Genomic DNA, 144179 nt, shown 5'->3' with positions numbered 1-144179 from the left:
TGTAATGCAATTCCTCATTATGAGTGTAATTATTAAGAAATAAAGCAGGTAAACTCACAAACTGTATGAACAAAATGTTACTTTTATGTGTAGATATACCCTTTTGGTTAAATACTTGGTAAGGAAGTGTATGGATTAGATTTAATACCGTACAACTTCATCAATATCGAGAGGATCTAATCGAAAACAAATATCCTTAATAGCAGGCACAAATTTATATTTTTAAAGGTAATTTAAAACGTATTTTTAACTGAACGAGAGACAGAGAGAGGGAAAGAGGATGAAGTAGGAGGATTACGAACAAATTTATAAAGAAATGGAAAGAGGGTTAACAAAATACCGCAAAGGGATGATAACGGAATAGAATAAAGATGGAACAAGAGTTTGACATTAAGAAATGCTTTACAGCCTATGACGTCATCAACTCAATCTTTGTCAGCAAAAGACAACGGATATATCGGTAATGAATATGACATTCAATTTGACAGACTTCATTTTCTCCATTTCATTATGGACCCAGACTCTTTTCTGATCTGTATCTGCAATGTAATTTTGTTAGGTACATGGGCGACGCATCTGGGCAGGGAGGGGTGGTGCAAATCAATTTCAAAATTTTCAATTGGCTTCTGGGCGGGGAGGGGGTGGTGTAATCCATTTCGAAATTGTCCATCAACAAAGTTTGATTTTTGTTTTGTTTCGAACCTTGTCGGCAATTTACAGTTTTTTTTAGGGGCATTTTATACGAAGATATAATCCGATACCCCTCCCCCTCATTTTGAATGGTCCGATGACGCCCTTAACTGAAGAAGGATGCTTAAAACCTCATTAATGTGATCAGTCATTTACAAATTAGAAAGAGGATCCCAGATCCAGAAAGATTCTGAAAGGAAAATCATGTCTCCAAGAAAAAGGGGTTATACATCTTAAATTTTTTAAAAGTTATATTTCGTTTAAAAATGTCAAAATTCATTGTCTTTATAAGCTCAATATATAATCGTCTCTTTCGTTGATGACACATATCGAAAATAAAGAAGGAAAAACGGACATTACTCAGACAGTTCAGACTGATCAACATCAAAATAAAAATCCTTGTTCCAGCAACACTTACCGTTATAAAGGGGATTACGTCATCAAATCAACCACAGAGCGAGGATATGTCGATCTAAAAAGAGAATACAAAAATAAATTAAATTCTAGTTTTAATAATAAAATGCAACATATCATTTATGGTTTAACCATTAGTAATGTGAAACATACATCTGCTAATTTTGTTATTATCTTATTCTTTTTTGGTTGTTCAAACAACATAGTACAAGAAATATAATACACTGTACAAGATACGGGTCATGCCTGTACTTATTATGAGCGCATTATACGAGGGCGTGCTTAATATGCTCAAAATGGTGAAAAACAACTTAAAGAGAAGGTTGAGTTCTGGGAAGAGGTGAAAAATAATTTGTGAGCATTACTCATTCTTATTATGCAAGTGTGGAAGAACATCAGTTAAGACATGTTTCCTGAAAAGCATGGCTCTTCAAATGCCTTCATATTCTAAATCTGCATGTAACATCGTAAAAATCGGGGCCGGCTTTTTACGCCACGTGTTCGTGTAGTCCCATATACATCTTTCTGTGCAAGTGTTTGTAACTTTACCAAGACTTGGCCAAATTTCTTATCATTTTGATGATTCCAGAACCTTGTAATACACACAAATTCTTATATGCTAGATGATCAACCTTTTCTGGTCGGTTCCACACCGTTTCTTTCACAATGCAATCGCATGACCAGAACTCAACTTCATCTTTAATGACTAACAAAATCTAAATCAGGACATAAATGTAATCATACGTGTAATTTTAAGTCATTATATCTTCTCCACCCGAATTCATATTTAAAGTTTTCAAGGAATTCCAAGAGTAGGAAATGGTCACTTGATTGATGACGTATTGGTCTATGCCTGACCTATGATCAAGTGATCTTACCGTCATTGACCACTTTCCCTGCGGTTTTCTTTTCCTTCTTCCTCTTCTTTTTAAAATTTGATATTTCTTCAATCATCAGATGATCAGATCTTAGATAAATCCCATCTCGTGATAGTCTAATTCGCCTTTCCACAGATTTATGAATTATTTTGACGTCGTGTGCGCACATGACACCGTCTCTCTAGGATAAATATAGTATTTTTAAAATGACTGCCAATAACATGTTCGGTCATTAGATGAGATTATGAAACATGAAAATAATCCATCATGAGTAGAGACTATCACTATAGTTGAAAGTTTTGACAGTATTTCGTAACACCCAGGGAAGTAAATGAAAAAGAGGGTGGAGCAAAGTTATCATGCTACATGTATGAATAATTTTAGCCTTAGAACGGTCAAGGTCAATTAAATAGGGTAAGCGAGTAACAAGTTAACAGCACGATCGCACAGAATTTCGGAAATCAGCTCAAGGGCAATTTCAGTACCGAATTGTGTAGTCCCACAGAAATCATGTTCGGATTACGTAATACGTCATTGTAATATCGCACATTTGAAAAGGTGCAGGACAATGTTATTGAAATTGCCTTAAATTTAAACTCCAGTTCTGTTAAAAGTAAAAAAATGATTCTCACAGAATCAAACGAAACTTACACTGAATGTTCAAGATTACAAATAAATGACATGTGCCAAACAATTTTGGAAGAAAATGTATACTGGCTGAGTAATGAGCATAGAAAGACAAGGAAATCAAGGTAGTACTAGCCCCGACACCATGTGTGTTGTCCCATATATAGCTTTCTGTGTACAGTGCTTGTTACTTTACCAAGACTCGGTCAAATTTATTATGATTTTGATGACTCCAGAACCATGCAGTGCACACCAATACTTACATGTTACATGATCAACTGTTTCTGATCCTTTCCACACCTTTTCTTTCACAATGCAATCGCATTACCAGTACTAAAGTTTATCTTTAATCACAGGGAAAATGTAAATAATTATAGGTGGGGGTATAGAAATGACTTGCCGCACTTCTACCCCACCCCTATCGCACCACCTCCTACAGCGCCCCCCCCCCCCAACCCCCTTTCTCCGTAGCTCATCCTTGCATTCTATAAATTTATTTCACACAAAATGTGCTGCACACCAAAGTAAATAGCCATGTACACAAATATGAGATTGCACCTCACGGGGCCTCAACATTTTGTTCAAGATCATATATTTGGAATATGAGGGCATGACATGCACTATCATTATTATGTGACATTCCTAATATAATGCATTTAACAAGAAAGAATGAGAAATCCACAGATTGTATTGTTCACTTTTTACAGAAACTCCATCTTCTAGTCAAAGAATCATTAGCGCATATGGAAAGAATACTGAAGACAATAGCACAATACGTGATCGCATTCAAGGGCCGCCAGAGTCTTCCGATCAAACAAATTACATGGACATGTACAAATGATTGTCATTTAAAAAGTTCGTTGATCAACTCTTTCATTTGTCTTACCTTCCATCAACGGAAACAGTAGATGACTAACGGTGTTCAGTCATTTCACAAGAAAGGTCATTTCCTCATAGTTATATCAAAGACATCATGATTGTTATAAATGTTCAAATACCCAAGTCGTCCCCCCCCCCCCCCCCACCCCAGAGAAAAGGCTCTCACTCCTCTAAATGTATGTTGGTATGTCTCTTGTCTGAATGAAACCTCTCTACCGCCCTCTCTTACCTCTTTTCTATTTTTGTCTTTCTTTTCTCCTTCCCACACCCCTCCCCCTCTTCTCCCCCTCTTCTCCCCCTCTTCTCCCCCAACCCCTACCCCCCCCCCTCTCTCTCTCTCTCTCTCTCTCTATCTCTTATTTATTTCTCTCTTTCTCTCTACCCCCCCCCCCCTCCCCTCTCCTCTCCCCCCCCCCCCCCCCCCCCCTCTCCTCTCTCCCCTCTCCCTCGTTTACCTCACCACTGTTAATTAAAGGTGTATAAGGCTTTCCAAAATAGATGTTTCAAATTCACATGAAGAAAATAGAGGAGATATGGGAATGAGATATTCAAAACAATTTATATCTAATATCTAAATACTGCTATTTCCCCGTTGATTTCAAGGATATAGCATGTCGCATATACATGCGCACGTGAGTAAATGTGAAGAAATCCCCTCATCAAATGTTCGTCAACTTCGTCACCTTCCTAAATATGATCTAGACTTTTATTAAAATATCTTCTTTACCTGTTCATTGACAGCTTTATTCCAATTGTATGATTATTATTTCCTGGGTATGATTATAATCCAAATTGCATGAGTAGGGTGTTCACATTCCAGTCAAAGCTCCGAGACCTCCACGATCATGAACTTGTCCTTAAAATCCAAATCAAACCAACCAATCAATCACAACATAGTCCTGAGCATGTGCTTAGAGGGAATCACCGAAGACGTCTGATATAGCCAATACTCCAAATGAAAAATCCTGAAACCAACCAAGGATAATCTCTGACACTCAAAGTTTCACCGCTTAAAATATTCCCTTCAAACTCTCCCAAAACTGACTTATCGAGTGATATTCACGCTGGGAATGGGGTAAAAGAAAACCCACTTTGACAGTTTTGATCGCTCCGATGAGTTTAATAGACGAAGGAAGTTCAGCTCTCCAATGTCTGGGGTGAGTAATACGATTCAAGTTTGGATTTGGCATTAATCAAGTTGGACAGGGTCCCCAGTCCCTATGGTGCAGGGGAGGGGCATGAGGGAGTGGGGAGGGGGGAAGAAGGGGGCGAGATGTATATAAATAAATATATATACATGTTGAATAAAACAAACAGTAGCTTACTCTTGGTACACGACACAACATTACTTTTCTGATCGGATTACTAGATACAGTTTGGGGTAAGTTGATCCTGCGTTTCTGTCTTGCGCAATGATAAACACTCTTTAAATACATGGGAGAGAGAGAGACACACACACGCGCGCACACACACACACAACACACGCACGCACGCACACTCACACACACACACACACACACACACACAGACAGGGATAGACAGAGAGACAGACAAATAGACAGAGAGGACAAACAATCAAATTATGACCTGTATTAAACCTGTGTTGTGCCAAGAATAAGTCTCCATTCTTTTGTTCACTTATTATTTACTTATCATTTACTCATATTTTGGCACAAAAATGTCTATTTAGATCCCATACCATGACATAAATGTTATAACAAATGCCAAGAACGAATATGTTTCTCAACCATAGCAGGGTTGAAAGAAACAACTACAGATAAAATGAGCTCTTAAATACTATAACGTTAGGGGCAATTAACTAACCAGGTATCAGAAAGAACTCACCTGGGGGGGGGGGGGCGTTTCATGAAACAATTAGTCGATGTTTTTCACCGACTAATATCATGTTCACCAACAATTTAGTTAGCGCTGACTAAATTTGACCAATCACAGGCCTGGAAAATATTCGGTGACAAAAACATTGTCGTTGAACATGATATTAGTCGGTGAAAAACACCGACTAATTGTTTCATGAAACGCCCCCCTGATAGTAGATGATTTCGATTATTGTTATCCTCTGATTCCCGTCAAATTGACAACTCATTAAAAAGCGATGACCCCCCCCCCCCTCCCCCACGCCCTTCATCACTACCCTTGTACGCTAGCCATATTAGTTTCGTACAATATTGACTTTTTAGAATATTAAAAAAAAGGTTAATCCGAATCCCCCAATGTCCTTCAACTATCAATTAATGATCTCTTCTCAATGAGCTTGAAGAAATTACATCAGGGGATTTTCACATTTACCAAAGAGCAGCCTATAATCCATGCATATTAAATCGAAGCATGTTAAATTTTCCTCAGAAAGCGAGATGACACGACATCGGAAATATAAAATCCCCCTTTTCGGAAAACCTCACGATGTGGGGCAAGTAAAGGGAGATGTTTTAAGCACAACAAACATGACCCAAGGGAAACTTCAACTTCAATGTTCATCCACTATGAGTCATTGAAATAAGAAAAAGCACCGACTGATATAGTCCAAAATATTACATCATCAAAGAAAGTCAATAAATAATTATAACAATTGAGTGGGGGAAACACGGGAAAGTGACGGGATAACCTTGTGTAAGAACAGTTACAATTATGATGATGACAAATATACTGTACAATATTAGAACTCAAAACAGAGACACCGCCTCCTGAGAAACAACAATAATTACAAACAGCAAACACAAAAATCAGAAATGATGATAAAAACATAATGATTTGAACAAGTTTGTGGTTCTGATGGTAAGGGGTCTGTTCTAAAAGAGTGCATTATGGTATGAAATGGAACGGTGGTTGGGCATGGGGGGGGGGGGGGGGTAGAGGGCAGGAAATGCTCCCACAAAGACTATTATTATATCAGTTGTAATCATGTTTGGCGACTCGAGCTTCCTCTGTTCTTCAAACAATCATATGATATCATAACCGGTCAACATCATGATTTCCAACAATCCAAATAAAAATTAGTTTCTGGCATAAACATCAAGCTATTAATCATGATGAGGGATGAAGACAATTCATAGGATTTCCTTGAAATGTTGCCAATTACATTTGGCATATGATTTTCCATTCAGGCTTGGGGTGTGGTTAATATGAATTATACAGAATGAACACAATATGCATAAAGGGTCACTTCGAAAATGTTTGCACATGTAATAGGTCTACTCCGGTTTGTGTGATACATAATTTGCAACCTAATTTATTAATAAAACATAAGCGTATTAAATAAATATGCCATTCCATCAGGCATTCACATTGGGCAATAGATCATGATTTCTTGCCATATTTAACATAAATAACAATAGCGATACCGTTAATCAAGGATAACAAATACAACACATAATAATATAAGGGAAAATGGGGATAGTCTGAAAGAAATATGCTACAAATCTATGAATAAAGGCTAGATGAATAATGAAAATAAATGCAAATAGATTAATAAAAATGTTCATTGACATTTGTCATTGCAATGAACGTAAACGATGAGTAAACTTGGGGAAGAGGGGGGGGGGGGATCTTGTTACCCCCTGAAACCCAGGGAGTAACGCCCGTTTAGAAATTGGGTGACGAAATATGAAAGGGGCATCACGTAATCCCCCATGGGGTCACATCTGTTCCCCATGGGATTGAGTACTAGCGGCTGGCGAACAGATGGATTTCCCGAGTTTGACATGTTTATTCATTTGGGGGATACCAGTTGGCAAGATTGTAATGATGAAGGGGGTAATTGTTGTACCTATCAATCTTAACATGATAACGTAAGGGGAGGGGGTAGTGGTAATAATGTCATTCCCTCCCCTATGATGATCATCAAAGAAATAGGAAAATATGTTGTGGTAAAACGGAAAAATGTTGTATATGAAAATGGAGATAAGAGAGAGAGAGAGAACAAAAAGAGGTGGAGAGACGGGGAGATAGAAAGAGACAGATACATAGAGAGATATTTAGAGGGAGAGAGAGAGAGACAGACAGACAGAGAGATGGGGAGGGGTGGAGTGAGAGTAATATCTGAAAATTATGACGGAAGGGGTAGTGGTAGTGATGTCACCCCTCCCCCATAAATGAAAGAGAGAGAGAGAGAGAGAAAGGAAGAGGGGAGGGGGGCGGGGAGAGAAAATTCGTATCCGTAATTCCGTAGTATACTTTGATTACAAATACCACTACTTTGTTTTGTCTTTAGGCACAATTGACTGTTTTAATTTCTAAAAAGCACCTACCAACCCCCCCCCCCCCCCCCCCCCCCCCACCCCCTCAACCGGCCGATGGTTTAAAAAAAAAAGGGTTCAGGGTTGGCGGAAAGCGAAGAGTTGGACACAGAAGGATTGCATAACAACGTAATTATCGCATAATTTTTAACTACATACAACTTGAAATGATTATATCTTTCAACATCCACACAGGGTCACTTTTATAATTATGACTCACAATTAATTTGAAAACTCGTTACTGAGATCCTAACCGCGACTGGTTGTTAAAGGTGTATGGCCGATTTACAAAATGTTAAATGGTGAAAATGATAACTATTAACATCAATATCCAACATTCTTAAAATCCAACAAGCCTCAACATATAAAATCACATAAAGAACGAATAAAAAGATGCAGAGTAAAGAAAATCTATTCAAACATCATCGTTCAATTCGTCGGCTTGAGCCGCCTGATTTCGAAATACGAACATATTAAAGATGGATATCAGATTGAATATGAAACAACAGACAGACTTGTAGAAATTCAAAACATTCTATTTAAGTCCAGCCAGTTAACTGGTATCAAATAAAGAGGTCGGGGCAATACGTGTTGACCTCCCAGCCGACCATTTCCTTTGCTGGAGGGAGAATTGTCTAATCAAAAGCATGGACCAAGGGGTCACTAGACAGAAGGAGAATGATAAAAATGACGGATAGCCACACCACCACAAAAAATGTAGGTCCATGGTTATATGAGACATAGCGAGCTCGGACAGGAATGACGGATGGCACGCGAGTGCCTTTGACAGTTGAGGATGGACGGTCGAGTGTTGCGGATGACTTGTTTACAAACAACGGGAATGAAGATCGAAAGGGATGCGTTGAACTTGAAATGGGGCAGGGGTGGATCAAGAGGACCCCGCCCAGGGGATCAACCCCTGCCCCGATTTCCGTTGTTGTTGTTGTTGTTGTTGTTGTTTGTGTGTTTTTGTCGTGTTGCTTTTTTCTTTTTCTTGTGGAGATTCTAGGAAACATGACCCCTGACTATACTTGATTTTCATTTTCATTTTCATTTTTTTTTTTGGAGGGGGGGGGGGGGGTGTTCGATTGTCAGGTAATTAACTGCCACCCCACCCCCCCCCCCCCCACACACACATACACTTTTCTGGGGCTAACCCGGGAAGGAGAAAAAGAAACCTAGAAGTCGAGTCCACTCTTAAAAAAACTCGTGATTCACATGGACCCTAAACAGTTTTTTTTTTTAAAGATAAAATAAGATATACTGACAAAACAATGCAAAACGACATACATGTAGTAATATCAAAGTTATATTAGTCCTTGGACACGTCATCCTTTTAGAGGATCAACATTGTCAATAACATCTCAAGCAGACTATAAATCAACGACAGGTTTGTTACAGTTCGAGGAATAAACATTAATTCATATAGCTTTCATTTCTTAAAAGAGGGGGCGCTATTGCACGTTCATCGATGGAGTCCATTTCAATAATTCACGCGGCAACACGGCTACCGATTCATTGCCCTCTCCCATCCCCCCCGAAAAAAAATATATTGGTGACCACCATGATTAACTGAAGGGGTGGAGATGGTGACGAGATGAGAAAAGCACCTGCCAACACCTGCCGTATACATGCCGACAGTAGTGGGCGGAGCAGACAAACTAACACCTTAAGAAATACTGCTAACCTTTCAATTATAATTTGGAAAGTCGAGACATTGAGGAGGCATACGAATGGATACGCCATGGAGTCTTTAAGAAATTCATGTACATTTCACTATCAAGAAGTTGCTCTCGAATGACTAAATAAATTACTGTAAAATAGTGTCATGAAACAGCTTGACAAAGAAGAAGACGATAATCATGATAATATATCATTTTGAAGAACGGAGATGCTGGAACAGGGTTATATTCTAAACAGTAACCACCAATCATCGAACAATGTCCATCTCCATACTTGGTAGTTTTTTTGTTTTTGTGCAATGTTGACTTCTTATAACCCAGTTAATATTAATTGCCAATGTTGCTACAGTATATCTCTCATTCTCGTTCAAACTTTTGCATATCTTCCCGAGCCCCCCCCCCCCCCCAAAAAAAAAAAAACACCAATCCCTCTCTCTCTCTCTCTCTCTCTCTCTCTCTCTCACTCACTCTTTCACTAAGCTTCCTCTCTCATCCTCACTCAACTCCATGTATATATCCCCTTCTCTCTCCTTTTCCCCTCTTCCCTCTCTTCCTTCACCTCGCTTTAATATAAATTCTCTTTGCATTCTCCACCCTCATATCGTGGATATTGCTATTGAGTGAGGGAAAAATAAAAAAAAGCACCGCCGGTCGAAAGCAGGCCTATACAAAAGTCATGCACATAATAATGATATCATCGTCCTCTTTTCTCTGGCCGTATTCAAGCTGAAATTTCCCCCTCTACCTGCCGGCACAATATGCAATTGAAAATCGATCAATTCTGCATCACTGCGCAAAATGACTCCCTAAGTCAATATAATATGATATACGCAGAAGCAAAGAAGCGGAATTATATAAAATGAAAAGAGAAAACGACACAGATAATGATTCAGGGTAGAATTTCTAGAAAATGGGAAAATAAAACAGGCAGGGAAAAAGTGTATAGGCTTCCACAATTGTAACTTGGATGTCGCACGTACTGCGTGACACAATCGGATTTCAACAGAAGAGCCGAATCGCACCCCCCCCCCCCCCCCGACTACATCAAACTTTACCACTGGGCATTTGTAATTGATCAATTTCATTTCTTTTCTCTTCTCTTCTCATGTTGTCAACTTCAATTTAATACAGCGGAATATTCTACAATTGATTGAATATGATCTGTCAGCTAAACTTTCGTTGAACTACCTGCATGAAACATCATAGCCCGAGGCAGAGCTTTGAACAGAATAAATGCGGCATGGCTGCCATGTCTGTTGATTAATGAGTTTATTCATCTTTTACAAGCAACGCCATCCCCGATCAATCGAGTTCTGATGTATTAGAGGTGTCCGCCATGTTACAATACTGCAAGCCTAGTTCAAATATGACGGAGCAAAACCGCGGACTTTTTCCCCTTTCTTTTTACGATGACGTAAGTGTAAGACGCCTCACATCTTATAAGATTGACACAGAACTCAGTAGGGGGAGTAAGCATTCATTTTGGAGGGCTCACCGGGGGGAGGGGTGTTTTTTAAACGACCCCCCCCCCCTTGAGCAAACAAAAAATCCAATTTTTTACTCTCTTTTTTTTGTGGCTTCAAGTGTGTAAATCTCCAACTCTTGCTAGCATGCACACTAAAATTCTGTTTAAATATGTCTGCATTATTTTAAATAAAAACCATGTACGATGCACATGGAAAGAGATGGAAAGAGAGAGGGACAAATAGATACTGAGTAGGAGGGAGATTAAATGAAAAGAAAACGGAAACATTCGGAGGAAGCAGAAGTTGACGAACGCATGTAATCAGAAACAAGGCTTGTAAAAAGTCGTATTGTGAGAAACTTGTAAACACAACGGCATCCTGAGACTCATTTCCCGTCACCTTTCGGATGTTTAAAACGTGGTTTAACATTAAAAGAAACGCTAATCAAGGCCATCGCGATATATGATCTTAAAAAATGGCAGCAATGACGTAGGAAAGATGACCGTCATGATCTTGACAAAGTGGTCATGGGTGAATACCAAAATTTGATAAGAGGGGATGGGGGCGAAATTTATATCTACAATGTTTTTTTTTCCTGAAAAAGAGAATGTTTGGGGGAAACCAAATGGCCTCCCCAAGTTATAAAGAGGCGAGGGAAGGGGATTTGTGCCTGAGAAATATCAATTTTCAATCCCAAATATTCATGTTACATTAATGATGCAAAACGAATAAAGAGATAACAACTATATAGCAAACAGATGCAATTTTAATGGTGATGACAATATACGACAACGATTTTAATCACATTACACAAACGAAAATTGAACAGTTTTATATGACGATGATGACTATCCTTAATAAAGATAATAATAATAATAATTCGTTCTTATATGATTGATGGATTGATTGATTGTTATTCGCTAAGCTTCCAACATACAACAACATACAATAATAAAAGATCAAAATTAGGTCAGCTTGAACAGGATAACCCAAAAAAGCTCAAGACCTTATTTCCAGTGGGGTCTCCTACATACGTGTACAAAATGAATAAGTTGAAATAGTAACATTTACAGACAGATAAGAAAAAGAAAACAAATAATTATCAAAGATAATAATAATAAAATTAAACTGATGATAGAAAGTACAAGAAGAAAAAGAAGAAGAAGAAGAAGAAAAAGGGGAGGAGGAAGAAGAGTAAAATAATGATGAATTTGTAGAATTTCTATAACGTACAAATACATTAATATGGCGCTTTTGAGGACCAAAGGCCCTCTCAAAGCTCTTTACGGATATACGAAAGTAAACTATCATCGTTTCTAAACCGAGACTTGAGGGATTATTGTGATATTTCGAGTGACGTCTCAAGAATCCTCTATCAAATTAACGAAAACTTAGAACGGCGTCTTCTTCGGTTCAATATCTATAATGTCAAGGAATTCCCGGAATCATGCATTATCAACGTCCTTCAAGATCTTCGTATATTTAAGAAAATGATGACGTTGACCTTTCATATCGGCCTCCAAGAGCTTTAAAAGGGTCAGCGCTGGAGGCATAGAGGGAGAAAGGGAGATAAAGATAGGGAGAGAGTATAAAGAGAGAGCAAGATAATATAATTAGACGAAGTGAAAGAAGTAGAAAGAGAAAGAGGGTGGAAGAGAGGGGAAAGACAGAGATTTGGGGGAAAATGGGCAAAATACGGAGTAAAAAAGGGAGAGAACGGAAAAGGGAGAACGAGAGGGAGAAGAGAAAGGGAGAAATAAAGAGAAACTGAGAGAAAGCGAGAAAGAACTATAATATAGAGGAACAGAGAGGGAGAGAGAGAGAGGGGTGGAGGAAGACAAAAAGAGATGGAAAGAGAGTCAGACATGCAGAAAGAACGATACAGGAAGAAAGAGGTAGAGGGGACAGATACACCGAGGAAGAAATAGAGATATAAAGGGAAACAGGGGAAGGAGATAGAGGGAGAAAGACAGAGAGAGAGAGAGAGAGAGGGGGAAGAGGAGTAATAGAGTGATGGAGAGAGAGGGGTGGAGAGAGGGGGTAGAATGATATAGAGATAATAGTCAATCCGCTGATCTACTGAAGATATGGAGTTAGTAGAAGACAATAAAGCACTCACGTTCGCCCTATATAGTAATGTGCATGACATCAAAACCAGTCGGATTTTTGCACTAGCAAGAAAAGCAAAGACCTTTGTGACATTAAAAAGGAATGTATCAAATTCAAAATCCTGAGCAAAGAAAGCTGAACGTGTTTGTGCAAAGTCGCAATAGTTACCCGACCAATGTGGATATTTGGCCAGATAGATTGAAGCAGCATAACGAGGATGAAAAGAGCTATCTTACTACGTAATGCAATGTAGGCAAATATCAAGTTAGAACATCTGATCAAGGAAAGGTAGATATCCTGGTGTTGATAAGGAACATCATCTGATTAATCTTACTGCGGCGGCACAGGGTAACGCAAGAAGTCGCAACCACCAATCCACACTCTCACATCAGGCTATGATATCTCTCGCAAACGCACACTGCGGTACTGCAATTCTGTGTGCTTAGACGCACATTTCAACTGAGATAAACTGGTACTAATGCAAGAGCGGTAGATGTAAGCTGTTCAAAATGTATATTCTGGATGTGAAAGGATTAGCTTCCCGTATCTCATTAATGCAGGGATAGATCAAGGCTTGGTAATGTCAACAGAACACATCGTTTCCTATGTCAAGAAGGACCCTTTTATCAAGCAACGAGCATGGAAAGAATGAAAGAGGAGAAGGGGAAGAAGAGAAGAAAGATAACTCTCTTTGACAGAGAGTGGATAGATAATTCATGGGAGTCGCCGTATTATGATGCCGAGAAGAAAAAAACGCCACTACTGAAAAAAGTGTAAACAAGGAGCGGCGACGAACGGAGAGAGTGAGAGAGACAGACAGAAACAGGCAGAAGGAGAGGCAGACATACATACAGAGACAAGTACAGAGAAAGATGGACTAAAAGAAAGATAGAAAGGTCGGTAGATTACATAGATCTAGAGAAAGGAGATTCAACATTAAAGATATTAAATGTATTTACATTTACAATAGCGAGATTCCGTAAAAACTTCAGACTCGTGATGGCTCGGGTCGCCATTACATAATTAAAACATACATTACATGAAGTTCAATACGTACAATTCGATAATGATAATAACAACAACAACAATAGCAACAACATCAATAATAATATTGATAATGATCATCATCATAATAAAAAATAAATTGGATTAGTGAAAAGAAACTTTATTATGCATATAGGCATACAGGTATAAAGAGAAAAAGATATCAGATTATAAGAAAGCGGAAGGGAGAAAACAAGAGAGGGTAAGGAGATAAATAAAGACACTACCATCAGTCTCCTACCAGAGAGAGATAAACAGAGACAGAGAGAGAGAGAGATAGATAGAGAGACAGAGAGACAGAGACAGAGACAGAGACAGAAACAGAGTGAAGGAAAGAGAGAGAGAGAGAGAGAGAGAGAGAAAGAAAGAGAGAGAGAGAGAGAGAGAGAAGGAAATAACAAGTGGGAGAATGCGGATCTATTGAAGTGATTTCAGGTGAAGAGCGGCGCCAGCCTAGAAAATCATGAACTGTCAAGAGAATACGTAATGAATGGAAGCGGTCAATTTCTACTATCAATGGCATCTAATGAATAAAAATCTCGCAAGATACACGTAAGGTCGGAATACATTACGACACGAGAGGAGGGGAGTCGCACACACGTGGCGAGGTTGCGGGTGGGGGGGGGGGGGGGGGTTAGATCGAACAAATTAAGAGAATACGTAATGAACGTTCTACTACCAATGGCATCAAATGAATAAAACCTCACGAGTTACGAACGGAATACATTACGACACAAAAGGAGAGGAGTCACACACACGTGGCGATGACGAGATTGCAGTGGAGCCGGGGGGGGGGGGGTTGGAGGGGGGAGCTTGGTTAGATCGAAAAGATTAACAAAATAAAAAAAAGTGGGTTTGAAAGAGAAAACTAAAGAAAATGAGGGAAAGAGGTGGAAATAGAGATGGAAGGCGATGATGAGATAGGATGAACACTGGTGTAGAATGAGAGGGGAAAGAGATGACGAGAATGCTAATAAGGAGGCATGACAAAAGGGAGAGAGAGACACATAGAGAGGGGTTGGAGGGAAAGAGAGAGAGAGAGAGAGAGAGAGACTTAGAGACAGAGACAGAGCGAGAGAGAGAGAGAGATTGCGTATGTGCTCTGAGTGAGAGCAAGTGTATAGGAATTGGTAGGGGGAAAGGTGGTGAAGAGGGGATGGAGATCCGTTTCGAGAACTTTTAAGTCAAACGAAGGAAAATACACACGTATCTGCATAAGTATTGAAAAGAACTCCCAGGAGTTTGTAAACAATTGGGAAATAGAAAATAAGTGATATACAAAGGATAGGAGAAATGCATACGGTCGTAAATTGAAGAAACAAAATTAAACATTCGACCTGTAGCAATTTTGATACTTTAATGGATTGCCTATTGAAACCATGTACTTAAAAGTACACAAAAAAGCATCCCTACTATTAATATATACCCCTACTATAGTAATTTTGATACCTCACGTTAATGGATTGCCGATTGGAATTATGTTTAAAATATGAAAAGGGCTTTTGTTACGTCACTAAAATTAATGTCAAAAGCGGAGCTCTCCAATTTTTACTTTATCTACTGACAGTTTCCTGTAAATGTTTGCTACCGTGTTTATGGAGAACCGGAATGAGCCTGAATGTATACATATACTTTCTTATGTAAATTGGGCTAAAGGTAATTATTGGGTTAACCCGAAGAGGGCGATATAGCGACACGGATCGAGGGGAAAGGGGATAGTGTATAGAGTCAACACAAAATAAAAACGTAATGTAAAGACAGTGGCGATGAGCTAGCGGTCAAGACGAAGAGGACCAATGGACTCTATTCTGCTTTGTCTTAAGTAATTTTAAGCAAAACCAACAATACCTCGAAGCAGGCTATTTACTTACCACGCGAGTGAAAATATTGCTATTATAAATACACGAATACCAATATTCAAATAATGAAAATACCTTTTATTTTCCATTTGTATCATATTAATTCAAAGTAACATTTAAATATGGAGAGGAAGGAGGCATGATAACCTAAAGCACGAGGCTTGCTTAAGATGTGATGGGCATAAGGAGACATTAAAGATGATTGAACATGATTAAGAGATACATTTCACAAAAATACTTAACATACGTAAATATGAAAAGTTGGAGTAAAAAGGAAAGCCATAACTCTCTCTTAATATTATATATTTAGTCTCAGAAGTAATGCACATGTACGTCTCAATCTTCTCGATCTACAGACTGCTGTTCAAATCATCTCGTGGAATCTCGAAATCATAGCGGAGATAACGTGGGCGAGATTCAGGCGCAGCGACACTTTGTCTGGATTGAATTGATACATAAACCTGGTGGCAAGTTTAGATCAATTTCGTGCGAGACGCTGCTGATCGATTTTACGTGTTCTATCCATTTACAGGGGAAATACTTAGCTAATGGTAAACCATATGGGGATCCATCACCAAATTAATCAATTTTTACTCTTAGAATTGATTTTTAGATTGTTTAAGGTAACTGAAATCAGGTCGACCTAAGGCTACGGCTATCCTTTGTTTTGTTGTTTCTCGGTATCATTTCTTTTACACTACAGCGATAATTTCAATTCCCTAATTTGAGATCGAAGGAAAATTATCCTTCCAATTTATTATGAAGACGTCTTCGTGAGAAGTTTAAGATATTGCTGTATTCGTAAAGAATACTTAGATAATATTGACTGGCTTTAAGGGGCATATAGGTCAACGCTCCCCCATCGAATGGCTACAAAATATGAGAGAGCGCGAGTGAGGGAGACGGGAAAGACTTATAGAGAGGGAGTGGGAGAAAGAGAGAGAGAGAGGGGAAGAGGGAGAGAGAGAGGGAAAGAGGGAGAGAGAGAGGGGGAGAGGGGAGAGGGCGAAGGAAACATGAAAAGAATATATGTTGTGACCCTCTCCCACCTCTCCTCTCGATTGACATGATCGTCTCCCCTTACCAAGACTGGTTCCCCCATGACCCCCGCCGCCCCCCCCCCCCCCCCCCCCCCCCCGTAATGTCTCGGCCCACGCTACGCCACTGATAGGGCTTTTACTTTTTGTTCAGCAGAAGAGGATAGGGAGGGGAAAAGCAGAGGAGTGAAGTTTTCTTCAACATCCGTTACTAATCATGATACCATTTAATAAATCAAATGTACATGCATATTGTTGATACAATGACCTATAATAAGACTAAAGAGATGTCTTTGTATATGGGGAAGAAACACAAACAATCCCTACTCGTCCCATAGTCGACGTAGATCATGTGGACTATTAAAAACCATACACTGTCGGGAAAGGAGGAGGAAAAAACAGAAGAGTGAGTTTACCTTAACATCCGTTACTAATCATGGTATCATTTCATAAATCGTATATTGTTGATATGGCCTAAATAATGAGCGGTCTTTGTATACGGAAGGAACACAAACAACCCCTACATCCATCCCATGGTTGGTGTGCACTTAGAATAGCACACATTGTAAAAATACTGTCTCGTGTGAATTGAAATCACTTGTGTTTGTGGAATTTTAATGCAATCTGGGATGTCATGGGAAGGCATCTCCATCTTCTCTCAAATGGATCAGACCTTTCCACGCATTTTATGTTATCCATTAACATAGCTATAGCACATCAGGGGTACAGGAGAGATACTGTAGGTCTTTCATCGCTGTTTCCTTCCTGTTTCTGCTATGGTCTTGGTCTGTCTCCCTCCCCCTCCCCCCTTTGGGAGGGGTCTCTCTCTCTCTCTCTCTCTCTCTCTTTCTCTCTCCTTCTATTCATATCTATATCCTCACTCTCTCTGTTTCTTTCATTTTCTGTTTCTCTCTCCTTCTCTATTTTTACGTTCCTCTCTGTCTCTCCCTCCGCCCCCTCTCGCTCTCTCTCTCTCTGTCTCTATCTTTTTCGCTCTTTTTGACTCATTTCTTTAACGTACTAACTTCGCCCTGGTTCAACATCTTATATTTCTCGACTTACTTTATCAAGCACTCTCCTCTTATACATTTAAACCCTTCTCCCTTATTCCTAAAACCGCCCCTCATTCTTGTATCCCTACGCAATCAACGAGACCCCATGGGATTGGTTAAGCCCCATTTCCTCCATTACCTTAAACCGCTGCTCTCAAACCTCTTCCCTTACTCATGCAATTCATCTCCTGTTATCCCTTGAAGTGACATTAATCCTCCCTTCTTACTGTCTCCTAAAACCTTCCGCTATTGAACCATTCTAATGATACTAAACATTTCCGAGGGCCCTGTAATTATCATCACCCATCAATAGTAAGAACCCATTCACACCTGGGTGGAGAGTGGCAAATGTGGATTAATGTCTTGCTCAAAGACGTTAGTATCGGGGAGTCTACCCCTCAACCCCTTGATTGAGAGTCGAGTGAATCAACCATGCTACCACAATCCCACTCATCACCTATCACCCATTACTCATAATTTACCAGCTCGACGTACCGTCACTCCCTAGTCGCTACATATTCTCCCTTCTTAATAACCCCAACCCCCTCTCAACACTTCTATCCAACCCCATCCCGCATCCTTCCTTTCCCCCTTCTTCTTTAACTTCTAATGAAAGTCTTCTAATAAAACCCTAGCCCTTACACCCCTATCCCATCATTCTCATTCTTGACGTTGAAACCGTTCTTGATGTACAATCCTTCTTCTTCACCTTCCCCCCCCCCACCCCCAAAAAATAAATAAATAAATAAATAAATAAATAAATAAAATAAAATAATAATAATAATAATAATAATAATTATTATTATTATAATAATAATAATAATAATAAACAATAATTTTTTTTTTAAATACAAAAATACAAAAATAAAATACAAAAAAAAATAATACCATTCCTTTCTTACCCATCCCCATCTTCCATCCATCATGCCCAAACACCATTATTCCGCCTTTGATAATATATCTGGTCATGCGTGTTCAACACTGGTAAAAAGTGGTTTACTTAAAGTAAACCACTTAAAGTATTTACTTAAACTACAGTCAATTTATATCCAAACACTTTTACCCCCTCCCCCACTCCATCTTAGTTCATCATCCCACCCACCCCTCGTCTTACTCTTCTATCGTCCCCTCCCCCTCCCCAATTACTTCCAATGTTCGCAATACCCTAACACGCTCCTAAACCCTGAAAGCATTTCGGAGGCGGGAGAATTTTTATGTCATATGCATGCAATAATGCCTTGATGATCTCTCCACACGGCAGACGTTACTGAATACATAATGCATCAATTCACCAAGCCCATCGACCGTCATACAATTTACTAAATTGTTTCTAGGGTCGGCCGTCTCACACGAAAACTCGTAAACAGTTGCCAAGTCATGATCACGTTTAAAGATAAAGTTGAGTAGTGATCATGATGGCACTGTATGAAGAAAAAAGAGAGAGGCTTTTGAGAAAGGTTGGTTATGACTTTCGGGTGAATAAGATATATTGATTGTTTATCTAAAGTGTTGGGAGCCCCAAAAATTTGATGGCAAAATGTCACTTAAATTGTATCATAATGTTAAAGAGGATGCCATTTAAGACACATTTCTGCAAGGGTTTTCAAAACAAATATGTTTGAAATCGAATATTGATGAAAGAATACAAAATTTAGGTTTCCTGCGTACAACAGAGAACCACAATTGTGTATTTCCTATCAATATTTGTTTTCAAACAAATATTTTGTTTTTTTTTATTTGTTTTTTTTTTTTGGGGGGGAGGGATCTTTGCAGAAGGATTTCTGAAATGAAATCCTCTTTTTAGATTATGAAACAATTTAAGTGAAATTTTGCCATCAACATTTTGGTGAATTTGGGGCCCCCAACACTTAAGAGAAGTTTTAACACGATCGTATAGACTTTCCAGAAATAAACTCTATCTCTCTCTCTCTCCTCTCTCTCTCTCTCTATCTCTCTTTCTCTCCCTATCTCTCCCTATCTCTCTCCCACCCTCACCCTCTCTCTCCCTTTTCTCACTCTCCTTCTTTCTCTCTTTCTCTATCTCTCTCTCTATTTCTCTGATATAACTTCCTAAATAAAAGGAAAACATGTGAATGCATTTTTGAATAATGTTATAGAATTTTACTTTTTTTAACTAAATCAGATTTAATTGTACAAAATCCTGTTTGACTTTTTAACGATTCCCAGATGATACACATTATATCGAATATTACAATGGCAACCTTTTACCCATGTTTGTATGCGAAACTTATCTTATCATATTTTTATGCAATATTCTACATGTACCTTTTACTAAATTGGCCCAAATACAAAATGTTCTGCATTTTACCTACAATGTATAATTTGTATAATCTGTTTAAATCATTGGAGCATCTATTTGACTTTATAATTCCTGGATTTGGTTTCTGTTGTTGTCCCTGTTATTGAAGAAACACCACAACTATACCTTACCCATCTGGCTATGCATTTTCCAACCAAAACATTTAATTCTTTTGAATATCAAAAATGTATTGCTATTCATGTATTGTATAAGTTTAATATATCATCTTATTGCAAATATGGTAATACAATTCGAATTTCTGTATATGTACCAAGCAATTTGCCAAGGTCGTTGGAAACCAAAAACAAAAGAATTCCAATTTTACTACCATGCATAATGTTTTACGTGTAATTTTACTTTGTCACTGATGTATACCTTGTAAAAGAAACTGCAATTCGGCTCTCGGGCCGCGAATGTTTTTTAATGAAATAAACCATTTTAAATAAATAAATAAATTAAATAAATAAATAAATAAATTATATTATATGACCAATAGAAATCACGTTCGGATAATGTAGTGCATGTACGTGCAATGTAATGTGTGAACTGTTCAAACATTTCAATAAGTAATGAGAAAGGCTATCAAAATCATCTTATGCTCGTGTCGTGTCAGCCTAGCCTTAGGGAGCATCAACATACTGATAGATTGACTGAACCTTGCTGGGGGAAACCGGGGAAAATCCCATAAATGTATAGCGAAAAACACACAGAAAGGTACACAGAGATTGGTACATGGGAATTCATACACTCTTATGGCATCAAAATTAGTTACAAGGAGTATGAATTATATTTCTAGTTTGATTTTGAATATGAGAGAATGTGTCGAGTGCAATTTCTTTTCACTTGACATTGCTACCATGATAATCTTTAATAAAGGATGAGAAAGCTCAACAATTATTTTCACTCTAACAAGAACCGAACTTTCTCTTTAAAAAGGAAGTCTGATCATCGCACCGTAGAAATAGAATAAACGTAACTTTTATCACAGTGATTTATCAGAGCGCGGTATAGTTATATTTTTACCACTTTTGCTCATCCTATAATATTTAGGAAGGTCATCCATATACCATATCTGGCTCGGATGCGAGTAGTCAGACAAACAACAAAATTCTCTCTTTCACAGTGGAGACGAGTCGATAACATACCTAAATCCCACAGAGACTTTTATTTTTATATCAAAGCTTTGACAAATATATTTGTTTTGTTATTTATTCGAGTTTAAGGGAGCACACGAGATAGTAGTCCCGATGCTTATACGAACAACTTAATATTATTATGTTTTGACTGCAATTATCTATGCAGTTTGTGAAAGGGAAACCCTACAAAGCAATTTACTGTTTTCAAAATGTATTCAAATCTATACACGTTCACCTAGCGACGAGCTGTTACATTCAACTGCTAAGGCTAATTGTATTTCAATGGCCATGATAGTTGTTACTAGGTCAGTCAAACATGGCTTCTCCTACCTAACAACACGCAATATGCATTCTAACGATTGATATACTTGTAGGTTTCGTAACAATGGAATGAAATCATTCTTAACGATGCATTGAATACTTTACGCAAACTGCTATTGCTTCCAATTATGATCATAAGTATGCTCCCATGCAATGGTAATAAGGAGTACAGAGATTTCCTTAGAAGCAAAACTTTCTTACAGGTAATACAAAGTTTTGGTAAATTTTGAAAATTGGCTGGATAGTGATTCTTTGCAATTTTGATATATTTGGATGCCCCTATATATGTTTTATAAGCACTAAAAAATTTAGCCCCTAAAACACTCCTGCTTTAGAGAAAAATTGAATATACAAATTTACCGGTGCTCCCGGTAAATTTTGATAAATTTCAAATAGCGCCTACGACCATACGATGGTAGCTGCGACCATGAAAATCTCAGAATATGTAGTTATGATATATATATTCCAAACGGTAATAGCAAATTGGTCGATTTTATTCAAAGAACATTGTTTTATTGCTAAATTAATATATTGACCTTGAGAGGGCGCTATACAACATAAAGAGTTCATTATTTACAATTTCATCACTTTAGACTCGATTTCAACCGCGACAACGTTCAGTGAATATTGTAGGATCGCCTATGCTTCCAATATGTTCATTTGAACCAAATTCATGACCCCATACCAAAACTTTGTATTACCTTTCATGGATCTGTTCTAATGATTTTCAACCGGAATAAACCAAGTCACCACACAATATAATTGAACTGCTCCTTTAAGTTTAACTTGTGATTTACGTCATCCATGCATAATGAAAGGCAGAGAGGAGAGTAAGGTGATGCTACTAGTTCACGAGATTTTACCCGATAATATTGGATTCCTGGTCAATTTCGCCTTTTAAAAGAGGGTTAAACTATGAACAATATTTCAAACAAACGTATATGTATATATCGTGGATTTTTACATGCGATATGATCTCCATTTTATTTCTTCTTCATGAACATTATGAACAATAAAAACATCCCGCGATCTTCTCTCTCTCTCTCTCTCTCTCTCTCTCTCCTCTCTCTCATTATCTCCCTCTCTGTCTCTTTATATGTCTGTCTCTATGTGTGTGTCATAACTATATCTCCTCATCTCCCCCTCTTTCCTTTTCACTCCTCTCTCTCTCTCTCTCTCTCTCTCCCTCTCTCTCCCTCTTTCTCTCTCTATCTCTCTCTCTTTATAAAGAGGTATATATTTGCATTTCGTACCCCCCCCCCAACTCCTTAATCGGCACGATCGAACCCAACATACTATAAGTACCCAGTAAACAAAAACATTGTTTGTAACAACCCCTGCCCCGGCAAAAAGAGAAGACAGAAAATAAGGGGCACGTGAAAATTTGATACATTTTTTTACATTTTGCTCTTTTTTTAAAAAACAACTTTGTCCCCTCTACCTACCTGAAGCAAAATCATGGATCTCGCACTGTATCCATCCACTTCCCTTCCCCCTGCTTCTCCACATCCAATTTCTAACCCTCCACTTTCGAGTTTCCAATTTTTCGTTATCCCAATATCACCACGTTATATGCATGCCCAGGCACTAATTGATACAAAACCATAGCTGTCACTGCGCGTCAAAAGGCGGAAATATTATATCTTTTCCTTCCAATACCACCACGGGAATATTCGTCGCCAGGCATTCCAGTTCAATTATTCAGACATTGCCTTTGATTCAGCAGAACAATGAACTTCGCTGCATGCTTAACCGAAGGTTTAGGGGATTTCACGCTGCAGCTATGCATAAAATGTCATATTTCTCTGCCCTTTCACTTGATCATGTTCGGTAGAGCCCCTAGTCTCGTACACGACCGTACAGTCGGAAATGGCCAATGGGGTTTTAGCAAAGCGAGTGAAGAAGTGTCAAAAATGGGGACACTAGATTCATCTTAATTTAAATATAAATTGCCACGAAATCTCAAATCCAGAAGGGCTAATTTCTCAACGACGGGGCACTTCTGGTGTCTGATTGTTATCTGATCATAAAAACGATTTGGAGAATAGGATTGAATAGGATTGAAATCTGACAAGAGTTGAGTTGAGAGATATTTACATTTTCCTATTTATGATAAAATAAACTCAGTATATTATGCAGACTCAAAAATGTGGTATATTACAAAGTATTGGTGCTTGCTACGTCTAATCTATGTACTTTTGAACACAGTCCGAAAAGAGTTCTTCGAAAGGTAGAAAGTAAAGAGCTTTTGGTGAAATGGGGTTGTCAGGGAGGAGGGGGAATGGGTAATGCCAACCCCCCCCCCCCCCCGTTCGGAACAGCGGAAAGAAATGGAACGAGAAAATCTGAAGAGAAAGGAGAAGGGAAAGGATTCAGAGGCCCTGTTCTCTCACATTTTGTTTAGCCTATAGTCAGGCAAAAGAGTTTTATACAATTTTTGTAATAAAAAATGACACGCCGTTCATTAAGATTCCCTGAAAATCAGCTACGGTTATTCATTTTAATATGATAAACCCAATCTCCCGCTGTGTAGTATTTCAAACTCTATTCCTTGAATTTCAGTATTTCCTAATTTTCCTGCTCTCGATAAGCTATAATTATGTTTATTCACGCCAATCGGGAACGCCCATTCAGCAAACCAATGTAACTATTATGGTGGACATCCTGACATTGATTCAGCAAATTTGGAAATAAAATATAATTAATTGTATTACTAGCAAGCTACAGTAAGAGAAGGTGTTTGGATATTATTTCCCTTTTCTTGATACATGTTTTCTATTTGAGCGGAACTTTATTTCGACGAACAAATTGTTCACGTTCAACTATATTCTCTCTCTTGCAGCAGCAGTAGTAGTACATGTAGTAGTATATATGTAGTAGAAGTAGTAGTTGTAGTAGTAGTAGTAGTAGTAGTAGTGGTAGAAGTAGTAGTAGTAGGTAGTAGTAGAAGTAGTAGTAGTAGCAGTCATAGTAACAGTAGAAGTAGTAAAGTAGTAGAGTAGTAATAATAGCAGTATAGTAATAGTATCAGTAGCAGCAGCAGCCGTAGTAGTATCAGTAGTATAGGAGTAGTAGTAGTAGTAGTAGTAGTAGTAGTAGAGTAGTAGTAGTAGTAGTAGCAGTCATAGTAATAGTAGAAGTAGTAAAGTAGTAGAGTAGTAATAATAGGAGTATCAGTAGTATAGTAGTAGTAGTAGTAGTAGTATCAGTAGCAGCAGCAGCCGTATTAGTAGTTGTAGTTTTAGTAGTAGTAGTAGTAGTAGTAGTAGTAGTGGTAGAAGTAGTAGTAGTAGGTAGTAGTAGAAGTAGAAGTAGTAGCAGTCATAGTAACAGTAGAAGTAGTAAAGTAGTAGAGTAGTAATAATAGCAGTATCAGCAGTATAGTAATAGTATCAGTAGCAGCAGCAGCCATAGTAGTATCAGTAGTATAGGAGTAGTAGTAGTAGTAGTAGTAGTAGAGTAGTAGTAGTAGTAGTAGTAGCAGTCATAGTAACAGTAGAAATAGTAAAGTAGTAGAGTAGTAATAATAGGAGTATCAGTAGTATAGTAGTAGTAGTATCAGTAGCAGCAGCAGCCGTAGTAGGAGGAGGAGTAATAATAGCAGTATAGTAATAGTATCAGTAGCAGCAGCAGCCGTAAGTAGTATCAGTAGTATAGGAGTAGTAGTAGTAGTAGTAGTAGTAGTAGAGTAGTAGTAGTAGTAGTAGCAGTCATAGTAATAGTAGAAGTAGTAAAGTAGTAGAGTAGTAATAATAGGAGTATCAGTAGTATAGTAGTAGTAGTAGTAGTAGTATCAGTAGCAGCAGCAGCCGTATTAGTAGTTGTAGTTGTAGTAGTAGTAGTAGTAGTAGTAGTAGTAGTGGTAGAAGTAGTAGTAGTAGGTAGTAGTAGAAGTAGAAGTAGTAGCAGTCATAGTAACAGTAGAAGTAGTAAAGTAGTAGAGTAGTAATAATAGCAGTATCAGCAGTATAGTAATAGTATCAGTAGCAGCAGCAGCCATAGTAGTATCAGTAGTATAGGAGTAGTAGTAGTAGTAGTAGTAGTAGAGTAGTAGTAGTAGTAGTAGTAGTAGTCATAGTAACAGTAGAAGTAGTAAAGTAGTAGAGTAGTAATAATAGGAGTATCAGTAGTATAGTAGTAGTAGTATCAGTAGCAGCAGCAGCCGTAGTAGGAGGAGGAGTAGTAGTAGTAGTAGTAGTAGTAGTAGTATCAGAGGTAGTAGTATCAGTAGAAGTAGTAGAAGTAGTAGTAGTAGTAGTAGTACTAGTAGCAGTAGTAGCAGCAGCAGTAGGAGTAGGAATATCAGCAATAATAATAATAGTAGTAGTAGTAGTAGCAGCAGGAAACATTTGAAAATGTAAACTCAAAATCACGTTCTCTTCATTCAATACAAACACATTAATACCTACCTACGTTACTGCTACAGTCACAGCAAAATCAGAAGGTAGTTATAGAGGAAGCAGTGAACACCAAAATCAAGCTGTGCACTGCAGTTCAACATTCCGAAACGGAGGATATCCATTTGAAAAACTACCATGAGTGACCACGGTCTACTATAAGTGCTGAAAAGGTATGAGGAAATATTGAGTTTAACTGTCAAAAAGAGCTATATGTTAGTGCTACGAAGGATTTTTTTATCAATTATAGCTTCTATATATGTCATATTTAGCCATTAAGATTGAGGCCTATATACACTTCATTATGAATTGAGTTAATACTTACTTAACAAAATAACAATGATTCGGAAATCCTGAGGGATATACACTGTATTACCAATCAAACGTGAGCTTCCAATCTGTTACCAACGATACACAAGAGTGGACCCCCACCCCCCCCCCCCCCCCCTGTAATTCATTGAGGGTTATCTGAGTATGTCATCATGACAACGACCTGTGTCGAGTTTGGAATCCAAATGTTTTGGTGAGGTTCAAGGAGGGTCGACCGACTGATCTTACTTCAAGATGGCAAGGGGTACACCGACGCACACATGCTAGTCTTCTCTCAGTTCCGTATCTAAAAATATATATTTGTTCATTATTCTATAGAACTATAATAAATACAAACGGCGATATTTTGACGACCGTTTGAAAAATATGGTGTCTTTGGGTTACTTGTCAATCTTTAGTTCTATGACGATGATTACAAAAAACGATAGCTACACACAGAATTGTCAAGACTTCAAATTGATCATAGTGTGTGCCAAACCATTTTTGGTGTAAACTGTATAATTAATAGCTCAGAAAAGTATATCAAATATTTAAAAGGAATCGAGGAAATAACCCAACCGACAAGATTCAAGTTCTTGAACACTCACTGTATGACTTGTGTAAAATTGAGAGTTGCGCCTTTCAATGAACGCAAGTTTTCTTTTTAGTTTCCCTTAAGTATGTTCTGAGCCAGAAGGGCATTAACTCTGTGTTAAAATATATGGGCTAATGTTCTTCTGGCTCCAAACAACCGGAGTGTTGGCTCAGTCAGTAGAGCGTCCGCCTCACAACCGGGAGGTCGTGGGTTCGAACCCCGGCCGCGTCATACCAAAAGACGATAAAAGATGGGAGTTGTTGCTACCTTGTTTGGCGTTCAACAATAATGATAGAGCAACGTCGATCTGGCGCTGCTCAGTGGCTGCCGGGCTCACGATCAATTGGGCAAAAAGAATTTCCGTTTCGGTTTAATAAAATTTGGAGTGGACTATTAGGCTATTATTATATTATTATTGTATATTTTGCTGGTTCAAACAGCTTATCTACTTCATGGCAAACAAAAAAGAAATCAATATTTATCCGCCTTGAACCCAGGCCACATTTGAACGGCAAATTGCCTGTTAGTATCACCAATAACAGATGAAACGAAAGAGAAGAGTCTGAGAGATCGAAGTCAAAGTTCCTGAATCATTTATCCAGATTGGGTGAAATTCCCACGCCTCTAGATGAATCACAAATCGACCTGCATTTTACATGAATGATTACAAATTTAAGCTGAGCGGGCAAAAATGACATAAAACGTATTTATGTTGAAGTGCCAAGTTATAAATTCAAAAGGATTAAAATAATGTTGGATGAATTAAGACTTTTCACAAAAATATGATATAAATGGGCGCTTATCAAAAAGAGGCATGGATAAGGCGCATATAAAAACTGCATTGCTCTGGATTTAGCTAAGCTACAAATAAGATGTAAGGCACTAACAATAAATTTTACGCAACAAACTTTTTCCTGACATTTACTTCTAGAGTACACCTGGGTTTAGAGTGGCATATATAGATAAATTTCCAATTCAAAGGGCAACGTGCTTTGGCTTGGATTGGAATTCGATCAGATCAATCTTGGACCTAGGAGAGAGCCATATTCCATTGAAAAATAAACGGGACGATTTTCTTTCCTAAAGTTTACCGATGTAGCAGTGAAGGTGAATGTATGTATTACTGCTTTCACCCGTTTCCAACGTGTCTAGGGATTACACAAACCTCATAGTTCTACAGGGTTTCAAGAAAAAGCCAATCTAATTTTGACCGAAGGCATTTTTCAACAAAAGGAATAACGTGGGACCCGGATAAAACTTTGTGGGTTAACTATACATTCCCCATAATTTTCATTTCGTCTTCAAAACACGATTATTCAATGCTCCTTGACATTAATGGGCGAAGAAAAGGTTAAAAATGCATGTGAAAATGTTCATATCATTTGACATTTGCTGTGCATTTCAGGCCCTGAAGCACAGACATGTCAAAAGGTGCCCTATTTTCATATTAAGGAGGATCCCTTTGAAAGTGAGGCGACATCGTTGTTTTCAGAAATACTGAGCGAAAAAGACTCACATGGGTGCTGTGGTTTTAATCAAATTGTGGTTGATAATTCTCTGAGAATGGTAAGACGTTAAAAGAAAAAGTATATCAAAAAGGCAAGGAATTTCTCGCACGTTTTATTTTCTATCAGAGGCAAAACTACAGGGGCATTTACAAACAATCGGGAGCACGTGCCCCTGATGAAATGGTGAAAACTAATAACAAAAGGAAAACATGAGAAAAAGAGGAAGGCACGGCGAGATAATAGAGAAAAGTAGCTAAGACCCCCTCCCACACCCCTTTCCGTGTCCTTGTTAACTCACATTTTATCCCCAAAGTTAGACTGGTGCCCACTGATGCCAGTGCCCCCTTTATCGTTGTACCCCCAGTACACCACTGTTTTCTTGTACTTGCCATATCTAAATACATATAAATTAAATCCAAGAATCAATAAATTTACAATTGAGCTTGGAAACTTGAACTTGAACACTCGAATCGTGTGCTTGAGCGTGGGCTGTTCAGTATTCAAGCACATGCAGGTTGGATCATTAGCAATTCAAGATGAGAACCATATATATTTGGTCGGAGAGAGGAGAGGAAGAGAGAGAGAGAGCGAGAGAGAGAGGGAGAGAGAGAGGGAGAGAGAGAGAAAGTTGACAAGAACTCCTGCTCAGAACATCGAGAGGATATCTAAATAGAATATAAACGTAATCAGAAAAACTTGAGGGATGACACTGGCGCCAGTAGTAAAGTGTTTTACGCAAGCCCTGACACCCCCCCCCCACCGGCCAAACCTCAGGAGGTCTATGACCTCGCAGTCACTGAACATGTTTCACTCGATCGTCATGTCTCCAAAATTTAAGATAAAACGTAGGCCTTCGTCAATGTCTTCATCTTCGATGGAAAACAGAATAAACCATCGTATAATAGCACTATGTTTTTCAAGAGGCAGATACTTACCGCAACTACCGGCGCCATTCTCCTCAAACAACCACGGCCACATACCTCTAAGGAGCCCACGGTATACGAAAACGTCCCCCCCCCCCCCATCCCAACCTCATCGCGTCAACCATCAGAACCATGCACAACATCTTTGATCATACTACTTTCAAAACCAGGCGCATTTCGTGACAGCACGTCAGTATTTTCGTAATGACATCACTGTGCTAGTGCCCAGATCATCCGAAACCCTACAAAGAAGCTTTGTCAGTGGTTGTAAAAGATGATTTCCATGAGGACATCGTGCAGAGAGTATACTCGTTCACAGAATATCGATGTACCGTAAGAAAATAGAAAGTTATACATTCGCAGTATACTGCTCACCGCCTTCCGTGTTCGGATCAAGCAAATAAAAATCCTCTAATGGTGTAAAATACACCTCCGAATTGGCGTGTCCTGAAATCCTAGATAAACTAGGGTCCAGGGGCGGGGTCCTACCCGGACAGGGGGGGGGGCACGGGTAGAATATACATCACCTCTCTTTGTTTTGGTAACAATCCGTGGTGTGACAGAAATCACAAATCACGTAGAAGTTTGAGACTATCCACTTTTCTGGCTCTTGAAATGGAGGGGGCGTACGCCTGCTCCATCACAGGGGCGTATCCAGAGCTTCCAGGCGTCAGAGGGGCAAGACATGGGAGCTCCTTGATAATGTATACTATGTTGTGCGTTCCCAAGAGCAATCCTAATATTGGACTTACAAATGATTACCTCAAAATACGGCTGCATATGTTTTTCCATGAACGAAATAGACCTGTTTACTAATGTTATGCATGCTTTATCAGTTTATGATCAATTTTTTTTTTGTCTTGATGACTAAAAAAAGCTTGCATGATGCTTGCCCGACATGGCAACAAACAAGGTATGCAAAGTGGAATCCATCGGTAGAGATCGTTCATAGCAGGTGAATGAAATACATGGCAGTGGTAACCTGGGGTTCGGGAAAGAAACAAGCATACAATGAAATACATTCAAGTCTACTGGCTGGGGAGGGGCACATTTTAAACCCTCCTTACCTCTCCTTATACACCCTGGGGCTTCACCCTACGTTGGATACGACACTACTACAACTCCTGGCCCACTGTGATTATTCATGATCACAGTAGGGAGTTCCCCTGAAGAGTGCTCGTGGTCATGGCGGTGAGGGTAACGTTGACAGCGAGCCGGTGAAACTCTACCCCTTTTCCGATAAACTTCAATGTCGACACTGTCATTCACTTCACTGTGCATTTGCCTCGTACGTGTTTTACGTGACACTGTAAAGAGCAGTGCAAACTGTTGCTGTAAACATTAGTAGGTCCATGCTCTAAACCACAACGAAGGCTGCTGATGCTTATTCCTCAAAGGTTCGGGTTACAAATGGTGTAACAATGAAGGGGGGGGGCTTGACAAGAATCTTTAGTCGGGCTCTTTAACGTGTTTCAACGGTGATTATGGACACTGAATGTAATTTGTTTACACCATAAAAAAGATATATGGTGAGATCTAAATCCATTCTTAATCCGAACTTAAATCAACAACATGTATGATGTAGTCCTCGCCAATATAATTATATAGAGAGCTTACCCTCTCCGTGCTTCCATGATATCCCCTTAGTTAGATCGGGGATGTTATGTCTCTGGTGATGACTGATGAACGTATGATGGAGTATGATCTCTGCTTTGAGTTCCCGTTGTTGAATGCCGTATATCATCTCATGTTTACTTACCTCACACTCGTGCATACCTGAAGACGGTTATTAAACAAGAATTGTTGTTGATCAAACAAGTCGATCCCCTGCCAGTGCCATGTTCTACATTTTAAACTGGTCGATCAAATCTTAAACCAGGAATCGTCTCGTTCAACGGGTACCAACTCCCCATCAATACAAGTAGAAAGGTAACACCAGATCCATGGTTACACCTCCATGCTACTGTCTTACTCTTCTTACTTTCAAATTTAATTAGATTGCTGTACGCCGGAGTATTATGATTACAATTCAAATCGTTCCCATTACAGTCATGTTGCTTACCTTACAGCCGTGTATGATGATACATGAAGTCGTTTATTAATCCAGAATTGATCCAACAAGTATAACTCCCTGCCACTTCCATTCCCTATCTTTGAACTTAGCGATTCGTACGTGGATATATATATTCCCAATGCTTCATCTCGCGAACTGCCGACTTGCTACGTGCGTTCTCGCCGCGTATGTATACTAGCAAGGGACGCATTAGTATTACCCGGGCGGGTTTGATCCCCGATGATATGTATTGCGAACCCCTCCACCTTGTTACCCCTAAATCATTGCTGACAGTTGTCGGCTGGTTTACGTCGCTGAGCGCTCACAAATCTAACCGTTTATCGCATTCCAATACATCTGCGTGCTTTTTGCACTAACAACTTTTCAAGGAGGCACTCCGATGTTTGGCTCGACCATGGACCCAACACAAATGGTTTGACAATATTCAAAGCTACGCCATCAGATTTGAGAAGATTTTCCCACCACTGATACAACACACCAACCTTCAGCTACGTACCAAGACCACATACATGTAGGTTTGGAGTATGTCTACTCGAAATTGTCCTCATTAAATCGCTTTTAAATGTTTTACTGGTAACTAGATTTCGTTGTCGTTGTTGTTGTTGTTGTTGTTGTTGGTTTTAATGGCGTTTTTCATCGTCGTTGGATAATTTTCGTTGTTCTACTCCAGATCATTGAACCTCTTTGGGAGTATCCAGCCTGCTCATCGAAGGACTTTCCTCCCTACCCCCACCCCGTGTTTATGAATTTTCTAGAAACCCCATCGTACTTCTACGATTAACTTTTGTTTTTGTTTTCGTGAATATTGTTATGGCATTGGTTTCATTAAAATACGATTTAAAGTTATTTTACCACAACATCCTTATTTATTTTTTTTTGTCTTGTGATTCATTGTAACGTCTGTATTATCTAGAAGCAATACAAATGCAAATTATCGTCATCTAAAATTCAGGACCATTTCTGTTTACAATATGTATAATAATAGTATTCATGAATATGTAGTAGGATAATGGAGGTTCTAACAGTTAAATGAGAGTACAGGGGCAGTGTAGACTGTAGAAGCGTCCGTTGTTAACGAATTATTATGCTTACATTAAAGATGCTATCAATCATGATCAATGTCATATCAATTTTTGTCTCCATCGCGGCTTTATACACAGCATATTCCGTATAATATCCAACGAATAATGAAGCCTGAGAGAGAGAGAGAGAGAAAATAATTGATGACCTCTTGACAGCGGAAAGCCCTTGACCATAGTCCCATCCCTACATTTTACTGTCCCCGAACCAGATTGCATTTGATCTCTCTCCCTGACGATAAATCATTTTATCCGATGAAATGCTGCTCCAGCTGCAAAAGTTATCTTGCTCGATCGAAAGTATACAGGTACTCCAGTCTGCCTATCTTCCCCTACCGCCCCACGTACAAACTAATCCGAAGGCATACGGGCATGATATTCTACAAGTGAGATCGTCGTATTTTCTTGTGCCAGACTATCAATCGTATAGTTTCACACAAAGGTAAAAATGTGTAATACTCTCTTACCACAAAACAACGTGTTTATTAATTACATAAGACATAAATATAGCGAGCAAGCGAAGTGAGTGAGGAGGCAAAATCAAAACCTATAACATGCATTATACGAACGTGCTGACAGTCACTTATGGGCATTCAAGAAACCACTCTGCTGTTGACATTATGAGCACATCATTGCCGAATATTTGGGGAGTTTCTAGAAAGAGGTTACAACCCCCCCCCCCCCTCCCCCTCCACCTCCATCCGTACGCCTATGGACGCAAATCCTTCGAAAAGTTTGAACAGTGTTAACAAGTTCAAAATAACGTTTGGAGAGTGTTATAGGTTTTAGTGATTAAATTTAGATCTCTTTAATAATAACAAACCTTTAGCATCCATCTTTGTTTACATGCCCCACCCCCCCCCCCCCCTGCACCAATCGGGTCTTGACTTCAATGACCTACCTGTAATAATACACATCGAATTTTCCAATTCAATTCTCGACCAAGCGATCGCTGTTTGAAACGTCATGGAAATCAGGTCATGTCAACGGTTTGATGGGAGGGCCAATTAGGGATCACCCAGAGTCGTAGACGATGCACAAACAACCAATTATTGATAATCCATATTAAATCTCGAATCAACTTATACCCAAGCTTTTGCTGTCACGTTATTAGCAGAGGTGCATCAATACATGTATTAAAGTTCTCGATCCAACAAACTGTATTTAAGACTGGAAAATTCGACTACAGATTTAATTTAATACATTGATGTAACGCTTGTTCAAATTGATTTTTTTTCTTCCATCTCGAGCCCCCTTCATCCACCACCCCTCTGTCTGTATGTCGGTCTGTCTCTCTCTCTCTCTCTCTCTCTCTCTTTTTATCCGTCTATCTAGCATTTTCCCTCTTTCTTTCTTTCTTTCTAACCCTTTCGCTTTTCTCCCTATTACCCTTTTTTCTTCCTCAAATACACTTTTTGCACTCTCTCCTTCAAAGTACCCCCCCCCTCTCCCTTCCAACCCCCTTCTCTCTCTCTCTCTCTCTCTCTCTGGTCTTTCTCTCTTCCTCTGCCCCCCCCCCCTCTCTCTCTCTCTCTCTCTCCCTTTCTTTGTCCACATCTTTCCGTCCAGCCCACTTTTCCGTAATATTCAATTGATGCTATTGTTTCCATTCGTGAAACAAAGGTATGCTTCTACATGTCCCCGATAATGGAACATGTGAAAAGCACTCTTCCTGCACGAATCAAACCACGTAAGTGCCATAAAAGATGAAATTGCAATCTACTAATGAACATCATAACTCGAGTTACCATGGAAACACATCGAAATTGTGTGCTGAATTTCAAACATGCAAGTAAAACAAAAAATGCACGGAGTAGTAATGACTGTATATCATAGAGTTACCACAGCGAGCAACTCTGGTAAAACAAAAATTGAAATTTGTGAGGGAACTCAACCCTATATTCCCGTGTGTAATAATAACAGTTGCAAAAGAAACTGAAACGTGGGAATAGTGGTCGCTCTTTCAAATTCTCTCACAATTGAAAAATAATGATATAATCAAAATTAAATGTCTAATGACTCCCCCCCCCCCCCCCCCTTCCCGAGAGAAAACAAAATGAGAATGGGGTCAAAACATTTTGGACGTAAATTTTGTAGTCCAAATACATCTACATTATATCCGGTGTCCGCCCTGTATCAGTTTAAGACATGCTACTGCCAACATCACCGTAAATTAGTGTGTGTTAATGCCAGTATTACTAAAAAGGAAGTCTACGAATTGTTCGATTGGTGGACCAAAGTATAACTTATACGTGTAACTTTGGTGAGTCAATCGAATAATGCATATTAAAGAATACCACTATACAACCTCTATTCCCCCGCACCCCCTCCCCTACCAAAGGGTGCCCTTTTGAGTCATGGCATTGTCCCAAACGTGAGATCGACCCGAAGCATTCAAATCATCTCCCTAACTCAAGATGGCAATTAAATGTCATTTTCAGATTAAAACGTTGGGTTGCCCCTTCAGGCACGATATGACGAACGATCATTTATATGATGTGCGATATTGTCATATTTGATGAATGTGTTTATTGCAATGCCCTAGGTCGTACTGCTGTCACGTGGTAGCCTTTATGAGAGTTTGATGGGTTGAAACATTCTTTTCTCCTTCTTCTCCTCCTTATCTCTCATGGCGTCCGCTTCTATTTGTACATTTCTCCTCGTCTCCTTACTTCTTCCGTATCTTCGTAAGTAATTTTATGATTCCTACATTATCATTGAATTAATAAAAATTACCATGCTTAATTATCACTAAATTCACTACTGCTATCACTATCTGTTTAGTAGTAGTAGTAGTAGTGGTAGTGGTAGTGGTAGTAGAAGTAAAAGTAGTAGTAGTAGTAGTAGTAGTAGTAGTAGTGGTGTAGTAGTAGTAGTAGTAGTAGTAGTAGAAGTAGTAGGAATAGTAGTAGTAGTAGTAGTAGTAGTAATATCGCAGGGAAAAAATTAATATTTATTTTACGGGGGCTACTTTTCAAGCTTGCCTGCCTGAAAATAACGTTTTGCATTGAACTCAGTGTAAATTTAGGGGCTTTTTTATTTTCGGGGGCTCTTTTGGGCATTTCGGAGCTATTTCGCCCAGAGCCCCCGTATATTTTTTCAATGATTAGTGGTGGTGATAATAGTAGTAGTAGTAGTAGTAGTAGAAGTACTAGTAGTAGTAGTAGTAGTAGTTGTAGTAGTAGAATTAGAAGTAGTAGTAGTAGTAGTAGTAGTAGTAGTAGTAGAAGTACTAGTAGTAGTAGTAGTAGTAGTAGTAGTAGTAGAAGTACTAGTAGTAGTAGTAGTAGTAGTAGTAGTAGAAGTACTAGTAGTAGTAGTAGTAGTAGTAGTAGTAGTAGAAGTACTAGTAGTAGTAGTAGTAGTAGTAGTAGTAGTAGTAGTAGTAGTGGCAGAAGTAGCAGTAGTGTATGTTTGTTATAACCAACTTATATTTTCATTTTTTTCACAATCATAACTATGATTGAGTTCCCTTTTCACATATAATCCTCCTCTCTTAGTCTCTCAAAAACTAAGTTTCAAAGTCTTGACGATTTTTCTTTGTTTCGTGCATGACAAATAATCCGTAATCCATTGCATTAGATTAAGGCTTCAATAAGGATGATAATATTTTCTTCAAGTTTCCCGTACTGAGTTTCATCATAATCATAATTTATGGATTACTGATAGAGCTATGCGTCACAAAGCGCATCTGCACGTAACATCATCTTAATCGTCTTGAACCCCGCTTCAGTTTGTGTAGTGAAGAAAACCTAAATGTCATAGGGATTCTATCATTCCATGATTTCGATAATTGATTGCAATTATTTTTGTCAGCAGTCAACATGAGCAGACTTTTTATCTGAGAGATATGGTAATGACATTTTAAACGAAATTATCGAGCCCGTATAATTCAGCGCGCTGTTTCACAACAGTCATGACGACGGTAGTAAATGTTCCCATCGTCTTTATCCTCTTATCTTTGTTAACTTTTTTTTCTCTTTCCTTATTTCTTCATTTCCATTCACGTTCATATATGTTTACTACTTTCTTTTTCTATTTGTCAATTCCTTCCTCTCATTGAACTTTGAAGTCCATCTGCGTTTTGGCTTCCACTTTCAAAATATACTTTTCTGTTGTTCTGACAACGGCTGAATTGCTAATTTCGAATTGTAGCTCATTTCGAGTAAAACTGAACAAACAACAATTAAATGAACACTGTACCAAATTAAGTACTCAATGCATACAAATATCTTTAACCTTTTGAGGTGGAATTTCAATAAACCAATCACATTAACATAATCACCCTCATAATGGCAATGGGCATGCACTTTTCCACCGTGACAGACTAATGGGTTTCGATCTCCTTTGCTATAATCATGAAGCTAGACTACAGGAATTCTGATTTCTCGGTCAGACAGACAGATACAACAAACATTCGTAATCGAATGCAAACAGGTTATTTTTTTTATAAAGATCTGTTAAGTGAATGGCTATCTAGGAATGCAAATCGTTTTTTTTTTAATCGCAAATTATCAATACTGAAAAACGTATAGGCCTCCGTATGAATCAGCACACGGGGATACACTTTCGCTAAGGACGCCGACATTTCTTGCCCTAACTATCAACTTTATGTTGTCTAATTTTGCTAATAAAAATATGTAATGGTAAAAATGTCATTTCAGTCATTAAAATATTACAAACTACAAATAACAACGCAATGCTCAAATATTTGGCGATGATGCCCGAATATTGGTAACTTCAAAATTACCCGGCTCTGCAGCATCCTCTCCACCCCACCCCACTCCACCCCCCCCCCCACACACACACACATACATTCGTACGCCCATGAACATCAGGGTAGCCAGCGAATTTGGAATTTATTTATTTCCACATCTCCAAGTGTTTACCTCATAAGCAATAACAGATCATTTTTGGCGATATATCGGATATCCTGATGACCAATCCAAGCCAATTTGTCGGCAGTCTGGTAAATCTAGGCAGAATCGCGATATATTTTTAAAAAAAAGACAATACCATGACATTTGCAAGAGGTCTATAAATGGCAACAATGTCTTATGTTCAATCTCCATGCTAGACAATACCAGACAATTGCAATAAGAAAAGGATTACGGTTGCTTGGCGGGGATGTCCTTTCCACTATGATTTATGAAGACAAGTCATGAACTATGTCCTTTTTACAGTGTGTAGTCTGGTAAACTAGAGATCAAGGTATCAATCTTGATATTCGCTTCGTTCAGATTCCACAATAAAAACGTAAAAGAAATAAAAAATTGAACGATAGAAAGCTTGTACTTCAGAGTTCAGAGTGGATCGAGCCGAGTATCTAAATATTATTTGATTATTCCTCCATAATACTGGCTGTGGTTGTTATTGTTTTTTGTGTGCGTGCGTTATACATTTTTTCATGAGTATTTTTTTTTAAACTTAGTAAAAGTAGAAAGAAGCTTGGAGTTTTTACTTGGTTTTCTATTTTGATGTCTTTTGAATTTGGGCTCCACAGGGAGGAGAGCAAATTCGCTTTAAACAAATTCGGGAGGGGGACAACTGCCCGGTGCCCCTATAAGAACTATATAACTTAGCATACATCAAGTACTAATAAGAAAATCCCACCCACCCCTTTGACAAAACCTAGATCCACCCGTGTTGGAAACACCCAACCAAAGACAATGGATCGGAGAAAAGACGAAACGGGGTCTTGTAAGAAAGACTAATTTTTTTTACTTTTGAGTCGTGATCTCGAGCAAAATAAATCCAAGGAGAATATTGAAACCTAGCAAGGAATAAATCAGGATCATATCGATTTCAAAGTTGATTGTTTATGCGTTGCATCTCAAAAGGTTTGGTCCGAGATCAGGGAGCCGGTGTAATGGATTCTATTTAAATTGTCTTCAAATTTCAAATTTCAAATCCAACTTCCAAGGCCACTGATAGACCGCAGGTCTGATAGTACATGTAGGAGTACATCATGTTAACGTGAGATGAATTTATTCGCTATTGCATGTTATTAATATCTGGCTGGTGATTAAACCCTAAACCTTAATGAAAATATATTTCGTTGATTATACGTTTTGTTTACTGTTACCCCTTGCCGGGGCACTCCCCCCCCCCCCCCCCCCCTCTCCCTTCAACACAATGCAGCATGCACAATATATCCATGGCCTCAGGAAAACCTTGTCTATATGATTAATCTCTTTTCTTTGTTGAAGCCAATCTCCAGAATGAAAACTTAAATATAATGAAATAATGATTAATGGGCCAAAATGCCGCCAAATTTGTAATTGCTTCATAATTGTGTCACTAAGTGAGAATTAATGATGACTAATTATAATCATATACAAACTGCCCGCGAACCTCAATTCATAAACAGAAGGATAGTACATTAAACCAAACAAACATGTACACACACAATGTCAATAAACTTTCAATGCGTCACAGGAGTGCCTGGAGTGGAGCTTGCCTATTAATTGCATGATAATATTCACGATTCTGGTTCATACTACACTTTCACCACTGGCAGGGCCAGGGGGGAGGGGACCTCATTCCTCCTCACGTCCACCTTAAAACCCAATGTTAAATGGCAACGACTCAGCCGACCGCTGAATAAGCGGGGGGGGGGGGGGGGGGGGGGGGGGGGGGGGGGGGTAAGAGGACACTTTTTTTTTTTTTTTGGTCTCGAAATTTGGAAATTTGACATTTTGCTCCGTTGGGGGGGGGAAGGTCACCTTTTTTAGGTCGGCCATGGGAATAATTTTTTTTTTTTCTTTTTTTTTTAATAATTAAAAAAAATAAATAAAAAAAAAAAAAAAATCCAAAAGGGGGGGGGGGGGGTTTTAGGTTTTTTTTAGGGGGTTTACACACAAAAAATTTCCAAAGGGGGGGGGTTTAACCCCCCAAACCCCCCCCCCCCCTGCGTGCGCGCCTGGTACACGGTGTCCCCTACCTCAAAGACATCTAAAAACTCGCTTATCTCTAAACTCTTTATTGTCTGCCTCGTTGTTTGCATACTTTTTGTTTGTTTGCCTTTATTTTAATAATTTTCTGGTAAAATAGGAAAATCGGCATCAAAAGTTTTCCCATTTTCCCAAAGTGTGCTGCCTTCGCATGGGGGGGGGGGGGGGAGGAGGAGGGGGAGGGCTAGTAGGAAATATTTCGGAATTGTGCAGCCCCCCCCCCCCCCCCTCACCACTTAACATAAACTTGGATTCGCCCCTCTACTATACCATCCCCATACAGTTGTGGTAACTTCGTAAAAACATGAACAATGATGAAAAACACGATATTTGCAGGACCCAGGAAATTGCAGTCATACGAAATATCACTCTCTGGGCCTTCAACAGTAACTATAAAACAGAAGAAAATCAATTTTGGACGGTGTCGTTTCACTTATTTATGTAAATTTTGAGGTGAGTGGGTTATACAAGTAATACCCCCTGTAAGTGTAACTCAGATCACTATATTGTTAGTAGTTTGTGGCTAGTGCCAATTTCGTAGCTACAAAGGGCGTGTGCCCCCTCCCCCATCCACCCATCGAGTTGTGGAGAAATTAATAAAAAGGAAGAAAGGGGGAGAAAAGCGAGAAAGGGAAAGGGAAACAGGAAAAGAATTAGACAAGAAAAACAGCTGGACCATCCCCGCACCCTGCACCCCTTCCCCAAAATCAGTAGCCTTTCCATTTAATTTTCCCATACCCCCCCCCCCCCCCCGCCCTCAAATCATTCCTCCAGCGCCCCGTCAATGGGCGGCGTCATGCAACATCACTGGCTTGTGTATTGTACAATGGGTCCTGTGACTTCCTAAAAACAAATTGTTTATCATGTTTATGGCGGGAAGTTAATGAAAGTGGAGCCTTTACCTGTGGAGGCCATTGACTGATTGAGTTCATTCTTGGCAATCCCAGTAAATGATTGGTAGGCATGCATAGAGTAATACAACATACCTTGGATTTGGAAGAGCGAGCGTGAGCTGAGCTAGATCGTCATCAAAGTAATCAAGTAGACGAATAATCCTAGTAATGTTTCCAAACATGCCGTCGTCGAGCTTCAATCAAAGTGTCATCATCGTTGAAAATCGTTGTGTACTTGTGTGAAAGCACCATGACTACGTTTGCAAGTGGAAATAAGGCTATCCCAAACACACAGCCTCTACAACAAGACACTTTCACCGCTGAACACCATCGAGTTGAGAAATGTTACATCTAAAATGTCAGACGTTCCGTTTCCCTATGTCGAGAAAAAAAACAGAGCCACACCGTGTAGGTTTCACCTCAAGTTAACCACAACGCGCTATCATAACAACTCGTACAAGGGGTAGGCCTACTTGCATGTTCCTACAAGTTCTACTACAAAAAGCTCCAATGGCCAACAAGCTACGAGTAAAAAGCCCTTTTGGTATTTCGACTTTTTTTTTAGCAAGCAACGATCTGCGAGCAGTGCTTGTAATCCTCATGTGACCTTGGAGGTCATGCGAGGTCACGATCGGATTTTAGACGCCGATGACAAAACGACCCCGCGGTATACCACGTTCGCCTAGGTGATCGGGAAATAGCGTCTGTTAGACAGTCTGTGTTCCAGGTCGATTTCATTTTTTATTCTCTTACTATTCCATTTTGATTGCTGTCACCGAAATACCAGCATTATTCTGTTAACGTTCCTATTGTTCTTTGATTTAGTTTACATGCACAATGTAGTGCATTTCCTTTCCATATTTTCAGTGGTATTGTCTAATTTAGATAAGGGGGTAGCCAGAGAACGAAGGACAGGGGCGGGGACCCAATCCCTTCGATCGTTATCAATTCTCCCTCACGTTTTATTTCCTCGGTTGTGTTTGTAAGTATATTATTTCCGAACTGATTTGAAATTTATTTTTGTCGTTACATGCACAATCGCCCTTCTTTTCGGACGATGTTGTTTGCATGGGAAGACAGCCCCCCCCCCTTCCATGCTAAGTTAAATAATATGGAAATAAAATTCCATAAATATTCCATAAATGAAGGCACATACATGGAAAAAATGAAATGGAATATACTACGTGTACGTTTTTGTATGACATGTTACTTATTATATTCCTTTTACTGTACCCACCCTCTAGCATGCAAACAATCTTGAACAAAATTTAAACCACAAAGATATTTATGGTTTTCTTTGAAGGCGTCAATGAATGTGCCCAACCGTTTTCCATGAAAAGATGAAATAAAACTGGCTTTTTAAAATTTGTATTTGCCTTGTGAAACGTAATTATATTGTAATCACATACAGTTAGGGGAATACATCTAGAATTGAATTGAAGTCACTAATTTATCAACATATTCTCTCATCCGAACAATGTTATTAAGTCTCTTTAATGCTGGGTAAAATAAGTCAATATTGATGATCTATACATTTTATTCAGTCGGTCCGGATTATATTTTCATTTCTCATAGCATACACTGGTTGTTACGTCATGTCTTATTTGCATTATTCACTTTTAACCAATTTGCTACAAATTCTTACACTCTCGTTGGCTTAATACATGGATCATCCGAGTCCCGTGGGTATTGGGTTAATATATTCTTCATATTCCCATATGGTATAGACAACTTTCCTTTAGTACAAATCCATCATGGTTCGATCTTAACCTTTCCAAAGCTTTCTTGAATCCAGACTACATACGTGTTAAATATCTAGATCACAAGACGGTTGTTTGTCAACCTTTTAGACAACAAACTCTGGCTGATTGCGCACATTCTCATGTTTCTTTCTTTCCTTCGAAATAAAGCATTTCGGAGCCCGCCTGAGACCTAGAGCCTGCAGATTGTATATCCATGCATACAGGTTTAACATTTAATGCAATGTTGATCAAAATCTGACGTTACCATAATCCGTTTTGCACAGCAAGAATTTTTATATTTATATCGTATGGTTATTAAACGGCTCTTAATTTTCGAAGTTTTAATTATGAGGTAATGTACCAAAACGAGCTTTAATTTTTTTTCTCAGGGTAGATCGTTTCATATATACAGCGCTGTTTTTTAATGTTTTGTAAAAACAAATTTCTGTAAATAAAAAAATACCTGTACAGGACTAAGAGAAAGTAGGAGGTGGAAGAAAGGGAGACGAAGAGAGAGAGAGAGAGAGAGAGAGAGAGGGAGAGGGAAAATGATGTTAATTATTCTGTAAGTAGCTCAATCCCTTTTATAAAGCCTTGAATTCTCATATCTTATTTCAATTCTTAGTAAACTTTATACGTGTAGATGGAGAGGAGAGGAGGGGGTAGGAGGAGGGGAGGAGGAAAGAAGGAGGCGGTTGATAGTGATAAGGAGAGAGGGAGGGAGGGGGCGGTAGAAAGAGAATGTTTCAAATAAAAAGAGCTTCTATCAGTTCTAATGTTGACCTCCTCTATATTAAAGTAATCAATACCTTTCTCAAATCAGAAACATGTTTGAGACATGTTCCCACACCAAGGGAATGGCGTGAAAGCATTTCGGCTTGTACATGTCAATGAATAGTGACGATTAATCAACCTGTATTGACTTTTACTTGTAAAGCCCTACACTCTATACATAGAGGCGTCTTCTCTGTGATTCAATCGCCTATTCTACTCGAGGATCCTGTGCCCGTGGGCTGAAAGCGGAGAGTGTGTCCATCCACGATTTTGTTCCGATTATGTTTTGTGATTACATCAGGGATTTTTCAATTTTTTGTTTAATGGAAATCAAATTCTGGTCAGCCAGAAAAATAATTTTATAATGTTTTATAATGTTTGAGAAATTTAGTATTTGTGACAGTTTATCATTTCGTTTTGAAAATAACAGTTCATATGTATTTTGCTAATTTATGATTCATTGTCAGTAAAAAAATATTTATTGTACTTTATGTATTTCTGTTATCGAAAAACTGTAAAATTACATGAATGCAGAAGAAAATAAAATAAAATATGGTATTTATTTTACATTTGATTTGATTTCAAATGGTGTTTCATCATGGAATTCCCAACTCAACCACGAGAAGCTTATCTAAACACTAAATCTAGATTATGAGAGATAATAATAACTCTTTCTAATGACATAGTTTAAGCAACTTGCCGTGCCGGAGTTCGAACCCACGACCTTTGCATTCCCAGTCAAGTGGTTAAAGCACTCGACTCCACCATGATCACCTCCATGATCAATTATTAAAAAAACTAATTAGTTGAATATTTTTGAAGGTAACAGTCCTCTTCAAAAGACAATAATCTCGTTTTTCCATAGTAATAGGTTGTGATAACGCAGGCAATATCAAATTTAAGCGTTCCTTCAGGGCAACAACAACAGGCCATCTCAAGTTCTTGTCCTAATATTTTTATGAATATCAAAGTAGGCCTACCCTAGCTTCATTAAAAAACAGTTTCTCCCATCTTGAATCCGAAAAAATATCTTGAATCCGAAAAATATCTCGTATGGACACACCCTTATTCACACCGCTTCTCCCTCGCGTATCGCTGCGGTGGATGGGATGTTTAGGAGGCCCATGAGGTACAGCGCCAATGATAGGTGGGTGCATTCCCGTTGCACAAAAGGCGCCATTTCCATTGCGTTATTGCTATGCTTTCTGAACCATGAGGCCATGAAGCGCATGCGTCAGTGTTTCAACGCAGTTGAGTTGAGTTGAGTTGTTGCTGATTATTACAACTTTTGTCACCATGTTCACGTAAGATCTTAGCTGATACACATAAAGATACACTTAAAGGTATAGACCAGTTCTGGTCATGCGATTGCATTGTGAAAGAAACGTTGTGGAATCGATCAGAAAAGGTTGATCATCTAGCATATAAGTATTGGTGTGTACTGCAAGGTTCTGGAATCATCAAAGTGATAAGAGATTTGGCCAAGTCTTGTTAAAGTTAGAAGCACTGTACACAGAAAGATGTATGTAGGACTACGTGATATCTATCCAGGCCAGATCGATATGATAATTTACCAAATATATCAATTAGTAGATGGTTTCCCGGCAAAATTTGTATCATCACCGTACGTATTTAGTTAAAACATATTCTTTCACATGATTGGTAATAAGAGCTACCATTTCACTTTTTGAGAGGGGGCGTTTCCAAAACTGGTCTACACCTTTAATTCTGAAATGATGATTTTTCTTTTTTCTTCTAGTTTTTAGAGTAATAGGAAAAATGTTGAAAAATACATAAAACAAAGACAAGCAATCAAACAGAAGTGCGGAACAAGGATGCGGATGATAGCAGGAACTAATCCTCCCCACTGTTTGCCTGCCTCATCTCACCATGGCAACGACGCTATCGTAAAGGCAAGCATCTTACCGAACAATAACGACTTTGACCCATAAAGTTCCTTTCGGAATATTATGTGACATTTAGCTCAATCTGACGTAAATAAAACATAAAATTACTTTTGTAGAGGGAATAGCATAGTGTGCACTACGTTTAGAGATTCTTGTTTGTCATAATGCTTCCGATGTCGAAGTTGCGTCATTTCATTTCTAAAGATGCATATAGAAATTTGCCAACATGCCATTTCTCAAGAAAGTGATCTATTTAGAGCCTATACCTAAGTGCTATGGATACAACCAACCTCTAGATTATCCCTGTAGATACTGTAATGGATGTAGGTAGATAGAATATTTAGCTCTAAATAACCCCATTACAATCTCCGTGCAATTTAAATTTTTCTTGAGCGCTCTCTATTGCCCTATTATATGGCTTCAAAGTAATATCGTTATACCGCCGTAAAGCCAATCTGTTATGGACTACCAACTCCTGACTGATAATTGTTGTAATTCCTAAGCCTGAAGATCGCCCAATATTCATACAATTACAGGAAAGCTAAGACAGTATACTGGTAAGTTAAGCATCATTTCATTTTGCCCCACATTCAGAATTATACTGGAATGACATTATTATATATAGCTCTTAAATACAAGGTATTATGTCAAAAGGAAATCATAATACTGATCATCTTTTGACTGAAGTCCAAAAATGTGTTTATTTTAAATCAATTGCTAAATGTATTGACAGGAAATTCACAAGCAAATTAAAATTGAATATAAAAATCAGATTACGATTATGGATCTAGATTAAACCCATTTTCGCTTGTCTGCTTGTCATTCCATTTCATAGTAAAACAAAAAATTAAATCACCTTGCAATTTATAGGCGTACACATGTGATATTTATCAACCAAAAAATACATACTAGAGCTGACCTAGACATTAATTTGTATACATATATATATATATAATATATATATATATATTATATATTACAAATTTCTGTGGCTAAAGCAAATGGACATCAAAGTACAACGTCATAACCAACGTGACTGCACAATCCCAATAGTTCATAGATTCGTTTGTTATTTGTTTACACAAAATATTGGCTTTCTTGGATCACAAAACATTCATAAAATGATAATTTGTACAGTGACTCCATCCCATTACTTCCTAACGTAAGATGACTTCTTACTTTAAAACTGAGATTTTCTCTCATTTCGAATTGCATAATTTTATACCCAGACGTTCTGTGTCCCGGTGGACAGGTTGTGTATCTGGACAGTTGATTTAAAACAGCAATTTGAAGAAGTTTATATTGCAACATTTCATAAATATTCTAAGACTTATTTTGGACAATATTAAAAAGGACAAATAGTAATGGTGGATATTTTTCGTTCAATTTGAAGGCAAAAGAAAAGGCTTTATGTTTTTTAAGTGTCCGGACACGCAACCCCCATCATACAATCATATACCTTTCAAGTTAAATACACTGGCGTATTCAGAGATTAATATATATCATGTATTTGGGGTATATACATTTGCTTATTCTTATCTATATGATGTTATACGCCATTCACAAAATTAGGTACCGACTTATCCTTGTATATTTTCCCAACGTATTATCGTCGATTAAAGATCACTTTTTTTAAATTCAAGTCGGCTTGGGCAAGACAGTATTGAACCGGCAAATCTCCCGTACATACATATGGCATGACTGTGTATTAAAAGCTACCAGAACATCAACGTCGATAGACTTTTGCCTTGAGGAACATCTTAGAAGCATGCACGCAGTCTCACGTGTTGCCTTCTCGAGATCTAAGTTAAGTATACCTCGAGTCAAAGTACGAGAGTTTTAAAGCTGAACGAAAATGCAGCCAAAAAGTGGAAAGCATTTATATTTCATACATGTCACATTTTGAAAATAACTCAGGAAAATAGGGGTAATGTAGAGCAATTCCATACGGGGAAAAAATCCAACAAATTTCTCCTGAAAAATGTTTTGCCTCTCGTTAACTCTATCATGTTGTGGAAGAAAAAATAAGCTTTCATTTTAGAATGAAGAAACGTTGATCGAATTTCGATGTGTGAATAATTTCAGTATGATTACATACCAACTGATATGTTTTGATGTTGAGAGCATCCAATAGTTATTTTGCTTGGATAGCAAGTTGTATTACCTGGTCATCAAATCGACACTTTCATTGTAGCACAAACATTTTAATCAAATTACTGCTACCGCGCACTCGCACTGTTGCGACATGTTTATTACATCTGATCAAAAAACATTTCATTGAATTGAAAATTGATAATTGTTTCCATGGCTACTGTGAGGTTTTGGAATCATTAAAATCATATGAAATTTACTCATTCTTGCTGAAGGTCGCATGCACTGCAAACAAATATGAGTATATGGGACTACACGAACATATCGCATTGAAATTTGGTCCAAATACTTCAGCTAGTACTCGTCGTAGGCATATTTCTCATATTGGGCCATTAAAAGAACCATCCTTCTCAAGGGACCTTTTTTCTTTTTTGGTACTCTTCTACTAACAGATCGAAAAAGCTCACATTTCAAATTGATCTTTCTCCGAGCACAACATTCTCTTTACTTCAGAGGATATCTGATGTTACAGTGGATATCAGTATTATTTCAAAGGTCCTGTAAACTGGGACATGTAAATGGAGAGCGCGTTATTTCTTATTGCCTGTGATCATGTTGATGTGTTGTCTTGTTTCGACGTTTGATAGGGGTAGCCTAAATATATTTCAACCCGGATTTGCTCCTCCATCATTTTCCTTCTCCTAAAACATGTATTTTAACGGGATACTTATCACTGTCATAATTGCAATGTGTTTGTATTGTTCTGTTTTGTTTTAAGAACAATTAAATTGTATTTCTTTCGATAGAACTTATCAGTGTTTATGAGAGAATAACTGTCCATGCTTGATATTTCTTTGCGTTCACCCATGTTAAAACGTTATGCATTAATGTTTATGCCAAAGATATCGTCACAAGGTTATGTTTATGTTTATGCCAATAATACAAACTTTGCATATTATTTCCATCAATCATTGGTCGACTCTTTTGATGACTATACGAAGTTGTACCTTCATATCATTTATGACCAATAAAATCATCGAATACAATCAAACTCAGCACTCATCATTGCCCTTTACAGCTACATTATAACATCAGAAACAAAACAATAATAAGATGACTGTACAATTATAAATCATAATCCCTTCCTGGATTCATAACACCACGTTTCTGATAGTGTAAAATCGCTTATTATATGTCTATCCTGTAACAATTGATTTTCTTTTTTTCCCAAAACGCTTTGAATTGCGATTGTATTATCGCTTGAAGGCAGAGTTGAAGGTGAATCCAAAATAGCGCCATTTGTTTGCTTTCCATTACGAATGGGAAGTGGTGCACTATTTCCCGCCAAATACGACCAAATTGCGCGCTTTTTCACAGGGTATAGACATTCAGAAAGAACAAGGCGTCATGATTGATTGAATTAGAAGAGAGACTCCGCTCAAATTAAGGGCTCACCAAATTGCCTGGAAGCCCTGGAAGTACATCCGCTTCTACTGTCAATACATCATCATCGAGAGCTGGTGAAAATGGTGGATTAGGAGGAGGTGTATACTATTGCACTGGAATTTTGTCGTGGAGATGGGGAGGAAAGGTGTAGTAAAATGGGTTAATGAAGATCTTCATATTTTAAAAATGTTGTGTAGTTCTTTTATATATTTGAATGAAAGCACTGATTCTTTTGTAATATTCAAACGTCGTATATATATGATAAGGAAACGAAAATAAAGCTGAATCTGAAGATGGTATTTGTAGTCATTCTTAGAATATTGGTACCAGATTAAATCGCATTATTAGAACAGAGAAATATAGAGACAGGGAGAGGGAGAGAGAGAGGGGGGGGGGAACTAGTGAGAGCGACGGAGTGATGCGTTAATGATCAGAAGTTACTCCGGGGCTCCGTCTAACAAAGAGTTGCGATTGATCCAAATCAATCGCAAGTTTGCAGTCTCGTATCTCTTATGTAGTAGTTGCAATTAATATCAATCGCAAAGAAGCTGCAATTGATATCAACTCTTTGTTAAAGACGGGGTCAAGCACTTTAATAAGAGATTTCCTTTTAAAAAAAGAGTGGGCGTGACACTTCATTCATGGGCGTGGCAATTGGACAAAGTTATCGATCGCTGTTAAATATTTTGTTGGAGAATATGTATATTTATTAAGAAGCAGGTCAAGTTTGTATGAAATTTATATTTTGGGCATTGGAAATAATCACGAAAAACTGTGACTTTTGGACATTTAGTCAATGATTATTCGCAAGGTAAATATTTAGGGTGAGATTATTCAAACGCCGTTTTGAGTTCTAAGACCTAGAATATGTTTTGTAGCACTAGTATTAAGACCCGGGATCAAGACACTGTATAATGAATATAAATGATCTTAATGGAGATAGGGAGAAACACATAGCGTAGGCTGCGGAACAGACTTGTAGGGATAAAAATTGAATGTGACGATGGGAAGTCTTGAGCAGTTAATCTCAAGTTGAAAGCCTAAACGAAGAGTCGTTCTGGACAATGATGCCGTGAATATCCACACTACTCATCATGTTAGCCTAGCTTCCAGACGATGGCTGGTTTTTACTTCCCTCATTTATTACAGTTCCCTCCCCTTTAATCCATCTAACCGGAATGCGATCACAAAGGTTTTCGAGAAATCAGCTATTTTTTATCTCATATCTCATATTTTTTATCTCATTGAAATCAGGTTATGATTACGCAATAGATCATTGTAATGTTTCACATTTCAATAAGTGTTAACGAGCATATTTAAATAGCCATAGATTGATTTTTCGAAAGTCTTAGATTAGAGATCCATGTTCATTTTACAGAAATCAAAGGATGCGAGCGCAGTGGTTCAGGGAACAGACAATGGTCTTCGAACAGGGAGGTCACGGGCCCGAAACCATGCTGTTGAGCAAGTGCGCTACACTATTTATCCTCGAAAGAAAATTCCCTCGGATAGGACTTGAATCCCAAGGATTTTATGTCGAGTTATCTATGAGCATATACATGCTAAGTAGAATCTATGATGGAAAAAATGATGCAGAAACCAATCAATCAAATCAAATCGAGTGAACAACGAAATAAACTACTTACATCATCTGAAAGGGGACTTCGTAATCTATAGGACTTTTAAAAATCCTAAAAATGGTCAAACATCAGAATCTCACGAGTGCAATAATCAAAGAATTTAATCAAAAAATGTTGTCTATACAAAAATGTTGAGACTAGAAAGGAGGCTGATGGTATATCCCAGAAGGAGTTTCCCTGAACGAGTCAAGGCCAAGAAGCTCTTAAACTAAAAGGTTAAGGGGTGTGATGATCACGTGACCATGACGCACTTGCGCGTATGGTTGATGGTTTATTTTGATAATCGGGATGAGCTTGATTTTCATGATTTGTATTTGAACTTTCTTATCGACTTAACTTTTTGCCTATTTACCTCTTTAGTCAGTCCTCGCCTACTACCTTTGATTTTTCTTAATTTCCTTCATCATTCTCATCTCCTTCTTTATCTCCTTTATCTTCTTCCCAATTTCCTTACCCTTCTTCTTATGTTTGTCCCCCCCCCCCCCTCTCTTCACAATCCCCACCTTCATATTCTTATTATTTCACATCTTCTCCTACAACCTCCTCCTCCTCCTCCTCCTCCTCCTCATCCTCCTTCTTATTCTTATTCTTTTTTAATTCTTCTTCTCCTTCTTTTTCACTTTCACTTTTCCTTTTTCTTTTTCTTCTCCTTCTTTCTACTTCTACTTCTACTATAGCTACCACTAATACTAAAACTGCTACTACTACTACTAATATTACTCAGGCGCGTACGCAGGGGGGGGGGGGGGGGTTGGGGGGGGTTAAACCCCCCCCCCCTTTGGTATTTTTTATGTGTGTATTTTGGAGTAAACCCCCCCCCCCCCTAATTCTAATGGCTTTATCCCCTGCCCACCCCACAGTTTCGTATATGCCTATATGCATGGCACGTATATAAAGACATCTTAAATATCAACCGATATATCATATCATTTAGCAAAAACGCTTCTTCAAAGTTACTGACATTTAAAACGAAGCTAATAGATTGCACTTCAAATAACCTTTATTGCACCCAGCGTTCATAAATGATGTATTATTACGTGGGTTGGTGATAATCATTATGTTCTCCCTTCTCTATAAATAGGGCCTAGGCTATCTCTCTCTGCGAGCATTTCTGTAGTTTTCTCCCTTCGCTTTCGTTTTCTCCTTCTTTCTTTCATGCCCATCCTTCTCTGCCATTCCCATCACTCCTCTTCACTATTGTTCTGATTGATTAGGTATCCATTTTACCAGAGAACAAAATAATGCACAGCTGTTTCTATTTGTAGAAACCATCGCGAAGATAATATGTGCAGTGAACAGAATATCTAGAAGGTAGAAAAAGGACAGGATCTTCTACTGAAATCTATTCGCATTATTTTCTTCGTGACATCATCTTACGTACCCCTCCCCCGCTCTCTCTCTCTCACTTTCTCTCTCTCTCTCTCTCTCTCTCTCTCTCTCTCTTTCTCTCTCTCTCTCTCTCTCTCTCTCTCTCTCTCACTCTCTCTCTCTCTCTTCATCTATCTTCCTCTCCCACTTCTTTCCCATCTCTCTCTCTCTCTTCCCCCTCATTACTACCTATCGTTGGACATGTAACTAATTTAGAAAAGAAATTGAAATGTTTAAAGTAACTAGGGTGTAGAATAGGCTAGTCAAACATTTCAATCAAAATCTAAATGCTCTCCAATATTGCCCTCATAGTATACTCGTCCAATTTTCCGTGCTCCATTTATCGGAGATTAGAGTCTTTCCTTGCCATCAATTTTGTTTTTACACTGTGGGTGTAGAGAATAATTCTCAGAACCAATCGCCGTGGTCGTATATAAATCGGTGAAGGATGGTGAATCGATAAGAAAAACAAATTGTATTTTTAGATGGTCATCAATAAAATTACGATGTTATCATCTGAGATGCGTGAAGGATTAACAGTGAGTTTTGCTAGACTTGAGTTAAATACCAGAAGACCATTTAATACTTATGTAGTTCATGAGGACTACTTGCAATGAGCTATATCATTTGTATACTTTTGTGACTCTTCTGTAGGGGTGGCAGCCCTACGGAGATCGGAGTAGCATCTCCAATGCAGGACAAAACCGATCAATAAATGGACAACCACCCCCCCCCCCCCACCGGAAGGATCACCGCGATGTGTTCGTGGTTATAGACATAGAATTGTCTTGTGTATTGTGTTCACAATGCATAATTATTGTCGCATGGGCTTCTACATAAAACCTCACGCTCAAACTATACGCCAAGTTGGATATTAATGCAAGAACCCCAACTCAAAACCTCCCCGACCCCCCCCCCCCCCCCAAAAAAAAAAAATCTTCTAAAACCGCTCATGACTCTATCCGTTTTATGTTCCAAATGGTATTATGCTAAATTAAATTAAATTTTAGGGGGGGGTACTAGGCGTTGGGGTTATTGGGGTTAGTGCATTATTTTTCTACATGTGGTTCGAGATTTAAACAAAAAAAGTACAGCCGCTACTGGATGGAATGTAAAGAAAATCAAATTAAATTATTGAAAGATCACGGATATTTTGTTTATTTGGTCAATATTGTGTTTGAGTATAAAATCTTAGCTTACCTTTACGATTCCTTTTAGAAATTCTCATTCACAAAGTGCTATTGATCAGAAATCTGTACTTTGTATATTCAGATCGAAAATGTGAAGGGATAAGTATTCCATATTGATAGCATTGTTAACGATAAAAGTATCATTTTATTCAACACTAAGTGATTCTTCCTCTTATATTTCAATTTTCAACCGCTAATACCAATCCAATGTTTATTCACGCACTCCCTCGTCGATCGTAAAATTATACAAATCTGTTTTATCTCGTAAATCTTCTTTGAGGTAGGCTCAAACCAAATGATAATTCTTTCTCGTTCGAATATAAGAGTGATGTATATACCTTAAATGGCATTAAGGTTGTACGAGTGTGGTTCTTATTTGTAAAGATGTGTACATCAATGTATATAAATGGGAAATTCGCTCAAAACTATTTTATGAGATATTATACTTTTTAAACAATAGAGTCTAATTAATGTTAGAATGGTTACACATATTGTATATAAACATATATATGTTTATACATGTATACACAACGAGCTTAACTTCAAGACTGGGTTATATTTTTATATTGAAAGGCAATTCATATTCACCATTAACATCATAATGTTGTAAGCCCATCAATCCAAATTTGACACTCGCCACCCAGGTATATATAAATGAATACCTGGCAACGTGTGTGGTGATAACAATTACAAGGCCCACAGAAAGAGCAGTATTAATACACATGTGGCTACTCTGCGTAAAATTAATAAGTCCAAATTATTAGTTTCATTATATTATCATCATCAACAGAGATGTCACCAACTCAGGTCAATCTCGGAGTTAGGGGTGCTGCTGAGGTCACCCTCGTCCAGTGTTGCACCCCTTGTAAGAGCTGCTATGCTTAACATCTAATTATGATGATCGTATTGGCACACCTGGACAGGTGGATTTCTACCACTGCTACAAGACTCGCGGTGACTTTCTTTTAACGTTGACAATGGGTATAGGAGAATGTATCTATCCTAACCCCGTTATCTTGTCAGTGATCATGTTGATAGAAATTGGAATATAGTTTATGCGATGCATGTTGACAAAATCTCTTCAGTTGAGTATTATATCATAATTAATAAGCTTAAATGCAACAAAAATAACACAAGCACAAACTAAAACTATGCCTACTTCTTCTTCTTCTTCTTCTTCTTCTTCTTCTTCTTCTTCTTCTTCTTCTTCTTCTTCTTCTTCTTCTTCTTCTTCCTCTTCTTCTTCTTCTTCTTCTTCTTCTTCTTCTTCTTCTTCTTCTTCTTCTGCTTTTATCAGCATGATTATTATTGTTATGCCTCCGCCACCGAAGGTGGTGCCGGAGGCATCATGTTTTCGGGTTGTCCGTCCGTACGTCCGTACGTCCGTACGTCCGTCCGTCCGTCCGTACGTCCGTCCGTCCGTCCCGTTTGACCGTTATCACAATATCTCAAGAACCATTTAAGATTTAAACTTAAGACTCGGGAATAGTATTTATCACCATAGGAAGACGATCTGATTAGATTTTGGAGTACGTAGGTCAAAGGTCACAGGTCACAGAGGTCAACTTATGAAATTCCTTGTATTGAGTTTGTTAGCGCGATATCTCAAGAACCATTTGAGATTTAAACTTCAAACTTAGTGATAGTATGTATCACCATAGGAAGACGATCTGATTAGATTTTGGAGCATGTATGTCAAAGGTCAAGGGTCACAGAGGTCAACTTATGAAATTCCATACATTGAGATTGTTATCATGATATCTCAAGAACCACTGGAGATTTAAACTTCAAACTTAGTGATAGTGTGTATCACCATAGGAAGACGATCTGATTAGATGTTGGAGCACATAGGTCAAAGGTCAAAGGCCACAGTGCACATTATGAATGCAAAAACAGCTTGTGATCGCGTTATCTCAAGAACCGATTGATGGATTCATGCCAAAATTAGGTCATGTTTGTTACTTGCAGAGCCAATGAACTGAGTAGATTCTTGGTTCATAAGGTCAAAGGTCAAAGGTCATGGGCCCATTATGTATGCAAAAATAGCTTGTGAACGCATTCTCATTAGAACTGACAGATGGATTACTATTTAACTCAGAACATCTTGCAGAGCCAATGAACTGAGTAGATTTTATGGTCATGAGGTCAAAGATCAAAGGGTCATATATGTATATGAGAAATTGCTTGTAATCACAATATTCTGAGAACCTGTCAATGGATTACCATTGAACGTGAATTCAATTTTTTTTTTCTGTTTTGGTTTGTAAAATTGCTCTTTAACGGAGGCATCATTTTCGACTGCGCGCAGTCGAATTCCATCTAGTTATTATTAAGTATACTCTTATTATTATCATCACCATCACCATCATCATCAATATTATTTTATTATTATCATTATTAGTAGTAGTAGTATTATTGATATTATCATCATGTTGTTACTTTAGTGATCTAAACCTTCTTTTCCTGCTCATTCTTCTTTTGCTTCTTCTTCTTCTTCTCCTTCAGAATCTCCTTCTTCTTTTCCTCTCATCCTTCTTCTTCTTCTTGTTCTTCTTCTTCTTCTTCTTCTTCTTCTTCTTCTTCTTTTTTTTTTTTTCTTTTCTTCTTCTTCTTCTTCTTCTTCTTCTTCTTCTTCTTCTTCTTCTTCTTCTTCTTCTTCTTCTCTCTTCTTCTTCTTTATAGTCTCCTCCTCCTCCTCGTTCTTTTTTTGTACCGCCCGCACCACGACGTGCTTTTATTTGTCTCCGATGCTTCTCTCTTCTCTCTTCCCTAATCGTTAGTCTAGTTTTAAAATCCCTCAACTGACAACGTGAGGCTAATTATTCGGATCGCCGTGTTATCAATACTGTCACTTTGAATAATTTGTATGCTGAATCCCTACTTGCACGAATACTAGTACCATGGAAGCTTCTTGCTAGTACTACACTGAACAGATTACGTCAGATCAGTTCATCAGTACGGCACCAAACAAAAGTGAGTTCTTATCATGCGATTGCATCAGGTACATTGTAAAAGAAACTCTCTGGAAACAAATGGAACATTTTGATTATGTAGTGCATAGGAATTGATGTATACTGTGTTATTTCAGAATCACAAATCATAAGAAACTGACTGAAAGTGACAAGTACTCTGCATGCAGAATTGTGTGTCTGGGACTACCCATTTATGTGACACGAAAGTCTGGTTAATGCATTAGAGCTAATTATTGTCATATTTTGAAAATAAGAGCATGTTGCAAACAATCCATTTTAGGGGATATTTCTTTTACAATATTCTTTCACACTAAGAATGACAAAGATAAAAATGATTGATGCTATCATTCAATGCTTTTGAAAATAATTATTGAAAAGCTGCAGTATGTTATATTTATTTTCTACTTCTATGTCAGTGGAGGTAAAGAGGAATAGCAGGTAAGTCACCGGACTATGAAGCACATGTTACGGGGTTCGAATCCCTATCCCACCCTATGCATTAATATTCATATGTCACTCTCTACCCAGGTGAAGTAAACGAATTCACTGCAGGAAGAAATTCCTTGTATTCTTGAGCACCTTATCATACGGTAGCCAGGCTGCATCCGGGGTAATAATATGATTGCAGGGTCCTTAGGATGAATAATATTATTATGCCTACTGACGAGGCTTCCCTGGGTAAAGAAGACCATATTATTATTCATATTGTCCTGAAGTCGTATCCCATGCGCAACGAAATACAGATATTGAATTTTGCAACCGATCTGCCCGCTGTTAATATAAAAGCTCATCCCAATAATTATGTGTTCAGTGTTCTCAAAGCTGCATGATATACGTTGACATATGAAGGTAGCATATTCGTCCTATTGCTCTTATATGGTTTCAATAACTATATGATTTTTTTTGTTAGACGGTAAAGCCAGAAAATATAAAGGTCAGAGGCAGATTATTTTGGCATCGATCGTGATGTATACGCAAGCCGCAGCTGTGGCATATCAGCTGTTTCGTGTAATAACACTATTCAAACAGATAACGATAATGCTATTGGCATAATCAGAATGATATTTAATTCACAGATCTTCACTAGCCATATGCAGAATTCATCCATATTATTCATGGACCCTTTTGGAAGTTAAAATAATGGGATGTTTGATGTGTGATAGTGGCGCAAATATTACAAAATAAATATTTGTACATGAAGCATATTTCAAACACACGGTTATGACCAATTCAACTCACTGTATAGAGCAGACTACATTCATGAACGCTGTATCAGTGTGGCTATAGCGAATGGAACTGAACGAGAAAGATATGTATTTCACTATTAATGAATCATTTATTGATGTGCTGTAAAATGTGTCGGGCCTACCATTTCGAAATAGTTTTGTTTGTGTATCCACATCCTAGAGCGAAATAGGAGAGGGAGAGGGGGTACAAAGGGGCGGACCAAGATACTAACTTGTCTATCTGTATATGAGGTTTGGGTCATGCCAAAGGGATGCATACAAATATAGGAAAATAGACCTATGTACTTATCAGTAGAAGAGTAAGCTAATCGGAGAGAGTGACATGGACATATTATAGACAGAAAACTTTACATACAATGCCACCAAACAACAGAGAACATATGAGGAGTTTAATTCCAAAAGGAGCTAAATCCATTGTTGTAACTTCAGAGAAAAAGAAATTGTTTACCAGATGTTGTACAGGCTTCCAAGGAAAAGTGATATTAGAAGGTGCATTTTTTCCATGATTGCTCCCAAAATTTAGGTAAATAATTTTTTGAAAGACGGGTACCTAAGTGAACAATGTTCTGATATCAATAACTCACTTTTCATCAAAAGTGGATTTAGCTCATTTTGGAATTAAGCTTTTCATTAAATACTAAAAACAAAGCAACGGAGGAAAAATAGTAGAAAACACGGTCCGCCAAGAGATCCATGTTCTCGACAAGTACGACAGTCAGTCAGTCCCACGTATTCACTCTCGAGAAGACTTTGATTCGTCAATGAAGAGCAAGGCCGAGTAATTCGTTGATATTCTTCAATGCTAGAATCATTAGTAAGAATAAAAGTTTGTTTTACTGTCGCCTGACGTAGGGGCCTAGGGCTTCTAATACCTCGCGATCAGCTGTAAGAATGGAAGACACTTAACTCATCAAGAAACGAAATCTTGAGGTGAACTTGAAGTTTAAGAGGCGCTGTTTGAGGATAACAATTTAAGACGAGAAAGAAGGGGAAAAGAGGTGACGCGGAGTAAAAGGAGGGGTGTTAGGGGAAGGGGTGACAAGTAGCATGCAGGAAGGAAGAATTAAAAGGAAAAAAAATTGACAACAACAAATTGATATAGAAGAAAGAAAAAAGATGACCAAAAAAGGGGGAGGAGAAGAGTAGAACAACTATTTACAACAAAATACAAATAAATGATAAATTTAGATAATAATAAAATTTAAAAAAGCACAAATAAAGTTAAAGAAAGAAAACTGTGGAAAAAAAAACACGAAATTATGGTGAAAAGGATTAAATAGTAGAAGAAGCAAATTTGCATAAGCAACAGAAAGAAACGATTACCAAAAAATAGAATGTGTACACACAATTAGAAGAAGGTCGTTCTTTGTATCCTTTTTTAGGCAAACGGTTTCATTCTTTCAGAAAAATGCTGCCACAACCTTAAATTATTTCTATCCGAAAATCCAGTAACCAAGTTTCCTGTATTGAGCTAAAAAAAAAAAAATACGAACGATCACAAAGTTGCCATGGGAATTTACGACCAAAAGCCTTTGTGATACATTCATAATTAATCAAATTGAAACACCGACACAGAGCGCGTGTTAATACACAATAAACTAAACTGCATGTATGCCAGGTATATTGCATTGTCTGCATGTTAGATTAGTACTAATTCAATTGAAAAGAGGGGGAGGGTGTGAAAAGAGAGGGAGGCACAATGCATTTGTGATGGTACATTGTATAGACATGAAAATATAAATTTACACAAAATGGGATGTGGTGTTTAAACATTTCGTGAAAAGCGGCTCTACAGTCCTTAAAAACTGCGATCATAGAGAAAAAGAATACACTATCACAAAATGTTAGAAGGAAAATGGCATATCTTTTATTATCTAGGATTTTCTTGGTGATTATTGTTGATGATGATGTCACATAATTTTGAAATACAATTATTTTTGCAGGTTATGGTAAGTGGCGAATGGAGCTGGCTCTGACATTAGGGGTGGGGGTGGGGTAGCATTAATAGGACCACCGATTAGTTTGTGTGGAATGGGTCCAAAGACCTTATTTCCACGTTTTGTCCTCCTTCGATCTTTTTCTCTTCTGTTGTATCATTCGATCAGGGAGGGGCACGCCATTGACAGCAGTGACAGCAATACAGAAGATGTGCTTTCTCGTGCGCACTTTCGCCTTATCTGTATAGACCGGGTATAGGCCTACACGACAGCAAATGAGGAACCTGGGACGGGGTCCCTCGATCTATGACGTATTAGTGATTACTGGGGGGTTCCCCAAGTGCGAGGTAAATGTCGAGAGACATTTTGGTGTGCTGTTGTCATTATTTTGTCTTCATAATCCTTATCATATAAAATTCTTAAGATTCGGAAACAACACGGACTTAAACTTGCATGTAAGAATAATCGTTCCTATTTTCTACGTTGTATTTCTTAAAGACCGTCAATACTACTGGGCCAGAAGGGATTAGACCACACAGCGAGGTCACTGACACTCATTAACTCAGCTCTCAACTAACATAAGAAAAAGAGGATCATGGGGGACCAACAGGCACCGATTGGGGAAGTTTTCTATATAGAGGGAGCAAGTAGCTACAAGTAGGACAGTGGGGCTTAAGTTATAAAGGACCTTTATCTGCTCCTCTCTCTCTCTCTCTCTCTCTCTCTCTCTCTCTCTCCTATCTCTCTCTCTCTCTCTCTCTCTCTCTCCCCCTCCACCCCTCCCTCTCTCTCTTACTCCTTCTCATTCTTCACTCTCTCTCCCCTCTACTTCCCTATATGTCTCTCTCCTTCCTCCCTATGATTTAACCATCCACTGCCTTAAAAGGTTCGGTCAGTCAATGTCACTTCCAATAGTTAAAGCCTTTTACAACAATTTTATTCAGTTCACCATTTGGATAAAAACAAACAAACTATATGGGCTTATAAATCAAGCGATGCAGCTCAAGGGAACCGGAAGAAATGATAAAACGGCAGCAGTTGTTTGAAATATATGAATACACATTCATTGCACGTTATATACTTTGGCAGCGTGTTATGAAACCATCACAAGTACAAGTTCGTCGACATCACATTGAAACGAGTGTATTACAAATAACGCACGTTTCAATAGGATGTCGGTGAACTTGTATTTATGACAGTTTCGTGGAACGATGCCCAGTTCACAAATGTATTCAAATTTCTGATTACGACTTAAAGCTTAAAACAATGTTTTTTAACAGCCGGAATACTGGAATAGCCAACAAAATTTATATTTAGGAATATGATATCACTCGTAAAAACAAACACACTTAGTATTTGATGAATGTTCGGGTCATCTTTGTCCCTTTTCCCAGTAATAAAGCATTCACAAAACAAAAAAGGACAACAAGCAATTTTTGAAACGGTTACTTTTTTTTAAATAGTATTTTTGATATGGGTGAGGATGTATGGGGTTCGTATGATCGTCTTGTTACGTTTCCTCTCTGAACCCCCTCTTTATCTACATTTTTAGATCGCCATTTGCCATTCGATTGATCGGGAAGGGGTGGGGAGAGGGGTGGGGGAAGGGGATGGGGGAGAGGGGTGGGGGAAGGGGTGGGGGAGAGGGGTGGGGGAAGGGGGTGGGGGAGAGGGGTGGGGGAAGGGGTGGGGGAGAGGGGTGGGGAAGGGGTGGGGGAGAGGGGTGGGGGAAGGGGGTGGGGGAGAGGGGTGGGGGAAGGGGTGGGGGAGAGGGGTGGGGGAGAGGGGTAGGGGAGAGGGGTGGGGTAGATGGGTGGGGGAGAGGGGTGGGTAGAGGGGGTAGTGACCCAATGTTTATCTATGCCTCTGCGAATAGAACAAAGGTCTTCTTTAAATAATAAAAGTAAAGTTATCCTTATTGGAAACGTCGGCCCATGGCCCACAGCATTGACATTGTCTTCTTCTTCTTCTTCTTCAGGATAATCTGCCTCCTTCACTGCTAATGATTCTTACAGATGTGTAAGTGCATGTGTGTGGCGACATAATATTATATGGGGATGCCAAGGTGTGCAGGTGAAATATGTAACACTGCCAAAGGATTTACCGACATAGAAGCAACTGACAATATAATTCATTAACTTAACGGGTTAATGGAATAGTTCCTCACAAGGCACTTTTGTTTGGAAGAAGCTTCCATAGATTTGAATCGAATGTGAAGCGGTTCATTGCACAACAATGAGGTGCGGGGAATAAAGGGATAATATTTCAAAGAAAAAAAGGATGAATAAACCAGTAAGTCCTTGTACAAGAGACAATGGCTAGGGCCATTGCTTTGAAGTTCATAATAGTGTACATGAATTGTACATGAAATGGGAAGTGCGTGCATGTAGCAGCCCCATGATCAGGATGGTGGCTTTTATTCCCTCCTTCACTGGTTAAAATACATCTGAATATTACAAAGGCATGGTAAAATAAAATAAAAAGCTGCCACTAAAAAGACGACAGTAGAATGAATTAAGATGGACAAGAATGGAAATGTAAAGAATAACGGTAATTGATCAACCAAAAAATGGAGGGAGGGAGAGAGAGAGAAAGAGAGATAGAGATAGAGACAGACAGACAGAGAAATAGAGAGAGAGAGGGAAGATAACAGAGAGAGAGAAAAGAGAGAGAAAGAGCAAGGGAGAGAGAGAGAGAAAGGGAAGAGAGAGAGAGAGAGAGAGAGAGAGAGTGTGTGTATTTACTAGATTTGACGAAGTGGAAAGGAAATATCGTGGACCCAAAAATATAAATAAATATGACTATGACGTCAGAGCTTTGCATTAGCAGACGACGTTTTGTTGCCTCACCTTAAAAGCTTGCGTGGCGGCTTGTATCTGCGATAGCTTTCATGATCGTCTCCAACATCTCTCTTGGCAATAAAATGATCCGCAAAAACAAAAGCTTTCCAAATTCAGCATATCCTTAACGTGCCATCACCATCCATTTACAGTTATGATGTTCCAATAATCTAGTTCATATACGTATTCTGCAAACAACCATATAATAAGAGTCAGGAGAACTGAGTAATATCCACAGTAATAATTCCGTACATGCATTTCACGCCATTTAGCAGTCGTTCTCATTCTCTATGGCGTTTCGCTGAAATACGGACGTGCAAAAAGGCGACACTCGTGATGCTCGATCATGCGCGTGCGTTACATGAAATTTTAAGCGAGTTCGTTCGCCGCCAGATTGAAGAGCGTAATTTTCTCTCGGAAGATTTGTCAAACACGACGACAAAGATCGGACGCTCAGGGTCGATTCCCGGACTTCTATTCTAGATTCTTGCGAAACTATAACAAGCGTGACTCTCCGGTCTCTCTCGCAACCACCATCAATCAGAGAGCGTTGAAACCCGTCGTTCCTCCCTCATTATGGTGAATTCATGTGGAGCAGGCGACATCATTTTCGATATCCCGATACCTTTCGCGCCGAAATCCAACCCGACGAAAAAAAAGCCATATTGAAGAGTACATGGCTGCATAGGAGCCGCAGGGGTGGATGGAATATTGTTTCAGCCTGGCGCGGAGACATTCGCCGCGGAATAAAAAGAAAATAGAACAACGCGGGAACAAAAATAAAAGCTTCATTTACTCATCCTTTGCTTCTGTCTTACTGTCACTCTCCCCTCACTCACTTAATATTTGCTTATTAGTCGCTTCGACAGTCTCTCTCTCTCTCTCTCTCTCTCTCTCTCTCTCTCTCTCTCTCATTTCTATCTTCCAACTCTACCTCTATCTATCTTAATATCTCTATCCCTCTCGCTCTATTCTCTCCTCTTTCTCCCCCTTTCCCATACCCTCTTTCTGTCTCTCCACCCATCTCTCTTTATCTATCCCATCTCATGATATCATTCTCTATTTGCCCCATCTCGTTCTACCTTTTCTATCACTATTTTGCTCCCTCTTCTCCTTGACAGTCTTTGACCTTTTCTATTTCCACCCCCACTACTCCCTCTCAATACCCCGTCCCCCCTCTCTCTCTCTCTCTCTCTCTCTCTCTCTCTCTCTCTCTCTCTCTCTCTCAATTTCACTTTCAATTTCAATTTTATTTCAATTTCAATTTCAATTTTATTTCTGTTTCCCATAAAACATTACAAATCGATTATAATCATTTACAACCACTAAGGAATATATATTTGAAACAGAGGGGTCCACTAAAAAGCAATGCTTGTGGACCCCCCCCCCCCCTCTCACTCTCTCTCTCTCTCTCTCTCTCTCTCTCTCTCTCTCTCTCTCTCTCTCTCTCTCTCTCTCTCTTTCTGTCCACCCCTCCCTTTCCCCCCAATCTCTCTCATCCGGGAAAAATGACGATAGAGCACTGCCACCAGCAAAAACATATCCTACAGAGCAAGCTTTTTAATTTGGAAAGCTAAAGCACCATACACAATGCCCTATTGCCTGCTATCAGTCAGCGTGTGTAAATCAAATTCAATTGAAAGGGGAGGTGTTATTGAATTATCGTCAATTTATCAAGCATTTGTCGAGAGAAAAAAAAGCAGCATCGGTCCCACTGAATGCTGTAATAACAAGCCATCCACGAACGTGCTGGCTTTGATGAAAAAATATATGTCCGTATGAATGCTTAAAGGTGGTGTAGACATTTTGCTGCTTTTTTCCAACAACATAATTTTAAAATTTAGTATGATCGTTCAGCAATGGACGGGCAATATACTCTGGGAATAACGGAAATTAAATAGTTTTAGGTTTCATTTACCTTTCACCATGTGTTCATAAAAAACAAAATTAATTATAACGTTTATAGAATGATCGATCATTGGGCGAATTGCCGTTATGCGATTCAAAACCTAATGGTCCATTTAATAGTTTCCATTTCTTACTCTGCCTTCTATCTATACCGTTTAAACTATTCTGCTAACAATTTTTTTGTAGATTTAAGACAACAAAGAGGGATACGCCAACATTTTGCTAGGATTCAAGTCAAAATCCAAAATGTCCATTCTGTTATGCAATAGATCTGTTTACTAATGTATTTCAATTCATGCATTTCATTCATCTGCTATGCATAATTGCATCCTCTATAGACAGAATCCATTTTGCAATACTCGTCGTTGCTATGTCGGACAAACCTCTCGTGCCTTTTAGTTTTAGGTGTTTAAAGAAAATTTCGCTCAACAGTTATGGATGGAATTAGTAAACAGGTACATTAAAAATCCTGTCTTTTAGTCAACATACCGTTTTGAGTAGTAGGTTTCCGATTCTGCACTAGACTTTCATGTGAGTACTTCAGTGTCGTGCAGGGATTTTTTTTCTACACATAATAATTATGCTAACATCCTAGCTGGTAACGAGGACGTGGAGCCCTTTAATGACAGGTGCAAATCGTAAAAATGCAATTTAGGTGGCGAGAAATTGACTGATTTATGAATATTTGACACATCAGTAGAAAGCTATTATTACAAAGTGCTTTGACTATTCAGTGTGAGGTATTAACAGTTGTGTATCGACGGGGCTACTGGGGCACCCCCCCCCCCCCCCCCGGCGAAAAGGAGAGACAAGGGAAAAGGACTGTATAGATGAGAATGTCGTTAGATTAAATGAAATAACATAGAGTAAAATAGAATAGACCATGACCGTAGAGAAAAATATCTTAAGATATTTTAATTGTTAAGAGTCCTTCTCCCTGAAGCCTCAGAAAGATGAAACTAAATAAAAAGTAATCAGAGAGGAAAGAAAAAAAATCAGTTGGAAATGCAATCAGTGACGTTATTATGGAGCTGGTACGTGGGGTTCCCGTCTCTCCCCTACCCCGCTACTTACCCAACAGGAAAATCAGACAAAGAGATAATTAAAAGGGGAGAGGTGAACAAATGTGAAAAGGAGAATAAACACCCTCCCCCCCCCCCGCCCCCTCCATTATGTAGTGGCCTTGTTAATTTGCATTTCAATCACCTCCTAACATTGATGCCTCCCCCCCCCCCCATTTTCCCTTTCTACGCCCCTTAATAAATATTCTACAGTAATATACAGGATATGTGAATACAGTGTTTCAAAATGGAGTATCGATAAATAGACATTGAAGGTCAATATCATTAAATTCTCTCGAATCCAAATCCATCCACACAGGCATCTCTCGCATGAAAGTGGGCTAATATAATCTGAAATGGTACAAAGCGAAGCTGAAACTCAACAACGCTGGTCGTTATGTATTCATTATTAATGGAGCCTCACTTGCAATATAATTGATACCAAATTGAAGAATATTACATCGATTTGTTTTCCCTCCATTTTACAGATTTGCAACACATCAGTTGTTATAAATCTTTTGATTCGTTACCTATTATGATCGTATTTGTAACCAAACAATGTGGAATAATTTAAGAGAAAGGATATCAGACTTCTATCTTAGGCTTATGCCTAATCATGTTTATGAAAAAGCCTATATTACTTTTGTTTGGCAAGGTAGGTTTTTACGCTCACGCTGTTTTACAAGTTCGACAAGAAAGCAATAGGAAAATATGTGTGTGTGGGCAAGGGGGGGGGCATTTGTACATAATAAATATTGCACATTAAATTCAGAATTTTCTCAGCATACTCAATAAATACTCATAAATATATGTATACAAATATGTGTATAACTAAAAGTGTATAAGTATAAGAAGTATAAGTAGTATAATAATTATAAGCTTAATCATAAACTATACTATGTATTGTCTATATCAAGAAGTTAGCTTTCAACTGGTTGATACAAGTAATACTATTCACATTATGAGTGGTAATAATAATTATTTCAAAAAAGGCGAGGCATGCATAAATGAAGGTATTTGGAAGTAAACAAGTCTTGTTTGAAACTTAATGTGAAGATTACAGTTTCAAAATGCATTCCTATCCTTTGAAAGCTCTTCATGAAAACCTGTCAGAGACTCGACATGACATTATTTGTTATAATTCATAAGAATGTAATCGGAGAAGATCATGACAAGGGGAATAAAATGGGGGCAAAAGCGTACTCGAGAGAATAATGTCTTTAGGCGGTGAATTAATACCGGCGACTCAGAATATTTACGAATACGATAAGCATGCACATGGGAGTATGACTAACATTTCACATGTTTCAAGTGAAGCTAGCGTCCGCCCTCTTTTATGAAGTATTATAATAATTATCGATCGTCTATGTAGGTATGATATACTACTTCTCCATATTAGCGTTTTTTGATATTCGGGTGTTGGTTATAATGTCACCGCTGAGTACATACTTTTATGATTGCTATAAGGCTGATGAAATGATTGTGCACTTTTAAGATACGGAATATAATCATGCTTATGGAGGTTTTGATAATTAATGATAGTATTGAAGATAAATATCACTTCATATCATACTGGTTGTTAGATGTATTTATGCATATGTGTTTACAGCTTTATTTCCCACAATACAACTAGAATTGTTTTGACTACAACTTTGATTTTGTTCATATTTGTAAGATTTTAATATGATATACTGTAGATGTGAAAGTTTCAATATACATGTATTTTGAAGCTTTCTCATATTCTTGTTTTGCTATTGTATGTTAATGTCATGGTATTCATCTATATCTCGCCCCTTCTCTCTCTCTCTCTCTCTCTTAATTTGTCCACCCCTATTATCTCTCTCTCTCTATTTATCTCTTTTATTTGTCCACCCCTTCTCTCTTTCTCTCTCCCCCCCCCCCCCCTCTCTCTCTATCTCTGGTATTTGTCCACCCTACTATCTCTCTCTCCCTCTCTCTTCTCTCTCTCTCTCTCTCTCTCTCTCTCTCTCTCTCTCTCTCTCTCTGTGTCTGTGTCTCTCTCTCTCTCTCTCTCTGTCTCTCTCATATATATATATATATATATATTCCCACCCTCCTCCTCTCTCTTTCTTCGCTCAAAGAACTAGCGAACTTTGCGAAAAGGCAACAATTCTGCTATAGTATGGCGTTATTCAGACCGCCGACATGTATACACATCCCTCTGCACTTTATGCAAAAGGCGAGCGTGACCATGAATGAAACTCCGTCAACCAGCCATTAATTATCAAAATGTAATTAATTTAGCTTTACATTGCGATGTGACATTGACATTGCCGTCACCTTGTGCCATTCAAAACCCGTTGACAGTATTTTGTAAGCACTTTACCCACCCCAAAGACTTTAGTTATCGGTAATAGCAAACTACTCACAGTTGAATGATAATATCATTATAGTCGGGGTGTTATTTTTTATTAGATATTCGGACAGCCTGCAAAATAATGTGCGAATGCAAGAGGGAAAATGTACATACAACAATTGAATACCGCACATAACTACCGAGATAAATTATTATTAGCTTCGGTGTTGCATTATTTTTGTAACATCAGTTAATACTTTACAGTACATAGATTTTCAAACAGAAAGTTGATCAGAATCTCGCCGTATTAATTTTCACCCTTCACTGCCACCTGCCATGAACGTGAATGGCTTTTTAAAGGATTCGTTGGTGTGTGTTGATTATACCTGAAGACTTATTTGTCATCAAATGAAGAAACAAATCAAGAATACATATTTTCCCTCTATATTTGTTCTCTATACGAGTAAGACAATGTACTGTGAACATAAAGTCAATTATAATGTAATTGTACATAAATCCAATATAGATCTTCCACATCTTCTTCAGGTATTACTGTACGTCTCTAGCCATATATTCTTTTCTATTTATCATTATTTTTCACTTCACTAGCCACCCCCCCACCCCTCTCCCTCTCTCTCTCTCTCTCCCTCTATTTTGTCTCATGGCGCTCTCTCTCTCTCTCTCTCTCTCTCTCCTTCTCTCCCCCTCTCTGCTGTTTCATAGTTGTACTTGTATGTGTGTGTGTCTCTCTGTCTTTCACACAGAAACACGCACATCGCAGACCTACACACCAGATGTTGTTTCACTCATACCAATCTTATCAGTATGTTCCTCCTTCCCTTATTCCCTCCATCCCTCCCTCTCTATCCCACCCTCCCTCCCTCTCACTTATGACATATGATTTCCCTTTCTTTCATAGCCCCCCCCCCCCCCCGTGTCTCTCCCTTTCAGCTGTCTCTCTCAACCTCCCCCTCTTTTTCTCTCACTCTATCTCTCTCTCTCTCTCTCTCTCTCTCTCTCTTCCTTCCACTGTCTCTTGCTCCGCGTTTCTCCCCTCAGTCTCTCTCTCTCTCTCCCTCTTCTCCTCCTACTCCTCCTTCTCCTTCTTGTTTTCCTTGTTCTCGTTCTTCTTCTTCTATCTTCCCTCCCCTCTCTCCATCCCTCTCTCTTTCACCAGTTCTTGCTTTGATTGGCAAGTGGTATTCTATTTTGACAGAATCCAACAGGTGCCCGTTATAACAGTAACCCATCTTCCATTTGATGACGTCATAAAGGATGGTGATTCAAGTTTTGTGACCGTTGAACTACGATGCCTTGAATTGCTCGTATATCCATGTCAGAAAGCAATACCATATTCAAAGGATTTACTTGCTTTAAGTAAGTAAATGCAGTTTGTGCAGGGCTCTCTGGGAGAGTGAGGTCCAGAAATGGACTTGAATTGAGACCACCCTTTAGAAATAAAACTAAAATGAATAAATAATAATAAATAAATAATAATAAATAAATAATAATAAATAAATAATAAATAAGTAAATATAAGTCTACATCTTGTGGATTGCCTTGGACAGTTCTCCCTTCGAATAATGCCTAGCAATGTTTGCGTCATAGAATAACATTACTATCATTGTTAATTTTGTTTTGCCAGTCTTATAGTCTTATATTCCCATATTAAATTTGATTAATAAATTATTGTCAAGTTAAGCTCATTGAAAATATGTGCAGTTGCATTTATTACGTTTATAGTATTTTGAGTCACTACACTTATTAATCGTAAATTCTGAATATTTTTTTTTTACTCATTGTTGTAACAACAATGAGTAACAAAAAAATGTTGCTTTAGGCATCAAATGAATTCTTGTGAGTGATAAGCACAATATATACATATTTTTATGTTTGTTTTGGAAAGAAATAAATCAGCCTCCTTAGACCAAACACATTCTACCAATGCACACAGTGCAAAAAGCTACGTTTACACAATCCGTCATGAAATCATTTTTTTTTTTTAAATAACATTTAAATATGAATTTTTCAAAAAGCGGTACAGAAAAAATTCGATCCGACTGAATTTTGTATATCAAACATCTTAGCTTGAACCATAAGTTTTTATTAATGACAATTGTTGAAAATACAGTAGATTTAACATTTCCATTTAGTGATCGTAATATGCAGAGCTTAAACGTGCAGCTTTGGATCGCTTTGGATGAGAAGTATCGTCCTTGGGGGATGGATCTATGTAGGTCATTGGGCCGTTGAAGTATTCGTTTTCATGTTCTCTTGGGACACCCTGTACCGATAATGTTTTCCCTAAATTCAGGCCAAGATGGGTTTGCTGCTGACACCGTGTCACTTGTATGGGGTCGTAAAGTGTCTCGTTTCAGTCCGATTATGCATGAACATTGGATCCCCTTGGCAAGAGACAACCAAACTGACAGTGGGAAAAGGGAAAATTGAAAATAATTTAAAGAAACCTAAAGAAATCATCAATTCCTATAAGGCGTCTGTGTTAAAACAGATTGTTTTTTGTGTTAAAAGAAGTAATTCGGAATGGAGTCGCATTTTAGCAAAGAATAATTACGAACTTCAGGTAAAGATGTAATGTTAATTTGGAAAAGTATTTTTTTTCTACCTACGCTTTTCAAACGTCTTCCCCTAAATACGTTTATCCGCAACCCCTCCCCCCCCCCCCCTAAAAAAAAAAATCAAAAAAAAAAATCAAAAAAAAACAGTGGCAATATTCCATAATCTGAAAATCATAGATTTTAATCAATTGCATTATCAATAACCTATAGTGGTAAAAAGCCAACTTAAATTCAAATTCAAAGCACAATACTTTCTTATATCAATGAATGTAAATCAACATTTACATTTTAAATTTATATACAGGAAGGAAGAAAAATTCCTTTAAAAAAAAGGGTTTGAGCAGGGTTCGTTAGAACTACACAGTTTAGACATAATTGTATTACATGATAATAATACATGTATAATTCCTGGGTAAATTATTCATTACCACGCTCTGATTATACAGTGCTATACGGCTTCATGAAACGAAATCAGATACGTGTAGGTATACTGTTTGTGAGGTTACAAACTTTCAGAGGACGAACGGTCTGTATTTTATTTGCGGCCAGACGATACAAAATGGCTGAAATGAAACTGAATTGAGATCAATCTGTACATTTCGGGAGACTGATGACTTCAATTTGATCTCCACTTTCGACCTTTCCTCTGCTTAAAGGTAAAGACCAGTTATGGTCATGCGATTGCATTGTGAAAGAAACGTTGTGGAATCGATCAGAAAAGGTTGATCATCTAGCATCTAGCATCTGCAAGGTTCTGGAATCATCAAAATGATAAGAAATTTGGCCCATTCTTCGTAAAGTTACAAGCACTATACACAGAAAGATGTATATGGGACTACCCTATATCTCTCACAGACCATGAGAGAAACAAATTTACCAAATATATGAATTAGACTAGTAGGTCTAGGCGGTTTCCCTGCAAATTTGTTATCATCATGTATTAGTCAAAACATATTCTTTTACATGATTGGTAATGAGAGCTTCTATTTCATTTTTTGAATTTGGGGCGTTTCCAATACTGGTCTTTACCTTTAACCAGCGGGTAGTAGCAACAAGACGTTTATATTGAAGAGTACATAACCCTTATAAAAGTCAGATGTAGACATAGAATGTACTTGTAAAATGCTGTATTTCTCGATAATATGACCTGCAAAGCTTTCTGTTTTCTGTTACAGTTTGTAAAGGGGAATAATGCCAAAAAGACGTTTACTAAAACCATGATAAAACTCTACAATAGAGAATTTTTAGTCAACCACAGAAAGACAATTAATACTAAGAAAAGCAAACAGGAATTCACACATTAATTTTTTGGCGAAATGCTGATTTGAACACGACTATAAGGACTTTCGAGAAAGGAAGTTTTGGGAAATTTCTATACACTAGTGTAAAGCCTGCATAAATTGTCTTTGGATTACGTAATCATATTTCATTGTAAAGTTCGCATAAGTCTATCGAAATTTCCATATGTTTATTTTTTAGTGTGTTTGCGATCCTGTAATTTGGAGGGAAAATGGGGGAGGGCACATAATTATGCCCACTGCCCATAATTCAATTTTTTTTTCTTCAAATGATTTATCTTTTGATACAAACGGGTTTTTATAGGATTTTTATTGATCTTATAATATTATGAAATGCATCCATCTGTTCGTATTTCTCAGAAGGCTTACATTAATCTTCGGCAAAGATTCATCATAATTCTCAAGATAGAGTTACTTTGCCCGTGGTCTTGTTCAATTAGTTTGTCTTGTTTTTACCTTTTCTCTTCTGTACAATGCGCTGGGGCGAGAGATTGATAGCGCAGACCGCAGGGGTAAAGACAATGATATAAAATATGAAAATATCAAAGTGTTAGTTCTCTAGAAAAAAATAGTTTGCCGCTGGTCTTTTATTACTTCTTATCTTCTTCTTTTATATCACGTGATAAGAAGAGATTGGTATATATAGTGAACGAGAAAAACACAACAAAACGAGCCGATCTGAAAATATCCAGGTGTTGATTCTCTAGAAAGGAATAGATGTTGCTGGTCTGGTATACTGTTTCATGTCTTTCTCTCACAGATCACAGACTGCAAGGCTCTAGAGAGATATTGACACTGGTGAATGGGGGAGGGGGCAGGGATCATATCTGAAAAATATTACAGTTTTTTTGTTTCAATTCCAAAATAAGAACGCATAAACTTTGATCTTTACTGTAAGCTTGAAGAACTTTATTGAGTCGAAGGTGACGGGGTCGTAATTGAGAAGCATGGAGGCATAACAAGTGTTAAGTTATCTGCGGAGACCCCTACCACCCCCCCCCCCCCCAACCCCTAACCCTGCAAAAACACTAGATGCACAGGGAAAGAAAAATGGTTGCTAGCGAGTAGCGAGGCTGGGAAGCGGAGAGGGGTGGGGAGCAGAAAGGGAAGACTGAGAGTGAATTAAAGAATGCCGGAGAGGGGTGGGGAGGGTCACGAGAGAGAGTAGAAAGAGAAAGAGAGAGAGAGAGAGAGAGAGAGAGAGGAAGAGAGAGAGAGAGAGAGAGAGAGAGAGAGAGAGAGAGAGAATGGGGCTATAATATTATGGGGCGTGGGGAGTTTTTGAGTGAATTGGGCAGGCGAGAGTCAGAGGGTAGAGATAATAGGGTGAGCAGAGAGATAGAGAGGGGAGTTGGGAGCAAGAGAGAAGGTGTATGACAAGGGCAGAGAAGGAAAACAAAGAAAGAAGTATATATGGGAGCTTTTTTGCATTTCAGTCCCAGTTAGGAAAATGTAATTAACGAAGAAGAGGAAAAGAACAGACGGAAAAAGACAGGGGATGGATAAAAAAATGGAGAATACAAATTATAAATAGAGGGCCTAAAGGAAATTATTAGGTACGTGGCGCCAGAAAAGAGCCTCATAAAATCAATTATCTTTTACGTAATTGATTCTCACCAGACAAAAACAAAATTAAAAAAGACACAAGAACGGTTTAAGTGATTCAGCTGAACCATTTCATGCCATCTTCCATTACGGTTTTGAGGAAAGTCGTGAATATTGTAAACGACTGTCGTATCATGGTCGTATCATCCGTTTGTCTCGGTCATTAAATGAGACTTACCGGGGTTAAGATTACCCCGTAGACGAGTGTACTCCGGCTAATATTCTTTTAAGAGGCCTTGAGTCAGAAACTCATTTGAATAAAATATTGGTACTTACAATTTTGAAAAATAAATCAAGGCTTACTAACTGTGTTTCATACTTTTGATCAGCTACTGTGAATATCATAATGACGACAATGACGGCGAGTTTTACTACCAACACTACTACTACTTCTGATGATGACGAGAAGTGATAATGATAACAATGATAGTAATAAGAAGAAGAAGAAGAAGGAGGAGGAGGAGGAGGAGGAGGAGGAGGAGGAGGAGGAGAAGAAGAAGAAGAAGAAGAAGAAAAAGAAGAAGAAGAAGAAGAAGAAGAAGAAGAAGAAGAAGAAGAAGAAGAAGAAGAGGAAGAAATGATTATAGATATTGACTTACATAGCATTGATTAATAGGTTTCAATGCGTCATACAGATCTGATTACCCTGCTCATATTTCGTCCATGTATACAGTGTGTGCCACATTTCCACTATCCATTATTGCTACCACTATGGTCCTGTTGAGTGCATGCGGTCACAATGTCTTTGATCGTATTACCAAATCTCTATTATTCTATCCTGGGCTTGAAGTTCCAAATGTAAATAAATGATTAATGCCGTGCCGGGGCTCGGACCCTAAACCTTTGTATCTCCATCCAAGTGAGCAAACCACTCGACTTCGATCCTTCCATTTACATAATGTTATGTACATATTTATAATTCCATCCAACATGTCCAAGGCGAGGATGTAAATTCGTCGGGAGGGGGGGGGGGAGCAAACCATCAATACAATATCCTTATTTAATGCAGTAATGTGGCGTAAAAAGCGACAGCGCTCCAAAATTGCAACATCTAGACTTCTGATTAAAAATACGCACCAAGACCGACAAACCGTAGCAAGGGGTTTTCGTAAAAAGTATGAAATATTTACTTCTTAAATTAGTCAGAGACGAAATTGCTAATGCGATCGCTTTCGCAGCCACGACCTAACCACCCTGGTATTCATTTTCCCATGTCGGGAGTTATTTGCATTGGATCCTGGCAAATTTGCAGATCGGGAGTGCCCCATCAAGTAGTATACAGACGGCTAGAGGTTCTCGAGTTACACCACTCGATGAGGATGAAAAAGATGATATGAAGGAGAAGGAGAAGAGGGAAAATGATATAAAGAAAAGTATACATTCATTTTATTTTGAAAAGAGAGCGCCGGGAAGTGTGTGGAAGAGCCACAGGCAAGAGCGATCAATTTTCATGCCGAGGTTGGAGGGCGGTTAGCGAGTTTGTCGCCTTAGCCGAGCTTGAGAGGGGGGCGAGAGAGAGAGAGAGAGAGAGAGAGAGAGAGAGAGAGAGAGAGAGAGAGAGAGAGGAAGAGAGAGAGGGAGGGAGAGAGGGAGGGGGAGAGAGAGAGAGAGAGAGAGAGTGGGAGAGAGAGAAGAGATAGGAAAGAATGGGAGAGAGAGGACGCGAGAGTGTGAGATAGAGGTAGAGATTGAGGGGAGATAGGTACAGGTAGCAGGAAAAGATGAAGATAGTGTAAAAAGAACCTTAATTTGCTTGCTTTCTCTCTCTCTATCTGTCTCTCATATTTTCCCACCCCTTCTCTCTCTCTTATTTATCCACCCCAACTATCTCTCTTATTTATCTATCCATCTCTCTCTTATTTGTCCACTCTCTCTCTCTCTCTCTCACACACACACACCCTCCCGCGCTATCGATTCTCTCTCATTTCACGTTCCATTCTTCAAATCATAGAAAAAATTACCAACCACACACAAGTTTGATTTATTTATGATCGAACACGATCGCAACAATTTCCGAAAAATCCACTCAAGTTCAATTTCAATACCCTATTTTACATCCCTCAGAAATCATGTTCGGATTACGTAATAAGTCATTGTCATGTTCGCACATTTTCAATAGGTGATGCACAAGGCTACTGAAATTGTCTTAGGTTGATAGTCTGAAGTAGTTGCGATCGTAGTTGATGATTTTTAATAATAAATTATCATATTATCTATACATGATTTGCAATACTTTACATTCATATTTCAAATTCAACATACATTGTATATATTATATATATTATCTGATCAACAATGTATTCACATCCTTCACTAAAAAAAGCATTATCACCCTTAATCTTCCTGGTACTAAGAAGAGCTTTGTATCAGTACAATAATTAATTAATACATTGAATATTCAGGTAAACTATAGCTTTGGTTATACTCATTTGGGAATGCATATTAACATTTAGGAAAATATCGGTTAAATTAATTTCAAAACGAATATGTAGTAGAGGTAAGTAGTAGAGGTAATAACATACATTTTGAGAGGTGGTTTAATACACAAATAATGGAAGGAAGATGAGGAAGAGGAGAAGAAGTAGGAGGGGGAGGAGGAGGAGGGGGAGAAGCAGAAGAAGAAGAAGAAGAAGAACAAGAACAAGAAGAAAAAGAAAAGAAGAACAAGAAGAAAAAAGAAGACAACAATAATATTTCAACTTTGCAATGAGTGGAGTACTAATCCATTAACTAGAATAACAATTGTTGTATGAGTAAAACTAAGGATGGATGTAATAAAGTGAAATGTATGTGTTACAAAGTAGTTGCAAAAAAATTCTTTGGGAGGCAGGCATGGTGGCCCAGTTCTATATTTATTTATTTATTTATTTATTTTATTTTATTTTTTATTTTATTTTATTTATTTATTTATTTATTTTTTTTTTTTGGGGGGGGGGGGGGGGGTGGGATTAAAGAGCAATGTATAAGATCAAAAGAAACGATTCTCATGTTTTAAACGATGCAGCATACGCATTGAGTTCCACCTTCCCATGATTAATCACATCACATACTCAAATTTTCTGTACAAAACCAATTGCACATATCAATAATTTTATGCATATATGTAACTGAATGATAACTTATCCGTTTGAAGCCAGAGAAGAGCAATAGATTTGTAAATTACAGCATAAAACTAATGCTCTTTTGGCTCTGAACATACATTTTTTTCGACATGCTATTAAATTCAATGCAATAAAATGTTCCTAAAGAGACTACACACATACAAATACATCACTTGCGATACATCTGCATGATCCATGACAAAAAATCAAAGGCAGAAGAAATACAATGCCTCAATGTTTTTCCTGTAATCAAATGATTTGCAACAGTTTTGCTTCATTACTTACAAGATTTTCATTTTATCTCCAGAATCTCAATAGATATTCTTAGTTTGTTCTATGAATAGAAGCAGTGATACAGCATGACCAGAATTGGTCTTAGTCTTGGTAATAGGTAGGTAGGTAGGTAGGTAGAACCAACCATGGAATCTACAATGATAAATGAACATGATTACAATTTCTCCTTTATGCCTTGGTCTCGGGACCACATGTCTAGCTAGACTACAAACACTGAAAACATAGACATAGATAAAGATTTTTTAAAGTTTGTAGCATAAGAATTCCCATCCATGGCAAATGATGTCTTTGGTAGGAGGTAAAATCATCAATTTTTATTTAAATACAAACAGTCTGCTGGAATTCAAAAGGGACTTGAATAAAATTCTTTATCAAAAAGTTTTAACCCTTCAGGTTCTCAACAGATGAAATTATCTGTCCATCCATTCATTCATCCATTCATCCATCCGTTCATCCATTCATCCAACAATGCTTTGGCAGTCATTTAATTATTGCATTACACAAGCATAATCATGGTATCATGCCAATCTTCATAGACTACTCTGGCTTCAAGATCAAAGATCAGATAATTCTCAAAATGTCCCATTCATTATAAATGCATGTATGCAACTTGAAGTATAGTACCACTAACTACAAAATGTTTTGCTCAATATTCCATGATACATTCACTGAAATCACAATGGCACAGACAATAGTCATCATTTCAAAATAGAATTGTACAATGCAGTACATACTTCATGTTGTTGATACACAGTCATTATTGGTCATGAACAAGATTTTCGTTATATATATATATATATATATATATATATCTTTAAGTAATGGAATTGTAAAAAACTACTCAAATATATATTTTTTTCTTTTGTTGCTTAAACTACACTTAAAGAAACAAACAAGGAAGCAGACAGATCTCTTTTGAGAAGCACTTAAAAGATATAAAGGGACAATTAAACCTTTTGTATGAAACATTTCTTTCTTCATCTTTGAGTGATCAACATATAAGATAGCTCTACACAATCTGTAAGATATAACGTCAACGATAAAAACCACTTATAAACTGGCACCATAATATTGTCATATGAGAGGTATGTATTCCAAATAAATGCCTATTAAATTTCATCAAATGGCATTTTAATTATGTAAGACATACAAATATATATGTCTATTAAGGATAAAAGAGATGAGGTGGACAGAAGCTTAGATGGATCGCCAGAATAAGAGAGTAAACAGCAGGTCAATCACTCATCTCAGCCTATTGAATGGCTCAAGAGAGAATACTCTGAAGAACCATCATCAACAGGGTCACAAAGGGTCAGTCATGACTCATAGGATCACAAGAAATATTAACTTGACAGAGTAGAGGCTTAAAGCTTGCCCGTACGTACGATAAAAGAAAAGCCTGGCTTTCAAGTAAAGCAATATTTTGTCATTGTCAGTTATAAAAACACATCTTTTTCTATTTGCCATCACATGATATCATGGATTGCCAATTTGAAATATACTCCCTGTATTATCAGGGATTACTGTAATAACAATATATTTCAGAATGAAATGGCTATCAACGCCATGAATTCAATACCATATGTGAATCGTCCCTCAAAATCAAACTATGCAATTGTTGCTTACTGTCTGTGGGGAAGCCCATTTTAGCTGCTAAGAATACATCTTCTTGGTTTACAGCTTGGAATTTGCTATGTTCTCCCGCAGGAATGGTCCAATGTACTTGTAAGCATCAGGAACCTGTGTGTGATAAATATGGATATGAGATAATACACTTGTAAATTCTTAAGAAATTTCATAGGGCATGCTGCCGAAGCCTTCAAGAAAGTTTAGAGATTACGTTCTGAGGGGTTCATACATAAACAAGAATATGCACTCGCTTTCTTAGGTGTCTCACCTCAAACTTGAAATGAGCTAGGGTAAAGCATCAGTTATTCTTGAAAGCTACACAATCACAAAATGAAAAATTTAGCACGAAGTTAGAGGTTTAAACCTCAAATATTTCTTTAGGTATTGCATTAAGGAGAAAGCAGGACAGACAGACATCTACAAACATGAATCGGAGGAAAGAAAACAGCAAGTAAGATATTTCTTAGAGAATGGTAAAACTAGACCAAATGTTTTGTGCAAAAATCTCCAGTACATGTAGGAAAACAAAATCTTTCAATGACTTCATTTGCACATACTTACTTACAAGATCGAAAGATTTGTCTAATGTGATTCCAATACTGAAATTTTCCTACTACTGGCCCTTATTATGCAATTGATCTTTTTCTTTAAATGGGAATAAGAGAGCATGTGTACCGTCTGATGTTTAGAAGAAACTTATTACATGGAAAAACCTTAGTATTAATCCAAGCAAAATACAGCAATGATGAAGGCTATACAATCTGATAATTTTGTCAAATTGCTAACACATCATCAATATAACTACACTCAAACCTGTCTATAGCGACCGCCCAAGGGAAACACAAAAAGTGGTCTTTGTAGACAGGTGGTCTATGTAGACAGGTGATCACTAAAGCAGGTTTGACTGTATTAACAAGCTCACCTCTTTCTTGTTTAGGGGAGAACTCTTGGCCCACTCGTAGAGGTTCTCATAGACGTTGCCGTCATAGCGTCCAAGCACTGAGCTAAGCATCTTATCAGGAACATCAAAGGCATCCACCAGGGTCACAGCGATGGGTCGGATCACCGCTAGCAGGTCTATCAGCTGACGCTCCAACATGTTCAGTTGCTCACCATTCATATAACCATCCTGACATGAGAAATAGATCAACAATTACTGGCAAAAATACTGCAAAGTTTCATAGCATTTGAAAATTGAATGTACCTGTGACATGCACATAAACATCAACTCTTCTTTATTTCCCTTTCTGGCCTGTAGCCAGATTTTCTAATTTTATCGTTTTTTTCTTTTCTTTTTTTCTGAAACCTTCAGAGAGGGGAGAGAGGAGGGACATACTTCAGTGAAAATATGTCCTTTTTCTTTCTCTCCTCCCTCCCTCTCTCTCTCTCTCTCTCTCTCTCTCTCCATTTCTATATCCCATGTTTTTATCACTCCTATTGCCTCCTTTTGTACATAGTCTCTTCTCCCCACCCTTTTTATGATTCAGTTAGACCATGTTTATAGTCGTTTGTTTTAGCACTCGAGCACTTTTGACGAACATTTCTTGTTATCATTTTCTACTTTATTATATAACCAGGCTGGTTGTTTTTTATATGATATTGCTTTGAGGGACCTGACTTTTACAAGCTTTTCTTAAGGTCTCCTCCTCTTTCTATTTCACTAAAATGCAGTATATGAACTTGTTACTTACAATGTATCATTGTTCCTTTTATGTACTCTGTCACATGATATAAATTTGTTAAAATGTATTGCATTCATGTTGGAAGAAAGACAAAAAAACTTGAACTCTTTATTCACTGCCGTACTAAAACACTTGCTACTACATTCTTTTGGGGCATTAATGCTCCTTACACATTGTACATGTGACAAAAGTTGACTGTGGCAATCCACTGGTATACAATAAGTTGAACTAAGTGGACAAAGAGTTTTTAGACCCCTTCACAATGGGCGATGGGACAGACCATCTATTGCAAATCTTTCAACAAACACTCTAGTCCAATTGGTCATTCGCTCAAAAAAAAGAAACATGCTGCTGTTATGGAAAACCAGCAGCAGCAGCACAGGTATAGAATAATTTACATTGTACATGAATGCATGTTCTTAAGGAGAATAGCATCTGCTTTTCACAATGGCGGCTCATATTATGTTTTAAACTTTCAACAAATTAAAAACTTTTTCATTCTTCGATTTTTCACCACCTTTCACTGAAACGTTTATCTGACTTCTCTACTTCTACTCAAGCAAACTCTCTCTGAGAATGGTTACATCCTTAAAATTATAATAATAATAATAATAATCTGGATTTATATAGTGCTTCATACGAAATACCGTCTCTAAGGCCTTTACATATATCATCACCCGAGTATTCCTACCATATGGTCACCGTGAGAAATGGAAATTACTAACACAAAGGGTTTTATCATCCTACCACGTCCCCATTTCTTTCTTGGGTATGGAGTGGCAAATGTAGATTAGTGCTTTGCCAAAAGATATTAGTGCCGTGTCGGGAATCGAACCCACGGCCTTTGCATTTTAAGTGAAGTGCTTAAACCACTCGACTACGACACCTTTACTCATAAATACAGATAAATGTAGACTATCAAATATGGTTGCTATGCCTACCTGTAGCAGATCTCCTTTGTTTTGGCTGATCCCGAAGATGGCATAGAACTGGCATAGTGTCATGAGAGCATCCAACGCTGGCTGTGAAGTTTCACTGGTGTTGACCCCATCAAAGAAGCTCTCCACACAGTACAGGTGGCAATGGGCCTGTTGGTTACAATCAACAGAATTTGAAAGTGATTACTGAAATACTTTGGTGTAGAGACATAGAGGCCTGGGCCCGTATTCAATTCAATGGTTAAGTACAAAATTTAAGCTTTTTACTTAGTATTTGGCTTAGATAAAATACTTAGCCAACTTTGGTATTCAATTCAAACTTTTGGCTAAGTGTTTTACCCTAAATTTAAGACAGCTCCCTACCAGACTTAAGCCAATTATTTGGAGGCCTTGATTGGCAGGCATACGGTTTTCTTACGCAGTATTATAACCTGCGCACAATTATATTAGCGCGCTTTTATTGCGACATGTTAATTGAGCATTACTTTTGATTGACCGTGTCAGCAAATAGTTTACTTAGATTTTGTCTCAGGTAAGTAAAAGTCTAAAATGCTATTTTGAATATGAGATAAGTAAATTTCTTAGCTTAGCCATTTACTTAGTCAATTTCTTACCTAGTCTTAGTATTGAATTGAATACCGGCCCTGGGCCCCATGTTATAAAGATTAATCTTATTAATAGCAACTTTTTTTTGTGATTGATATCGATTGCAACTATGTACTATAATAGGAGATAGGAGACTGGAAACTTGCAATTGATTGGAGGAATTTTGATTGATTTGGACCAATCACAACTCTTGATAAGACAGGCCCTGGTCATATCTAAACAATACTAATAGCACTCCTAATAATATGGGATATTTTCATAACACACATATCCACTAAGCAAGGTGCTCTGGCATTACCCCGTGTGCTATGCTACCCATTCCATAGAGCTCACAACATTTAAGGAGTTTCTTCTCAAGATTTCATCCCTTCTACTAACAAAATTAAAAGCCAAATTGATATTTTAAGTATTTCCGAGTTCTGGTCAGAATTTCAAACTGAAATTTGAATTGAAATTTACGAGACCTTTTGATGCAGTGCCGTAACTGCGAAGCAAAGGCAAACACTGGTGCTATACAAGAGGCCCTCATCATTATCATGATCACCATCAAATGAAAATCTATGAAATGAAATGGTCCAATCCAAGTAAAGGTAAACAATGAACTGTCTTTACCATTGCAGCCTTGACAAGATACATATGGCAATTATTCCAAGCGATGGGTTGAGAATGACCCTTCTTAAGCTCTTCGCCGAGTCTTCTTGCTGCTAACATCACGACACTGAAAAGAAAATACAAAGAAACATTCAAGCCCATCTGTACTAGTTTACAGGAGGGATTAGACCACCCTGCCAGGTCACTGACAGGTGGTTATCTCATCAAATCAGCTCTCACTTAACATAAGAAAAAGAGGATCATGGGGGACCAATGCAGGGCGCGACAAACCCGCTTGCCCGACGTCCCGGGGCAACCAAATTGAGCCGTCGGGCAAGTAAATCAAATTATCACTTGCCCGATTCGGGCAAGTGATACTTTTACAGTAATTTCCTAGTGTCCAAGAACTCTACCATTCACCCGTCAACTTCTTACCCGTCGTCAAAATCCAGAAGCAAAAAAGCGATCGTTCCGATTTCGAAAAAACTTCACAGACAGCTAGCCAGCTCAGCTAGCTCAGCGCGCATGCAACAGTGACACTTCAAGCCATGAATGCCGCTCCGCCTCCACGCACGGCCGGCCGTGAGCTAGCTAGAGACAGCTAGCGCGATCGTACCAGCTGCGAGCTTATTCGCGCTCTCTCTCTCTAGCTCTGCAGGCCGCACCGACAGGCCTTTGCTATTCTCTGATTGCCGATTGGTTGAATCACGCCAAATATGACGTCATTATTCTAGGGAAATGAACACGTGCGAATCGGAATGGAATAAACAACAGGGATTTTCTAGTAAGTACAAAAAGTCAAATGTTTGATATTTATTCATGTGGCTACCATTAATGACATGTTTGTATCATATTTTTTACAACAGGGTCATTATGCTTTTTTACATGACTGAATATTAAAAACTTAAACCTGCTTGAACCATTCTACCTTGCCGAGATTCATGTGAATCTGATTATTTATGGAGAATCAATAAAATGCGTTTTTTAAACCTTCAACCATCCTTTGTTGACCATTTTCTTTGACATATTAGGTTATTATTCAGTACAGTTACACTGTACATGTATGTGCATTAATTTGCTATCTAAAACACTAACATTACGAGATAATAAATGCTTTAACCTCGAGTCCTTTTTCGCTTTAAAGTTTTGGGCAAGTGGAAATATTGTTTGGGCAAGTAAATTGAAAACCCACTTGCCCGACAGGGCAAGTGGTGAAAAAAATTCTTGTAGCACCCTGCAATGGTCACCGATTATGCACTGTTTGCTATATAGAGGGCGTAAGTAGCTATAAGTAGTGCTGTGGGGCTTTAATGGTTGTAGATCCTCAATGTTCTAAATGCACAGAATGGGTGATTTTAATTCTTTGGTTTAAAGGAACATATATTACTAAAAATAAGTTTCACTTTATGTTTTGGAATCCATGTTAGTATGTCATTTGTATAATATCAGTTAAAAGCAACATGTGGGTATACAACTTGATGCATATAAATGACCTGCGTGCACAGGGCATTACATTTAATTAACGTCTTGGCCCTGTGTGTGTAGCTAGCCATCAAGATGTCCTGTCTAGTTAAAGGAAGGACATATGTCTCTTAGTCAAGTTCAGTAGGTCTATCTGTAGGTAAACAGCACAACCCGATCCTCACGTGTATCTCTTTCACTACAAACTACTCAATTAACTAGCCTTTTGGCCCTATGTTTGTAGGCTTGCACCTAGATGTCCTGCCTGAGGAAATTAATCTGTCTCTAAATAAAGAATCTAGATGGAAGGTTGGCCTACAGTTAGTAGAAGACAGCTCACTTAATGACCACATACATGTACACCTCATGTTCTAACTTCTTGGCCCTTTGTTTGTAGGCATCCACCAAGATGTCTTGTCTGAGAAAATCAATCTGCCTCTTCTCTAAGGAAGGTTGGCTTACAGTTAGTAGAAGACAGCTCACTTAATGACCACATACATGTACACCTTATGTTCTAACTTCTTGGCCCTATGTTTGTAGGCATCCACCAAGATGTCTTGTCTGAGAAAATCAATCTGCCTCTTATCTAAGGAAGGTTGGCTTACAGTTAGTAGACAGCTCACTCAAAGACCACATACATGTACACCTTATGTTCTTACCTCTTGGTCCTATGTTTGTAGGCATCCACCAAGATGTCCTGTCTCAGGAAATCAATCTGTCTCTGAACCAAGCATCGAGGTGGAAGGTTGGCCTACAGCTAGTAGACAGCTCACCCAAAGACATAGGTTGATGGCCACATACATGTACACCTTATGTTCTTACCTCTTGGCCCTATGTTTGTAGTCATCCACCAAGATGTCCTGTCTCAGGAAATCAATATGTCTCTGAACCAAGCATTGAGGTGGAAAGTTGGCCTACAGTTAGTAGACAGCTCACTCAATGACCACATACATGTACACCTTATGTTCTTACCTCTTGGCCCTATGTTTGTAGGCATCCACCAAGATGTCCTGTCTGAGGAAATCAATCTGTCTCTTAGCCAAGCATCGAGGTGGTAGATCTGCCTGGAGGTAAGCAGCACAACCCACCAGCTTATCTTTTGACCCAGCCTGTCTGGCCACCTTCATCAGGTACCTGCAGGATACAAAATCAAAGGCGATTACTCAAAACCATTCATTGTAGAGGTGTGGTGGTCAAGTGGATATGTCATTGGACTGTGGATCACAAGGTCCACAGTTCAAGTCCCGCCGCAATACTAATGTCCTTTGGCAAGACATTGATCTACATTTGCCACTCTCCACCCAGGTATTAAATGGGTACCCGGTAGGATGTGAACGTTAATGTGGTTGGATTAACAAGTGGTGCTTGTAAAATGGCTGGAATGCTCCCCAGGGAGTGGAAAATATAATAATTGATTATTATTACTCTAAAGTTAGTTATTTTTAACTTGTTTGATCAGTTTGGCAAACTATAATAAGCGAGTTTGTAATTAGGATTTGTGCAAATAAAGGTCATTCGTTCGTTCCCCGGACGATTGTAAAACCATCGTGCTCATGAAAGTTATGTAATTAGTATTCATTTATGTACCGACAGTACATTTATCTGATACACAGCTGGAAGTATTCTTCTCAAGAGGGCAAACAAAAGGTATTTATGAAGCACTTCCATCACTTCGACAGTGATTATTCTAAAATGCACAAGTGGGACGTATCCATAGTGTAAAAGATCTGTGAATATTTGGGGTCATGCATTCCGAAGCTATTTACGAACTGGCTTATTGCATGGGTTGTATGAGATATAGAGATACACATTTACTTTCTGAAGAACTACACTTCGAAGGAATAAAATACACAAATTCTGATGTGTTTCATGGACAACCGGTCCATTCCATCAATACACGTGAATGAAGTCCAACCTATGATTTCACTCCGATAAAAGGACTTGGACAACAACAAAAATCACCTGGCTGTCTGCAGGAACATAACAGTGTTCTCTCCCTCATAGGTACTGGCTGGGGCCGCCGTGCCGTAGAGCTCTGGGAAGCCGCTGGCCTTGGAGTAGCCATGGCCACCACAGGACGTCCGGAGCTCCTCCAGGCCACTGGCCATCACAGAGGATGTGAAAGCCTTCAGTCCCGCTGAGGTGGCATGCAACTATCAGAACAAAAGAGAATTTGAAAGTCATTGGATATTATTGGTAAGTATTTAGATGACGAGAGTGGTTATAAAAATCAATACCGATACAAATCACCCATATATAAATATAATAATAACAATTAGATCAATTCATATAGCACAGCTGCTAAATAAATATACTCTACTGCGCTGTGATGAAAACAAAAACTCCTAACAGTGCGACTTTACAGACAGACAATAACAAATAAAAACTATTCAGAAGCTCCTCACAAGAAGTGCGTCTTTAACAAAACTTTGAAAACAGCACAGATGGGGCTTTTCTTATGTCTAGTGGTAGATTATTCCATAGCTTTGAAGCAGTGCAACTAAAAGCACAATCTCCAAGAGTTACTTTTGTTTTCATGTGAGGTACTGTGTCTACATATCACAGGATATAGCAGGCCTTCAGCCCTGCCGAGGTGGCATGGAGCTATCAAAACAAAGACAAGATTGGAATTAGAAAGCCCAAGTACAGTACCTATTCATTAATTCATTCATTTAGTCTCCAGGCAAAAAAAATAAAAGTATAAACATAAACAGGGGAAACAAGAAACACCAACGACTAATGCCAATAATAACCAAGATGAGGCTACTTCTTGTTTGAGTGGTTTTCCTCACTAGTCAATGATTTTAAAATATATATATGCAGATACATACAAAATATAAAGCATTTCAGTTTATGTTAACAGTTGAAGATAATCATGAATAGCAGTCATATAATGCTAATAGTTTTTATAATAGAAATTATATACCTCATTTTAAGATTCTTTACTAATCCTGTCTTCTGATTGGTTGAAAATGCAGTCATGTTCTTAACCATGCCCGCTAATTGAAATTCATAGTCATTTTTCCCGGCTCTACCGGTTTATATCCATTTTTCATAGCACTTTTTCCATGGCTGTGAAACGTGACGTCATTTTGCTGCGATCCCCATTTTGGTTTACGTGTTACCGTATAAGTTTCTTTTGTGCGATGACCGATGCGCAATACCGTTAACGGTGTTTGAGTGCAATTCGATTTTGGTCGCTGCATTCAGGCGACGAATCTACCAATCCACGCAGCGCAGACGACCGATCGCCATTTTGTGTACTAGCTTGTTGGTGATATCATCCTGTACAAAAGTTACTGTTCGTGTAAACGTGTTTGGTATTCCCTGTTCTACTGGAGCACAGCTTGTTGGATTTCATACTGTACACAAGTTATTGTTGGTGTTAATATTCATGACTTCAAAGAGATGGAAACCTAAATGGGTGAGTCAACATTTTCCTTTTTTTCGGTATATAAAATATATATTGACTGCTTTTAATATTCGAGGCATAGTTGTTTCTATAGGGTCTCGGGAAACTCACAACCTGCTATGACCCCGCGGCGCAAGCGCCTTGGGGTCATAGCAGGTTGTGAGTTTCCCTTGACCCTATAGAAACCACTATGCCTCTCAAAGCAGTCAATATATCCTTAGTATTGTCTGATAGTCCCCATGAAAAAACCTATGATACCCACCTCTGGTAGGGAGCTATAGTTTCCCTCATCCATCTCGGCCAGGCTCTCAAAGTAATGCTTCATCATCTCGCGTCCAGTGAAGATGAAGGCAAAGGCCGTGGCAAGGTTGGGGAAGATCTTCAGTTGCTGGCTCTGGTAGTCCAGGATCTTGGCTTCTTTGGTTCTTCACATGAAATTAGAACCACAAATCAATTGAAAATTAACCCATTGATTACTACAGCAAGATATTGCTTTGGCTAGGGTTTATTAACAATATGTTGAGAGTCCAGTGACACAAAGATATTACTCCATATTTTGCCAAAATGAGTATTTAATATCAACATGTTCAGAAAAATGTGGGCATTCCAGGAAACACAAAGACTTAACTTAACCCAACATCCCATTGAAGTCAATGGCTAGTGAAACATAGACTTATTCCGTAAGGCCCGAGCGCTCAGTGACACAACCCACTTTTTCTCAAAATGGCCAAAATGGAGTTACGTCTTTGTGTCACTGAACTCTCGATGTGTTGTACTAAAACAAATTGTATTTATAAGCAATGTGTCACACTTAAATCAATCAGATCAACATGCCCTGAAATTAATTAGTGGTATCAAATTTTGCTTGTCCTACCTTATGCAGGGGGATCAGAGTAAAAAGCGTCTTTAATTTTCTTCTCTATCCAAAAGATGAATATTAGCACACTGTATATGTTTCTAATCCCCACTCCTGCTATTATTACATAAAGCCATAGTTTGAATTGTTGAAGTATTTTAAATTTTGTTGAAATCCCTGCTCCAGGAACAAAGTCCCCCATCAGAAATATGTTGCAATATATATGTTTGATTACACATGACAACCCTAGCATATAGCTGATGCAAAAGAAGCCCATAAGAGGAACTATTTCAATCTCCATGCATTGACCTATGTTCTCAAGTGGTTGCATGTCACAGCTTTCTCTCTAAACTAGTTATGGGTGTGGAATCAAATATTCAATTCAATTTCAGCCAATCATTAAAAACAATTTACAATGACACTGGTACTGGTACAATTATAACATGATGACAGGCTATGGACCCCTGAGAAGCAGAGCTTGTAAATGGGGCACATTAACATACAATTAAATACAAATATAATAAAAACTTACTATAACATACAAAACAAACTAGATGGAACTTTGACTGCGCGCAGTCAAAAATGATGCCTCCGCCATAGAGCAATTTTACAAACCAAAACAGAAACAATTTTTAAATTCAAGTTTGATTGTAATCCATCTGTGGGTTTTAATGATAATGCATGCACAAGCTATTTTTGGCATACATAATGAGCCATGTGACCTTTGACCTTCGACCTGGTGACCCCAAAATCTAATCAGTTCATTGGCTCTGCAAGATACATACATGACTTGAGTTTGATAGTAATCTGTCTATTTGATCTCATGATAATGCGATCACAAGCTATTGTTGGATACATAAAGACCCCTGTGACCTTTGACCTGGTGACCCCAAAATCGAATCATTTCATTGGCTCTGCAAGATACATACATGACCTGAGTTTGGCAGGAATCCATCAATCGGTTTTTGAGATAATGCGATCACAAGCTATTTTGCATACATAATGAGCCCTGTGACCTTTGACCTTCGACCTTGTGACCCCAAAATCTAATCAGTTCATTGGCTCTGCAAGATACATCCATGACTTAAGTTTGGCAGGAATCCATTAATCAGTTCTTGAGATAACGCGATCACGAGCCATTTTCGCATACATAATGAGCCCTGTGACCTTTGACCTTGGATCTCGTGACCCCAAAATCTAATCAGTTCATTGGCTCTGTGAGATACATACATGACTCAAGTTTGGCAGGAATCCATAAATCGGTTCTTGAGATAACGCGATCACGAGCCATTTTCGCATAAATAATGAGCCCTGTGACCTTTGACCTTGGATCTCGTGACCCCAAAATCTAATCAGTTCATTGGCTCTGTGAGATACATACATGACCCAAGTTTGGCGGGAATCAACCAATCGGTTCTTGAGATAACGCGATCACGAGAACGGGACGTACGGACGGACGGACGTATGGACGGACGGACAACCCAAAAACATAATGCCTCCGGCTACTTTGTAGCGGAGGCATAAAAAGAGATATAATATATATATTCATACTTATTACAAAACAATTACAAATATCTTGCAAACACACTCAGCCATACTCACTCACTCACACACAATGCAATGTACTTTAAAGCATATCATAAGAGAGAAAGAAAGTGAGAGAAAGAGAGAGAGACAGAGACAGAGAGTAGAATATTAACAAGAAAAAGGAAGAAGAGGAAGCACATGAAAAAATTCGAAATATGAGACTAAAACTTATAGTCCTATCCAGTTTTACAAATTAATAAATAGTTCCCTATTGAGTGTAGACAGGGTCTCTCCTGACCACAGAAAATCGTGCCTTACCCAGGAATGAGTTCAGACTGTCGCCTCACAACGCTGTACCTCGTCGCTATGGTGGAACCCTTGGACAAGTACCAACCTGTGTTGCCCACGATCCCACTGCGAATTGGCAACATGCTGCCGTAGCTGATCTTCTTGTGAGGCGGAGGCACATACGTACCATCTGGCATGACCTGTTTTAATGAGAGAAGGTTGAGGTCAGGATGGTGTTTCACAAAGATTCTAAGTCGAACTTAACTCTAAGTTAGACTTAAAAATTATGGAGAGCCATTTGTAGCCTTAGAATAAAATATATTCAAAAGTAAAAATTGAAGTATTTTAGACTTTACATAAATTTCACATCAAGAACATGAAATCTCCCATGATAAAAGCAAATATGAATGATTTGAATCAACATTTTATGCCTTTTGAAATAACTTTTACAAAATATTTTCAAAGATGCTAACGGCTTTCCATAATTTTTAAGTCCAACTTAGAGGTAATTTCAACTTAGGATCTTTGTGAAACACCCCTAAGGTCTGGTTATTAAAGGTGTACAATATTTTGTGAGGTTTCTAATCCCTTCTATGTTAGTGTGTAAGAATATCATAGTAGGAATGACCCCTGAAATGGATTGCTCTAGAAATGCCCCAATATTCAATACAATGATTAGAAGTTGCTGAAAAGTGTGAATCAAATGTTCATGCCACATGTGTGTGTAGTCCCGTATAACCATCTCCATGTGCAGAGGATGTGAATTGCAGTAAAAATGAGTTAATTTCTTCAATTGTGATCATTCAAAACCTCATATCAATTCTTATGTACTACACAAACAACATGTCCCAATAGCTTTCAGACAGTTATCACATGACCATTACCAGGGGGCGTTTCACAAAGCTTGTCATCAGTGACAAATGACAGTTTTTGTTATAAGCTACTGAAATCCTTGCTTCTGATTGGTATCAACAGATTTGTCACAGATTTTTATCATTTGTCATTGAATAAAGGCTTTGTGAAATGGGTCCCAGATCTGCTATTCAACTTAAGTTAAGAATGAGAGGAAGTTTATAAGTTATAACCAACTACAAGATGATGGGAAAAATTGCCAACATGTATCAATATAAGATAGGGCGACAAGCTCTGTCAACCGTTCAGTAAAACAGCCAAGCAACAAGCTAAGAAAGTAGAGAAAGTGGGCTGGTGGGCAATCAATGGTCCAACACATATATCTTGATGTATTTCTGCTTAGAGCAAGAAGAGCTTGAACGTATATGTTTTTGCATGGAGTTAAAGCCCTTTAGACTCTCAAGAGATAGATGATATTCTTCACGACTGTGTTTGTATCGTAGTTACCAGTTTGCAGGTCTTAGCAACCCATCTCACTTTGAAATAAACTAACGAGGCATTATACACTTAGACTGCACAGAGTGAAGATGTACAAAAAGCAGTCTTGACCAATATGTATCACACAATACATGTGAAGAGCAGATCACATGTTGGTGTATTTTGTTTTAATATGCAATTTAATTTAATTTAATTTGCAAAATGTATCTAAATAGACAAAATAAACACAATGAGAATGATGAAAGGTCAAGGTCAAATGTCAGGGGTCAAAGGTCTTACCTTTGAATGTCTCATGCACATGTTCTCTATGGGGATACGATAGTGGTTGAAACGCAGGAAGCCATTGTCAATGTTGTTATAGCCGAGCTTTGGTCCGATGTCTCCCAGTTCAACACCTAATGATATCATCAACAAACAAATTAAAGGAACACAATGAATTATAAATTGAGTTGCTAAAATCATTACTTTCATTCTTACATTTCAGAAAAAATAGTTTATTTCAATACTGCAAAAAGTGAAAATGAAATCAATAATTATCATTAAACCAGCTCTCTCTCAGTTGAGAGCATAAATATGAAACTACCCTCCTCTATTCTCATGTCAACGTTCCTTGTAATTTTTCTTGACTCAAAACTAAAATCATACTTCAATCATACTTCAATCTGTCACATGCTCCAGCGACAACTGCTTCTACGATCACTTTTTAACTTCTTAACTTCAACTCTGGAACCAACACCATACCTAACCCTAAACCTAACCTAAAACCCAATCTCAACCAAACCCTAACCTTGCATCTTTAAAAAGAAAATAAGGTTGTAGCAATTGTTGCCAGCAAGGAGATGTGACCAGAGCATATGTTGGGCCTTACCAGGATGAGGAAGGTGGGTCTCTAGACTGCGTAGCGGCACCATGAACATGTGAACTCCCATGCGGCTACCTTTGGTGTAGAGCTGGGCAGCTACGATGGCGTGAGTAGCTGTCTTACCCACTGTAGTGAGGAGATAAATGGAATGATAGTGGTGGTTATTTTACCCAACAGCTAAGAAAGCAATATAGGCTTCTTAGTAAGCAACCAGAAGACCAACGGCTTTAGGTCCTCTCAGAGGGACCTGGTAATGAGGATTAATGCCTTACCAAAGGGCACTAGCACATTGACTTGGTTTCGAACCCGGGTCATGGGATTACGAGACCACTGCTCTACCGACTGCCTGGAAGGGTGTGTAGATGAGTAAAAGAGTTAATTGCTTTGATTGCTACAGTCAGACAGTTATGTTTAGCCTAGCTATAAGAGTCACACAAGACCAATTGCCTATTTATATTAAGAATATTTAGAATGGGCAGCTACGATGGCGTGAATAGCTGTCTTTACCTGTTTATGAAAGCGTATGTTAAAGAAAAAAATGTATGTCATACTTGTGATAAAAATTTATGAACTATATCAGTCAAATTTAAAAACAGTTCCCTGACCCAAGTGTTTTACATGCACGAAATCATTAAAGCAAAAAAGTCAAAGCCACTTTGGTGTAGCGCAAGCCACAAAAACAAAGAGTTATCTTTTCTCCAGGTACATGTATGAGCAGGTGGGTGCTACCAGTGACACGTACAACCATGTACATGGAAATGTATACGTGTACAAGTACCAGTACCTACACACATGCACTCGCACACATCTGCAAGAATCTTCAGCAGTGAAGGAGGCAGATTATTTTGAAGAAGCAGAAGAAGAAGAAGAGATATGTATCTTGCATTTTCTGATTCTTCTCTCTTGTTTTTCTCTTTATATAAAAAAATCTGCATGCATGCCGGTACATGTATCTTGGTTAAACTATTCCTTACACATTACATTAAGTATGGCATGAAACAAGAAGAAAGAGAGGGAAGAGGAGATACACTGTTTTAAGAGGGACAGAGGAGGAATACAGGGACAGAGACAAATAGAGATATAGAGAGGAAGAGAGAAGGGGAAGAGGAAAATGGGAGGAAAAGGGGAGGGAGGATGGAGAAAAGAAGAAAGGAGGGAGAGGAAGAGAGAGAGAGAGATAAGAAGAGAGTAAAAGAGCAAGACAGAAAGAGAGGGGAAAGGAATAGTAATTGATACATCTGTAGATCAGATAGGAAGAGAGTAGGAGAGCAAAATAGGAAGAAAAGGGAGAGGAAGAGAAAGAGAGAGCAGAAGTGAGGAGAAAGAAAGAATGAAAGAGAGAATGAAAGAGAGAGACGAAAGAGAGGGGATGGAAATAAATAAGGAAAAGGGAATGTTAGAGAGAGAGAGAGAGAGAGAGAGAGATAGATGGAATCACTTACAGTTCCCAGGCCACCATTTCATGGAGGTGAGGGTAGGTGAATGGATCTCAAACTCTTGAGTCGTTGGGTCATAAGTGGCTGTTGTCTCGAGTCCACGCAAAAAGGTTCCTAGTGCAAATCAGAGAAAGTGGAGAACTGGATGAAACTAGAGCACATACACAGGGTGACGGAAGCACAAATAAACTCTCTCCCTCAATATTTTAAATGCTAATGAACAGTTTTCATGGGTCATTTCAAGAGGGCCCAATCTTAATCATGCATTAGCTCTATCATATGGACTTATGGATATCAAGTAAAGAAAATGTTCAGTCGTGTGGGCATAATAAGCTCCAGTTATCAAACTAAAGGGAAATCAATGTTATTTGAGTCTAAAAAAAGGTTCATCTCAAGTTAAACTACAAGAATCTTTCAAAATGTGCACATATCAAATAAAATTATTGGTACTTTCTCTTCCTAAAAATATCAAATAATTTCTCTTTATAAAATTCTATTTCTAAAGCAGATATAAGGTAGTGTGTAATTTTAAAAATTTCACCTCATCAAACAACTTGCTAGTGTCAAAGTCTAAATGTATCTTAAAATGTATGTATTAAAAATAAAATGAACATGAACATGTATGATGAAAAGAATGAAGTTAGTAACTGTATACTAAGACAGCACAATGATTAGAAGAACACAACATGCAGTGCAGTGGTGGATAGAGAAGGGTTGTGAAAATGAACTGAATACATGAACAGTGTGAATCTATTCTGCAAATACAGTAAACTCAAGCCAAAGTGAAGCAAAGCTTATACAATGCAATTAAGCAAGCATTTTTAAATTTTTATATTTTGGGGGGAGTTAGGGGGGGGGGGAGGCAAGAAAAATTGTGCACACTTTTGCATGGGGTTCAAATTCGCAAATGTTTGACGAAGTCTTATCATATAACTGAATCAGAACATAACATTTCAGGATTTTCAGCTATAATTTATGAACGTATATTTCTCATGACAAAAACGACTCTAAATATCAGTGTTTGAATGTTTCATGTCCAGAAAATTCTAATCTTACATGTTAGAAATAGATTCAAGAAGAGTTTGTATTGTAAACATGTACAGTGGGCCTATACATCTTACACAAAGGCTTTTATTACCGCATAGAACTTTGCACTTTCTCATAGATTGCCCGTACAAAGTATCATGAAATTGATCCAATGTTTGCACACATCTTCAGAGATCCTGAACCACATATCAAGATACTAGATAGATAAGGGTCACCGTAATCTACTTAAACAGGCCAAGTGAACCTTATTTCAATAAAGGAAAATCGTACTCGAGGTGACTTGGCATAAACTATTGGTATTGTAACCAGCAACTTCGATCAAATGAATCATTTTTTTAGTAATATAACACACCAGAAACATTTGTAACGATAAGGAAAATTGGATAAGCAGATAAAATTTCAATAGAAATCAATGGAAGACATAAATAATGTACTTGAAAAGTCCTGAAATAGTTGCCCCATTTTACCCGTAAGATTTGACCCCACAAAGTTACTTAGATCATCCAACTCATTGACAAAAGGATGTCAGCCTGACTGTAGCTTCTTATTCTATTTCTGGCTCCTGGTGAAATTTCCCAAATTGCAAAGTTCGAACACCTTTAAACAACGGCTTTAACTTCTAGTCTGTTTATTCTATACGTCAAACATCTAGGCCAGCGCCAGCGGTTTGCTTGAACAAACAAATAGTAACACAGCATTAATATTCATTCAATATCATAATCAAGGTGACTAAATAACTGGATAAGGACTACCCAGTTATGCCTACAACAAATTAGTCTGAACTGAACAAATGTAATTTTATTTATTTACAAGGATGTTATAAAGTACCTGCATTATTGTTCTTCCCTTCTGTATTGTAAACAGCTGTACTGTTATTAAATATGTAATTAAAATGATTGTATTAATCAGAATATGCATCTGAATAATTCTCATTATCAACTTATAATATATATATTATTGAATTAGCATTTACCTTTCATAACATTTGGGCCAATATTAAAATATTGAATTTTTATACCAAAATAAGTATATATTTACAAGTCAACACCAAATTATACCACAAATAATTATGACCTGGCTTAAATGATCATATTTACACCAACTACTGTACATGTAACAACGCTATAATAACCTAGCAACAATAACATGCCATGCACAAAGAAGAACGAAAGAATTGATGCATGGCTGATCGTCAACGAAACTGAGTTAAGTCTTTTGTCAACTCTTCTGTTTGTTGCTACGGCTGGCAGCCAGTGATAAAAAATTTGTTTAATTAAATTATGGAAATGCAAGCATTATTTTAAACAAACAGTCCTTTGTTATTCCTGGCTCATTTTACCTGATTGAGGTGTCATATGAAAGGGCAGAAAATAAACTTTTTAGAAATGTGATTTTCTCTTTGAAATTCAGATACTCCCTGCCAAATGACTTTTTGGTACCCTCTCTTCAAATCGTTTTTAATCACTCATGCGTGATCGAAATATGCATCATATGAGTTGCATCAAATGAAAGAGGAGGATCTAATCTTTACAAATATGTGTCATTTATTAATTATAATTGTGATTAAGTTATGATAAAACATCAATAATTCTCGGTTTCATTTTGTTCTGGGGCGCACTGTACATGCAGCAGCACAGATGGTAACTTTGATAGTCATGCAAATATTTAACTTACCCACTGTTTGCATGCAATCCTAGGGATTTTCACAAATTTGACAGAAATGAATGTATGTCTTGACTGCTTTCTTGTCAGTAAAGCCAGGGAGGTGGAATGGATTCCACCTCCCTGGTACAGTCAAACCTGCTTTAGTGACCACCTGTCCACAAAGACCACATTTTTTTTTCTCTCGAAAATGGTTTCTTATTGAAACATGTACGGTACTAAAGGAACTCGTCTACAAAGACCACCTGTCTGCAAAAAAAACTTTTTGCGTTTCCCTTGGGTGGTCGCTACAGACAGGTTTGACTGTATATAACTTCTGATTCTACTTTCTTTGTTCTCTGTGTCAGGGCTTGGGCAGCAATAGGGTTCAGTATTTATGGCTAGGTAAAGTGATGGATCCCAAATTAAGAATTAAGACTAATCACTAATTTTTTACTTTAATGATAGAGCAATCATCGCCACAGCATATGTCGTACGTCACAAATTAAAGCCACTACCTTACAAGTCACAATAGAGTGATACCTGCATATGAAGACCACTTAAGGGAGACAAGCAAAAGTGGTCTTTATGTACAGGTTCTTTTACTGAGTAATACTTTTCAAGGGAAAAGAAAAAACGTGGTCTTTATAGAAAGGTGGTCTTTCTATACAGGCGGTCGCTAAGCGTAGGTTTGGCTGTACATGATTCTAGCTCTGCACAGGAGGGCTCTGCATCGTAAACATCTAGATCCAGATACAGACATCCCAATTTGCAGAGGCGATAACTGCTCTAGCAATTTGAGGTAACAAAAATTAAAGGATTGTGACCATGCAATGAAATTGTAGATGGATTTATGAGCGACTATTATTCACAATTAATGATTCAATAAAGCATAGGAAAGTAGGGTTAGTGTTAAAAGAGGAAGAGAGAGGTGAAGCCACAGAAAGGTCTGGAAATGTTTGTACCGTGGCCTAACTCTGTTTGGGCATAGGTTCCAAGAAGCGTGAAGCTGAAGGCTGCATCGAGCCATTTAACGTGCTGCTCATCACTCATTTGTGAGTAGATTGCATGAGAGAACATGGTGGGGTGGAGAAGGAGGGCTGCCTCTTCTACTTTATGTACGGCCCTGCAGATAAGAGACACAGAGAATCATGGCAGAGGAGTGGTTTAATGCAGTCAGTAAGGTTGCAGCTTTCAAACATGGTTAGGTTGGTCGTTGGATCAGCTTTCATGGTCTGCCTCTTCCACTCGACAACTGTATCCCACACTTGGAGTACTACCCCCAATCACCCCCATATTACGAAAAATACCCCAATTAATGCTTGCATGACCACATTGTCTTCAGTAGTTGTGTAAGGCGGGGGCGTTGTTCAGAAGTATTTGTATTAGGGGGTACCCGGTAGTCACCAAGGGTATAATTGTCGTTTCCTAGATAGTACATGTAGATGGAGTTGTCAGGGGTGGGGGTACATGTATTTTTGCTAGGGACTCGTCGTCCAGGGGTTTGTTGTCCAGGGATGGTTGTCTTAGGATCCTCAGATATAAAATTCCTGTACTGTCAGGCATATGAGCAAAGAGATTTCTCTGAAATTTCCAATAGATGCACAGTAAGAGGAAGAGAAGAGAATACATTTGGAGAATAAATAAATGTCAGTTGCATGTATGCGAATGAAGATTACTGATTTGAGTACACGGAAGATTAAAAAAACAGGCTATGCAGTTCTAAATAATTAGGAACGGTTATATTTTTTGTAAAACACACTTTTTTCAAAGACACAGGCCAAAGTTCTCTCAGATATAAAAATAATAATTAGTATAAAATAAGGAAGTATTCTGCAAAAGCTGGAGCTCAAGCTAAAATGAAATATAACAGAAATATAGAGAGTTATAAAAATGAATCCAAAAATGTTATGATGCTTTAGTCAAGTATAAGGACTTCAGTTTAAAAGCTTTCTAAAATTCATCATCGATGCACAATTTCGGAGATGAAAAACAAAACAATTGGGAGTATGCATTAAGGTACAAAATGATGATATGAATGATATGAATTCCCCAGTACCAGGCTAGCAGACCATTTTTTTTTTTTTTTTTTTTTTGGGGGGGGGGGGGGGGGAAATGCAGTGAACAAGAAAGACATGTATTGTGCTGGGTGTACCATGTCCTAGTTCAGTCTGGGCATAGGTTCCGAGGAGAGTGTAGTCTTTGGTGGCCCGCAGCCAGTATGCCTGCTGCTCCTCGGTCATCTGATGCATTACAGTATGTTGGAACATGCTAGCGTGGAGGCTAAGGGCGATCTCCTCACTACGATGGACGGCACTGCACAAGCCAGTCAGCCAGCCAGATGAGCGGGAGTAAATAATATCATATTAACTTTGGTATACTCATACTGAACAAATTCTTTTGCCCATGTCAACTACTTTTGCCCATGTTACAACAAGGATTTCTGTAACACTAGCAAGTAAAAGCTTCTAGCCCTCTACCACACATGATATGGTAAACTACCTAAAGAAGAAGAAAAAAGGGTCAGAGCTAAATCAAAATGACATGCCTACACTGTGTTTCAAATTGCTGTCTCTCAAATTTCAGTCACACCCCAGACCAACTCCACACACCTACTATAAACCGACCAATTCTTGGCCATTCAGGAGCAATGTAATATTTCGCTCAGACTGTTGTCAGTGTGATGTCAGTCTTATTGGTGTGACTAAGGTATTATGACACACAGATACATGTAAAAATATACTCTTTCATAGGGTCCCTTGCTCTATGCAGCTTTTGCTTTTTTTCACCTATACTTGCCATTCTTTTACAAAGAAAATGTTTTTTAGGGCTATGGCATTTGTTCTTTTTTTCTTCTTTCTACTTTTAGGCAGTTTACTACATCACATATGAATGAGGCTGGTCAGGGGAGGAATGATGTCCCTGCGCTCAATATACAGGTACTTGTGTTGTTAGTCTGGAGTTATGGGAATCGTCTCCTATAACCTCCAGAAGTAAAACTTCCACTCATGACGATGTTGGCAGAAGATCACGATGCACTTTTTTCTCATGACAATTTTGGGAGAAGATCGCGATGCACAGATTAAAATGTATTTTTATTCTTTCCTTTCCATGAATTAGTGTACCAACTCCAAAATCAATGCAAATGGCATAAATGAGAGCAAAGAAACCCATGCGACTTGCCAGATAGACAAAGGCATACCGTAAGGTTTTATCACTTTGTAACATTTGCAAAACTGGACAAACTGGCATTTTAATGACAATATTTAGGGTGCTTTCACGCGTAGCTTACAAATGAAAGCATCATTGTGTCATGCCTGTTCAAAAATATCAAATAAGAAGTTTACCTCCCTCGTGCAATACAGTCAAGATGCAATTAGAAACCCTTGGAAACCATGAAGAACCATGCATACATGACATGAACATGTACCAGACCTTGCCAAAGATGACTTTCATAATGCACAAAAGCGTTGAAGAAAGCAAGCGTGCCATTGTCACACTCGCTAATCAACATACGTTTAAAATTGATGTCGTATTGCATAGCAAAGCGTTTTGAGGGTTATCGGTCAGTATGAGAAGAAATGCGCAGTGTTTTGGTGTACATTAATCTGCAGAATACTACATGAAAATATATGCCTGAGATGACTGTGGATCAAACTATTAGTAACACATACAGTATGTATGATATAACTGGTTAATCCAATGAGATACAACAGGTTGCAGTTAAGGGATAATGCGTATGTACCATGGCCAAGCTCGGTTTGAGCGTACGTCCCAATACACTCAAAATTCTTGGCAGCAGGTTCCCATATTGACCTCTGCTCTTCGGTCATCTGGTTGGTAATAGTGTTCATGAACATGGATGCATGGAGACCCAGTGATAAAGGCTCTAATACGGTCATTGCTCTTTATGAGAAAAATAAAATATCAAATCATCAGCATACATGATGGTAATTTTTTATAACTTTTTTTTCGGTGAATATAACATTTGGGGTGCAAAGGTGCACCCCCCTCCAATGGGGATGGGTTCTATAGCGTCTATAGCAGGGTTTTTCAACCTTTTTTCATTCACTGCACCCTTTTCATTAATAAAAAGTTTCCCGCCACCCCAATGCCAAATTCATCACAGAATATTAATTGTGCATTACTCTGAAATCCATTGAGTTCCATGTTTCCGAACGAGCGAAGCGAATGAGCCCAAAAAAAGTGTAATCAACACAATTGATGCAGGCATTCCACCGCTAATATACATCAATGTGAGGATATTCGGGGCTTTCCAGGCATCTCTCATATATCTCAATAATGCAAGCCTGCGAAACGAGCATCAACGAAATGAGCTTTTTATCTTTAAAATACAATTTGAAATTGACAAATTAATGAAATTAGGTACTCTCACGATTTCTAATTTGTGGGGCTTTACAAAATCATCGTTAATCCAAAATAATTTTTGATGCAACCAAATCTCTCTCTGCACTCCTATAGATGTCTTGTGGCACCCTGGTTGAAAAACGCTGGTCTATAGAACTATGCCTGTATTCGCTCTGTTATGGCCAACAACAATTGCACGTATATTATTAGTTTGAAATACTGAAACAGCAACTTATGATAACTATTCTGAGCCCACCCCCCCCCCCCGCCTTTTTTTTTCTTCCTCTCCATCAATAATTTAGAATGATTCAAGAAGTCAGTGAATGATGTTTAAATCATTAAATTCTATTATACACCAAATCTACTTTCTCAACTCTGCAAAATGCAAAAGCTACATAATACTGCATTTCCCCCAATATACTGTAAAACAATTACCTTTCATTTGCATGGAACTTTGTGAATTTCTTCTTTGGTCAAGATTCACAAAAGTTTAATGCTGTGAGATTCACAGAGTCTAATACCTCAAAATGTATGAAATATAAATCACAACATTGAGTATTTACAATTTGACAATGTATCTTTCCACGAAAACAGCCGCCATATTCATCATTTGTGAAAGTTTCATGTCAGGCCACAATATTTACTGTGCACTTACACTCTAAACCAGTGGGACTCCATGTGGTTGGTGATTTCCATTTCCTGAAGCCTGCGTACCATGTGAAGAGATTTCCTCACACTGTTAGTGTGTCGCTGCTCGTCCGTCAAGAAGGCGATGTCCGCTGGATCGTCAAAGACAGGATCGTTCAAGGCCTCCGATTCTGTACCAAGAGAAAACAAAGATAGGCCAATGTAATTATTATAAGTGAAAACAAAATTATAGCATCTATTCTTCCCACTCGCATTCCACACACTATGCCATGGGGCAACTTTCAGTCTCTGTGTAGCTGTAGAGGCAGTCAGTGGAGCCAGGCATAGTCTCAGTGCAACAACCTTCAGTGAAAGGACTGAAGGTTTCAGTCAACGTCATTACAAACTCGTAGCTCGTGCACAGTTTTTCCTTCATAATCATTTTGCCTTGCGTGTAGACTAGAAGGGATGAAATTTAGATGACGTCATGCGACGATCCAACATGGATGAATTGTTGGGTAAGGATGAAGAAATCACCATTTTCCCCATCAAATTCAAAGACTTCTTCAAATTATAATTTCAAATGATGGGCGAGATGCCCAGAGTCGTCAAAAAACGTTGCAAGTCAAAATTGAAATTAGACCTACTACCTCTTGACATTGCGAAAAAAATGTGACCCACCCCGCTGTTTGAATCGTTTTCAAAATCTGGCCCTGGAGCTCCGACGCCTTCAGAAACGTGGTCAATGCTGACCACGCTGTGGGTCAGTTAGGTTATTTGTGCCTTCTATTTAATAAGTAAGTAAGTATATGGACTCTACATTGAGGGTATTGAAGTATTCTAGTGAGTAGACTAGACTATTTGCATAAAAATAGAATTGGCAGTTCCCGCGGACCAGCCGCACAACGTCAACAGAGTCTAGAGTCTAGCCTAGGATCTAAATACTTCAAAAAGGATTAGAAAATTGACACGAAACAGTTAAAAAAAAAAAAACATAACGACTGTTAAATCATGACCATTATTAGACCAATTGAAGAAGATTTAGTTCATTTTTGGTATGTTTTAGTAGGGTATCTCCACGCCGGAGCTACGGCTCAAAATGTATACGAAAGTACCGGTACACTAGCGTCGCAAAGTCAAAGACAATGTCAAAGTCATCGAGACGAGAGCGAGAGAGTTGGCACAATGCACAACGTCGAAGAGTCGGTTGGACTCACCTAAAAATCGACGCCTTTCTGTTTTTTCTTTCCCTCCATCAATAACGTAGGTCAGTTCTATTGGATCAAATTTGGCATTTTCCCTCTCTTCTGCAATATCAGGATTGATATTTTCGGTGGGGGGAGATCTTGCATTTCTTTTGCCATCTCTGACACTGAGGTTCGCCATTTTTGTAGAGGGGGCGTGATCGCGATATACCGGCCGGCTGCCCTGGGCGATCGATCACATTACATCACGTGGTAGGCCAAGGTTGCATAATAGGACATAAACAAGGAAAATCCGGGGGGAAATCAAAATTTACTTTTGAAATAACAAATCATGAATATTATTTGCGTCATTTTTTTTCTCATGAAAGAGAAGAAAACATTTAAAAAGATGTCCTTCGGGTAGGCTACATACGTGTACCCGCGTGTACCCCAACTGAGTGGGGGGGGGGGGGGGGGGGTGGGTATAAGCTCCAAAGCTTTATTCACCAATTAGTTGCGATCATACCTTTTTTATACGCTCACATGGATATATATTAAATCACCCTAACCCTAATTCTAATATCCTAACCACAAACCCTTATTCTAACCCTAACCTGCAAAAACGTTTTTGCAGCGGGCCGAGTTGAATTCCATGGTCCGAGTTGTATATAGCCCGACTCCGATGAATATCATCCAATAGGCCATTTTCGTAATGTTACCAAATTTAATGCATGAGTCTTTGTAAAGTGCCTCAATACAAATTATTTCATTCACCTGGGAGGAATAATGGTATTTCAATAGTCAGAATGCAACTGCATACAGGCGCGGATCCAGGATTTTCCAATAGGGGGGGCCGGAAATTCGAAATTCGCGCAGACCGTTATTTAAACTTACCAATACTGACAAGGTCATATTAGAAGCACTGTACTTTAATAGTGTACTGGTACCTACAAGCGGGCACAATTATTTTGGAAAGGGGACATGCTCACGTCACATCTCTTGTCCGATATCAACATTCCCCGTTTTCAAGTTATGCTCGCGCGCAATTTTTTTGACATTTCCATCAGTGGGGGCTGAAGCCTCTTGCCCCAATATCTATTTCCTGGTTTAATAATTTGGCGAGTGAGCGGAAATTTGAGCTTATGTATGTTGTGAAAAGTGTTAATTGTCACCAAAATAAACGAGATAAGATATAACAAATGCATATTGGTAATTTTTAAATTTTCGGGGAAAGAGAGGCTGCAACCCAATCCCGCATTAACTGCAGGTGTTTTGAAATCAAATCAGACTCCCCAAAAAAGTATTAACCAAAACGCACGAATCCTGTTTCAAAAATCCAAAAAAATGTCAGCTTCAGAGGGGGGCACATCACCCCTCAGACTCCCTCTAAAAGTATTAACCGAATCGCACGAATCCAGGTAAAAAAAAAATCAGCTTCAGAGCTAGAGAGGAACCCCCCCCCCCCCCCACACACACACACACACACACACACAGACACCCCCTGTGCACGCAAGCGTGAAATTAACGCTGGCGCTAATGCGTAAGCAGGGGCGGCGGAGCTATTTCCAAAGTGGAAAGCACCAACAAAAAAGGGCACCTACAAAGCGAAATCTCAAAGCGAAAATATACATTTTTTCATTGTGATGCCATTATCAGGGACGATTTCAATATTTGTTTTTCTTTATATATCATACAAGATATTGCTTAAGCATCACACTTTCGGCTGGGTGTGATTGTCTGAATATTCATTTGCGAGCGAGCAAAGCGAGCGAGAAAAAATTTAAGATCTGTGAGGTCGCAGAGTGAAAAATTACATCTTATAAAGAGGACAAAAACAAATCATGATGGGGTTATAAGCATCACGGAAGACTGAAAAAACATTTGTTTTAAAGTGACATATTGTATCATCTATAAATGCGAGCGAGCGACCTTTTTAGGGGAAATTACTCTTAGTCGCTTTAAATTAAGTGCAAGACTAATGATGAGCAGGTTAGGGGCACGTGCCCCCCCCCCCCCGTGCCTACGTGCGAAAGGGATAAAGACATTTATTAGAAAAGAAAAGGAGCATGTGTCAAGGTACAAAGAGTAATTATCAAAGGTTCAAACGGGGCACTTCTTACACCTGAAAGGAGGCACTCACCAGAAATGAGATAGGGCACTTATGACTATGGGAAATGGGCATTTGTTGACGGAAAAGGGGCATCCATCAGAAATTGATTTATCAGAGGTGAAAAGGGGCATTTATGAAAAGGGGATAGGTCCCTTATTAGAAAGGAAAAGGGGCACGATTCAAAATAAAAGGGCAGTTAGCAAAGGTGAAAATGGGCACCCATCATAGATGAAAGGAGTACTTATCAGGAGGGGAAGGGGTACTTTTCAAAGTAAAACGAGCATCTCTCATATTTGAATAGGGGCAATTATCGGAGGTGAAGAGCGCACTGAAGTAAAAAGAATTAACTTCTCATATATGAAAATGGTCATTTACCAGAGATGAAAAGGGACACTTTTTATTTATGAAGGGCCTCATTTTTCTAAATAGCCCTTATCAGATAGGAAAGGGGGCACATGTGTTGATGAAATGTGTGCTTATCCGAGTTAAAAAGGGAAAGGGGCACTTCTTTACAAAGTAAAAGTGGCCCTTTGGGGGGGGGGTACTTAAAGAGTGGGGCGAACTTTGCCCCCTACCCCTGCCACCCGACCCATCATCTGAAAATCCAAAATGATGTTGTAGGGGCCGGGCGCGGCGTTATCATGAGTGCTTTTATGTGAACTTCTTTTTTATAAATATATTGTGCTGGATTCCGACCCAGATTGCACACTCTAAAATGATAGTATGATCATCCCAATACGCTTGTAGTTCACGTATGCACCCCTTCCTCTTAATCCGTCGTTACCGTCACTGCCATTTACGTATGGCCGGCCGGCGTATTTTTTATTTACGAGGGGAATTTCTCGATTAATTCCAATGAAACCGCTTAAAATTCCAATGAAACCGCTCGCGAAGAGTCTAGCCTAGATCGGAGAGCTCGCTAGTGCTATACGCTAGTGTGAATTTACATCCAGGAGAAAGTTTGCTTAACTTTTTCTTGAAACACTTGAACGGTTATGGAAACTGTTTGTGTTTCTAATCTCCAAATATTAATATTATTCTGCATCAAATATAAAACATTGATTTCTACTGTGATATGTAAAGGCACGAACTTACGTTAATACATACCCAACCAAGAAGGTGCACCATGTTAATACATTTTAACAAACACATCAACATGTTACCTAGACAACTCATCACCATAGCCATTGTAAAACCATAATGATACATGTAAAATATAGATTGAAGCAATTCTCGTCAGTTGGCTGTATCCTGAGTGTGATTTATATAATGGATTTTGAGTAACATTTGCATCTACCTGTAGTTGAAGAATAGATACAGTGTATAACATCAATTAAGTTGGAGTTCAATTGGAAGGAAGTAACGAGGAATATTAAAGCAAGGGAGACTGGGAGATGAGGAATGCAGGAAGTTAGAAATTGAGAGATTACTCGCGAGATAGCCTTGCATTAATGAATCCTTTATATAGTGTTGTCTTGAGAGAAAGTAGACGATTTTTTTTTTAATATTGGAGATTAGTGCAAGTATTAGATATATTGGAAATAGAATTAATGAGAAAGTTATTTTTTATCAAGATCAATACATGGGGGGGGGGGCACCATCAAAATAGGGCACTTTCTGGAATAAGATGCACCTACAAAGGGAAACATCAAAATGTAAATCTACCATATTAAGACATTGATAGACGTACGCGTAACGCATGTCACACACAGAAAAATGAGAAGAAAAGAAAGAATAATGTGTTTTTTTTTAAAAGATAGAGGAAAAGGAGAGTGACAGAGAGAGGGAGAGAAAGAAAGAAAGAAAGAAAAAAAGGAAGAACATGAAACTTAACTTTACACTTAGGCCTACATATTACATTTCCGACTGAGTTGGCTCGACATGTGCTTAAGTAGTCTGCGCACGAAAGTACAACAATACGAAAACAGAAGTTATATGAAATTGTCTTTAAGAAAGAAAGAGATGTTAAATTCTAAAATGAAATGAAAGGGGTTATGTGACTCTCAAGGAGGAAATTACAATTTCTATCGCTCATGACGACTATTTGGAATTTCCTAAATTTGTTCAAGTTCAAGAACTTCCTGGGGCTCCGCCCCATGCAAGACTCCCGGCAACAGCAAATTATTTACACAATTTCTTGCTGTCTGCTGCCTCGAGATCACTGGAGCGAAGAAAGGTAACATATAGCAAGAATCCCTATTCAGTGAAGGATTTATCCCTTTTATTATTAAAGACTCCCGACAAAGGCTCTCCCCCTGTAAAATTGGAGAGAGTTTTATGTTTAAGCTTCTACCAACCACGCCCGTGGACCTTTTATTATTTACACAAAGGTAAAAGTGTATAGCAAGAATCCCTATTCAGTGAAGGATTCATCCTTTTTATGCAAATGCTTCTTCTACCATTCTTGACCAGAAGTGCGTTTCAAACTCAATGATATGGGCATCATCCCATTGAATGTTGTGTCCAGTGTTACGGGTTTGTTTTGCTACTTGCTGCCTAATCTGAGGGCTCTGTTGTGCTCTTTAAAAAGAGGACACAATAGGGGCAGCGCAATTTAAATATCAAGGAATGTATTAGAGTTTATTTCTAAAATGAAATGAAAGGGATATTTGACTTTCAAGAGCGACAAAAACTCTAATCCATCCCTTGACATTTAAATTGCACTGCCCCCATTCAGTGTCCTATTTTCAAAGAGAACAAAAAGGCTTCAGATTAAAGATTCCATCTCACAAAATTGTCTATAAGAGAGAAAGAGAGCCTTATTTCTGAAATGAAAGGGCTATTTGACTTTCAAGAGCGATAAAAAACTATAATCCATCCCTTGGAATTTAAATTGCACTGCCCCCATTCAGTGTGCCATTTTCAAAGAGCACAAAAAGGCTTCAGATTGAAGATTCCATCTCATAAAATTGTCTATAAGAGAGAAAGAGAGTTTATTTCGAGAGAAAAAATGAAATGAAAGGGCTATTTGACAAGAGCCCTTTCATTTCATTTTAGAAATAACCTCTCTTCTTCTCTTATAGACAATTTTCTCTCTTGAAAGTCAATAACACTTTCATTTCATTTTAGAAATAACCTCTTTTTTTCTCCTAAAGACAATTTCTCTCTTGAAAAGGCTCTGCCAGGCCCCTCAAGCTCTGCCATGTTGTATGGATCCATTACAAAGCAAAATAAGCCCACTCAATAATTAATATATATTAAAACGCCATAGCGATTCATCCAAATAAGAAATCCACGTAAGAGGCATTTTGAAAGTTTTAAGAAAATTCCTTCAAATTCCAGGATATTGGATGTTATTTTTCGGGAAACTCTATTTAAACGAGTGGAAGCACTGGCGGTTCTGTTTTTTTTTAAACTGTAACAATTCTCCTTGGATCAGATATAGACCAAAACAAGCCTCATTATCTTCAGTATACAAGTGTCATTTCGGACCTTACAGCTTTCATAGAAATCGCTTCTGGACCGTCAAAGAAAAAGTTTGAGAACCCCTGGTCTACGCATTATACACATCAGGACCAACTTGACAACTTGACAAAAATTTGAGGGGGGTTCGACCCCCCCCCCCCCCCCTGCGTACGCGCCTGCATGTGCATCCCTTCCTCCTTATTCCCTTATCCATCGTTACCGTCACTATCATTTTAGTAGGGCCGGCCCCCTCCTTTTAACGACTCCCAAGCCATCAAGAATGACCCCATAATAATCCATTATGGATTACCATTCTGCCGTTCTTTGGAGGGGCTGGGCGCGGCCTTTTCAGAAGTGTTTCTACACTAACCTTTTCATGCACCCCAGCTTAACATAAACAAGCATGCTAAGATTTTTTTGAAAAGAAGCATAATTTAGACTCAATTTCGCATAACCTAAAAATAAGAATACGGCCAGTCACCCCTCCTCCCTCCCCTCAATGCATCCGCCTTTACGCACCCCCCCCCCCTTCCCCTTGTCTTTCCCTTATTCGTCGTTACTGTCACTAATTTTTAGTGCCATTTCGTTGTCTTTCTTTCTCCCCGGCTCCTCTCTTCTTTTTCTTTCCTCTTTTTTGAACTCTCTCTCTTTTCTTTACTTTTTTGTTCTCTTTTCTTTTATCTTCTTCTTTTTTCCCCCCATTTTTTCCCCCTCTTTTTTCCTTCTCAATTTTTTTGCGCCGCCAATAGGGGGGGCCGCGGCCGTTTCGGCCCACCCCTGGATCCGCCACTGGCATATATTAAGTGTTGCTAGGTAGGTCAAGCCATGATGTGTGTCCAACCTGGCAACAACTAATGTATGCAGTTCGGATTCTGACTATTGAAATTCTATTATTCTTATCAGGTGAATGAAATAATTTATATTGAGGCACTTTACAAAGACTTATGTATTAAATTTGGTTATATTACGAAAATGGCCTATTGCAGTTGTGATTTTGACAGATTCAGTCTCATGCAACTTTAGAAGCCATCAAGAAAGTGAAAGAATTCAGCATAGTAGTTGAGATATACGGAAAATAAATTCCTTCGAGATTGATGCAACATTATTTCATTTTTGGGGCCGGGGGGGGGGGCACGTCCCTGTTTTTAGTGCATTTTTGGCGAATTAAGGGCTGATTTTAACATAATTTTTTTTGGCCGGGGGGGGAGGCACGTGGCCCCTGTGCCCCCCCCCCCCCCCCCCCCCCTGGATCCGTCCCTGCTTGTATAGCACCAATACAAATGTAATAATTTTTTTTAAATCAAAGGTTTGAATTAACCGAAAGGATGAAAGATTAATTCACCAATTCAGACTTGGTAACCTAAATTACAAGAAATATATCTAGATAGAAAACAAGATACTGGACTATGTGAACTTATGCCTGACGATAGAAACAATTGAGCACTTTTTATTATCATGCCCCAAATATGAAAGACAAAGAAGGAGAATGTACAGCACTAAAGACCAAAAATCCAAATCTTTGTCATTTACTATACGAGGAATATATAGGAAGGTGGTAGCTTTTTTTAAAAGGCAGTGGAATGTATACAACGAGCTGTGATGCTCAGATATATTATCTATTAGCGTCATTTTAATAGTTATTATTAAGGACGTGACAGTATATCCTCGGTATAAATTGCTTCATTATATAAATTGCTTCATTTAAATAGGCATACGGAGAGAGGCTTCAAACTAACGTCTTAACATAATGATCTGATTGCAACCATGCAATAATCAACCACCTCATCCTTTTCTTCCTAATCGATTCTTTAAAATAACAAGCTGCATAACAATACAGAAAATAACTACTACACATTATTTATTGATAAACCCAACGCCACAGGCTATCGTCGATCCAAAATAGCAAAAATACCAAGAGAGGACCAGTAACTATACGCCCTCTCACATTGCCTGGCGAAAATCATCCAACGACGATTGCGGATGGGGGTGCAGGAGAAGATTCCTTGCCGAGAGTCGTGGGGCGGAGCCCCAGAGAGTTCTTGAATTAAACAAAAATAGAAAGCTCCAAATAGTCATCACGAGCGATAGAAATTGTAATTTCCTCCTTGAAAGTCACAAAGCCCCTGTCATTTCAGTTTAGAAATAACCTCTCTTTCTCTCTCAAAGACAATTTTGATAGAACTTCTGTTTTCGTCTTGACGTACTTTCGTCCGCAAACTTCATAGGCACATGTTCTTCCTTCTCTCTCTCTCTCTCTCTCTCTATCTCTCTCTCTCTCTCTCTCTCTCCCTTTTTCTGTCTCTCTCCTCCATCCTCTATCTTTTTCTCTTTTTAAGTTATTCTCTTTTTCTCTTCTGATGTGTTCCTTCCATTGTTCTCTCTTTTTCATTTCCATTTTGTAAGGTCGCCAAAAAAAGGACGGCCGCGGCTGATTCTCACCCCCCCCCCCCCCCCGGATTAGCCAGTGATTTATACGTTGATGCAGTACGCATTACTTCAGTTCTGCATCAAGTCTTGTGCATGGCTGATCGCTGTATATTTTAATGCAATTGGAAGAAAAATAGCTGCATGTTGTCTTCAAATCTAATAAAGAAGTCAACATTGAAATATTAAATGGAAAAAAAAACAAGTGGCTCGTTGGGATATTAAAATAATAATCTAAGTTGTTTTTTTTCTGCAAAGTTTTTCTTGGCCTTCATGCCTTACATAAAGGTTACAAAAGATTATCTGATTAATATTTCAAGTTTCATCAAACATTTATAAGTGGACTCAGGTGAGTGCCAGTGTTTGAGTCCTGCAAAGAAGTGCTGAAAATTAGGAAAATATCAACGTTTCATTTACCTTCTGAAGATAATATGTGAATTCAAATATTGATGGCACAGCATTTTGTTGCAAGCGTAAAGTCTGTCCAGTTCTATCGAAGCTCTCCTTTGTGAAATGGTTTGGACAGAGATGTATGTGCTCTAGCTATAGGACCCCCCCCCCCCCCAATGCACTCGGTGTTATTTAGGGTACGCGAATGCTTGTTCCCTCTTTTAGAAAGCACCCCCCCCCCCCCCCAGGCTATAGCTATCTCCGGTGTGTAAGTCAATGACGGGCCGGACTTTGTCGCGCGAAAAAGTACCCCTTTATCGGAGATTTAGGGAACATGCATGCGGTACCCCCCGACCTTTGGGTGGGGGGGGGGGGAGGAATCCACCTACATGTCTCTCCGCAAGCTGACCATCCATTGCCTGAGAAGTTCTGCATTGCTGTGTCGAAATCTAAAGGGGGAAGGGTAAACCAAGTGACAGCTTTTGAAACATTAAGCTTAGTTTCCAAATTATAGTATTTATTCATTTATTTTATTTTATTTTATTTTTTTAATACATGATAGTCCTTTCAGAGCCTCAAGGCCTGCTTTTCAAGGGGGCCTGTAGGCAAACGACAATTTACATGGTAAAAATTACAATAACAACAAAATAAAAACATGCAATACATAATACACATATTATATAGTAAATATATTAGGTATGACGACGAAATAGTTCCCATACAAACATTATTGTTCGACATTTTCTTCTAATGATAAGACACTGACAGTGGCAAATCCAGGGGGAGTGTAAAAAACACGTTAATTTTACCTACATACTGTACTATGCAATACATAATACACATATTATATAGTAAATATATATAGGTATGACGACGAAATAGTTCCCATACAAACATTATTGTTCGACATTTTCTTCTAAAGATAAGACACTGACAGTGGCAAATCCAGGGGGGAGTGTAAAAACACGTTAATTTTACCTTTTTTTTTTAGATGGGCCTCCCTGACGCTCAAGGGGGGGGGGGGGGGGTGCGATTATTAAAATTTTCGACGGCCAAACAAAAAAATCTAAAGGGGGGAAGGGTAAGCCAAGTGACAGCTTTTGAAACATAAGCTTAGTTTCCAAATTAGAGTATTTATTTCTGTATTTAATTTTTTTTTAATTTTTTTTTTAAATACATGGTAGTCCCTTCAGAGCCGCAAGGCCTGCTTTTCAAAGGAGCCCTATAGGCATGCGACAAATTAAATGGTAAAAAATAAAATAACAACAAAATAAAAACATATATGCAATACATAACAGTTATTTACTACTAAATATATTAGGTATGGCGACGAAATAGTTCCCATACAAAAATTATTGTTCGACATTTTCTTCTAAAGAGAAGACTGAATCCCAATCAATAATTTATGCAAGGTCTTTTGAAAGCCGTTTATGTTCAAGGAACTAAAAGGGTTGATTTTGGGCGTTAACTTTGGATGGTGTGATTTTGCGACGGACACTAAAGAATGGTCGATTAATCCAACCATACAAAACTCCATGATCCAACTGATTGAACTCCAGCTTTAAAGACAGAGTTGAGCTTATTTGCCTATATGCACAAATCTTGTCTTAATTAATAATTGTTCGACATTTTCTTCTAAAGAGAAGACTGAATCCCAATCAATAATTTATGCAAGGTCTTTTGAAAGCCGTTTATGTTCAAGGAACTAAAAGGGTTGATTTTGGGCGTTAACTTTGGATGGTGTGATTTTGCGACGTACACTAAAGAATGGTCGCTTAATCCAACCATACAAGATCCAACTGATTGAACTCCAGCTTTAAAGACAGAGTTGAGCTTATTTGCCTTTATGCACAAATCTTGTCTTGTTGTTGCGTTGATGCTCAAAGTCAGAGGAGTTGGTAATCATGGCATGTTGAGGTATACACTACTTTCAAGTACTGTTGTGATGCACTCTGTCCAAATGTTGACTGCAAGCTCTGGAAGGCTAGTACAATTCTTCACATGAAATGTTTTCCAATTTCGGTTCATTCAATAATTGGCAATTTTCTTGCTGTACGAAGTAACAAAAAATGACAAGGTTTGAGGTAGCACACTGTTCGGAACAGACACAACTCACAGAACATAACATAATTTAGAGTCTCAATCCGGTTACATACACGCGAGGTTGAATGTAGTAGTAAATTACACACTCACATAATTATGTACAGCCGCATAATATGCGAGGGTATGTTTTCAATTTCGTGTAGCAATTTATTACGAGCAGCAAGAAAAAAAACTCCTGAAAATATGATTCGATCAGGGCTATAAAGACCCTGTTGAAGGAATAGTATGAACAAATGAAACTATTTTATCATCCTATAGTGAAAAATAAAAAATAAAAGATTATATTTCCCAAGATGTTGCTGTTTTTATCTACCTCTGCACTTCAGTTAGATTAGAACAGCCTACAAAATTGAAACAGCGCATCAGGCATCATGTAACTGATGGTAACATAATTAACATAATTAACATTGGTAACATTTTAATAGTAAAATAGAGTAAGAACACTTTCATACTTTGCTTTGCTCATTTGAATATCATAATCATGTCAAACATATTGATTTTAAAAAAAATGTCCCTAACTTTGGTCACCGATCATAATTAGCATAGCCTTTCTATGTCCAAATGTTCTTCTTTTGGTTTCTATTTTATTTAGCCGAAGTAAAAAAAGGTTATTAATCATGGCGTTTTTAAAAAGCTTTAAAGACCGTCACCACTACTGGGCAAGAAGGGATTAGACCACACAGCAAGCCAGCGAGGTCACTGTGACAGGTGGCTATCTCATTAACTCAGCTCTCATTTAACATAAGAAAAAGAGGATCATGGGGGACCAACAGGCACCGATTGGGGAAGTTTTCTATACAGAGGGAGCAAGTAGCTACAAGTATGGCAGTGTGCCTTTAAAGGCTTTCGGCCTTTCGTTTTCTGAAATCAATCATGTAAACTTGGGAGAGAGAGAGAGAGAGAGAGAGAGTTCGTCATTTGCTTTCTTTTCAAAGCTGGGTAAATACTGGTACAATAGACTTATGAATACAGACACACATCGTGTCTGATTATAATGCTAGCCATTTTAACCTTTTTGAACAAGACGATTATCGGGTTTTTTTTCCCTTTCGTTTGTTAGTTTTTTTTGTGCTCTCCTTCTGAAAATCACGCATCAATATCATATTTTTATACAGTTCCTTTTCTCCCCACACCCCCCCCCCCGCTCTCTCTTTCTCTTCTATCATCTCTTTATCATCATCATGTTAAACGGTGAAGTTGAGATAAACGGAATACGTCTTAGACTGTAATTAAAGATAAACTTGAGTTCTGGTAAAAAAAATTAAAAAAAATGAATTCTCACAGAATCTAACGAAACTTACACTGAATGTTCAAGATTACAAATAAATGTCATGTGCCAAACAATTTTGGAAGAAAATGTATACTGGCTGAGTAATGAGCATAGAAAGATAAGGAAATCAAGGTAGTTCTAGCCCGACACCATTTGTGTTGTCACATATACATCTTTCTGTGTACAGTGATTGTTACTTTACCAAGACTGGGCCAAATTTATGATGATTTTGATGACTCCAGAACCTTGCAGTACACACCAATATTTACATGCTACATGATCAACTTTTTCTGATCTATTCCACACCTTTTCTTTCACAATGCAATCGCATTACCAGAACTCACCTTTATCTTTAACTTTCCGAACTTTCCGAAAAAGCTACCGATTTTTGTGTAATATATACACGCCCCTAATATTGTTCTCTCGTTTAAGCCCCACTGCACTACGTATAGCTACTTGCGCCCTCTATACATAGCAAACAATGCCTAATCGGTGACTGTTGGTCCCCCATGATCCTCTTTTTTTATGTTAATTGAGACCTGATATGATGAGATAACCACCTGTCAGTGACTTTGCAGGGAGGTCTAATCCATATCAGCCAAACTAGTGCAGACGGGCTTTAAAAAGGAAAATGAGCGCCTGTTTAGTCATCTTGACACATTTATTTTATTTCTCTTTTAAAAGCCTCTTTTCTTCTCTTTTTGCTTTTCAAAAGAGCCGTAGAATTTCCCGCATTTTAAAGATTAAAGGTAATACAATGTTTTGGTATGGGGTCATGAATTTGGAATATTGGAAGCATGTGCGATCCTACAATATTCAGTGATCGTTGTCGCGGTTGAAATCGAGTCTAAAGTTATGAAATTATAGATAATAAACTCTTTGTTTTGTAGAGCTCTTTCCCAAGGTCAAGATATTAATTATGCTATAAAACATGTTTCTTGACTAAAATCGACCGATTACAATAATTCAATTAAAATTGTATTGGTCCAAAAGGAAATTTGTTGCGTTTACATGCATTTTTCACGGAGAAAAATAAATAAAATATACATGTGACATGATACGTACAACATGAAACGAGTATATCGAGAAAATAAACATATAGCACTTTAACATTCTCATTATATAGATATTTTCTCTGAATTTACTTTTGACAATATTTGTTCCTATATCCAGAGTAATAACTTAAACAATATAAAATTGTAATTATAGTTACTATTATCATTTTCAATATTAATATTATTTGTATTTGTATTGTTATCATTGATTAGTTTGAATCATTATCATTATGATAATAAAAGATATATGCAATATGAAAACCTATGAATACAGTATGAAATAATTATGAATAAACAAGCACTATATTATGACATTATGAGTCTAAATAGAAAAGAGCCTTTTTCATTTCATTTGGGAAAAGATGGCTATTATAAGAAAGTGAATATAATTGTCCCATAATAAATACAAATAAATGTGTGATCATTTCCTACAATCAAAATGGAAAAGAAATATAATAAGAGTGATTCATTTTACATTTTAAATTTCATTCAGCAGACGGATAGAGTACGGAACAAAAGAGTTCAGGTACCTCGAAGTGCGGAATTTCTTCGACTGCCATCTTTTACCACTTATTAGCCTGACATAATTTCCAATTCAGGGGGCGACTTGAATCACTTGACACCTTGACATCCATACACACTGCTCTGTTTCTACAAACATCATCAAATTCCATTTCTCTATCTATTTTTTTGGCTGCTTGTTTGACAATGGTTTTGAGTTTTCCTTGGTCTTTCTTTCTGGCACTATTGTACCACACTACAGAATCATACGTCATTATACTTCCAACTACGGACCGATGAAAAAAGTGACAGTATGGTCCTATCAACATGGTATGGACGCAGCTTGCGTAGAAAGTGCATTTGCTGGCTCCCTATTGTTGCGAGGGCTATTATATGCCCATTCCAGACCAGTTTATTGTCAATGTTTGTGCCCAAATAGGAGTAAGACAAGGGGACCCCCTTTCTGCATACCTCTTTATTTTAGCGATAGAAACTTTGGCAATAAATATAAGAATGAACCAAAATATCCAGGGCATAAAGTTAAACGATATTCACGAAATTAAACTTTCTATGTACGCAGACGACATAACAGTATTTTTGTTAAATTTCGAATCATATTCTTATTTAACTGCTATGCTTGATGATTTTCAAATTTGTTCGTCACTTTCACTGAATTACCAAAAGACGAAGGCAATGTTTATAGGACACTTTAATGTACAAAATCCAGCAATTCAAATAAATATAAAGTTTGATAATGTTTTGACAATACTCGGAATCGATATCTCCTACTCTTTTGAAGATAGAATGGCACAACTCCAAAGGATTTTATCCAAAATCAAATCTCAACTGAACTTATGGAAAGCCAGGAATCTGTCACTATATGGAAAAATTCAAATAGTTAAAACTTTTGCTATTTCCCAGCTGTTATATGTAGCCAGCATTGTGTCCATTCCCGATTCATTCATTCATAAGGTTAACACAGTACTATACGAATTTGTATGGGGCGGCCCAGATAGAATAAAACGTGAAGTCTTGGTAAAGGAGTACAATGAGGGAAGTTTAAAGATGACTTGTATTAAATCGATTCTTCAAGCTCAGAAAATTAAATGGGTGACAAGACTATTCACGTCAAATTCTATAGGTTGGAAAAACATATGCTTAGAAGTCCCTAATAGGGACTTTTAGATTTGCGTGGACTAATACATGTGACGTCCATTCAAGGCAGTGCTTAAAAGGACGTCGAGCGTAGCATAGACCTATTGTCTTCGTGCGAATTTTAGATTTGCGTGGACTTATACGTGTGACGTCCATTCAAGGCAGTGCTTTAAAAGGACGTCGAGCGTAGCATAGACCTATTGTCTTCGTGCGAATCTAAAAGTCCCTAATGCGACACCCGAGACAATGGACCATTTATTTTGTACATGTCCTAAGATTACAGCCTTTTGGAATGCGCTACGCAGAAGAGTGACTGATTTTAATCCCAATTATTTTCTTACAGGCAAAATCATTTTATTTGGAATTACCGAACCAAAAAGTTCAGCCACCTCAGCTTTTAATTTTCTTATTTTACTTGGTAAACAGTTCTTTCTACGTTGTAAATATCAAGAGAGTATACCTAGTTTGAAACAATTTAATAATTATATTTTGTCTTATAAATCCACTGAAGAAGCTATTGCAAAAAAGAAAAACAAATTTGAGAAGCATATGGCAAAGTGGCAAAACATCAACAAGTATTTCCGTGTTGCATAATGATAATGTTATATATTATGTGCAAAACGTTTCAGGGGATAGATTTATTTGTTTTTGTTACATTTTTTTGTTTTATTTATGTGGTAGTGTATTTGATGTACTATGTTCTATTATGTAATAGAAAAGGTCAGATTATATCATGCGTTATGCCCCGGCGGTGCAGCCGGGCCGACTACGGACCGGCGGGGGAGAGAGGGGCTATAAATGTTCTTTACTTCTTGGCGGCCGGGGTATACAGAAGTATCATGCTATGTTTTTTAATGTTACACTGAAATGTGAAACCGCAAGATTGTAAGTGTGAAACAATATGATTATTCATTATTTTTGTGCAAAACGATGTAACGCATATTTTGTAAATCATTGTGTTTTCTAACCAATAAAACTTATCAAGATAAAAAAAATATATATATAAATGAACCCTTTTAACTGTACTTTCCACATGATATCAAAACGGAAGTTACATCATACCGCTGCCAAATGTTACGAGCAAAATTTAAAAAAAAGCAAAATAGATTTGAATAATAGCTTGGACAATGTTTTATTATATTCTGTCATTAGTTTAATTCATTTGAAAACAAACACAAATCTGTTATTTCTGAGGTAATTTATTATTGATTAGGCCTATATTCATCTTCTTAAGGAGGTGTGCAAAATGACGCACACGGCGTTCTCGCTTTGCACACGGTCTTTACGATGACAGAGGGAGGAGGAGGAGGAGTCATGTTCTCCTCCTAACCAATCGTAAGTCGTCGGTCATGTTGTCCACACGATACTCTCACTGAGTAGCATTTTTTCTTTTAGCGATCAACAGGTATGGGATGTTGACTGGGTGGATTATTTCATCTTTACACGTCTCAATCTTCACGGCAGATAACAAAAATAGTGACACTCTTCATACTGCATGCAAACACTCGATTAACTGAAACACTGGAAAATCTATTTATCGGCTAACTAATTTTCTTTCTTAAAGTTTACCTGAGAGGCGTTGGAAATTTGAAAAGGTTTCTCGATAGGTGAACTAAACACTGGAAACTCCACTTATCGGCTCACTGATTTTTCTATCCTTAAGCGGAACCTGAGAAGCTTTGGAAATTTGAAAAGGTTTCTCTAAAAGTGAACTGATCCTGTGCTTTTAGGAACAAAAATGACAGAAAACAAGGCAGATAGGTGAGTTTATTACGCCTGATTATATTTAACCATAGCTTTATTAAAATAATGTGTAGAAAACTGCTCTTATTGTGATTTTTAAATCGTCATGAGTATTTATGATGTATTGACAATGGAAGGAATGCCAATAAAAATGATATCTACTTTGCATAATATAATTACTTCTCAATATGACCAGATACATCTATGAACTTACTGAATATTTTCCAAGAAATATTTAAAAAATGGGTTCTAAATAACCCTATTTTGGGCCTAGCTTGTACAGTTTTGATTACCCAGGACTAATTTCGGGTAATGTCCCTAATGTTACGGTTTACGAGTCGCAGGTTCTTAATTGGTATATACATGATTCTTTTACGTGAAAATTCTTGCTCTTTAAAAACAAAATAAAATTTACTTTAAACACAAAAATCCGCAAAAATTCCCGATAAATTACCCCCTTTTCGCAAAATGTTACTATTATTATGTCGACGTGCATGTGCCCGGCAGAAGGGCGCAAACGCCTGTGTGCCCGAAAAACCCAGTTTCGAGAAAAACGCGATTGAAGATTATTCTCCTTTTTGCAGCATATTCCTGAACGGTAATCATAGTACAAACATCTTTCAACTTTTACCCAACGATAAAAATACCTCTTCAAGAATCACCAACTTCAATATTATTAAAAATTACTATAAACTTTTAAAGATATAAGAACTTTTTCCGTTCGCGCTCTTCTGCTTGGAACAACTTTACGCTAAAGCGTAGTTTTTCTTCCGGCAAAGGGCGCGAACACCGTTTTACACCCCAATCCCATGTCACCAGAAAAGCGTGAATATAATAAGCTTGTTTATATACTCCGCCTAATTCAGTATTCTCATAGAGCTATGATCTTTCAACCTGTGCAAGTTTCAGCATCCTCTTCCAACATACACACCCTATGAATGCAATCACTTCTATGTTTGCTTTAGAAACGGGGTGTGTCTATTCGAAACAAGGCGATGCGCTAGTTCCCTTTAGTAAAGCATTAATCCTCATTACCAGGTCCCTCGGAGAGGACCTAAAGCCGTCGGCCGTTGGTTGCTTACTTACAAGCATTTTATGCTTTCTTAGCAGTCAGGTAAAATAACCACCACCACCACCACTACCTACAGTAATCATAATGTTACATGTCTGCTAAAAACTTGTTGCACCATCGTATTTGTTCCTTTAAGGTGTTGATTAGCACCTATTTAAATGATTCACACGGTGCTTCATAAAACCTTTAAAAGAGTAGTGGTTTTATTTTAGGATGGGAACATTTTATACAGCCTTAAAAGTTTAATTTAGGCCTTTTTTAAAGTCATGCATATTGATGATCACTTAATTTGGAATGGAAAATCGTGCTCAGAATAGTGGGATCAACTCTCAGTAGAGTCATTCAGTAATAATAATAACTCCACAGAATAGTGAATATTCCCGCCTGTACTTTAAGACACCACTTTTAAAGTAAGATTGTCCTCAATTTTAAGAGATCCGTATTATACCATCACCTCACCGAAATGAATTTGGAAGATACTTCCGGATGGCGCTTCTGTAGTGGTACCATTGTTTTCTCCTGTAATAGACGGTCGTATATAATGCGGCCTTATGAGTAAAAAACTAATTAGCTAATAGCATTAGATGGGGGGGGGGGGGGGTACAAAATACATTGATCTATGCGTGTGTTTGTTTTAATTCATATTGTAAGCCAGTATACCGGCAATACTGTGAATGATTTAAAGGGGTTCTTTCGCCTGCGCGGGCTGTAGGAAATACATTATAATTATGAGACCATATTATCATACTATCGTTGCATTATACATTATCATTGTGATTTGTTCATTAATATACGGGAAAAGGGGGAAAGAAAAAAGAGGGAGGAACTAAAGATAACTATACACAGTAGTAATATTGTTTCGGAACAGTCAATTCAATTTTGTATCAGATTATCCAACGATTATAGCCGCCGCTACCCATAATAGAGGGATTTCTAAAGTGTATGCTCCTACCGATTTAAAAGTTGTGTGATTTAATAATATGTTTACGATGAGTAGGATGATAGACCAACATTAAGGTTTTGACTCAAAATCTGATGCTTTTGCTTTTATCTGTTTCCATTACTGTTCTGTATGAAAATAATATTATTTTGTGGAATAAAAATTGATGGTGACGGGGATGTTCGTTTGTATAACGATACTGGAAATGGGTATAATGACAATAATGACAATAATAACAGCGTTGGGGTCTAATAAATCTGAAAACTCGCATGATAAGTCAAAATGAATCGTGTTAATCTCCTATTTTGAAAATTTTGTCATTACCAGTCCGTTTCAAATGTTGATTTAACATTTGAGTTTTTAGAGTGCAGTATAGCGCTTATCACTGCCAGAGCATAAAACTGTTTTTATGAACATTAAAACGGTTAAAAATAACATACGTAGGAAGATGAGAATCAAAGTGATAGAAGAAGATTTTATTATAGTATAGAATTGCCCTCTGACGACTCGCGACGGCATGTTTCAATATGAAACATAACGCCCTGTTGAAAGAAATCATGAATAAATAAATAAATAAATATCAACCGGATCTTCCACAAGATTTAAGACAACGTTCGGAGAATGTGAATGTTTGTATTTGTCTTCTATCAAAATATTCTAAGATATCAAAAGATCTCTAAAGGGCCTATCTCACTGAGCAGCGAATGCTTGCGAACGTTGCGAATTGGGATTCGCCAACTTTTCTGACGAATGTTGGCGAAAATTAGCGACATTAAGTGACGTTTAGCGACAATTAGCAACATTTGAGCGAATGTCTCCGAAAGTGTTTGCGAAAGGCAGTTGGCGACTATTAGCGACTGTAAACAAATGTTAGCGACAACTCTTGCGAAGATTAGCAACTATTTGCCAATCCTTTGCCACTATTTGTGAACGTTTGAGACCTTTTGCTAACTACTGGCACTCAATGGGTCGATTTTATAAAGGAACCATATGGTAACGTGGTCGCTAGCTTTGGCGAAACACAGAGAACTGACGAAAACAAAGAGCAAAACCGTTTAACAACCGTTTGCAAAGGCTTACGACTGTTTTGCGAACGCTAACGACTGTTTTGCAAACGCCTGCAACTGTTTGCGGAAAAATAAATTCGCAAAGAAATTTTGAACATGTTCAAAATTTCTTTGCGACATGAAAAACTGTTTACAACAAAGAAAACTGTTTGCGATCTTTCTTGCAACCTTTTACAACATTTTACAAACTCTGGCGAAACCCCAAATTCGCTACGTTCGCAAGCATTCGCCGCTCAGTGAGATAGGCCCTTGAAAGCTCAAATGACAAGCTTCAAAATCGGAATTACTCATAAACCAGAGAAGTATTTAATTACTAATAAATGTAATACTCTTAGAAGTAGTGGTAATAGCATCAGTAAAAGTAGTAGTAATAGTAAAAATATAGTACATTGCAACCTGTCTATAAAGACCACCCAAGGGAGACAAGAAAAGTGGTCGTTATAGGCAGGTGGTCTTTGTAGACAGGTGCCTATAGTACATGTTTCAATGAGAAATCATTTTCGTGGGAAACAAAAAGTGTGGTCTTTGTAGACAGGTGGTCACTAAAGCAGGTTTGTCTGTAGTGGTATTAGTATAGTGTCAGTTGCCGCAATTGCAGTAGTAGCTGAAGTAGTACTATAGGAATCCAAATATTTCCATTTCAGACGTGTGGAGAATCTGCTCTTAATCGACGACTATCAACAGAAAGTTCAGGAAATCTTGTAAGCCTACATGCCTATGATAATGTGTCAGGTTTAAATTCATAAGATTAAAAACAGATTAAAATAGATCTACGGCAGTATTAGGATGCTGTAGAGTCGAGGACAATACGATTATTTTTTTAATGCTAATATTCGCATTTGATTAATTGTGAACGTACAGTAAATGACTTATTGACTCCATTTTAATTCATCATTCATTAATATTTCTGAATCGCATGAACACGATAAAGGGTTAATTGTTTCCCAACGACGGTTTGATGCTGGCAATTTTTTATCTAAATTTTTTTATCTTGTCACAAAATTTACCCAGTTATGTAGTCTACTATAAACGGGCAAAGTGGCAGTCCACGTGTGCCAATGCTGTTAGAAAGAATTGCACAGCGCCACTGATTAATCTACCTGCATAAAATGAAATCTTGTGTAGAGAACATTCTCAATCAAAGTATTCAACTTCATCTATACCCTAATAAAGGTCAATGGACTATTCTAAATACACAGGTGCTGTACTTGTCGCTTAGCTTAGAGCATTCGATACTTATGACCCTCAGATAATTATAACGAAACAATGCATGATACCGGTAATACTTACACCACCACCACCACACACCACCACCACCACCACCACCACCATGACTACTACTAATACTACTAGTAGTACTATTACTGCTTCTATTGCGATATTTATTTATTTATTTCGAACCTTTTGTCAGGGAAGCCCATTCACCAATAAGTGGTCTTCCATGGGGCCCTGAATAAACATGAACATATTTACATAAAAAGCATAACGTTTATACAGAACAGTTAAAATAAAAATCCATATACATTTAGGACATAATGACATCATAATGATACGATAATGCTAATTATACATGTATAACATTATAAAGATATTATGATATAACAATGACAACCGAAAAGCACATATCTCTGTAAAATCTCTTGTAAGTTATACTTGCATGCCTTATTTTATGTTTATACGACTACAGAACGTATTGATAATATGTCTCACAGATGAGTGCGCATGCGCCGTATCATATTCCTGCATTATTTATCAATAAACCAATTAAGCGACAGTATGGATGGTCGCTTATAAAAAAGAAAAACAGTAAAAAACAGACGGAAGTCAAGATTTGTTAAAACAAGGACCACGTGTGCATATCCTTCAGTGTACTGTATATTACTTTTTGAAGTATTTGTGTCTGTTTGCAAGTCGTCTTAACTTTTGTGAATTTCTCCCCCTCAACCATTCCATTACAAAATGCTGCCTAATTATTTTGCATGCTGATATAATTGTAAAAAATTCAAGCATCACTTTCTTTCGTATTTTTGAATATTTTCTTCACTCGGATTTTCTCAAGTTCTTCGTAAACCCACGGGAATCTGTACAACTCTGCTTTCCGGCGGAGTCTAATTAACCTCATATTTTATCTTCCATTTTGTCTTATAAACCTTAGTTATCTCATGTACATATTACTCCGTATTTTCGCGTCTAGGAAATATGACATCGTAGATGACGATTTCTCGAGAATTTTTCTCACCCCATTAGGCGAGTAGGATGATTTCGTGGAATGTTTCCCATATATGTCATTCATGAATATGGAATCTCTTGACATAACTATGACTAATGCTCGTGATACGAGATAGAAACATTATTGAATCGCCATGAAAAGACAATAAAGAGAATAAATTCCTTTTTGTAATGATATATGTGGGGAAATGCATATCTCGTATGACACACGTTGCACGGAACCGCCATATAGCGGTTAAATAACACCACAAAGCGATTTGTAAAAGAAACGTTGTGGAATCGATCAGAAAAGGTTGATCATCTGATCTAGCATATAAGTATTGGTGTCTATTTCAAGGTTCTGGAATCATCAAAATGATAAGAAATTTGGCCCAGTCTTGGTAAAGTTACAAGCACTGTAGACAGAAATATGTATATGGGACTACACGAACATGTATAATAAAAAGCCGTCTCGATTTTTATGATGTTACATGCCATATTTAGAATATTAGGGCATTATGAAGAGCCATGCTTTTTAGGGAACATTTTTAGTCATATGTTTTTCCACACTTGCATAATAATAATAATAATAATCCGCTTCTATATAGCGCTTATATGCATCTACGGTGTCTCTAAGCGCTTTACAGATATACTACTATCCCGGTCATTGGATTCAATACTTGCCTAATGCATAATAATAACAATGATAACGCTCACAAAATAATTTCACCTCTTCCCAGAACTCAATCTTCTCTTTAAGTCTACTATACAGCATCTAAATATCATACATCTTCCACGCATGTCTACATATTTATATCAACAAGCCTTGACAGGAAAGACAATAGACGTCAGTCGAAGTGCTGCCTTTTTTGTATACGTTATACGAGTTGGATGCTGCCAGTCTACTCTCATGCTATATGGCACGGAATACGGGTGCAATTAAGAGATGAGATATTAATTATTCATGGCGGTATTAAAACAAACTTGCGAGGCGAAACAAAAAATGGATTCTCGTCGTATGACGTGTTTGTCTCCATACTTAATAATACTATCAATAGATGGGCAAGTGAATCGCATGATGACAATATTGCTCGACAGTGACAAAGTTGATTAAGGGGAGGTGGGGGGGGGGGGGTATTGTGTATTTCATACGAGTTGCTCACATTTTGCAACTTATATATATATATATATATATCTGAACGCTATAGCCCTTCTCTACTTAATTTTTAATTGGCGTATACATCCAAATAAATATTCCTTTATCAGTGTTTAAGCTCCCCCCCCCCAAAAAAAAAAAACGGAATTTGAGTGGGCACGATCGATGGACTTTCAAGAAATCAAGATAAAGGCAATTTCTTAATCCCATATTTTTTTACATTTCAAGTCAAACTGTTCAAAATACTGGTAATATTAGCCTCAAAATATAACAGACATGCAACAAATTAACATTAAACTCATAATATATTCAACCTCATTAGCTAACTAAATTAGCAGTGGCTAAAGAGTTTATACACATTGTGCCTCTGGCATTTTTACCGCTGAAAATGTTACCACTGGCAATCATACTCTGCCATGTTATTCCCCTGCAATTTTTACTCTGCCATTTTTTACCTCTGCACTTTTAACCTCAGATATTTTTACACTGAACCGTTTAAAAGGGGAGGGGCACATTTTTCTTCTGTGTACTTATGGTATGTCACCGGAGTATGCCACAGAGGGCCATGGTTGTAAAATACCCCCACCCCCCCCCCCCCCCAAAAAAAAAGGCCCACTGAGCTCTCTTGTTTGCAAGATCTCTATGTAAAATGAAGGAATCTTCTTTTGAACTAGAATATCATTAAGTGTGGTAATAGTTATAGTATAAGAGCAGTTGAACTATTGAGTCTGATAATGAACCAAACCGAACCATATGTACTATACATGCACATCGAATCTCACACTTTAAACAGTAGAGGCTTGAGAACCGGTGTCTAATTCAGGAATCCTCATTAATACGTGACGATCAAGTTTCAAATTGTGGTTCCAATTTGGCAGTTAGCCCTGGATCTTGTTTCGTTATTAATAAATGTGTCATAGTTCGATTCATAATGCGACTTCACTCAACATACTAGTTATACAGTGTGGAGGTATCCACCATGGCTGATTATTTACCTGTGGATGCCGCACAAGGGTAATGTATTTGAAGAAAAAAAACAATTGTTTTGAGTATTAAATTTAAATATACATTGATGCCAGTTCTAATGTGATTTATAGATATCATTTACCGTGTGTGTCTTAAAGTCATTTTCCTGTTGATAGCTCAACTTATATATACAGGACTTGAAATGACATAACTTATCTGTATCTTTGTGCATAATACTCTAAAATGTTAGTATGCATGTGACGTTATGCTTATCTAGAAAGGAGTCGAGATTTTGTTAACGAAGATTTAATCACGATCACTAAAACTTTCGAGAAATCAATACCTTGACATTTCAATCGCATTGTAAATCATATTTTGAATTGTGAGGAGTTAAGCATTATACCTACGCAATATCAACATGATTTCTATAGGCAATACAATACAATTTGCCCTTGAGTTGATTTAGTAATAGCCTTTTTGATAGTGGTCGTGAGAAACGACCCAAGGGCAAGTTACCTGACCGTTAAACCTCGAAGATGGAGGGGGAGGGGAGGGGTAACTGGTAAGAACGTGAGGACTTCCTTAGGATCCACTTACTTCTTACTGGAAACATATATTAAACGGGGGGGGGGGGGGGTGTCAAATAAATCTCGTTTTCCTACTATGTAAACTTGTTCTTAAAGTCTGTTTTGCGTTGATTATTTTGGTTTATGAAAGCTAGTAATCAGTGTCTCATGTTCCGATTGATTAAATCACATAATCATAAATTTCTTTTTGCATTATGTGTCATTAGAAACACACACTAATTTTAAATTCTTTGGTGAAAAAATCTGAACCAACCGTCAAGAAGAGAGAGGGTACACATCTGATACAACTTATGAAATACATATACATGATTTAGGTATCATATGAAAGAGCAGAAACTCAACTTTCTAGAAATATGAATTTTTCTTTGAAATTCAGATACCGCCCGCCAAATTACTTTTTGGTTTCCTTTCTTCAAATTGCTTTTAATCACTCATGCGTGAAATATGCATCACGTGAGTAGCATCAACTGAAAGAGGAGACTCTAAGCTTTCCAAATATGTATCATTTATTAATAATGGCTGTGATTAAGTTATGATAAAACATCGATACTTCTCGGTTCGTTTTTTTCTGGGACACACTGTATAAATCAGGCGCGGATCCAGGATTTCTTAGGGGAGGGGCCCAACTTTTTTTTTTTTGCTCCCGAAAATTTGAAAATCGCGCCGGCTGAAAAGTCGCTCAGTGGGGGGGGGGGGGGGGGGGGGGGGGGGGGGGTACAGAGCACATTTTTTTTTTTTGATCCTCAAAAACATTTCAATTTGCACCCCCCCCCCCCCCCTTGAGCGCCAGGGGGGGGGGGCCCAACCCCCCAAAAAGGTAAAAATCACGTGATTATACATGATTTTTTTCTCAAGGGGGGGGGGCGGGCGCGAATTTGCGATTCCCAAACCATTCAGCTATGGGAGACTTTATGAGCAACGTGATGGGTCGAGAGAAGAAATAAATATTACATCATTTACTGCACGCTCGGGCTCGCTCACAGCTGACACAGACACACAAACACTCACAATGTAAGTCTGCAAGCACAGACTCTAATTTGACACTTTACGAAAGATATCATGTCTGAGGGAAGTCTATCTACATGAAATGGCCTACTGTAGTCTCACGATTCAGACTCTGTATATGTGCCTGCAAACTACTCAGATGCCTTAGAATTCTGCTACTGAAGGTGTGTATCAGTAACGAGCAGAGATGGTATTCATACTCAATGGGAGAGTATCCTGCAATGAAAGGAATTATACTCAGATCATTAATACAATTACATTTGCCAGTTTGTTAATGCACTTTTAAGAAGAATTAGCCACCAAAAATGTGATATCCTGTAGTCTCTCCTGTATGAACAATACTCATGGCTAGATCTACATGTATAGTCGAGATGAAATAATTTAATTTTGGAAACTTTCTCTAGTTTTACCATTTTAATCTGTTTGAGGATTTCTGACTGGAAATTTGTAATGCCTAATCCTTTCATCGAACTTGATTATTAGAACAACTGCTGGGGCTCTCTGCAACCCCCTTTCCCCCAGACTCAAGCTCTCATTTATACATAGACATCTAGACTAGCAAAGTTAGACTCCCCCCCCCCCTCCCCCAATAAATAATGTTCCATTTTGTATTGTTATCATAGGTCTATAGATCTAGGGTATAGATCTAAAAAATAAAAAAATAAAAAAATCATCCAATCGATATCTATATTATTTTCATTAGAACATACTTGTATCTAACTTAAAAGATCTATCATCTAAATCTACATGTAACTTGTGTTATTTTCTATGTTCAAACAATGCATGGCTAGGCTCAACAAAACACTCAGGACTGCACATACGCAATGTTGTTAGGTACAATGCACTTCACACGCGAGCTAGCTACAGGCACATACAGGCCCCTGTTATCCATTATCCAGACACATTCCACACCGCCATGATGAGATGGCTCGCGTCGATGTGGGCGTGTCTTTATAACTTTTTTAACCAATCACGTTGCTCAAAATGTTTCCCATAGCTGAATGGTTGGGAATCGCAAATTCGGCGGCCGGGCCCCCGGGCCCCCCCACCCCCCCCCCCGGATCCGCCACTGGTATAAATAGCCTTTGTTTCCCCTTTTCAAAGAATAATTCCACCTGTGTATCATGGAGTTCCCTGCTTGTACATGAATGAATAATGATTAAATAACTTTCATGAGCACGTATCCGGTATTTCGTCCTTTATCTGCTCATGCTCAGGCTGCAACCGTGAACTGGCTTATTCTCCAATGCATCTTTCTTTGTACCATTATGTTTGTACATGCACTGCTCATGACTTACACGGGGAAGCGGAAAAAGTGGTATGCTTATTACATAATATAATAGATCACTATACAGGCGGCTGTTTCTTATAATGTCCTTTTTACATGTTGGCAGGGATATACTCATGATGAATTGGAAAAGGGGCGGCAACGGACCACGCCCTCCTATGGCGCTGTGAAGGATGACGAAGGGGACAAGGACAACCCCATCAACGCCAAAAGAGGGGCCCTACTGAATGGAGCTAAGGCGAGACTCATCTTCGCACTCTGTCTTTGTATGCTTATCGTGATAGCTGAAATTGTAGGTAAGGAACGATGTGCTTCTTATGTACTACATGTCGTAGAGGTACTGTAATAGGGACTTTTAGATTTGCACGTCGACAACGTGGATTGCTACGATTGACGTCCTTTTAATGCACTGCCTTGAATGGACGTCACACGTATCAGTCCACGTAAATCTAAAAGTCCATAATAAGGGAGGGAGAGATCACTGGCATTCTCGCATATAGTTAATAGGCCATGTTCGTAAAGTAACCAAATGTATTGCATAAGTCTTTGTGAAGTGCCTCAATACAAAGTATTTCATTCACCTGATAAGACTTAATAGTATTTCAATAGTCAGAATGCAAAATGCATACTAAGTGTTGCTAGGTAGGTCAAGCCATTTATGTTTGTCCTACCTGGCAACATTTAATGTATGCAGTTCGGATTCCGTCTATTGAAATACTATTATTCCTATCAGGTGAATGAAATAATTTGTATTGAGGCACTTCACAGAGACTCTAGACATTAGATTTGGTTATTACGAAAATGGTCTATTGGGGGAGGGGCACACTAGAGGACTATGCCTCCCACCCTTAACCTGCCGGAGGGTGGTACTGGTGGGGGGGGGGGGGAATTCTCGCCGGTATTCTCGTATAGTTAGTGGAGCCAACCTAAATAGTCTATTTTGGCAGTCGCTCTATCCCCATTTTAGAGTAATTTAATTCTTCACCTATCCGTTACACACGAGACATCGTTTTTGCCAATATACGGTTACTATTCACAATCCAGGTGGTTATCTTGAAGCTGGGCCGTACAGTTTCTTTAGAGGAATTAATATGGTAGCAGTACAAGTTCCGTCAAAGGAATCGTATCTTTCGTCAGATCATGGACCTATTACGGATGGACATTTAACGTGATTCTTTCTTTGATCCAATAATAGTCACCGCTTCTGATTATGTGCATCTTAATGAGAACATTCAGCTGTTTTAACAATAACGACTGCGTAAGCATTTTCGGGCATTGGCAAAGGAGCAGTTTCCCTCTCTTGGGTTTTGTTTGGATGGTGTGCTCTGTAAGAGTATATCTTCAATAAAAACATCCCCAATGGGAAGCAGCAAAGTTGAAAAGCAGACGATTTTGGTGATATGAAATTTATTATTACTGATTTGCACACTTTTGCACGCACCAATGACCTTATAAAACAATTAGAAGGCCATGATCTGTGCGTTGTAATTCTGGAATATTATGAGGAAATCGGGGGAAAACGGGATTTCAAATCACAAACAATCCAACAAAACCTATCTGGTAATATAAAATGTTTTCAAAAATAGAATACAGTACACGGAACAACAATTTCAAATTAAACCAGAACTGCACATCGATTTCCCATGATTTAAGCGATTTATTATCTTCTGCGCATGTAGATTAACATGTTTAAAATCACTATCTTGATTCTGTCCCGGCTTATTGGCGGTGACCATCATGAGATCAAAGTGAAGAAACATGTACGGAATGTTATTGAGACGACATTGACGGAGACAATCACAATGAATTCGTTCAGAAACGATGAATGTCCATTCGTAATAGGCCAGATCGGCGAACCGCCATATTGTTGTTGTTGTTGTTTATTGTTGCTCTTGTTCGAGTTTTAACGGCGCGTATTATTCAATTATGAATATTTACGCCATTCCATTGAATAATTCTTTTCATTTCATTATAAAATCATTTCTTCCATCTTCAGGTAGTATTTTATCTGGAAGTTTAGCCATCGTGGCTGACGCAGGTCATCTTCTAACTGATGTTGTCACCTACATCATCAGTCTTACCTCAATCTGGCTTGCAAAGAAACCGCCCTTCCAAGAAGTTCACTTACGGTTTACTACGTGCCGGTAAGTAAGATATACAGACTTATTTGTTGAAGAAACTGTGTTTTAGGGAGATCCTATAGTATTTGTATTTATTTGAAAGGGGGAAGGTGCCCGTGACACCCCTCCTTTGGTGTTAGCCTTTGCGTTCTCTTATATCAATCATTTCTTTCTAAATCAAGTTTTTTTTGGCATGCATCTACTTTTACCCATCAAAAATCCCCCCCCCCCCCCCCCACAAAACAAATCAAATGATGTCTATTCAATATGAGAAATTGTATATATCATTTGAGGTTTTTTTAAAATATAAACTGCCTATTAGTGGGATGTCCATTCGAACTTTTCAATTGTGTTGTCACGTGCAAATATAATTATAAGGATAAATGTTTGTGATGCAGTGTCTCATCACCTATAATTTGGCTAAATAGAGCCAAAACGAACATCACGAATAACACTATACTGTCAGAACCACGGGGTGTTAGTTCATGTAGTTTTGTTGTCAGTGAAAATCGATAACCGAGGTTTTTTTTTTACATCCCATCCACTCAATAATTTCCTTATAGTTTTAATCCGAGGTTTACGTTTTACATTGAAATTGTTTTTCTTGATTGTATCAAACATGCTTTTACCCCTCGTCCGAAGTTTAGGGCTACATTAAATTTTGACCTAAATTCTTGTTGATTTCTAGAGGTCGTTGGGGCCCTGTTTTCTATCATCTTATCCATCTGTCTCGCGGTCGTTCTCACCTATTTTGCCGCTTTGAGGATCGCCAACCGTGACTTCGATATCAATGGCCAGGTTATGGTCATCATCGGAGTTATCAACTTCGTCGGAAATATCATGTGAGTACCTCATTGGGATGTATCGTTAAAAAAAAGGATGAGCCCTGGGGGGTGTTTCACAAAGATCCTAAGTCGAAAATTAACTCTAAGTTGGACTTAAAAATTATGGAGAGCCATTTGTAGCCTTAAAACAAAATATATTCAAAAGCAAAAAATGAGGTATTTTAGACTTTTCATAAATTCCACATCAAGAACATGAAATCCTCTTGATAATAGAAAATATGAATGATTTGAAATTTTGAATCAACATTTTATGCCTTTAAAATAACTTTTACAAAATATGTTCAAAGATGCTAACGGCTTTCCATAGTCCAACTTAAAAATTAGTTCAACTTAGGTTCTTTGTGAAAACACCCCCCTGGTAGACATGGTAAAAGTATTGAATAATTTATGAGCTTCCTCTTAGTTTCTTTCTTTCTTTTGTTTCATTTTAATCTTAAAGATTATCATAGAAAAGGATTGTTTTTTAATGCCCTGCAGCGAGATTTATTTGTACTTTCATATCATATTTTACTGCATATTATTAACCAAATGTATTGTCACATAGAAATAGTTGCTGATTCAATGCTTACTCACTGTTAATATGCTGTTAACTTTGTCAGCTTCCGTTGCCTTGCAATTGTTTAGAAGGATGAACACTTATGAATGCATGACGCGATCTCTGAGGGGCGGTATCATATAGACTTTTAAAAAAATGGAATTTGGGGAATTTGTAGTGATTCGTCATAGATAATTGCATAGTTACTGTTGATACAACATCCCTCAATGACTCTATAGATTTATGTCATTGGTTTTTTTGCATTAAGCATATACATAACAACAAGGCAGTTGATAAAGTGCATTGCATGCAATTAAACTGCACGCCAATCTAAAAAAAAAAAAACCCATCAACCGTAACACTTTGTTAATTATTCATACGGCGCATGCTCAGTGGCACGAAGCGCGACGAAGGCAGGCTGTAACCATAGAAACAAACCCATCCCACGCAGACGACAGAACTGAGTAAAGTTGTTACACGTAAAGCTTAATTCACTTAACACACTGTTAATTGATGAGCTTAATTTGCTTAGTCAGAGGTATGAATTTGACTGTAAGCCCACTCACTCAGCGATACCATTGTGTCGTATGACCTGTGGTGTCGTAGGATTAAGCAAGAGGATTGCAAGAATATATTGCCACTCCTCTCTCTCTTTTCCAAAATGAATCTTGCGCTTCTTCAAATCGTTATTACTATTGATTATGTCCTCTTTACTAAAATAGAATTTATGCTTTGTGTAATTGATATAGATAAATAGGATACTAATGAAAATAGCCTTCGACCTGGAGTTTGATTCATCATATCCTGTTTTAGATCACATTTTTTCATACTATTTTGACACAGTTTTTAAACTGTTTTCACACTGTGTTTACATCGTGTTCAAACTGTGTTTACACTGTTCTCATCCTGTTTTCACATTGTTTTCACATTGTTTTCATACAAGGCTATTTTCACACTGTTTCGTACTGTTTTCGTACTGTGTTGATACTGTGTTTGCACTGTGTTCATACTGTTTTCATTCTGTTCTCATCCTGTTTTCACATTGTTTTTACATTGTTTCATACAAGGCTATTTTCACACTGTTTTCGTACTGTTTCGTTCTGTGTTCATACTGTGTTGCACTGTGTTCATACTGTTTTCATTCTGTGTTCATACTGTTTTCACATTGTTTCATACAAGGCTGTTTTCAAAACCGTTTTCACAATATTTTCATAATGTTTTCATACTGTTTTCAGATTGTTTTCACCATTTTTTCACACTCTATTGACACTCAATTTTGTATTTATCATTATTGTTATTAAGCTGGCACAGTGCCATATGCTATGACCACATTTGGTAGAATCAATCATAATTTTTTCCTCGAAATATGAGTGTCACATTATGATTCATTGATTGATTGATTTTTATTCGCCAAGCTTCCAACATACAACAATATACAAGAATAACAGATCAAAATTAAGTCAACTAGAACAGGATAAACCACGAAAGCTCGAGAGTTATTTCCAGTGGGGTCCCCGACAAACATGTACAAAATGAATAAGTTTAAATAGTAATAAGACAAGAAAATAAAACTTAATAAAGATAATAATAATAACATCATTAAATCGATGATAGAAATGATAATAAGTACAAGAAGAAAAAGAGGAGGAGGAGGAGGAGGAAGAAGAGCAAAATAATGATGAGTTTGTAGAATTTCTATAACGTACAAAAACATAAGTAGATACAAAGTGAAAAAGTATGAACCGGCAGAAGAATAAAAATTTCAATCATATAACATGTCATTCGCTTCTCTTCTCTGACTCTCAAGTATTATTGTATTCCTTTAATTTCCTCTTAAAATGAGCATAGTTTTCTATTTTCTTTATACCATTAGGAAGGGAATTCCAATGTTTTATGGTATTGTAATAAAAACGAATTTCCAATACTACCTACTCTTTCTAATACATGTAAGTTAAAGTTGAAGCGGCTATTTCTTGTATTATAATCATGTAAGTTAGTAACAAGATCGAAGTTGGATCGAATATAATGATTATACCTAGTATGGTATATTTCATGCACGTGATGCAATACGAGTTGTTTTGATCTTTGGTTGACTTCAAGAAAACCAGCTTTAGAAATTCGTTGTAGCCAACATGAGTTCTTGGACCAGAACAGTTGATGAATATCGCCATTTTGTTCTGTATACAGAATGAACTCAGAATATCGTCGAGGTGTAGACAAAAACAAAAACACGGTGACCACAACATGTTCATTCTGCTTTCACCACTTAATGCTACTACCTGTGACAATAACACTCTACTTCTAAACACAGTCTTACATAAAATTACACTCCTTCAACTGGCTCACAAACTGATGTAAATTGGGCCCACACCTGTAAGTACTTTGGAACTCAAGATAAATTATTTAGCTGCCTTCCTAAAACAGGTTTAAAAATATCTCACATTAGTATAAATTCACTTGTACCTAAGTTATCTGAACTTAAAATTGTACTTCAAAGTAATCCTTTCCATGTTGTTGCTGTCTCTGAAACCAAATGCGATGCTATCGTATCTCATTCTGAAATAGACATTGTAAAATACAATATTTTCCGCAAAGACCGCAACCGACATGGAGGGGGTGTGGCACTATACGTAAAAGATGACGTAAGTTGCCGTTATGAAAATAATATGCGACGATATTGAAGCTCTGTGGGTAAAATTATCGCCCAAACATTCAAAAACACTTCTTATATGTGTCATCTACAGACCTCCCAATTCGTCGTCAAATTACAGATGTAGAAATTATATTACTTGGAGACTTAAACTGTGATATGTGTCCAAACAACATCGATTCTCTATCACGATCTCTCGAAGAGATAATGTCTGGTTTTCTTTTTGATCAACATATACACATTACTCATTTCGTTATTCTCTATGTTCAAATCCTCTATTTATAACCTGGTTTGCGATTTTGGTTTCATTTGTTCAAGTCGTATTTTGTAATTTTCTATATTTATTTATATTTTTGATTTGTTGAAATGTATATACTTGTTTGTATTATGAAGGGCCCCAACGAAAACCAGTATCTATTTGCTGACTGGGTTACCTTCTTTTTAAAGATAAATATATATATATATATATATATATATATATATATATATATATATATATATATATATTTAAATACTGTGTACTGGTTTTACAAAGTTTTCACACTGTTTACACTGCTTCCATAGCGTATTTATTCACATTCTTCACACCACGTTTCCTTTTCATATAATTTTTACGTTGTTTGCTATATCTTATAGAATAAAAAATATATATACTCACGACAATGTGACTGAAGAATGAATACCTTTTTCGATGGGGTCGAAATAGAAAAAAAAAACTAAAATCGAAGTGTTCAAAAAGGTTCTGGCGCAGTCTGGTCTGTGACTCCAGTATTCCCATTTTATCTCAGACAAATTATCCAGCTCCAGTTCGGGTTCTGCTGCTGTGCAAATCTATGTGGCGAGGAGGAGGAAGGTCTTCTTGCCAGCGGGCACGGGCACAGCCATGGGGGCGGGCACGGGCACAGCCATGGCTCCCTTTTCGGCGGTGGGAGCAAGGATGATGAGATAAACAATCACATGAATGTACGAGCCGCATGTCTGCACATATTTGGCGACTCTCTTTCGGGTTTGGGCTTCTTGTGGCCGCCTTGATCATCTATTTTAAGGTAAGTGTCGCGTCTCGCCCCCGGCCCTTTACTCCGTGAACGGAGGGATACCATGCGTGTTCCCAAAGTTCGGTAAAGGGGTACTTTTCACGCACCAAAGTCCGGCTCGTTGTACACAAAAATCCGGCCCGTATTGAATTTACACACCGGACTTAGGGGGGTGTTTTCAAAAGGAGGGAACATGCATATGCGTACCCTAAATAACAATGAATGGGGGGAGGGGGCGGGGGCTCGCCTCTTTCCTGAAATCTTTTTCCACAAGCTTTGGGATTATAGTGCGATGCGCTTTAATGAAGACAGAGGTGACATTTAACCTCAATTTGGATTTAATTTTTACCTATTTACACCAGATTTCATCAGTAACGGTAGACAGTAGACACACGTATTTGGCAAGTGTATTCTTTCACATTATTTACACGGCCAAATCGTCACACATTTACCGATCGGGCAATTCTACATGGGAAACGCTATTCAATTTGAAAATGACTTTTCCTCGCTGTCCAACAAAATGTCTAAAGAACAGATAACTTTCGATCACTTTCACGGCCTTTGTTGTTGAAATTGCTAAGAGTTCACACATAAAAATGCCAAATTCAGTGTTTAATTCCGGAAGCGACTTCATTTGATACCAAAATCCTATATATTCTTCTTAACTTTTCATGCGATAGGAAGTAAATCTGCGCTCAGAAACATAACAATAATCCATGGCACGCACAGTCAATTTAGAACGAAAGAGGGCCTCATGGAAGACCACCAAATTGGTGATATGTGCCACCCTGTATAAATATCAGAAATAAATAAATAAATAAATAAATAAAAGAAACAAGAAGATAATCATTCAGTATATCGCCATGTAAGATCGCCCATTTCCATCTCTTACAAGCAGGTACATGTATATAAGGAAGGGGAACACGACTACTTTCGCACTCTCATTTTGGTATTATTTTCTCTTTCACCTACTTTTAGCCTGAGCTTAAAATTCTGGATCCGATTCTAACCATTATCTTCGGGTCATCGTACTAGGCACTCTCTTCGGTTTGTTCAAGGAAAGCATCCATATACTCATGGCAGGTAGGTTGACACATTTTGACTATAATCAGCAAACCGTCAAATAAAATTGCCCTATATTTTTGTATTTAATGGAGATTCAGCAAATAACTTATTTATTTGATAACTCATAACAATTTTGTACAGTCTGCAAAAAATAAACCCAAACCCGAATGCTGTTCACATTGGAGGAAAGACACGATACCCCTTTTGATATCGTATGTCAGGAGTCATTGGCTTCAAAGGTGGTAATTTTTTGACAATTCAAGAAATTATACTTTTATACAGAAATATATGGGTATGGATAGGGTGTTATCAGTGTGTCATCTGCTTATCACACGACAACACGATGTCTGTTTAATAGTAAATGTTTAGGATGGAGCCAGCAGGGGCAAATTTATGGAAAGAAGCTGCACATAACAACAGAGTCTACGCAACACCATGCCGTGGGTGTGTGCGTATTTGGTTTTTACAGACGTGTATCAATCAGATATGATTATATACGTATGGGGACCGACGTCACCATCCGAAAGACGTGACTCAGGGTGCGTTCAATCGAATTTTCGAAGCTAGAATCACAAACATGAATCACAAATCAAAACGCCGTTACAAAAAACAAGGTCACTGCGGTTAGCGTTCAAGCGATTTTTCATCAACGCTGATTCTAGCTCATTTCGAGCCCAGCCACTGCGGATCACACTCGCAGTTTGACCCAGGAAGTATAGGTCAACTTCGGCGCGCGCTTTTTGGAATTGTTTACGGCCGACTGTCGACTGCTGTTTTGAGCATAGATTTCAATAATAAAACAAAGAATGAGAAGGTGATGGAAGGAAGAAACAAAAAAAACATAAGGAAAGACAGAAAGAGAAAGTGATAGAATGATTGAAACAAAGAATAACATAAGAGAAAGTGATAGAATTATAAAAACAAAGATAACATAAGAGAAGGTGATAGAAGGAAGGAACAAAGAATAACATAAGGAAAGACAGAAAGAGAAAGTGATAGAATGCTTAAAACAAAGAATTACATTTAAAAAGCTGATAGAAGGAAAAGAACAAAGATTAACATAAGGAAAGACAGAAAGAGAAAGTGATAGAATGCTTAAAACAAAGAATTACATTAAAAAAGCTGATAGAAGGAAAAAAACAAAGATTAACTTAAGAATAGAAGGAAGAAACAAAGAATAACAAAAGAGAAAGTGATAGAATTATAAAAACAAAGAATAACATAAGAGAAGGTGATAGAAGGAAGAAACAAAGAATAGCATAAGGAAAGACAGAAAGAGAAAGTGATAGAATGATTAAAACAAAGAATAACATAAGAAACTGTGATAGAAGGAAAAGAACAAAGATTAACATGAGAATAAAAAAGGAAGAAACAAAGAATAACATAAGGAAAGACAGAAAGAGAAAGTGATAGAATTATAAAAATAAAGAATAACATAAGAGAAGGTGATAGAAGGAAAAAACAAAGAATAACATAAGAATAGAAGGGAAGAAACAAAGAATAACATAAGGAAAGACAGAAAGAGAAAGTGATAGAATGCTTAATACAAAGAATTACATTAAAAAAGCTGATAGAAGGAAAAAAAAACAAAGATTAACATAAGAATAGAAGGAAGAAGAAACAAAGAATGACAAAAGAGAAAGTGATAGAATTATAAAAACAAAGAATAACATAAGAGAAGGTGATAGAAGGAAGGAACAAAGAATAACATAAGGAAAGACAGAAAGAGAAAGTGATAGAATTATAAAAAACAAAGAATAACATAGGAGAAGGTGATAGAAGGAAGAAACAAAGAATAACATAAGGAAAGACAGAAAGAGAAAAAGAGGAAAACAAGGTATAATCTAACAGAACAGGCCATGATAAAGAGCATGGTATAGTAAACGCAAATTGCATGAAAAACAGGCGCGCGGTTTTTGCCCAAACCGGAACAGGCTCCGTCATACAATCATGATTGAGAACTCCGTCCGTTCAATCGAATTTTAGCGACCGTGATTCTGCAGAATCATGATACAAAACGCCTCTTTTTCAGCGTTTCATGTTTGTGTTTTCAAACACGTTTATTTTTACGACCGACGAAAAAATCGCTTGAACGCATTGCGTTTTAAACTAAACGTCTTTAGAAACCGTGATTCTAGGGTGAAAAAGTGTCGATTAAACGCACCCTCAGTTTCGAACCTGTGTCCTCGGTTGAATCAGTTTGCAACTTCCATCGTTAGCTGGATTACAGGCGCACGCCACAATGCCTAGTATAGGCCTATAGGCCGAATTGAAAGGCTTCTCTTTTAAACCATTTCACTTTCTATTTACCAGGTAAACCGACGGGTGTAGATTATGATGAAGCCAAGAGAAGGCTGGTCGAAATAGACGGAGTTGAGGGCGTGCATTCACTCAGGATATGGTCTCTAACTTCAGATGTTCCCCTTGTATGCGTCCATCTTATTTTAGGTGAGAATATAAACGTAATTTGAAAGGTGGTAGTAAGCCGTTTGTGGGGACGAGACACGTTTCTTCTTCTTCTTTTTTTGTTGTTGCTTTTCTCACTTTCATTGGAAGATGTAATAACAACCATTCTTGAGCTAGTGTAACTCAATAATTCAAACAAATACATATTGTGACGTTTCATTCTTACCTTCACACGTTCATAGTCAACGAGATAGATTATACTAATAAATAAATACTAATAAATAAATTGAAAATATTCATTCGATCAGAATCGTGTTTCGTCTTTCTCTCCATTTTCCCCTGATTAACTTCCCTTCTTCTTTCTTTTCTCTATTCTTTCTTGAATTTTCTCGCCCCCCCCCCCCCGATGAATCTTTAAACGTTGCTCTTGCAGTATTCATCTGTGTATTTCAACTCCATACCACGTAAACGGCACTTCATTGGTTAACAAGTTTTCCAACTTATTTTGCCTCTTTATTCTACATCCAGCTCGGTTTTATGACGGTCGGCCAGTTGATGCGCCCAAGATACTCCGAGACGCTCGTCATATCCTGGAGACTCACTTCGGCGTCGTACATTCCACCATTCAGATAGAGACTGTGGAAGATGGAGTAGAATTCCTATGTGCAAGAACTACCGGACCCGCGTAGAGACCAATCTATTCATTCGTCCAAACTATTAGGGCTCCGTTTCATGAAAACCATAGCTAGTTGATATAGTGATAGTTGTGACAGCGGAAGTCGCTTCTGATCTGTTTGGAGCTCCATGATTTCAAACTATGACCGCGCTCACCTACGCGTATATTCGCGTGTCACAACTATCTTTTTTTCTTTCCAATACGCTACGATTTAACATTCGTATTAACGTACGCTACCCAAATATTGCTGCATGTGGTTGGCTTTGAGCTACTTTTATCATGTTGCAGTGTTTCTTTGTCATGAGTGTTATGAAACGGGGCCCAGCGTCCCAATGACCAGTTTCCGGGTGGTGCAATAATGCAAGCTAGGGGTCCACTTTCTTGACATAAAAGACGATGATTCGTTTGACTGATCGTCAGGCTCGTACACAGGGGGGGGGGGGGGGGGGTGTTTAGGGGGCTAAACCCCCCTTTGGTATTTTTATGTGTGTAAACCCCCCCCCCCCCCCCCCCCCCCCCCCCCCCCATCACCCCCCTAAAACCCCCCCCCCCTCCCTTTGGATTTTTTTTTTGGTCAAATGTTCAAATTTCGAGACCCCAAAAAAGAAGAAAAAAGTGTCCTCTTACCCCCCCCCCCCCTCCCGCTTATTCAGCGGCTGGCTGAGTCGTTGCAAAATTTTCGGCCCGATTTATAAATGTTAACCCCCCCCCCTTGAAAAAAATCCTGCGTACGCGCCTGCTGATCGTTGTCTCTCTTCAAACAAACAAAAAACAGACAGACAGACAGACAGATAGGCCCGAATTCACAAAGCAAGGTTTGAGCTCAAACCTCCTTTTGTTCCGCCAAACCTCCTTTTGTTATTTACAAACCGTTCCGCCAAACCTCCTTTTGTTATTTACAAAGGTGTAAATAACAAAAGGAGGTTTGGCGGAACAAAAGGAGGTTTGAGCTCAAACCTTGCTTTGTGAATTCGGGCCTTAAAGAAACAAACAATACAAACAAATTTGTTCTTTTTCAGAAAGATGCAGTGTTCAAACGTAAAACGGTCTTGTAAAAATCTTCAACTTTAAACAAATATTATTGTAATACTCTTTTTGGTGGATACGATATGCTAAGGGGTGTCATAATGGTCTTTTCTCACAGGTGTATGCCCCTAGTACAGTATTGTACATGTACGTGTAACTGGATTGAATATATCAATTTAGTTGGTTGTGTGTGTTTCTTTAATCAAAATAATGGCAATCCAAGCTGTTTTGTCTCATGCGTAACCGAACACATTTTAAACAAATAGAATATGCGATGATTGTTTTAAGTTTTGCAAGCCCTATAGAGCTTGGATGAGACCAAAATGTATACTTTTAGACCCCGTCCTTGAGGTCCTCTATGGGAATCTAAAAGACCATTATCATGATAGCCCTGGACTTGCCCTTTAGTGATTTATCATTAAGCCATCTCTCTTATATTCATGATGTTGCAACACGATGTACCACGAGCTACCACGAGCTACCACGATGTACCACGAGCTATGAAGCTGATACATGGAAAGGTTGCCACCCCTGAACGAAAATCTATCGAGCTGGATAAGGTGAACTAATCGCTGTCTAGACTCACTACAACACAATATCAATGAGAGCGCGGTCATTTCACAGCAGACTAGGTCGTTCGAGTTCGTGCTATATCCTACTACATCGTGTTGTAACATCGGGCTAATGGTCGAGTGGCATTATTATACTAGATAAACTTGGTCTGGCTCGTGTAATTTCTGCTCCGTGAGGCATTTTTTAAAGCAGTTTGGACATTTTAATGGTAGACTACACTTCCCGATAGGTTTGGACACAAAATAAGCTGGACAAGCAACAAAAATAACTACCCAACATGTCAAAACTATTACATAAAGGGAGGTACGATTTTTTTCTTCTTCCCTTCCCTGTTTCGTTATACAATGATGTATAAACTATTGTTTGACTAGAGATCTTCAATTCAGCATAATTTAAGAAATTGTGATTATTTGTGAGGATAATTGTGGACATAATTTGTTGCACATAACGTGGTATTTGTTGCACAAAACGTGGTATTTCACAGGGGTTTAACCTTTCTTTAATTATTTTGTTTGATTCCTGATGATATAAAATTGCCCTGTGTTTTACTCATCCAACCGATAGTACCTGTAAAAGTAAAATATTTCAGAGCAATATTGTTACAGGTAATATGTTTCATCTTTTAAGAGTGTATAGTATACAAAAGTGCCAATAATTGTTTTAATTGTAAATAGAAGAAAAATATTATTTTCATATAACTTCTTTACAAAGTCTTTTTAAGGGATTTGAATATTTAAATGTTATAAATATTCCTTAGTCTGGATGTGTTCTTGAATGTACATCATGATTTAATGTACATCATTATTTAATGATATTATTGATTCTTACGATTAATTAAAGTTGTACATTATGAACAAAGAGTCGATTTTTATCAAACCTGAAACATTGAAGGGCAAACCAACCAATTGAATGGTGTGAAAACAGTACATCGTGAAAACAAGTTTGTTGAAAAATTCAAAAGAAATGGGACAAAAATTAAAGAAAAAAAAATCAACCAATCCTGAAGGCCGTGCAATAACAATTACCCCAGCGATTTCCATGTTTCTATTTACACCTGGGTGGAGTGTGGCAAAAGTGGATTAATGTCTTGCCAAATGACGTTAGTGCCGGGCTTTAGATTCGAACCCTCAACCCTTGGAATAAGAGTCTAGTGAATGAACCCTTGTAACTACGAAACCTTCATTTGTATATGTTAATCCAAAAAGATGTTGAAATCATGACTTTTTTTTTTCAAATTCATTTTTCTGGTTTGCTATCAATTTTGCTATCAATGTTGGTATTCATTTTTATTTCGGCTTCAGACTGTAATCTCTCAAAGTTTGATGTATAGCGTAGCTTTTAAAGCAACCTCTTCCTCTCTCACCCCCTCTTTCAATTTCTATATCCCATGTTTTTATCACTCTTATCGCCTCCTTTTGTACATGGTCTCTTCTCCCCACCCTTTCTTATTTTTCTTCCCGAAACCTAGTTCCTTGAAGAAAATCATCTTTTACCCGAAAATGACTGTCATTCATCATGTTGAAATTTATAGCGTCGTAATGTGTTAGCCTTTACTTTTTGTCTGATTGTTCTTTTTTCTGTGTCTTAATTTATTTAGTTTACTTAGCGTCTGTGTTCACAGAATAAACTCATGTGAAAGTGTGTCACGCAATGACAGATAATGTACAATGTAATTCAAGAAGAAGAAAAAAAAGTAATAAAAAGAAAACTTTAGAGCGTATTATTGTTATGTATAATTTTGGTTTTGTTTTGTTTGTGTTTTTGTTTGTATGCGAAGAGCTAGGAGGGGCGAGGGAAAGAGAGATGTTATAAGAGCTGGGAGGGTAGTTGTCCTAGAGGATGGTTGTCGTAAGGGGTAGTTGTCTGGGGGTATTTGTCGGAGGGTAGTTGTGCTAGGGAGTAGTTGTCGGGGGGGGGGGGGTAGTCGTCCTAGAGGGTGGTTGCCCTAGGGGGTAGTTGTCCTAGGGTGTAGGTGTCCTAGGGGATAGTTGACTGGGTGGTTATCCGGGGGTGGATGTCCAGGGGTAGGTGTCCGGATACGATATAACGTACATTTTTTTTCTCCATTTTTTGGACCCTCCAACAGGCCATTTATTGAAAATCAATCTCAAGATAACATATTTGAACACATGTTCCAATGAATTTCATATAATATTTCATAATAAGATATACATAACGAATATCAACCATAATACTGTATATACAGAACATACATGTAGATTAGGGAAAGAAAAACAAAAATTAAATAACAATGCAACATCACGACTGAAAATGATGTGGGAAATTCAATATACTCCTATTAAAGGATCAAAATCCTCTCAAAATGTATCCATTTTTTATCGAATTTGTCAGTTTTGTTAGCAAATATACTAACTTGCCTCTCATTTGTGTAACTATTCTTGATATATTGTTTTATTGTCCGAAAGGACGGTACAGACTTTTGTATTCGAGAAAAATATATTTGTTGTTTAGTCCAAATTATTATACAGTTTAAAGCATCATTTCTTTTTTCAATGAAACCTAACAAAACATGTATTAAGGACAGTTTTATTCTACAGCGTGTTACAATAGTTAACCAGTCAGTCAAACAACTCCAAATCAATTTGGTCACGTTACAGGAGTAAAAAAAAGTGTACCATATCTTCTTCTTCTCTTCCACAAAGGGAACATTTATTATCTGAAATTATGTTAATTTTCACAAGATCTTTATTCAAATATAGTATCTTATTCAAAGTCTGTACTGAAAGTACCGAACTGTTGTATGCGTTGTACAGCGAAACATAACCCTGAAATAATATTGCATATATTTATCATCAAATAATACACCATCTGCATGCCATCTATTACATAATTTATTCAAATGTTCATCCTTTTCTTTTAACATAATTTGATAAATATGTCTACATCCTTTTTCATCTTTCAACAAGCATGAAATATATGCAGGGCACAATGGTCCATTTACCTTCATATTACAACTTTCCAATTGGGACTTGTATTTGCATTTAATTATTTGACAGAGTGCATAATAATGAAGAAACTGTATTTTGATTGAAAACTTTTTTTCACACTCTTCTCTTGCTAAGATGTGTCCTTGATCATCTAATAAATCGTTTAAAAACGAATACCTTTATCACACCATTCTTTTAAAAATATATCCTTACCTCCAATTTTAATATAACGTACATGCATACTACCCTACCGGTTACAACGCGTACCTGACAAAAGCGCTTTAATACAAAACTATTTATCTTTATTTACCTATTATATTCATTTTGACAATCGTGGCTATGGGTATCTGAACTCACCTTACACCATCTTCTCCTATATTTCATTCATTTCATTTCAATCCATACAGTTCTGAATATATACATAAGAAATGAATTTTACATTAAACATATCCATTTGAAAAGTATAAACTTATTTTATACAGGAGTGGCAAGGACTCCAAGACAAGCAAAGTTTGATGACGTGTGAGCCATTACAA

The 144179-nt window shown here is 37.9% G+C and overlaps 3 protein-coding genes across 5 annotated transcripts in view; 1 reads left to right on the top strand and 2 right to left on the bottom strand.

Annotated features, from left to right (window-relative positions):
- The window catches only part of LOC115919861, an 8487-nt gene extending 7317 nt beyond the window's left edge, over nt 1-1170 (bottom strand). Inside the window, exon 1 of the mRNA XM_030974395.1 lies at nt 1109-1170. The gene's annotated coding sequence lies outside the window, so the exon portion shown is untranslated. The remainder of the gene's footprint in view (nt 1-1108) is intronic.
- A 74875-nt stretch (nt 1171-76045) lies between these two features.
- LOC578168 (peroxisomal acyl-coenzyme A oxidase 1) lies at nt 76046-101570 on the bottom strand. Of its 3 annotated transcripts, none has more exons than XM_011680506.2 (14): nt 101354-101570; nt 100165-100327; nt 98887-99047; nt 92460-92567; nt 91024-91143; nt 90435-90550; nt 88836-89005; nt 86397-86559; nt 84685-84875; nt 83695-83856; nt 81283-81388; nt 80068-80214; nt 78367-78573; nt 76046-77555 (listed from the first exon to the last, which is right to left on the bottom strand). In XM_011680506.2, exons 1-14 carry the CDS (start codon nt 101520-101522, stop codon nt 77490-77492), a joined length of 2049 nt encoding a protein of 682 aa, XP_011678808.1. In that variant the 5' UTR covers nt 101523-101570; the 3' UTR covers nt 76046-77489. The 3 variants fall into 3 exon arrangements, with proteins under 3 accessions (XP_011678808.1, XP_003724010.1, XP_783450.2); XM_003723962.3 differs by lacking the exon at nt 98887-99047 and adding an exon at nt 97297-97457; XM_778357.5 differs by lacking the exon at nt 98887-99047 and adding an exon at nt 96107-96267 and having other exon boundaries at nt 101354-101569.
- Nucleotides 101571-116933: 15363 nt separating this feature from the next.
- Nucleotides 116934-139417, top strand: LOC582642 (zinc transporter 2). Its single transcript, XM_782586.5, is given in 11 exon segments — nt 116934-117494; nt 127872-128061; nt 129762-129871; nt 129873-129909; nt 130574-130727; nt 134704-134927; nt 134930-134961; nt 135928-135967; nt 135970-136032; nt 138328-138462; nt 138949-139417. Coding segments are annotated over 10 exon segments (984 nt in total). The 5' UTR covers nt 116934-117494; nt 127872-128033; the 3' UTR covers nt 139110-139417.
- The last annotated feature ends 4762 nt before the right edge of the window (nt 139418-144179 follow it).

This window comes from Strongylocentrotus purpuratus, unplaced genomic scaffold (genome assembly GCF_000002235.5).
Source record: "Strongylocentrotus purpuratus isolate Spur 01 unplaced genomic scaffold, Spur_5.0 spur5_scaffold_7, whole genome shotgun sequence".
NCBI classification, from domain to species: Eukaryota; Metazoa; Echinodermata; class Echinoidea; order Camarodonta; family Strongylocentrotidae; genus Strongylocentrotus; species Strongylocentrotus purpuratus.
This window is presented reverse-complemented; position numbering and strand designations above follow the sequence as displayed.

Coding starts and splice junctions, on each gene's coding strand:
- LOC578168 (XM_011680506.2), bottom strand. CDS start 101,522: ATGGCGAACCTCAGTGTCAGAGATGGCAAAAGAAATGCAAGATCTCCC. Junction 92,568..98,886: donor TCAAACCGAGCTTGGCCATG/GTACATACGCAT, acceptor GATTTGCACTAG/GAACCTTTTTGCGTGGACTC. Junction 81,389..83,694: donor TACAAACATAGGGCCAAGAG/GTAAGAACATAA, acceptor TTTTCTTTTCAG/TGTCGTGATGTTAGCAGCAA.